This window comes from Bos indicus, chromosome X (genome assembly GCF_029378745.1).
Source record: "Bos indicus isolate NIAB-ARS_2022 breed Sahiwal x Tharparkar chromosome X, NIAB-ARS_B.indTharparkar_mat_pri_1.0, whole genome shotgun sequence".
NCBI lineage: Eukaryota > Metazoa > Chordata > Mammalia > Artiodactyla > Bovidae > Bos > Bos indicus.
Window position 1 is genome coordinate 93,239,046 of NC_091789.1, and position 114,909 is coordinate 93,353,954.

General features: G+C 48.4%; 7 protein-coding genes and 1 pseudogene across 27 annotated transcripts; 1 reads left to right on the forward strand and 7 right to left on the reverse strand.

The window, feature by feature from the left end:
- Nucleotides 1–21,197: 21,197 nt before the first annotated feature.
- Nucleotides 21,198–25,106, reverse strand: TIMM17B (translocase of inner mitochondrial membrane 17B). 2 transcript variants are annotated; one of them, XM_019955938.2, is made up of 6 exons: nucleotides 24,961–25,106; nucleotides 23,996–24,095; nucleotides 22,916–22,979; nucleotides 21,862–21,990; nucleotides 21,660–21,770; nucleotides 21,198–21,568 (listed from the first exon to the last, which is right to left on the reverse strand). In XM_019955938.2, exons 1-6 carry the CDS (start codon nucleotides 24,984–24,986, stop codon nucleotides 21,480–21,482), a joined length of 519 nt encoding a protein of 172 aa, XP_019811497.1. In that variant the 5' UTR covers nucleotides 24,987–25,106; the 3' UTR covers nucleotides 21,198–21,479. The 2 variants fall into 2 exon arrangements, with proteins under 2 accessions (XP_019811497.1, XP_019811498.1); XM_019955939.2 differs by having other exon boundaries at nucleotides 24,979–25,002.
- Nucleotides 25,107–25,162: 56 nt separating this feature from the next.
- Nucleotides 25,163–30,948, forward strand: PQBP1 (polyglutamine binding protein 1). 5 transcript variants are annotated; one of them, XM_019955930.2, is made up of 7 exons: nucleotides 25,163–25,317; nucleotides 25,734–25,818; nucleotides 27,876–27,987; nucleotides 29,745–29,857; nucleotides 30,028–30,306; nucleotides 30,496–30,559; nucleotides 30,732–30,948. In XM_019955930.2, the coding sequence occupies exons 2-7, from the start codon at nucleotides 25,752–25,754 to the stop codon at nucleotides 30,886–30,888; spliced, it is 792 nt and encodes a 263-aa protein (XP_019811489.2). In that variant the 5' UTR covers nucleotides 25,163–25,317; nucleotides 25,734–25,751; the 3' UTR covers nucleotides 30,889–30,948. The 5 variants fall into 5 exon arrangements, with proteins under 5 accessions (XP_019811489.2, XP_019811493.2, XP_019811492.2 ...); XM_019955934.2 differs by having other exon boundaries at nucleotides 30,499–30,559; XM_019955933.2 differs by having other exon boundaries at nucleotides 25,170–25,274.
- Nucleotides 30,949–31,016: 68 nt separating this feature from the next.
- On the reverse strand, nucleotides 31,017–40,086 carry SLC35A2 (solute carrier family 35 member A2). 5 transcript variants are annotated; one of them, XM_019955926.2, is made up of 6 exons: nucleotides 39,961–40,086; nucleotides 38,270–38,435; nucleotides 36,689–36,871; nucleotides 34,278–34,429; nucleotides 32,570–33,306; nucleotides 31,136–31,302 (listed from the first exon to the last, which is right to left on the reverse strand). In XM_019955926.2, the coding sequence occupies exons 2-6, from the start codon at nucleotides 38,358–38,360 to the stop codon at nucleotides 31,275–31,277; spliced, it is 1,191 nt and encodes a 396-aa protein (XP_019811485.2). In that variant the 5' UTR covers nucleotides 38,361–38,435; nucleotides 39,961–40,086; the 3' UTR covers nucleotides 31,136–31,274. The 5 variants fall into 5 exon arrangements, with proteins under 5 accessions (XP_019811488.2, XP_019811485.2, XP_070639656.1 ...); XM_070783555.1 differs by adding an exon at nucleotides 37,664–37,745 and having other exon boundaries at nucleotides 38,270–40,012; XM_019955929.2 differs by having other exon boundaries at nucleotides 31,017–31,302; nucleotides 32,570–32,716; nucleotides 38,270–40,012.
- An 82-nt stretch (nucleotides 40,087–40,168) lies between these two features.
- On the reverse strand, nucleotides 40,169–45,861 carry PIM2 (Pim-2 proto-oncogene, serine/threonine kinase). Of its 2 annotated transcripts, XM_019955821.2 has the most exons (6): nucleotides 45,570–45,861; nucleotides 45,301–45,410; nucleotides 44,519–44,569; nucleotides 41,969–42,341; nucleotides 41,351–41,527; nucleotides 40,169–41,254 (listed from the first exon to the last, which is right to left on the reverse strand). In XM_019955821.2, the coding sequence occupies exons 1-6, from the start codon at nucleotides 45,628–45,630 to the stop codon at nucleotides 41,091–41,093; spliced, it is 936 nt and encodes a 311-aa protein (XP_019811380.1). In that variant the 5' UTR covers nucleotides 45,631–45,861; the 3' UTR covers nucleotides 40,169–41,090. The 2 variants fall into 2 exon arrangements, with proteins under 2 accessions (XP_019811380.1, XP_070639657.1); XM_070783556.1 differs by lacking the exon at nucleotides 41,351–41,527 and having other exon boundaries at nucleotides 45,570–45,775.
- Nucleotides 45,862–48,757: 2,896 nt separating this feature from the next.
- OTUD5 (OTU deubiquitinase 5) lies at nucleotides 48,758–76,784 on the reverse strand. Of its 4 annotated transcripts, none has more exons than XM_070783554.1 (10): nucleotides 75,652–76,783; nucleotides 75,410–75,483; nucleotides 66,086–66,176; nucleotides 56,951–57,015; nucleotides 56,708–56,864; nucleotides 56,464–56,612; nucleotides 52,028–52,231; nucleotides 50,328–50,529; nucleotides 50,126–50,239; nucleotides 48,758–49,818 (listed from the first exon to the last, which is right to left on the reverse strand). In XM_070783554.1, the coding sequence occupies exons 1-10, from the start codon at nucleotides 76,001–76,003 to the stop codon at nucleotides 49,694–49,696; spliced, it is 1,533 nt and encodes a 510-aa protein (XP_070639655.1). In that variant the 5' UTR covers nucleotides 76,004–76,783; the 3' UTR covers nucleotides 48,758–49,693. The 4 variants fall into 4 exon arrangements, with proteins under 4 accessions (XP_070639655.1, XP_070639654.1, XP_070639653.1 ...); XM_070783553.1 differs by having other exon boundaries at nucleotides 66,086–66,179; XM_070783552.1 differs by having other exon boundaries at nucleotides 66,086–66,179; nucleotides 75,410–76,784.
- A 2,826-nt stretch (nucleotides 76,785–79,610) lies between these two features.
- On the reverse strand, nucleotides 79,611–88,282 carry KCND1 (potassium voltage-gated channel subfamily D member 1). 2 transcript variants are annotated; one of them, XM_070784586.1, is made up of 7 exons: nucleotides 87,997–88,282; nucleotides 85,412–86,571; nucleotides 83,322–83,484; nucleotides 83,140–83,223; nucleotides 82,953–83,051; nucleotides 82,439–82,689; nucleotides 79,611–81,007 (listed from the first exon to the last, which is right to left on the reverse strand). In XM_070784586.1, exons 2-7 carry the CDS (start codon nucleotides 86,530–86,532, stop codon nucleotides 80,779–80,781), a joined length of 1,947 nt encoding a protein of 648 aa, XP_070640687.1. In that variant the 5' UTR covers nucleotides 86,533–86,571; nucleotides 87,997–88,282; the 3' UTR covers nucleotides 79,611–80,778. The 2 variants fall into 2 exon arrangements, with proteins under 2 accessions (XP_070640687.1, XP_019811912.2); XM_019956353.2 differs by having other exon boundaries at nucleotides 85,412–86,653.
- A 1,874-nt stretch (nucleotides 88,283–90,156) lies between these two features.
- On the reverse strand, nucleotides 90,157–111,660 carry GRIPAP1 (GRIP1 associated protein 1). Of its 7 annotated transcripts, XM_070784580.1 has the most exons (27): nucleotides 111,591–111,646; nucleotides 110,910–111,032; nucleotides 109,357–109,423; nucleotides 109,153–109,214; nucleotides 108,161–108,187; nucleotides 107,261–107,368; nucleotides 104,133–104,283; nucleotides 103,143–103,327; nucleotides 102,918–102,965; nucleotides 102,205–102,236; nucleotides 102,052–102,099; nucleotides 101,815–101,914; nucleotides 100,437–100,514; nucleotides 100,149–100,241; nucleotides 99,289–99,423; nucleotides 98,808–98,903; nucleotides 98,375–98,587; nucleotides 98,130–98,243; nucleotides 97,076–97,153; nucleotides 96,896–96,991; nucleotides 96,716–96,772; nucleotides 96,504–96,603; nucleotides 94,860–94,990; nucleotides 92,757–92,879; nucleotides 92,506–92,599; nucleotides 91,542–91,696; nucleotides 90,157–90,704 (listed from the first exon to the last, which is right to left on the reverse strand). In XM_070784580.1, exons 1-27 carry the CDS (start codon nucleotides 111,630–111,632, stop codon nucleotides 90,612–90,614), a joined length of 2,649 nt encoding a protein of 882 aa, XP_070640681.1. In that variant the 5' UTR covers nucleotides 111,633–111,646; the 3' UTR covers nucleotides 90,157–90,611. The 7 variants fall into 7 exon arrangements, with proteins under 7 accessions (XP_070640681.1, XP_019811594.2, XP_070640683.1 ...); XM_019956035.2 differs by lacking the exon at nucleotides 110,910–111,032 and having other exon boundaries at nucleotides 111,591–111,660; XM_070784582.1 differs by lacking the exon at nucleotides 107,261–107,368.
- Nucleotides 111,661–114,012: 2,352 nt separating this feature from the next.
- On the reverse strand, nucleotides 114,013–114,071 carry LOC139181788 (U6 spliceosomal RNA; annotated as a pseudogene).
- Nucleotides 114,072–114,909: the final 838 nt, after the last annotated feature.

A 114,909-nucleotide genomic window follows, 5' to 3' on the forward strand; every position in this document is an offset into this window, starting at 1 on the left:
TCATGTACTCGTTTCCCAATTTGGAACCACTCTGTTGTTCCATGTCCAGTTCTCACTGTTGCTTCTTGACCTGTATACAGATTTCTCAGGAGTCAGGTCAGGTGGTCTGGTATTCCCATCTCTTTCAGAATGTTCCGCAGTTTGTTGTATCCACACAATCAAAGGCTTTGGCATAGTAATGCAGAAATAGATGTTTTTCTGGAACTCTCTTGCTTTTCTGATGATCCAACGAATGTTGGCAATTTGATCTCTGCTTCCTCTGCATTTTCTAAATCCAGCTTGAACATCTGGAAGTTCTCAGTTCCCATACTGCTGAAGCCTATCTTGAAGAATTTTGAGCCTTACTTTGCTAGCGTGTTAGATGAGTGCAATTGTGTGGTAGTTTGAACATTCTTTGGCATTGCCTTTCTTTGGGATTGGAATGAAAACTGACCTTTTCCAGTCCTGTGCCCACTGCTGAGTTTTCCAAATATACTAGCATATTGAGTGCAATATTTTCACAGCATCAACTTTTAGGATCTGAAATAGAATCCTCTTCTATTTCCTACTGGAATGCCATTACCTCCACTAGCTTTGTTCATAGTGACGCTTCTGTTACCAAAATGTATATGCTGGGGGTCTAGCTGCTCTCCGCTCAAAAGCCAATAAATAGGCCAGGTTGGTGGAAAGGAAAGTTTACTTTATTTAAGATACAGGCAACTGTGGGAGAGGGTTGCAAACATCTGTCCAAAGGCTGAATACCCCCCCACCCAGTGCCACAAGCAGGGGTTAAGAGCTTTCATAGACAAAGTGAGTGGGAGAGTGTTACCTGCAGAAACAGTACAGTCATCTCTAACATTCATCTTCAAATTGGTCATCAGTTGTCTGACCAGCATCATCATGGTTGTTACAGGTACAGTTAATCTTCGGTTCCAGGGTCCATTTGTTCCCATTTCTTTGTGATCAGTTCTCAGAATTGTGGCAACTCAAGTTCTGAGTAAGTCTGGTCATCATGTAGTTAACTTCTCCACCTGGTGTTTTGGTATCTATAAGACAGCTTACAGGATATGGCTCAGAATATTATCTATAGCCCTTGAGAAAGAACTAAAGATTCTTGACTATGCTTAAAATTTGCATTATTATTATTATTTAGTCTCCTTTGACAGTTTCCCCTTGTTTCAGCATTTTTCACTTCTCTGATTAAACTTATTCTTAGACTAAAGTTTTCCATGGGCAAAGGGCAGGGAGAGAATATTGGAGGGGCAGGGGGAAAGGACCATACAGTTCTGCTCCATTTCACTTCTTTCTTAAGGCCCACATGACTTCACATTCCACGATGTCTGGCTCTAGGTAAGTAATCACACCATCGTGGTTATCTGGGTCATGAAGATCTTTTTTGTACAGTTCTTCTGTGTATTCCTGCCAACTCTTCTTAATATCCTCTGCTTCTGTGTAGTCAAGGCTATGGTTTTTAGGGATATTAAGGATATTAGGCAATTTGCCTGACTCTTCTCTTCTTCCACTTAAGAAATAGGTCCATACCGTTTCTGTCCTTTATTGAGCCCATCTTTCCATGAAATGTTCCCTTCGTATCTCTAATTTTCTTGAAGAGATCTCTAGTCTTTCCCATTCCGTTGTTTCCCTCTATTTCTTTGCATTGATCAGTGAGGAAGGCTTTCTTATCTCTTCTTGCTATTCTTTGGAACTCTGCATTCAAATGGGTATATCTTTCCTTTTCTCCTTTGCCTTTCACTTCTCTTCTTTCCTAAGCTATTTGTAAGCCCTCCTCAGACAATCATTTTGCCTTTTTGCACTTCTTTTTCTTGGGGATGGTCTTGATCACCACCTCCTGTACAATGTCACGAACCTCCATCCATAGTTCTTCAGGCACTCTGTGTTTCAGATCTAGTCCCTTGAATCTATTTCTCACTTCCACTGTATAATCATAAAGGATTTGATTTAGGTCATACCTGAATGATCTAGTGGTTTTCCCTATGTTCTTCAATTTATGTCTGAATTTGGCAATAAGGACTTCATGATCTAAGCCACAGTCAGCTTCTGGTCTTATTTCTGCTGACCGTATAGAGCATCTCCATCTTTGGCTGCAAAGAATATAATCAATCTGATTTCAGCATTGACCATCTGGTAATGTCCATATGTAGAGTCATCTCTTGTGTTGTTGGAAGATGATGTTTGCTATGACCAGTGCATTCTCTTGGCAAAACTCTATTAGCCTTTGCCCTGCTTCATTTTGTACTCCAAGGCCAGCCTTGCCTGTTACTCAGGTATCTCTTGACTTCCTGGTTTTGCATTCCAGTCCACTATGATGAAAAGGACATCTTTTTTGGTGTTAGTTCTAGAGGGTCTTGTAGGTCATCATATCATTCAACTTCAGCTTCTTCGGCATTAGCGGTTGGGGCATAGATGTGGATTACTGTCATATTGAATGGTTTGCCTTGAAAATGAACAAAGATCACGCTCTCATTTCTGAGACTGCATCCATGTAGGGCAACTTTTCTAATCTCTCTGTGCTTCCATATATGAGCTGTATGAAATTAGGCAAGTTCTCTAACCCCTCTGTGCTTCCGTATATGAGCTGTACGAACTTAAGCAAGTTGCCTAACCTCTCTGTGCTTCCACTTCTGAGCTGTGTGATGTCAGGCAAGTGGCCTGACCTCTCTGTGCTTCTACATTTGAGCTGTGTGATCTTAGGTAAGTTAACTGACCTCTCTGTGCTTCCACTTCTGAACTGTGTCATCTTAGGCAATTTGTCTGACCCTTCTCTTCTTCCACTTAAGAGCTGTGTGATCTTAGGCAGGTCTTCTGACCTCTCTGTGCTTCCATTTTTGAGCTGTGTGATGCAAGGCAACTTCCCCGACTTCTCTGTGCTTCCACTCTGAGCTGTGTGATCTTACAAGTTGACTGACTTCTCTGTGTTTCTATATTTGAGCTGTGTGATCTTAGGCAAGTTGGCTGACCTCTGGGTGCTTCCACTTCAGAGTTGTGTGATCTTAGGCAACTTGCCTGAGCTCACTGTTTCCATTCTGAGCTGTGTAATCTCAGGCAAGTTTCTTGAAATCTATGTCCTTTCACTAGATCTGTGTGATGTTAGGCAAGTTGCCAATCTCTCTGTGCTTCCACTTATGAGCTATGTGATCTTAGGCTGGTTGCATAACCTGTCTGTTCTTCCACATCTGAGCTGTGTGACATCAGGCAAGTTGCCTAACCAGTCCTTTCTTCCACTTGTGAGCTGTGAGTGTTAAGGCAATAGCTTAACTCTCTGTGCTTCCACTTCTGAGTTCTGTGACCTTAGCAAGTTGCCTGTGTGCTGCCTTTCTGTGCTGCCACTGCTGAGCTGTGTGATTTTAAGCAAGTTGCATGTCCTCTCTGTGCTTCCATATGTGAGCTGTGTTATCTGATACAAATTGTCTGACTCTCTGTACTTCCACATGTGAGCTGTGTGATCTTAAGCAAGTTTGCTGATCTCTCTGTTTTTCCACATCTGAGCTGTGTAATCTTAGGCAAGTTGCCTAAGTTCTCTGTGCTTCCACTTAAAAGCTGTGTGGTTTTAGGCAAGTTTTCTGACCTCTTTTTGCTTCCATTTTGAGCTGTGTGATATTAGACAAGTTGCCTGTCCTCTCTGTGTTTCCACTTCTGACCTGTGTGATCATACCCAACTTGCCTGATCTCTCTGTGCCTCCTTTTGAGCTTTTTGATCTTAGTACACTTGCCTACTTCTATGTGCTTCCACTTCTGAGTGGATGATATTAGCCAAGTTGCCTGACCTCCATGCTCTTCCACTTCTGAGCTGTGTGATCCTGTGGAAGTTGTCTGATCTCTCTGTGCTTCTACCTAGGAGTTGTGTGATCTTAGGCATGTTGCCTGACCTCGCTATGCTTCCACTTCTGATCTGTGTGATCATAGGCAATTTGCAGGAACTCTTTCTTCTTGCACATTTGAGCTGTGTGATCTTAGGCACCTTGCCTAACCTCTCTGTCCTTCCATTCATGGACACAAATGGAACCTTCTCTCTCATGTCCTTAAGAGCTCTGTCATCTTAAGCAAGTGGAAAAAACCTCACTGAGCTTCCACATTTGGGCTGTGTGATCTTAGGCAAGACTCCAGACCTCTCTCTGCTGCCACTTCTGAGCTGTGTGAGTTCAGGCAAGTTGCCTAAACCCTCTTTGCTTCCACTTCTGAGCTTTGTGATCTTAGGCAAGCTGCCTGATCTCTCCTTGCTTCACTTCTTACCTGTGTGACATTAGGCAAGTTGTCTAACCTCTCTGTGCTTCCACCTCTGAGCTGAGTGACCTTAGGCAAGTGGCCTAAGCTGTCACTGCTGCTAATTCTGAACTGTGTGATCTTATTCAACTTGCCTGAGCTCTGTGTGCTTCCACATCTGTATTGTGTGATGTTAGACAAGTTGCCCAATGTCTCTGCGCTTCCATACATGAGCTGTGTGATCTTAGACAAGTTGCCTGACCTTGCTGTGCTTCCACTTTTGAGCTGGGTGATCTTAGGACGTTTGCCTGATCTCTGTGCTTCCACTTCTGCTCTCTGTGATCATAGCCAAGTTGCAGAACTGTCTGTTTTTCCACCTAGGAGCTGTGTGTTCTTAGGCAACTTGCTTAACCTCTCTGTGCTTCCACTTCTCAGCTCTGTCAACATAGGCAAATTGCATAACATCTCTGTGTTCCATATGTGAGCTGTGTGATCTTAGGCAACTTGCCTTACCTCTCTGTGCTTCCACTTCTGAGCTCTGTCATCTTAGGCAGTTGCCTAACCTCTCTGTGGTTCCATATCTGAGCTGTGTGATCTTATGCAAGTTGCCTAACTTCTCTGGGCTACCACCTCTGACCTGTGTGAACTTAGGAAAGTTGCCTGAACTCTCTGTGCTTTCACTTCTGAGTGATGTGATCATAGGCAAGTTGCCAGACCTCTCTATTCTTCCACTTCTGATCTGTGTGATCATAGGCAATTTGTAGGACCTCTCCCTTTTTCCACATTTGAGCTGTGCAATCTTAGGGAACTTGCCTAACCTCTCTGTGCTTCCACTTCTGAGCTCTGTCATCTTAGGCAAGTTGCTGAACATCTCTGTGCTTCCACATCTGACCTGAGTGATTTTTGGCAAGTTCCCAGACATCTAGATGCTTCCACTTATAATCTGTGTGATCATCAGCAAGTTGTCTGACCTATCTGTGCCTCTACTTGAGAGCTGTGTGATCTTAGGCAAGTTGCCTAACCTCTCTGTGCTTCCACTTCTGAGCAGTGTGGTATTAGCCAAGATGACTAAACACCCTGTGCTTCCAAGTCTTAGCTGTTTGATACTATGCAAGATGCCTAATCTCTCCATACTTCCACCTCTGAGTTGTGTGATCTTAGGCATGTTACCTGACCTGTCTGTGCTTCCATTTATGAACTGTGTGATCTTACACAAGTTGCCTGACCTCTCTGTGCTTCCACTTCTGATCTGCGTGATCATAGACAACTTGAAGAACCTCTCTGTTTTTCCACTTAGGAGCTGTGTGAACTTAGGCAACTTGCTTAACCTCTCTGTGCTTCCACTTCTGAGCTCTGTCATCTGAGGCAAGTTTTCAACCTGATCTGTTTCATCTTAGACAAGATGCTGACCACTCAGTTTTTCCATATCTATGCTGTGTGTTCTTAGGTAAGTTCCTGACTTCTGTGCTTCCACTTCTGACCTGTGTGATCTTAGGCAAATTGCCTAACCTCCCTATGCTTCCACTTTTGAGCTGTGTGATCTTAGGCAAGTTGCCTGACCTCTCTGTGCTTCCACTTCTCACTTGTGTTATATTAGTCAAGTTGCCTAACCTCTCTGTGCTTCCACTTCTGAGGTCATCTTAGGCAACTGATAGCACTCTGTGCTTCCATATTTAAGCTGTGTGAACTTAGGCAAGTTTCCTGACCTCTTTTTGCTTCCACTTTGAGATGTGTGATATTAGACAAGTTGCCTGTCCTCTCTGTGCTCCCACCTGGGAGTTGTGTGTTAGGCAACCTACCTGACCTCTCTGTGCTTCTATTTGGCAGCTGTGTGATCTTGGGCATGTTGCCTGACCTCTCTGTGCTTCCACTTCTGATCTGTGTGATCATAGGCAATTGGTAGGACCTCTCTCTTGTTCTACATTTGAGCTGTGGAATCTTAGGCAATTTGCCTACCCTCTCTGTCCTTTCACTTCTGAGCTCTGTCATCATAGGCAAGTTGTCAAACCTCTCAGAGTTCCACATTTGAGCTGTGTGATCTTAGGCAAGTATCCGGATCTCTCTCTGCTGCCACTGCTGAGCTGTGTGAGCTTAGGCAAGTTGCCTAAACCCTCTCTGCTGCCACTTCTGAGCTCTGTGATATTAGGGAAATTGCCTGACCTCTCCTTGCTTCACTTCTTACCTGTGTGACATTAGGCAATTCGCCTAAGCTCTCTGCGCTTCCATTTCTGAGCTGTATGATCTTAGGCAAGTTGCCTGACTTCTCTGTGCTTACACGTCTGAGTTGTGCAATCTTAGGCAAGCTGTTTAACTTTTTGTGCTTCTGCTTCTGAGCTGAGTGATCTTAGGCAAGTTGCCTAAGCTGTCTCTGCTTCCAATCTTATTCAACTTGCCTGAGCTCTACACGTTTCCACATCTGCACTGTCTGATCTTAGACAGGTTGTCCAACCTCTGTGCTTCCATATGTGAGTTGTGTGATCTTAGACAAGTTGCCTGACCTTGCTGCGCTTCCAATTTTGAGCTGGGTAATCTTAGGACATTTGCTTGACCTCCATATGCTTCCACTTCTGCTCTGTGTGATCATAGCCAACTTGAAGAACCTCTCTGTTTTTCCACCTAGGAGCTGGAAGATCTTAGGCAACTTCCCTAACCTCTCTGTGCTTCCACTTCTGAGCTGTCATTTAAGGCATGCTTCCATTCTCTCTGTGCTTCCACATATAAACTGTGTGATCTTAGACAAGTTACATTACCTCTCTGTGCTTCCCTTTAGGAGCTCTGTGGTCTTAGGCACATTGCCTGACCTCTCTGTGTTTCTACTTCTGAACTGTGTGATCACAGGCAATTTGTGGGACCTCTCTTTCAACATTTGAGCTGTGTGATCTCAGGGAACTTGCCTAACCTCTCTGTGCTTCCACTTCTGAGCTCTGTCATCTTAGGCAAGTTGTTCAACCTCTCTGTGTGTCTACATCTGACCTGAGTGATTTTTGGCAAGTTCCCAGACATCTGGATGATTCTACTGTGATCTGTGTGATCTTCAGCAAGTTGGCTGACCTATCTGTGCCTCTACTTAAGAGCTGTGTGATCTTAGGCAAGTTGCCTAACCTCTCTGTTCTTCCACTTCTGAGCTCTGTCATCTTAGGTGTGTCCAACCTCTCTCTACTTCCACATATGAGCTGTGCGATCTTAGACAAGTTGCATGACCTCTCTGTGCTTCCATTTAGGAGCTCTGTAGTCTTAGGCACATTGCCTGACTTCTTTTTGCTTCCACTTCTGATCTGTTTGATGTTAGGCAAGTTGCCTGACCACTCCATTTTCCACATCTATGATATGTGATCTTAGGTAAGTTCCTGACCTCTGTGCTTCCACTTCTGACCTGTGTGGTCTTAGGCAAATTGCCTGACCTCCCTAAGCTTCCACATTTGAGCTGTGTGATCTTATGCCAGTTGCCTGATTTCTCTCTGCTTCCACTTCTGAACTTTATTTTAGTCAAGTTGCCTCACTTCTCCATGCTTCCACTACTGAGTTGGCGATCTTAGGCAAGTTGCCTAACCTCTTCTGCATCCACTTCTGAACTCTCTCATCTTAGGCAATTGATAACTCTGTGCTTCCATATATAAGCTCTGTGATCTTAGGCAAGTTGCCTGACCTCTCTGTGCTTCCACTTATGAGTTTTGTTATTTGTTATTAGTCAAGTAGCCTTACTTTGTGCTTCCACTTATGAGTTGGTGATCCTACGCAACTTATCTAACCTCTCTGTGCTTCCACTTCTGAGCTCTCTCATCTCAGGCAATTGATAACTCTCTGTGCTTCCATATATAAGCTCTGTTATCTTAGGCAAGTTTCCTGACCTCTTTTTGCTTCCACTTCGAGCTGTGTGATCTTATAGAAGTTGTCTGACCTCTCTGTGCCTTCTCTTTTTGAGCTTTCTGATCTTAGCCCACTTGCCTACACTTAGTGCTTCCACTTCTGAGCGGATGATATCATCAAAGTTGCCTGACCTCTATGTTCTTCCACTTCTGAGCTCTGTAATATTGTGGAAGTTGCCTGATCTCTCTGTGCTTCCACCTAGGAGTTGTATGATCTTAGGCAACGTACCTGACCGCTCTGAGCTTCTACTTTGCAGCTGTGTGATCTTAGGCATGTTGCCTGACCTCTCTGTGCTTCTACTTCTGATCTGTATTATCATAGGCAATTTTCAGGACCTCTCTTCTTTTTCCGCATTTGAGCTGTGTGATCTCAGGCAACTTGCCTAACCTCTAACCTCTCTGTCCTTCTACTTCTGAGCTCTATCATCCTAAGCAAGTTGACAAAACTCTCTGAGCTTCCACATTTGGGCTATGTGATCTTAAGCAAGTATCTGGACCTCTCTGTGCTGCCACTTCTGAGCTGTGTGAACTTGGGTAAGTTCCCTAAACCCTCTTTGATTTGACCATCCCCATGGAAAAGAAATGCAAACAAGCAAAATGGCTGTCTGGGGAGGCCTTACAAATAGCTGTGAAAAGAAGAGAAGCGAAAAGCAACGGAGAAAAGGAAAGATATAAGCATCTGAATGCAGAGTTCCAAAGAATAGCAAGAAAAGATAAGAAAGCCTTCCTCAGCAATCAATGCAAAGAAATAGAGGAAAACAACAGAATAGGAAAGACTAGAGATCTCTTCAAGAAAATTAGACACACCAAGGGAACATTTCATGCAAAGATGGGCTCGATAAAGGACAGAAATGGTATGGACCTAACAGAAGCAGAAGATATTAAGAAAGGTGGCAAGAATACACAGAAGAACTGTACAAAAATGATCTTCATGACCCCGATAATCACGATGGTGTGATCACTGACCTAGAGCCAGACATCCTGGAATGTGAAGTCAAGTGGGTCTTAGAAAGCTTCACTACGAACAAAGCTAGTAGAGGTGATGGAATTGCAGTTGAGCTATTTCAAATCCTGAAAGATGATGCTGTGAAAGTGCTGCACTCAATATGCCAGCAAATTTGGAAGACTCAGCAGTGACCACAGGACTGGAAAAGGTCAGTTTTCATTCCAATCTCAAAGAAAGGCAATGCCAAAGAATGCTCAGCCTACCGCACAATTGCACTCATCTCACACACTAGTAAAGTAATGCTCAAAATTCTACAAGCCAGGCTTCAGCAATATGTGAACCATAAACTTCCAGATGTACAAGCTGGTTTTAGAAAAGGCAGAGGAACCAGAGACCAAGGATCATTGAAAAAGCAAGAGAGTTCCAGAAAAACATCTATTTCTGCTTTATTGACTATGCCAAAGCCTTTGACTGTGTGGATCACAATACACTGTGGAAAATTCTGAAAGAGATGGGAATACCAGACCACCTGACCTGCCTCTTGAGAAATTTGTATGCAGGTTAGGAAGCAACAGTTAGAACTGGACATGGAACAACAGACTGGTTCCAAATAGGAAAAGGAGTATGTCAAGGCTGTGTATTGTCACCCTGCTTATTTAACTTATATGCAGAATACATCATGAGAAATGCTAGACTGGAAGAAGCCCAAGCTGGAATCAAGATTTCCGGGAGAAATATCAATAACCTCAGATATGCAGATGACACCACCCTTATGGCAGAAAGTGAAGAGGAACTAAAAAGCCTCTTGATGAAAGTCAAAGAGGAGAGTGAAAAAGTTGGCTTAAAACTCAACATTCAGAAAACGAAGATCATGGCATCCGGTCCCATCACTTCATGGGAAATAGATGGGGAAACAGTGGAAACAGTGTCAGACTTTATGTTTTGGGGGTCCAAAATCACTGCAGATGGTGACTGCAGCCATGAAATTAAGAGACGCTTACTCCTTGGAAGAAAAGTTATGACTAACCTAGATAGCATATTGAAAAGCAGAGACATTATTTTGCCAACAAAGGTCTGTCTGGTCAAGGCTATGGTTTTTCCAGTGGTCATGTATGGATGTGAGAGTTGGACTGTGAAGAAGGCTGAATGCCAAAGAATTAATTCTTTTGAACTGTGGTGTTGGAGAAGACTCTTGAGAGTCCCTTGGACTGCAAGGAGATCAGCCCTGGGATTTCTTTGGAAAGAATGATGCTAAAGCTGAAACTCCAGTATTTTGGCCACCTCATGCGAAGAGTTGACTCATTGGAAAAGACTCTCATGCTGGGAGGGATTGGGGGCAGGAGGAGAAGGGGACGACAGAGGATGAGATGGCTGGATGGCATCACTGACTCGATGACGTGGGTCTGAGTGAACTCTGGGAGTTGGTGATGGACAGGGAGGCCTGGCGTGCTGCAATTCATGGAGTCGCAAAGAATCGGACACGACTGAGTGACTGAACTGAACTGGACTGACTGAAGCTCATATAATCCACTTATCAGCTCTGTGATCTTAGGCAAGTTGCCTGACCTCTCCTTGCATCACTTCTTACCTGTGTGATATTAGGCAAGTTGTCTAACCTCTCTGTGCTTCTGCCTCTGAGCTGAGTGATCTTAGGCAAGTTGCCTATGCTATCTTACAATTCTGCTTACAGTTCTGAGCCGTGTAATCTTATTCAACTTGCCTGACCTCCATGCTTCCAAATCTGTATCATGTGATCTTAGACAAGTTGCCCAACCTCTCTGTACTTCCATATGTGTGCTGTGTGATCTTAGACAAGTTGCCTGACCTCACTTTTATACCACTTTTGAGCTGTGTGATCTAGGACATTTGCCTGACCTCTCTGTGCTTCCACTTCTGCTCTGTGCAATCATAGCCAAGTTGCAGAACTCTGTTTTTCCAACTGGGAGCTGTGTGTTTTTAGTCCAGTTGCCTGACTTCTCTGTGCTTCCACCTCTGACCTGTGTGAACTTAGGAAAGTTGCCTAAACTCTGTGCTTCCACTTCTGAGCTGTGTGGTCATAAGCAAGTTGCCACACCTCTCTGTGCTTATACTTCTGAGCTGTGTGATCTAAGGCAAATTGCCTAGTTTCTGTATGCTGCCACTTAAGATCTGTGTGATCTTAGACAAGTTCTGTGACCTCTCCATGCCTCCACTCTGGATATGTTTGATCATAGGCAAGTTGCAGGACTTCTCTGTTTTTCCGTATCTGAGCTGTGTGATCTCAGGCAAGTTGCCTAACTTCTTGGTGCTTCCATTTCTGAGCTCTGTCATCTTAGGCAATTGCCTAACCTCTCTGTGCTTCCATTTCTGATCTGATCATAGGCATGTTGCAGGAATTCTATGATTTTCTACATCTGTGTGGTGTGATCACAGGCAAGTTGCCTAACTTCTCTGTGCTTCCACTTTAGAGCTGTGATATCTTAGGCAAGCTGCCAAAGCCCTCTGTGCCTCCATATGTGAGCTCTGTGATGTAGGCTATTTGCCTCACTTCTCTGTATTTCTGGTTCTGAGCTGTGTGACCTTAGGCAAGTTCTTTAAGCTCTCTCTGCTTCCACTTATGAGCTGTGTGGTCTTAGGCACATTGCCTGACTTCTGTGTGCTTCCACATCTGATCTGTTTGACCTTAGGCAAGTTGCCTGACCTCTGTGTTTCCACATCTGAACTGTGTGATCTTAGGCTAATTGTCTAACCTCTCTGTTTCCACTTCTGAGCTCTGTAATCTTAGTCAAGTTGTATAACATCTCTGTTTTCATAACTGAGCTATGTGATATTAGGCCATTTCCCTCTCTGTGCTTCCACTTTGGAGCTGTGTGATCTTAGGCAAGTTGCGTGACCTCTCTGTGTTTCCACTTCTGAGCTGGGTGATCTCAGTTAAGTTTCTGACCTCTCAGTTATTCCACATATACACTATGTGATTTTGGGCAAGTTGCCTACACTCTCTGTGCTTCCACTTCTGCACTGTGTCATCTTATTCAAATTGTCTGACCTCTCCATTTCTGAGCTGTGTGGTCTTAGGCAAATTGCCTAACCTATCTATGCTTCCACTTCTGAGCTCTGTCATCTTAGGCAAGTTGCCTAACCTCATTGGGCTTCCATATGTGAGCTGTGTGATCACAGGCAGGTTGCCTAAGTTCTCTGTGCTCCCAGCTCTGAGCTGTGTGACCTAAGGCAAATTGCCTATATGTACTTCCAATTCTAAGCTGTGTGATCTTAAGCAAGTTTCGTGACATCGTTGTGCTTCTGTTTCTAAGCTGTGTGATCTTAAGCAACTTGCTTACCATCTCTGTGCTTCCACTTCTCCGCAGTGTAATATTAGGCAAGTTTTCTGACCTCTCTGTACTTCAACATCTGAGCTGTGTTCTCTTAGTCAAGTTGCCTATCTTCTCTATGCTTCCACTTCAGACCTCTGTGATCTCAGGCAAGTTGCCTAAACTCTCTCTCCTCCCATTCATGAGCTGTGTGATCTTACGCCTGTTGCCAGACCTCTCTGTGCTTCAATGTCGGAGATGTGTGATCTTAGGCAAGTTGCCTAATTTCTCTATGCTTCCACTTCTGGTCTGTGTGATCTATTTAGGTTTCCTGACATCTCTGTGCTTCCACGTTTGAGTTGTGCTATCTTAAGGAAATGGCATAACTTCTCTGTTTCCACATCTGAGCTGTGTGATCTTAGGCAACTTGTTTAAGCTCTTGGCGCTTCCACTTCTGAGCTGTATCATCTTAGGAAGGTCCCTACCTCTCTCCACATCTATGCTGTGTGATCCTAGGCACATTGCCTACCCTCTCTGTGCTTCCATATTTGAGCTGTGTGATCTTACACAAGTTGCCTGATCTCTGTGGGCCTACACTTCTGATCTATATGATCATAGGCAAGTTGCAGGACCTCTCTGTGCTTCTACTTTTGGTTGTGTGATATTACCCAAGGTGCCTAGTTTCTCTGGGCTTCCACCTCTAAGTAGTGGGATCTTAGGCAAGTTGTCTGACCTCTCTGAGCTTGCACATCTGAGCTGTGTGATCTTGGGCAGGTTGCCTGACCTCTCTATGCTTCATCTTATGAGCTTAGTTATCTTAGGCAAGTTGCCTAACTTCTCTGTGATTCCACTTCTGATCTGTGTGATTATAGGCAAGTTGCAGTATCTCTGTTTTTCCACATCTGTGCTGTGTGATCTTAGACAAGTTGCCTAACCTCTCTGTCCTTCCACTTTGGAGCTGTGTGATATTAGGCAAGTTGCCTAATTTCTCTATGCTTCTACTTAAGATCTACGTGATCTTAGACAAGTTTCCTGACCTCTCTGTGCTTCCACATTTGACCTATGTGATTTTACACAAGTTGCCTGACCTCTCTGTGATTCCACGTGGGAGCTGTGTGATCTTACGCTAGTTGTCTAACCTCTCGTTTTCACTTCTGAGCTCTGTGATCTTAGTCAAGTTGCATAACATCTTTGTGTTTTCATAATTGAACTGTGTGATATTAAGCAAGCTGCCTGAATCTGTTTCCATTTCTGAGCTGTGTGATCTTAGGCAAGTTGCCTAATTACTCTAGGGTTCCACTTCTGATTCATGTGAACATAGGCCTAAGTTTCCTGACTGCTCTGTGCTTCTCCACCTGAGTTGTGTGATCTTAGGCAAGTTGCCTGACCTCTTTGTGCTTCTACTCCTGAGCTGTGTCATCTTAGGCAATTTGCGTGACCTCTCTGTGCTTCCACTTCTCAGTTGTGTAATCTTAAGCAAGTTGCCCGAACACTCTGTGCTTCCACTTCTGAACCCTTGTCATCTTAGGCAAGGTACCTAACCTCTCTGTGCTTCCATGTGTGAGCTCTGTGATGTTAGACAAGTTGCCTAACTTCTCTGTGTTTTCACTTCTGAGCTGTGTGATCTCAGGCAAGTTGTTTAAGCTCTCTGTGCTTTCAATTCTGAACTGTGTGATCATAGGCAAGTTGCCTGACCACTCAGTTTTTCTACATTTATGCTGTGTGATCTTTGGCAAGTTGCCTACCCTCTCCATGATTCCACTTCTAAGTTCTGTGATCTCAGGCAAGTTGTTTAAGCTCTCTGTGCTTTCAATTCTGAGCTGGGTAATCATAGGCAAGTTGCCTGACCTCTCAGTTTTTCCACCTCTATGCTGTCATCTTTGGCAAGTTGCCAAACCTCTCTGTGCTTCCGCATTTGAGCTGTGTGATCTTAAGCAAGTTGTGAGACCTCTGTGTGCTTCTACTTCTGAGCTGTGTCATCTTATGCTAGTTGCCTAAACCCTCTTTGTTTCCACTTCTGAGCTGTGATCTTAGGCCAGTTGCCTAAGCTCTCTGTGAATGAAAACCACAATCACAGAAAACTAATCAAACTGATCACATGGACCATATCCTTGTTTATTTCAATGGAACTATGAGCCATGCCATGTAGGGCCACCCAAGACAGACAGGTTATAGTGGAGAGTTCTGTTAAAACATGGTCCACTGGAGAAGGGAATGGTGAACCACATCAGTATTCTTGCCTTGAGAACCCCATGAACAGTATAAAAAGGCAAAAAGATATGACACTGAAAGATGAACTCCATAGGCCAGTAGGTGCCCAATATGCTACTGGAGAAGAGTGGAGAAATAACTCCAGAAACAACGAAGAGACGAAGCCAAAGCAAAACACCACCCAGTTGCGGATATCACTGCTGATGGAAGTAAAGTCTGATGCTGTAAAGAACAATATTGCATACCAACCTGGAAAGTTAGGTCCATCAATCAAAGTAAGTTGGAACTGGTCAAACAGGAGACGGCAAGAGTGAACATCAACATTTTAGGAATCAGTGAACTAAAATGGACTGGAATGGGTGAACTTAATTCAGATGACCATTATATCTACTACTGTGGGCAAGAATCCCTTAGAAGAAATGGAGTAGCCCTCACAGTCAACAAAACAGTCCAAAATGCAGTACTTGAGTGCAATCTCAAAAATGACAGAATGATCTTGGTTCATTTCCAATATGACAGCAATCCAAGTCAGTGCCCCAACCACTAATGCTGAAGAAGCTGAAGTTGAACGGTTCTATGAAGACCTACAAGACCTTCTAGAACTAACACAAAAAAAGATGTCCTTTTCATCACAGGAGACTGGAATGTAAAAATAGGAAGTCAAGATACCTGGAGTAATATGCAAGTTTGGCCTTGGAGTACAAAATGAAGCAGGGCAAAGACTAATAGAGTTTTGCCAAGAGAACGCACTGATCATAGCAAACACCCTCTTCCAACAACACAAGAGACAACTCTACACATGGATATCACCAGATGGTCAATACTGAAGTCAGATTGATTATATTCTTTGCAGCCGAAATGGAAAGTCAGCAGAAACAGCAGAAACAAGACCGGGAGCTTACTGTGGCTTATTGCAAAATGCAGAGTTAAATTGAAGAAAGTAGGGAAAACCACTAGACTATTTAGGTATGACCTAAATCAAATCCCTTATGATTATACAGTGGAAGTGAAAAATAGATTCAAGGGATTAGACCTGATACACAAAGTAACTGAGGAACTATGGATGGAGGTTCATGACATTGTACAGGAGGTGGTGATTAAGAACATCCCCAAGAAAAAGAAATGCAAAAAGGCAAAATGGTTGTCTGAGGAGGCCTTATGAATAGCTGAGAAAAGAAGAGAAATGAAAAGCAAAGGAAAAAAGGAAAGATATACCCATTTGAATGCAGAATAGCATTCAAACCAAAGGACAGCAAGGAGAGATAAGAAAGCCTTCCTCAGTGATCAATTCAAAGAAATAGAGGAAAACAACAGAATAGGAAAGACTAGACATCTCTTCAATAAAATTAGAGATATCAAGGGAACAGCTCATGCAAAGATGGGCAAAATAAAGGACAGAAACAGTACAGAATTAACAGAAGCAGAAGATATTAAGAAGAGGTGGCTAACAATGAGAAAACAGAAATTAAGGAAATAATTTCATTCACTATTGCAATGAAAAGAATAAAATACTTAGGAATATATCCACCTAAAGAAAGAAAAGACCTATATATAGAAAACTATAAAACATTGATGAAAGAAATCAAAGAGGACACAAATAGATGGAGAAAGATACCATGTTCATGGATTGGAAGAATCAATATAGTGAAAATGAGTATACTACCCAAAGCAATCTATAGATTCAATGCAATCCCTATCAAGCTACTAACGATATTTTTCACAGAACTAGAACAAATAATTTCACAATTTGTATGGAAATACAAAAAACCTCAAATAGCCAAAGCAATCTTGAGAAAGAAGAATGGAACTGGAGGAATCAACCTGCCTGACTTCAGGCTCTACTACAAAGCCACAGTCATCAAGACAGTATGGTACTGGCACAAAGACAGAAATATAGATCAATGGAACAAAATAGAAAGCCCAGAGATAAATCCACACAACTATGGACAACTTATCTTTGACAAAGGAGGCAAGAATATACAATGGAGAAAAGACAATTTCTTTAACAAGTGGTGCTGGGAAAACTGGTCAACCACTTGTAAAAGAATAAAACTAGAACACTTTCTAACACCATACACAAAAATAAACTCAAAATGGATTAAAGATCTAAATGTAAGACCAGAAACTATAAAACTCCTAGAGGAAAACATAGGCAAAACACTCTCTGACATAAACCACAGCAGGATCCTCTATGACCCACCTCCCAAAATATTGGAAATAAAAGCAAAAATAAACAAATGGGACCAAATTAAACTTAAAAGCTTCTGCACAACAAAGGAAACTATAAGCAAGGTGAAAAGACAGCCTTCAGAATCGGAGAAAATAATAGCAAATGAAGCAACTGACAAACAACTAATCTCAAAAATATACAAGCAACTCCTGCAGCCCAATTCCAGAAAAATAAATGACCCAATCAAAAAATGGGCCAAAGAACTAAATAGACATGTCTCCAAAGAAGACATACAGATGGCAGGATAAAGGATGCTTGGGTCTGGTGCACTGGGATGACCCAGAGGGATGGTACAGGGAGGGAGGTGGGAGGGGGGTTCAGAATGGAGAACACGTGTACACCCCTGGCAGATTCATGTTGATGTATGGCAAAACCAATACAATATTGTAAAATAATTAGCCTCCAATTAAAATAAATAAATTTAAATTTTAAAAAATGGGCCAAAGAACTAAACAGACATTTCTCCAAAGACATACAGATGGCTAACAAACACATGAAAAGATGCTCAACATCACTCGTTATCAGAGAAATGTAAATCAAAACCACAATGAGGTAGCATCTCACGCCGATCAGAATGGCTGCTACCCAAAAATCTACAAGCAATAAATGCTGGAGAGGGTGTGGAGAAAAGGGAACCCTCTTACAGTGTTGGTGGGAATGCAAACTAGTACAGCATTCTGGAGAGACAGAATGGAGAACAGTGTGGAGATTCCTTAAAAAACTGGAAATAGAACTGCCTTATGACCCAGCAATCCCACTGCTGGGCATGCACACCAAGGAAACCAGAATTGAGACACATGTACCCCAATGTTCATCACAGCACTGTTTACAATAGCCAGGACATGGAAGCAACCTAGATGTCCATCAGCAGATGAATGGATTAAGAAAGCTGTGGTACATACACACAATGGAATTACTCAACCATTAAAAAGAACACATTTGAATAAGTTCTAATGAGGTGGATAAAACTGGAGCCTATGATACAAAGTAAGTCAGAAGGAAAAACACCAATACAGTATACTAATACATATATATGGAATTTAGAAAGATGGTAACAATAACCCTATGTGCGAGACAGCAAAAGAGACACAGATGTATAGAACAGTCTTTTGGACTCTGTGGGAGAAGGCGAGGGTGGGATGATCTGAGAGAATAGCATTGAAACATGTATATTATCATATGTGAAACAGATCGCCAGTCCAGGTTTGATGCATGAGACAGGGTGCTCAGGGCTGGTGCACTGGGATGACCCAGAGGAATGGAATGGGGAGGGAGGTGGGAGGGGGGTTCAGGATGGGGAATACATGTACACCCATGACTGATTCATGTCAAGGTATGGCAAAAACCACTACAATATTATGAAGTAATTAGCCTCAATTAAATAAATTTTTAAAAAATTAAATTAAACGAAGAGTTATACAAAAAAGATCCTAATGACCCAGATAACCACAGTACTGTGATCACTCACCTAGAACCAGACATCCTGGAATGTGAAGTCACGTGGGCCTTAGGAAGCATCACTACGAACAAAGTTAGTGGAGGTGATGGAATTCCAGTTGAGCTATTTCAAATCCTAAAAGATGATGTTGTTAAAGTTTTACACTCAATACACCAGCAAATTTGGAAAGCTCAGCAATGGCCACAGGACTGGAAAAGATCAGTTTTTATTCCAATCCCAAAGGGCAATGCCAAAGAATGTTCAAACTACTGCACAATTGCACTCATCTCACACGCTAGTAAAGTAATCCTCAAAATTCTCCAAGTGAGGCTTTAACAATACGTGAAGTGAGAACTTCCAAATGTTCAAGCTGGATTTAGACCCCATGGACTATACAGTCCATGGAATTCCACAGGTCAGAATACTGGAGTGGATAGCCTTTCCCTTCTTCAGGGGATCTTCCCAACCTAGGGATCAAACCCAGGTCTCCTGCATTGCAGGTGGATTCTTTACCAGCTGACCCACAAAGGGAAGCCCAAAGGCAGAGGAACCAGAGATCAAATTGCTAACATCCACTGCATCATAGAAAAAGCAAGAGATTTCCAGAAAAACATCTACTTCTGGTTTATTGACTACGCTAAAGCCTTTGCCTGTGTGGATCACAACTGTGGAAGATTCTTGGAAGAGACCACCTTACCTGCCTCCTGAGAAATATGTATGCAGGTCAAGAAGCAAGTTAGAACTGGACATGGAACTATGGACTGGTTCCAAATTGGGAAAGGAGTATGTCAATGCTATATATTGTCACACTGATTAAACTTATATGCAGAGTACATCATGCGAAATGCCGGCCTGGATGAAGCACAAGCTGGAATCAAGATTGTCAGGAGAAATATCAATAGCCTCAGATAGGCAGATGATACCACGCTTATGGCAGAAAGCAAAGATGAAGTGAGGAGCCTCCTGATGAAAGTGAAAAAGGAGTGAAAGAGCTGGCTTAAAACTCAACACTCAAAAAACTAAGATCATGGCATCTGGTCCCCATCACTTCATGGCAAACAGATGGGGAAACAATGGAAACAGTTAGAGACTTTATTTTCTTGGGCTCCAAAATCACTGCAGATGGTGACTGCAGCCATGAAATTAAGATGCTTGCTCCTTGGAAGAAAAGCTATGACCCACCTACACAGCATATTAAAAAGCAGAGACATTACTTTGCTGACAGAGGTCTGTTTAGTCAAAGCAGTGGTTTTTCCAGTAGTCACGCACAGAAGTGAGAGGTGGACCATAAACAAAGCTGAGCACCAAAGAATTGATGCTTTTGAACTGTGGTGTTGGAGAAGACTCTTGAGAGTCCCTTGGACTGCAAGATCAAACTAGTCAATCCTAAAGGAAATCAGTCCTGCATATGCATTAGAAGGACTGATGCTAAAGGTGAAGCTCTAATACTTGGGCCACCTGATGCCAAGAACTGACTCATTGGAAAAGACCCTGATGCTGGGAAAGATTGAAGGCAAGAGAAGGGGATAGCAGAGGATGAGATGCTTGCATGGCATCACCAACTCGAGGGACACGAGTTTGAGCAAGCTCCCGGAGTGGGTGATGGACAGGGAAGCCTGGGGTCACAAAGAGTTGGATATGACTGAGTGACTGAACTGAAATGTACTAAGGGAGACACAGCAGGGGCAGGGTCTCAGGAGAGCTGGAGTTGATAGAGGGCCTGCAGGAGGCTAAGAGGGCTGGGTGGGAGAGAGGGTGGACCAGAGCGGGAGGATCCTGGAGACGTCTGTGGATGTTACAGAGGGCTGAGGATGGTGGAAACAGAGGGCTGACAGGAGAACAACGCTTAGAAGAGCTAGGGCATGCCTGTTTGATAGGAGGAGGGTGGGGTCTGGAAACAGTGGGGAATGGGGTCTGGAAGTCAGGAAGTGTGAGGCCTAGGTGCACTGAATGGGCGGGACCAACGGAAGTGGCCTATCAACACAAGGGCTGCAGACCGAGATACCCTGGGTCTGGCTGGAGACCAGGTCCTGAACTGGCAGCTGTGTTGCTGCTGGTGGCGTGATGGTGGAGTCTCTAAATTCAAGGCTAGAGCCCTGCTGTGACATTGAGAGCTACAGGCACTGGGCTGGCTGCCCATACCTGGCACTGAGTCCATCAAGGAGTGCTGCAGTTCTACCACCATCAAGGATCACTAGGTCCTTGTTGAGGCCTTGGGAGGCCTGAGAACTCAGCATTTGCACCCCCAGGGAGTGACTCTGTATAAGAGAGAGAGTATTTCCACCTCTGTGCAAGGGACAGTTTGTGTGTCTCCCATGAGGCCATCTGCACCCCAGTGGAGGCGTCTGCCCCACACATGTAGGTGTTTGCACACAAGAGACAGTGTTTGGGGCCAATGTCTATCCAGGAAGTTCTCTTTCCCATAATCCCCACCCCACCCTCAAATGAAAACTAATTTTCTGGTTTTTCTGTGGTACTCTTAAATACTGACAACACTGAGCATCGCAGAGCACAAATATGGCTGTGGTGCAGAAGAGGAAACTAAAGGTACCTTCTTCAAGGAAGCTGGGTCTCCTGGATCCCTACTTCCATCCCAGGTCCCTGATGAAGCCACATGGAGGGGGGAATTATCTTCACAAATGCGGGGACTGCTATCTAGGCAGACTGTTCATTGTGAGGTCAGATTTCTCAGCCTTGGCAATGGGGACGTAGGGGAGAGGGATCAGAGGTGCCACATGCTGAACCACCCCCTCCACCCCAGCAACCTGTGTTTACTCCTTTTCTAAGCCCGTTCCTCTTCTGTCTGCTTGTGATCACCACTTGGCCCCCACACATCCTTATTCATGTACTATTCCCATCTTGATTCATAGACCCCTTCCTACTCACTCATCCACAAACCTTTATTAGAGACGACTCTCTGTGTGACTCCAAATGCGATGGTTCCCACATCCCTGAAGAGGGCTCTGCCCCCTGTTCTAGGAGCGGCTCCTATGGGTGGCTCAAGGAGTACATACACAGGCATTTTCAAAACTGGCTTTAAATACTCATCAGAGCGCCATGCAAAGGGATTGGGGTGAGAGCATGTTACATATGAGTGGGGGTTGGGGTGCCCTGAGAGAAAAGGGACCCATCCATCAGGGCAGCTGGGGTGCCCCACCCCCAACCTGGGATAAGGGAACAGATAGAGGCCCTCTCGAGGGTCCCATGGGCCAACTGGGAGCCAGCCCTCCCTTCGAGGTAGATCATCGGGGAGGGGACCGAGGAGGAGCTCCCACAGTGGCGGTGATAGGTGGTCACTTCCTCAGTGGTACTGCTGATAGCTGGGGTAGCCTGGGCCTGGGGTACCCTCCTTAGAGGGCAGCTGGCCAGGGTCCTCCAGGAATGGGGGTGCTGGAAAGGAAATAAACAGGTAAACGTTGAGTGGAGGAGACAAGACAGAGCATTTCCCACCTCTCCCTGACCAGCTTCACTGGGTACTCACCATTGCGGAACTGCTGGGCAGTATAGCGAGTGAGAAGGATGCCAACACCCTCGATGAGGGCCAACAGGATGCCCCCCATCATTGCCGAGCCCACCATGGCCAATGGGCCACCTGGAGAAAGGAGGGGGCGGGGGAAGTGGAGAGCGGTGAGAACAGGCAGAGCAGGGTGGAAGGGGCTGGGGCCTAGGGTTGGGGCACTCACTGCGGGCAGCCAGCACAGCCCCGGTCAGTGCTCCACTGGTGATGGAGTTCCAGGGATCTTCCTTGCCCCGAAGCCGCACCAGACCGCAGTCGATGGTGGAAAATAGGCCCCCCCACACAGCGAAGCTACCTGTGGGGGAACCAAAGCCTAATCAGTGTCCGTGGGTAGTCCTGAGAAACCATGGCTCAGGGACTCCCAGGGCCTGAATACTGTGGCAAAGAATGGGGAGAATAACCAGACATAAAGGCAGATGGCAAACTCCTAGAGGACAATCTCCATCTGTCCCTGTGGTAGCTCCTTCAAGCTCTTTATAATCCCCATCGGCACTCCCTTCACCTTCATAGGGAGCAGATACATGGTTACAAGCAGACTTGTCTGCCTCAATGTGGCTTTTTTTTTTTTTGGCCCTGTCACGGGACTTTCAAGATCTCAGTTCCCCAACCTGGGACTGAACCCAGGTCACAGCAATGAAAGCCCAGAATCCTAACCACTAGGCAACCAGGGAACTCCTGTCTATACGGCTTTTAACAGAGCAACTCTGACCTTCATAACTACCACATAGAATTGGAATCTGACCTGGGTTTTGGAGAGAAGGAAATGGGTGAGGAGAGCCAGTTAACAATGATAGTTAAAATATTTACAGAAGTCTTACCATGTGCCATGACCTGATCTACACAGTGCATGTTACTGACTTCTGAAAATTTATATTAGTTAATATTATTAAAGTGCTTAGCAAGCAACCAGCACTTAGTAAATACTATGTAAGTTACATAAACTACAAAACTGATTGAGGTGCTTTTATCATTCCCATGTTACAGGTGAGGTTCAGAGAGGTTCAGCCACTAGCCCAAGGTCACACAGACATCAGGGAAGAGCCAGGGCCTGGATTTAAACTCCAGAACTCACCTGTATGAAACTGCCGAGCATTATCACTCCCCCCAGGAAGCCCCAGGCAGAGTTGGGGCTAGAATCTGGACCCTCAAGTTACAGTCTAGACTCCAAGGAGCAAGCATTCCCAACTCTGTTATCACACCTGTCTCCCCAAACCTCTCACCTCCAATCTGAGGGGCTCTGATCCTTACAGCATTGACACTGCCTCTCAATCGGTGCCGCATTCCCTGAGGGAAAGTGAGGAGTAAGGGAGTTAGAGCAGGGTTCAGGTCACTGGCAGATAAGGTTTCTAGTTTTTAAGAGAGAAATGGAGGGAGGAAACCTGTTAGGAGCCTCAAGGGTACAGATGTGGAGAAGTGGCCAAGAACTAGGGCCCATTACAAGTGCTCTCAGAGCTAGGATAGGAAGTTATTCATTCATTCAGTACTTAGCACCGATGTGCCAGGCACCATGGTATATGCAGGGATACAGCAGTGAACAAGGTAGACCTTGCCCCTACCCTCTCAGAGCTCACATTATAGTGGGAGAGACAGATCCTGAATAAGGATACAGATAAACAAGATAGCTTCAGGCAGCAATCGGGACCCTAGAGGAAATGAGATAAAGCGCTATGACAGTGGCTGAGAGGTCAGGAAAGGCCTCTTAAAGGAAGGGGGCATTTGCTCTGAGACCTTGAGGATGAGAGGGAGAAACGTGGACAAAGATTCAGGAAATAGAGTGCCAGGAGTTGAGAGGAAGTACAGGGCTAGATAGAGAAATTGCAGAGACCTTGGCAAGTGGATGGCATTTAAAGTCATGACATTTGATGAGATGTCCCAAGAAGGGAAAAGGGGAGAGTTGTCAGACAGAGAGAACTGATTATATTACATTAAAAGCATTTGCTCAACTTTAAGGCTGTCCTCCTCCTGCCAGTTAAACTCCTGTCACTTCCCTTTTCCCAGGCTTCCCACCCAGAATCTGACTCTAGGTAAAATCTGACTGACTTTGCACACAATTAAGTTTTGGTTTTATGACCCTTTTGACAGCACAGTATTTCCGAGGAGATCCAGCAGGGTGAGGGTCAGACGTCATGTTTGCAGTTCCCCCAAACTCCCAGATCCTGGAGCTAGGCCTGGCACACAGTAGGTAAGCAGACACCAGAATGAATAAGTGCACGTGACTGGCAGTTCCAAGCAGTTTCAGAACAGTATCCCATGTGGTCAGGGCAGGACCTCAGCAGCACTCAGGGAAGGCTAGGACTCACGACAGGGGCATTGCGGAAGCCCTTAATGGCCTGGAAGACTCCACCGCCGATAACACCCATAGTGAAGGCTCCACCGCAATCATCCACAATTCTCCATGGGCTGCAAGTGGGAAGGGGAGGATGAGGTTAATGTGAGCGCTCCCTCATGCCAAGTCACAAGATCTCTTTCCAACTGGGAGCAATACGTCACCCAAATGAGAACTAGCACTTCAGATAATAGTGGGATTATTTCCCCCCTCATTTAAGCAAAAAATAATGCGAAGAGTGGAAAACATCAGTCTTGGCCCTGTCCGCCCCTCCCCTTCACAGCCAACCAGGGAATCAACCAACTGCTTGACTACTATCAAAGATTAAATGAATTAATGAGAGGGAAAGAAGTGGCACGTTTGAATTACGCTACAGGTGTTGCAGGCACTGTTCCTTAAGCAGAATGGGGTAGCACCCCTTTTTCCGACAATGAGCACGTCCAACAAAGTCACGCCCTCTTCCCTTCTCACCCTCGCACAATTGGGAAAAATCAAGCGCATACAGTGCGGAGGACCCATCACCCCTCCGTGACCACAATCATGGTCAGGCTCATCCAGGCCCCGACGGCATTAACCAAAGCGACCTGGGAAAAACCATGCGTTTTTCCAGGGGATTTCCGCTCAACACCGCACCACCCCCTGGCTGGAATGGATTCGACCAGCGTGTCTTTAACAGAGGGACTGGGAAGTACGAAATCAAGGGAAACGTGGAGTGGTCCGTCCTGCACCGCACCTTCTTCTGCAGGCACACAATTTTGGCCCCTTTTAACGGAGCCCGAGTAAGAGAAACCAAGTGGAGAGGAGCAGAAGACAACAAAAGTCTAAATGTCTTCCGAGTCTGGGACGTGGCGCTGTGTGGCCCGTGCCTCCCCCACCCGCCTCCCACCGCTGGCCGTGGCGCCGCAGCAACAGTCCCGACACCTATGCCCCTCGCTGTACCAAGGTTCCCGAGCATACTCCTCCATGGCGCCGGCGTCCGGCCGCGCAGTATCGCTAAACCCTGGTCAGGCCACACCTCCACTGGAAACGTAAACAGGCGCCCGAGCATTCTACCTATCCCAGGGCAACGGTTCGGTTGTTTCGCCAGACTTCAGACCAAAGCGCACACTCATTGGCTAGGCAGGTTTGCGTCATCTTTTCACTGCGTGAGTGTCGTCCAGTTACCTCTAAGCTCGGGGAGAGAGAAACTCATTCTGTGCTTTGGGAGAAGAGAGTCGTGTGGTCCTGGCGCTCATAGAGACGACGAGAGAGAGGTGGCCAGTTGGACAGTCGTCCACTACTTGCGTGACTGTATTGGTAATGTCGGGGTGGGCGCATTTTTTGGAGCTGGAGGAGGTGTTACACTGTGCTCCCCCATCCCAACGCTTTGGTTCCTCCCACCCAGCAGTCTTTGGGGGACGTTGGGTGAAACCATTTTGGGTCGCGGGGGAGCCGCGCTTGGCCTCTTGGGCGATGGGCGGAGCCTGGGCCTAGGACGGGAACCCGGTGCTGGAGCCACTGGCCTGGAAGAGCAGAGTTGGTGAGAGTGTTGGTGATATTGCTGTTTACAACCCCTTCCACCTTTCAGCGGGTAGGGTCTGTCTCCCTTATAGTGTAGATGGGTAGGTGGGGGGTCCAGATTGAGTACATGCTGCGGGGAGGCGCTTGATTACTCTTGTAACCAGATTCAGTCCTCATCTGAGCTGTTTTTCAGTCTGTCTGTCCTTCCCTAGGCCTGTCTGCCATCGGCTATGCCGCTGCCCGTTGCGTTGCAGACCCGCTTGGCCAAGAGAGGCATCCTCAAACATTTGGAGCCTGGTGAGAGAACTAAGAGAAGAGAGGCCTACCATGTGCCAGGCTTGACAGGCACTTTGTTGTGGATACTGCACTTGATATCTAGCATGGGCCTATTGTGCACCAAGCATTGGGGTGGCAGGCATTTCCTTGTTAACAATACGTATTACTGACCCCTATTCCTATCCTCGAAGAAGGCAATGGCACCCTACTCCAGTACTCTTGCCTGGAAAATCCCATGGACGGAGGAGCCTGGTAGGCTGCAGTCCTTGGGGTCGCTAAGAGTTGGACACGACTGAGCGACTTCACTTTCTCTTTTCACTTTCATGCATTGGAGAAGGAAATGGCAACCCACTCCAGTGTTCTTGCCTGGAGAATCCCAGGGACGGGGAAGCCTGGTGGGCTGCCATCTATGGGGTCACACAGAGTCGGACACGACTGAAGTGACTTAGCATAGCATATTCCTATCCTATGAGGAGGAGGGGAGGTGGGGTGTGGAATAGACATTTCGTCCTTGATACTGACAGTTGATGTGTATTTTGGGGTCTTCTGTAGCCAAAGTTTAACCCATCAGTTAATTCCTGGAAGTGTAATAAGGATAGTAATAGTAAGCTGACACCTATGGCAGCCTCCTGTTGGCCAAGTATGGTCGCAGGGTGCTGATACTTTGTTCTGTACCATACTAGTAGATAACATTATTTCAGACCTGCTGTGGAACTAGGCACTGTGTGAGTTGTCCATACCTTATTGTTCACCATATCAGTAGTTGATATGTATTTTGAGTCTACTTAAGTGCTTATCATACACATTGTGGTTAACAGTATATAAAGTAATGATAGGATCTATCATTTAGGCCTACTGTGCTGCTGTTGCTAGTATTTATACCTTATTTATCAATAATAGTAAAAGCTGGCATCTATTTTGGGCTAAGGTGTGCCAGGTACTAGAAAACTCATCTTATTTTCACTTTACTGATAAGTGACATCTATTACAAGCCTGTTGTGTGCCAAACAAAGATCTTTGGTTAATAATACTGATAATGATATTGATACGGTATTTATTTTAAGGCTGTTTGCTACCAGGCCCTGTACTAACTGCATATATCTTACTAACAATGTTCATGATTGTAGCTGACATCTATTTGGGGCCTATTGTGTGACAGGCACTATGCTGTTGCTGACATATACATTTCATTGTTAACTATATCCATGGGTGAAATCTGTGATAGGACTACTGAGGTCCAAGTACTCATACACCTTTCTTTATTCTGTTGATAGTAGCTGACAATTATTGCAGGCATCAGGAACTGAACAGATTCAGAGAAGTGTTTGGATAAATCCCTTGCTGTCCAAACTTGCTAGTCAATATATAGGAGTCTGCTGCTGCTAAGTCGCTTCAGTCGTGTCTGACTCTGTGCGACCCCATAGACGGCAGCCCACCAGGCTCTTCCGTCCCTGGGATTCTCCAGGCAAGAACACTGGAGTGGGTTGCCATTTCCTTCTTCAATGCATGAAAGTGAAAACTGAAAGTGAAGTCGCTCAGTCGTGTCCGACCCTCAGTGACCCCATGGACTGCAGCCTTCCAGGCTCCTCCGTCCGTGGGATATTCCAGGCAAGAGTACTGGAGTGGGGTGCCATTGCCTTCTCCAATATAGGAGTCAGAAACCCCATATTTGCCAGCCGTGGAAGCTGAATAGATTTGGACATATTTTTAGGTAAACCCCTTGCTGTTGAAACTCATTTTATTCAAATTTGCATAATACATTGTCACATACTATTTGAACTCAGAAGCTGAATAAATATGGATACTTTTTTAAAAAAATGTATCCCTTTCTAAAGTCTGAAACCAGATAAGTTTGGGTAGCAGTACCTGTAAACAGATTTGAATAAATTTTTTGGTAAATCCTGATATTCAGATACTTGGATTTGGAACATGAGCATTATTTGCTCTGGCATGTGAGACCTGGCGTGCACACACACACACGCAGTCCACGTGAATGTGACTGTGTTTCTCCAGGCCCTGATTGAATGGGAATCTCCCTGGTTCTTACTGCTGTCTTCTTCCCTTCCTTGTCCTGCCAGAACCAGAGGAAGAGATCATTGCTGAGGACTATGACGATGATCCTGTGGACTATGAGGCTACCCGGTTGGAGGGCCTGCCACCAAGCTGGTACAAGGTGTTTGACCCTTCCTGGTGAGCCTGACGACACGGGGGTGGGGAGGGAGAGCTAACTTATGACTTCACCCTTCCTGTGCTATCCCTCAGTTCAGTTCAGTCGCTCAGTCGTGTCCGACTCTTTGCGACCCCGTGAATCATAGCACGCCAGGCCTCCCTGTCCATCACCAACTCCCAGAGCTCACTCAAACTCATGTCCATCGAGTCGGTGATGCCATCCAGCCATCTCATCCTCTGTCGTCCCCTTCTCCTCCTGCCCCCAATCCCTCCCAGCATCAGGGTCTTTCCAATGAGTCAACTCTTCACGTGAGGTGGCCAAAGTATTGGAGTTTCAGCTTTAGCATCATTCCTTCCAGTGAACACCCAGGACTTATCTCCTTCAGAATGGACTGGTTGGATCTCCTTACAGTCCAAGGGACTCTCAAGAGTCTTCTCCAACACCACAGTTCAAAAGCATCAATTCTTTGGCGCCCAGCTTTCTTCACAGTCCGACTCTCACATCCATACATGACCACTGGAAAAACCATAGCCTTGACTAGATAGACCTTTGTTGGCAAAGTAATGTCTCTTCTTTTGAATATGCTATCTAGGTTGGTCATAACTTTCCTTCCAAGGAGTAAGCATCTTTTAATTTCATGGCTGCAGTCACCATATGCAGTGATTTTGGAGCCCCCAAAAATAAAGTCTGACACCGTTTCCAGTTTCCCCATCTATTTCCCATGAAGTGATGGGACCAGATGCCATGATCTTCGTTTTCTGAATATTGAGCTTTAAGCCAACTTTTTCACTCTCCTCTTTCACCTTCATCAAGAGGCTTTTTAGTTCCTCTCACTTTCTGCCATAAGGGTGGTGTCATCTGTATATCTGAGGTTATTGATGTTTCTCCCGGCAATACTGATTCCAGCTTGTGCTTCTTCCAGCCCAGCATTTCTCATGATGTACTCTGCATATAAGTTAAATAAGCAGGGTGACAATATACAGCCTTGACGTACTCCTTTTCCTTTTTGGAGCCAGTCTGTTGTTCCATGTCCAGTTCGAACTGTTGCTTCCTGACCTGCATATAGGTTTCTCAAGAGGCAGGTCAGGTGGTCTGGTATTCCCATCTCTTTCAGAATTTTCCACAGTGTATTGTGATCCACACAGTCAAAGGCTTTGGCATAGTCAGTAAAGCAAAAATAGATGTTTTTTTGGAACTCTCTTGCTTTTTCCATGATCCAGCGGATGTTGGCAATTTGATCTCTGGTTCTTCTGCCTTTTCTAAAACCAGCTTGAACATCTGGAAGTTCATGGTTCATGTATTGCTGAAGCCTGGCTTGGAGAATATTGAGCATTACTTTACTAGCATGTGAGATGAGTGCAATTGTGCGGTAGTTTGAGCATTCTTTGGCATTGCCTTTCTTTGGGATTGGAATGAAAACTGACCTTTTCTAGTCCTGTGGCCACTGCTGAGTCTTCCAAATTTGCTGGCATATTGAGTGCAGCACTTTCACAGCATCAACTTTCAGGATTTGAAATTGGAATTCCATCACCTCCACTAGCTTTGTTCATAGTGATGCTTTCTAAGGCCCACTTGACTTCACATTCTAGGATGTCTGGTCCTGGGAAGGGGTAAATGGGGGCCACTGGAGAAGAGATCTAGGGGGGGTCTTCCCTGTGGGGTCCTGGAATGGGGCAGGTATAGGCAGAGATTGGGGAGACGGGTTGAGGCTACAAGGAGAGCATATCTGTGATGACATTCCTTCCCTCTCTTCCCCTTCCCCCCCACTGCCTCACAGCGGACTTCCTTACTACTGGAATGTGGACACAGACCTTGTGTCCTGGCTTTCCCCACATGACCCCAACTCTGTTGTTACCAAATCTGCCAAGAAGCTCAGGAGCAGTAATGCAGGTGAGTTGGCAGATACAAGGGTGCCTCAGGGCCTTCTAGTGGATCAAGGAGGGGCGGGTAAGACCAGAAGGCCCAGCCCAGGCAGGGGAGGCTGTTGGAGGCCAAGGCTGCTGGGTTCTGAGGTGGGAGGAGGATCATGGGAGAGGATCACAAGGTTTTCATGTCCCCAGACGCTGAGGAGAAGCTGGATCGGAGCCATGAGAAATCAGACCGTGGCCACGAGAAATCGGACCGAGGTCATGAGAAGTCAGACCGCAGCCATGAGAAGTCAGAGCGGAACCATGAGAAGTCTGACAGGGACCGGGAGCGTGGTTATGACAAGGTAGATAGAGAGAGAGAGCGAGACCGGGACCGGGACCGTGGGTATGACAAGGTCGACCGAGAAGAGAGCAAAGAACGGCGCCATCATCGCCGGGAGGAGCTGGCTCCCTACCCCAAGAGCAAGAAGGGTAAGCTGGGGTGAGGCGGGGCGGGGAGGCACCAGGGGCCCACAGTGTAAGGAAACCATCACTTGGCTTCTCGTGAGTGCCAGATCCTTGGGCCTGGCAACCACAGGCTCCACTTCTGGGGAAGAGCTCGGTGACACGGGACTCCTTGTGCCCCTGTGGAAGACCCCACTCTGCTATGTACTTCCACAGCAGCAAGCCGAAAGGATGAAGAATTAGACCCCATGGACCCCAGCTCATACTCAGATGCACCCCGGTAGGTGACCACCCCTCAAGACCCCTTCCTTTTTCCTTGACTCACTGTACCACTGATCATTCCTTTCTTCCTCACTATCTCTTTTCCCCCTTCATCATTTGTTGGGGGCAAGGGTGCCTGACACATTACACATACTAGACATTTCCACCCCTGACCCTCTATCACTCCCCAGGGGCACGTGGTCAACGGGACTCCCCAAGCGGAATGAGGCCAAGACAGGTGCAGACACGACAGCAGCTGGGCCCCTCTTCCAGCAGCGCCCTTACCCCTCCCCAGGGGCTGTTCTCCGGGCCAATGCCGAGGCCTCCCGAACCAAGCAGCAGGACTGAACCTCCCCCCACCCCCACCCCCACCCACCCTGGGGTTTTTAATAAAAGCTTTTCAGTGGATCATGCCGATGAGACCTGAGTGCTTCCTTCTCTCTCTCACACTTTTGAGACTTCCCAACCCAAACCAGCAAGATGCAAAGCATGTTTTATTTACAAAAACTCACCTAAGAAATACTGTAGGGATAGTAGGGGCTGGAGGCTGAGGTGGTTGGGTCCTGTCTGGGCCCTCATTTAGTCATGTCAGCCCTGCATGGGAGGGGGTGGTGGGGACAGGGGATTCAGTGTCTGCCTCTCCCCACCACTAATACTGATCAGAAAGTTTGGTCCTGGCTGGGCCAGGGCAACAAGGGAGAGCGAGGCCAGGCCAGCGTCTTCAGTCCCAGCAGCTAGGAGCCCTTCACCTTGGTGAGCAACCTGTGGTGGGAACGGGAAGGAAAGAAAAACACAAGAGAGCTGGGGTGGGCTGGCAGGTGGGCATCCTGAGCAAGCGAGGGTGACTAGTGAGGCTGGTAGTCCGAGGTTAGTAACAGCCCACGCGGAGAGAGCGGGTCCCCTGGGTCAGAAAGCTACACGTGGACTAAATAAATACAATATCTTTATTTGGCATTGGGTATCCTGACATTTGTTCATTACAGTCCCTTAAAAAACAAACCAAAAAATCAGAACAAATTAATCAAAAATAAAGATCCAATGGCCCTATGTACATATAGCAAAGACAGCCCAGGCATCTCTCATGTGCAAGCACACACACGCACGCACAAACAGATGCACACACATACTCCCCACACACCCTGGGAGACAGTTAAGGGGTTAATAAGCTTTGGGGAGTGCAGGGGGGCAGGTTCCACATGTCAGCAATTTAAAGACACCCTTCCACATGAAGTAAGGGTGCCTCATACAGCCAGTGGGGTATTACAAGTGTGGTTCGCAGCTTTATTTTCCTCTCCGGATGTCTCAGAAAATAACCCTGCATTCAGCAACTTACAGTGTCTTAGATTCCATGAGACTAGGCCACTTCAAGGACCTCCCTTCTCCTTTTTTCCCACACCCTGGATCATTCATCTGATTACACCACAAACCCCCAAACCACTTACAAACCAATGGTTCCTACTGCACCCTCCCCGAGTGGGCTGATGCAAAAATCTCAGCTCTCATCCCCCTTCCTCTGGCCCTAGGTGCTCATAAGAGGCCGTTTTTTAAGTCCCTGTGTCAGGGAAGCTGCCCCAAGGCCACAAAAAGACTGAGCTGCTAACATGATCCAGTGTAGTTACCACGGAGGAGAGAAGGCCTCGAGCTATGGGAATCAGAACCCCACAGGAAGGCATCAGTCACTACTAAAGAGCTGAAGAATTTTTGTCCAGTTTGTCCCTACAAAGGTGGAGGGATTGCTGGGACTCTCCCAGGCTTGAGAGACAGGACACCTCTGGCTGAGGGGTTAGACTAGGGCAGAGGAGGCAGCTCTAAAAACCCGTGGCTACAAGGAAGAGTTCATGTGATGCCCTGCCCTAGTCCCACACCCTTCTGGAAATTTCAGTGACCTGGAAGAAAAAACCCTTCCAACCCCAGAGGAGCCAGGCCCCAGTGGCAACTTGAATCCTGCAGATGCCCAACACCCTCCACCCAGAGTCCCTCCCTGTCTCCCCCCCTTGCTGCCACCAGCCCTCACTTCACCAGCACTGACTTTGGCAGAAAGGGCTCCGTGCTGAGGTCTCCATGGTGGGAAGACAGCTGTGGTGGCGGTGGCTGCCCGGGAGGCTGCTGGTGAGTGCAGGGCCCGGAGGTAGGGGCAGAGGCAGAAGCTATGGCTTTGGCTGCACCTCGGGGCAGGCTGTAGAGGTAGACGGCACCGATGACCAGCCCCGCGCCCAGGGCAAACAATGGGTCCACATGGAAGCCAAAGAGGCGGATGGAGGCAACAGTGGACAGCACAATGGACAAGGAGGTGGCAAAGCCCTTGAGGATATTGTCAGCATACTTGACGACAACAGCCACCAGGAGCCCACCAAAGGCCTGGTTGAGCACCACACCCCAGACGGCAGGTGTATACCCAAAAAAGAATCCGCGGTGGGCTACGGCTGTGCCCTCAGCCCACCAGAGCCCCACCAGGCCCAGGGCTGTGCCAAAGAGGCCCAGCTGCAGATTGCGCAGCCACACGGAGCCTGAGCTGCCTTTGAGGATCTTCTCAAAGTAGACACCGGCAAAGCCTGAGGAGAGACAGGAAGCCACCACAGCCGCTAGGCCCACCCCAGGGTTCTGATCCAGTGGCCGTGGACCCCCGCCACCAGCTTGCTGTGCCTGGACAATGGCGACGCCAGTGAAGAGGAGCAGCAGGGAGGCCCACTGCAGCCGGGAGAGGCTGCGGTTCAGCATGAGCACGGAGAACAGTGCTGTGGTCAGGATCTTCAGCTGGTACGTCACCTGTGAGCGGCATGCAGAAGGCACTGAGGGCTGATCCCGACCCCAACATGTGCACATGGGGGATGGCGCCCACTGTGGGCCCCCAGGCACAGTGGAGGCACAGGGCAGAGTAGATGGCCGTAAAAACAGCAAAGATATCCAGCTGCTGGCCACTGAGTGGGATGCAACTACACAGCTCTGAGGTGCCTCCCAGAAAGTACACAGGAGGATGGCTGTGCAAGGATGCCCCGGACCACAGCCAAGTCCACATCCCAACCCCGTGTCCCAGCTATGTGAAAAGGGATGAAGCACTTACCCTGAGCCCTGACATAATCATCTGTAAATATGACTGACTTATTTGAAGTACCTCACACAACAGGTAATGAATGAATTGTAAACGTCCTGATGAGGGAGGTCCTGATAAATACATATTGATACAAATCAATCTGTACATATTGATACAAATGAATCCGTTATGAAATAACATCAGTAAACATTTACATAGAGCTTACTGTGTGTGCCAGGTGTGGGTCTAAGCACTTCACATGAATTCATTTAATCCTCACAAAAGAAGTGTACTATTGCAATGTCCAATTTAAAGAGAGACAGAAAGGTTAAGTGACTTGCCCAATATCACACAGCTGGAAAGCAGCAGAGCTGGGATTTGAACCCAGGCAGCCTGGCGCCAGAATCCAGGCTCTTTAACCAATTAAAGAAGCCACCTGTAAATAGCCTAAAGCTTATCCATCACCAACCAAGGGCTCTTCACAGATATTATTTCTTTTAATCATTCCAGCATCCCAGTGAGTAGCTACTATTACCATTTCCCTTCCCAGTTCTCACAGATGAGGAAACTGAGGTTGAGGAAGAGCCAAGGGCATTCCATTCCACAGGAGACACAGCCCCTGCACTTTGCAGTATTTCCTCCCCAAACATCCTATATCCCCCACCCCAGCCAGTTCCTCTGGGGCCATGCTGGGCTTTGGGCTCACCTGGAAAGTGGCAGCTGGCAGGTTGGAGATGGCAACATACTGGAGATTATTCTGCAAGGTATAGATGAGAGAGGGCACTGCAAGCTTGAGTGTGTCCATGTACTGCACCAGGACAGCCTCATGGAGGAAAAGAACCAGGTGCTTCACGTTACCTAGGTGGAGGGAAGAGAGCCCGTTTTAGCACTGACTACCAAAAGATGGGGATCCTCTAAAGGACAGGAGTGAGCCTGGTCCTGTGTCTCCCCACCACACTGACTTCCTGAGGGCTAGAATGAGGTCTGTGCTCACAGTTTCTCTACGGTACAATGTCTCCAGCAAGCCTTTTGGATACTCAGTCTGGGGACCACAGACCATATTTCATCACTCATCTTAGAGCCCACCTCCCTGGCACAAAGCCCCAGGGCAAGCCCTCAGTGCAGTGTGTGCAATGAAACTATCAGCACTAACTAGGAGCTTGTGAAGTAGATGCTCTAGGATGGTGGGTGGAAGGCTGTTTACCAAGAGGGATTATTTCAGACTGAGCTTTTAGACTTTTCCTAGATCCTTCCTAGCCTGAGAGCTGCCTGAGAGCAGGGGCAATCTTCCACTTGGCCACTTCTTTCCGTCAGCTTCCCACACACCAAGCATTTGCCCCTGTCAAATGGAAGAATGCAGGCTTGACTATGAAGCAGAAAGTCTGGCTGGGATCTGCTCCAGTCAATTCATGAGAATACTTTCCTATATAATAAGACCTTTACAAATCTCACCCCACTTTTTTGCAGCTCAACTTTTAAGGCTCAGCTGAGTATCCTTTCTCAGGGAAAACCCCACAACCACTGTACCTGGTTATTGCAGGAATTCCTGATGTTCATTCACAAAACCCTGTCCTTGCCCTTCATGGCATTAAGTCCCAGGAGTAATTATTGATCTCTAACCCCTTACCCAAATCCCCTGCACCCAGGGGTTTGGGTGTTCAAAAATGTCCAAGTATTAGGAAGGTAACATGGTACACATGCTATATATTTCACAGAACACACACCACACATGTGGGGCTACACACCATAATCAAGCACATTCATATTTCTGCAGTGACTCATGGACACGTTCATGCCAGATGAGAAAACTAAAAAAAAAAAAAAAATCGGGTGGGGGACAGGCTGAAATCATAGATAAGAGATGAAAGCCTGTGATTAACCTGTAGCTGTTTCTCCCTGTCTAAAATATGAGCCCCCTGAGGGCAAGATGTATGTCTCCATCGCTAAGATGTTCACCTCCACAAGCCAGAACAGAGCCTGCCACACAGTGTTCACTCAAACCTTCTCAGAATCAATCAAGAACACAGGAGGTTAGTACCTAAACTGTTGCCTCCCAGTGTCCTGGAGCTAACGAATGGGTGAGAATATTTTCTTCAGTGTAAATACCTAAGGGAGAACCACATTTATAGAGAAATGATTGGGCAACATTTTAAAGAAGAAGGCCTTTAGGGAGGTGTTTACATTAGTAAATAAATCCAACAACTTATAGGAAATACACAGGACAGAAAAACATGTGAAATGAGACCACTGGGAGGCACTCAGCAAAATTCAGGCTACCCAAAGTCTATAAGACAAATGACCCAGTTTCTTCAACAAATTAACTGCAGAGAGGGAAAAAAAGAGTTGAGAGGGAACCCAGAAATAGCAGACCCAGAAGACACCAACCAATTACAAAGCACTGACTTTATATAAATCTGATTCAAACAAAGTTTTTAAAACTTTTATGATATTTGAGAAATCATTACAAATTTGAACACCGACTGAGTGTATGATTATTTGTTAACTTTAAAAAGTATTAATTTTTTGATGTATGACTTCTAGATATTGCAGTTACTTTTTAAAATGTAACAAAATATTTACTCAAGATAGTAACAGGGAATTTATTTCAAAATAATTCTTCATGTGGAACATATTTCAATATAACATGGTGGGGTTAGGTAAACAGACACATAGACTGGTAGTGAGTGGATAATCACTGATGATTATCTACTTAATTGCAGAGTGGCCATGAGATGATAATTGTTGAATCTGTGTGATAGGACATAGTTATTTTATTACTTTCTCTGATTTTGTATTTGAAATTCTCCACAAAGAAAAGTTTAAGAGAAATCAATAAACCATTATGTAAGGGTCACCTGCTACCTTATAGGGACAGACCATCTCCCTCCTTCAGTGTTTATGGGCCAGTTCCTGGGGAGTTAGGGGTATAAAAATGTGGATGCAGCTACTCATAGACGGAGTTACAAGGCAGCCAAGCTGCACTTCCACAGTTGCCAGGAATTTTCATAGACACAGAAATACTCCCCCAACAAACCCTCCATGTGGGTTCAGGCACACACACAAACACACAGAGTACCCTCCACAGACTCCAATGCAGCCCCTCTCCCTGGCTCATACCCCTCTTCTGTGCGAAGAGCAGCAGCAGGCAGGTGAGACCTTTGAGCACTTCAGCCATGACCACAGCAGTGGTGGCAAAGAAGCGGTCCCCAGGCAGTGTGCGGGCGTAGCGGATGCTGAGGATGAGGGAAGCATTCTGGACCACCAGCACGGCTAGGGATATGTATTTGAGGCGCCGGTGAGCTGTGGGGAATGGAAGGAGCAAGGAAGGGGTCATAAGCTGTTGTGGCATAACCACACCATCACTCTCCCCTCTCCTTTATCAACCAGGATCCTCCTAACCACCAGTACTTCCTCCTTCTGCCTGCCTATCCTGACCCATGTGGGTCCGATCCCTACGTCAGCTTCCATTGCTTCAGCCACAGGCAGGAAGAGCCAAAATGGGAGAAGTGGGCCTCACCCTGTCCAGCCTATACCTGGAATCCTTGCTGAGGTGTCAGGAAATAGGTGGGGCAGGTCCTAGACACCCACCTCAGCCCTCTCTCTTCCTCTCCTGGGTGAGAAGCAACCCTGCCCTGGGCAGAATACCAACTGCTTCCTCGACATTTATTGAGTGCTTACCGGGAGCCTATCACTGGGATAAGGGATTTATATGGATCACCTCAACAGACCCCTACACAGCTCTGATCTCCAAAGGAACTATCAGTATTCTCATTTTATGGATGAACAAGCCAAAGATTTAGGAACTGTCTTTCTTTTATCTAAATTATTCTATTCCCTCACATTCAGAATGGTCTCTCCAACCCCTCCCTCCTATGATGACTGATTCCTCCCTGACCCAGAATGGTCTAACAAATATAAGAAATTATTCTTCCACTGTCCAAAGGATTGAACACCATAGAGTAAATGGTTTCTCCACTAACAATGGTCTGGGTCCTTTAACAATATAAGGAAGTATTTCCCTATACACCAATCATCCTTCCACCACCGCATACCCCTACCTCCAGCCAAGGAATTAGCGCTTGTCCTACTCACAATCAATTCTCCTCGCTATAAAGAAGGGCCTGGCACCCTCGGAATGTCCTTTCTCCGCCATAGAAGGAAAACTGTATGTTCACTGCAATATACAATGAACTACCTCCATTAGGAAGGGACCCCCAGAACGTTCTTCTCCCCATATAATGGACATCCCTATCTTCAAAATGTACTAAGTCCTAAAAGGGAGAAGCCGCCCCACCCTAACTCACAATAGCCCCTGTCCCTTTACAAGGAAGAAATCACTACCCTCTCTTCTGTAAGGAAAAACTCTCCCGCTCTCAGAAAAGTGTCTTCCATGTATAAGGACGGACCCCCCACAAACACACCCTGAGAATGGTCTCAGTGGTCTTAGCCTCTTTAAAGTGAAATACCCCTCTCCAACTCAGAATGGTCTCTACACTCCATTTGCAGAAAGGACCTCCACACCTTCCCCGGAATGGTCTCTGCCCCGCCTCCAAAACACACTTCCTCCCCTCTACCCCCAACACACACAGGTCGGTCCATACGGGATGCTCCCTCTCGCCTTAGTGAAGGATCTTCCTAATCCCCCAGAGATCCCGACCTCCGGCGCGCCGCTGACGGCTCAGCCACAACCTGTCTCACCCGCACTCGAGGTCCCAGGCTCCAACGCCCCTGCGGAGACAGCCCCTGGCCCGGCCGTAGCGGTGGAACCACCAGACCCAACAGCTGCCATGTTGGCATCTGCCTGGCCCGTCCCCTCGGCAACAGCCGGTCACTTCCGCATTCGTCATTTCCGCTTCCGGGCCTCCTAAATTGGGGTGGGGCAAGCGAGAGGCTGATCGCGTTGTTGGTTCTTCTCGTCCGTCCTGACCGCTAGTTTTAAAAGCGGCCTCAGAATTTCCAAATTCCACCCGGATCCGGAGACTGGGCACGTAGCCGGCTCAGTTTCCCGCCGTCTTTACAGAACCTTTGGCCCATTCCCATTACTAAACTCGCCCTCGTCTTCCCATATCACCAGCTCATTCTGTGTCCTCGTCTCATTGATTCCGCTATCCGTCTCCTATCTCGGCTCTTCATTGCCACCTTCTCATGGCACCGCCCTTTCTGCATCAAAACTCCTGGGTCTTTCCCGGTTGGCCTGAAGTTCTTTTCCCTTCTTCTGGCGAGCTCCCCACCCCCCACCGCACCCCGCGCCCTCTGGAGAGACCACAGGCCTCTGGAAGGGAAGTGAGAGGGGTCAGGGGCAGGTGAGGGTCTGGCAGATAAGCGAGCAGGGCAGTTGAGGATATACTAGTGAAAAGGCACAGGAGAGTTGAGACTGAGAAGGGAAGACAATTGAGTCACCATTTAGAATGGAAAAGTGAGAAGGGGATAGGTAAGCCAGGAGGTGAGGGGCTTACGGGTTAGCTTTATTTTTGGCCGCGCCTTTCCGGGATCTTAGCTCCCTGACCAGAGGCTGAACCTTGGCCAAGGCAGTGAAAGCACCAAGCCCTAACCACTGGACGCCAGGGAATTCTAGGTGCTTCCCAGGTGGCACATGGTCAACAATCTGCCTGCCAATGCAAGAAGCGTAAGAAACGGGTTCAGTCCCTGGGTCGGGAAGATCCTCTGGAAGAGAGCATGGCAACCCACTGTAGTATTCTTGCCTGGAGAATCTTATGGACAGAGGAGCCTTGCAGACTATGGTCCATAGGGTCGCAAAGAGTCAAGCGACTTAGCCCGCAGCACGCATCTTTTGAAAGCATGGCAAGAGGGTACAGCTGAGGTCAGGACAAGATTAGGGTAGGGCAAGCAAGTCAAGAGTTAAGGATTAGAGGGATGAGCAGGTAAGAAGACAAGGGAGAGGTGAAAAGGTTGGGGCAAAGCAGGTGACTACACCTTGGATGTTATTAGAAAACAAGGGCTAGGAGGATTCCTATCAGCGCTCAACCTCCACCACACCACACCAGTGCCCCAAAAGGGCTTTTCTTCTCCCATGGGGAAGGATTTCCTCCCCTGGGGTTGGGGAAAAGGGTTTTTTTCTGCCTCTGAACTGGCCATCATTGATTTGGGAGTGTGTTCCAGATGTCTTCAATGTCTACAATATCTCCAGAGGAGCCCTTCTGCACATATTGGGTGCTACATATGAGTTGAGGGGAAACTCAAGTTTTTCTTTGTGGTTCTCCTTGCATGCTAGGTCACTTCAGTCGTATCCAACTCCTTGTGACCCTATGAACTGTAGCCCACCAGGCTCTTCTGTCCATGGGATTCTCCAGGCAAGAATACTAGAGTGGATTGCCCTGCCCTCCTCCAGGAGGTCTTCCCAACCCAGGGATCAAACCCACATCTCTTACATCTCCTGCATTGGCAGGTGGGTTCTTCACCCCTAGTGCCACCTGGAAAGTGGTCTTCCTTAAATGAACCCATAAAAGATCTTCAGGATGGTACCACAAGACTGAGGCTTCCTGCAGACAAAGGAGAGATCCAATTCATCTCCCTCTTGGTTCAGCATTCAGTAGATGCTCCACGAATGCCTCACTGCATCTACAAATGGCCAGTCACTTCTGATTCTATTACGTTTATTAAATAGTGGGTTTCCACGCATGGCTTTTTAAATAATCCAGGCAGGGGGAGAAGGAAGAGGAAGATAACAGTTGGAGCTCCCCTTCCCCAATACATAAGTATTTACATTTCAGCAACTGGACAACCCTGGCTCAGAAGGAGGCAGCAAGAATCTGAAAAAGATGGAGGGTGGGGCCCCAGGAGAACAAACAACAAGACTTATTTCCCCCACCCCATTCCCCCAAAAAACCATCCACCCCAACCTAGTGGACTCTAGTAGTGTCCATCTCCCATTCCCTCCCACATCATGATAGTGGGGTTTCTCCTCACCAGAATAAGGGCACTTGGGATAACAGAGTAGGGTCCCCTCACCAAAAAAAAAGCCCTGGGACAACAATAGGGCTTACCTCCCCCAGAATAAACAACCCTGGGCTGAGGCAGGCAAGCAGCTTGACTGAATAGGGGACCCGAGGCTAGGGGAAAGGGTCCCTTTGCTAAAATAAGAGCCACTGGGGTATTGGAAGGAAAGCACCCTTGCCCAAATTAGAGCATTTAAACTAAGTTTGTGTGGTAGTAGCAGGAGGTGCCAGTGTAGGGGTTACTACTCATCAGAATAAGAGTCCCGGGGGGTTCAGAATGTTAAGTAACCTCAACCAAATAAACATCCTTAGCAAAACGAGAAGCAAAGAAGGAGCCCCTCCAGAATAAGAGAGCATATATTCTACAAAGACAGCTCCTTAGAAGGACGGGAATGGGAACTGGGCAAACTTGGGTTATGTCTTCTTACCCCTGATCCCCAATCTCTGACCCTAGTTAACACTGGATTTTTAGAGACCTGTAAAACCAGATCAACAGATAACCATCTATCCCTGTGGCATGGCCACGGGATGACTATTTCAACTAATGGGAGCCCCAGCTAGCACTAGGGCAGTAGGGACCAGTCCAAAGGGGTGGGACCCCCTTTGGGAGTGTTGAGGGATGCATCCTCGGCTGGTGTCTGCATCCAGGGGTCCAGCAGGATCTCCTCCAGTGAGGGTCGGGCAGAAGGTTTGGGGGCCAGGCACCGGCGGATTAGGGCACAACAATCTGTAGATCAGAAGCACACAGGAGATTAGCAGTGAGTTGGGGGCACCAGTCCCTGGGAGGGATGAAGGCTGGTGGGCTAGAGGGGTTGAGTCTCACCTGGGGAGACATGGGCAGGGAAGTGGAGTTCAGCCTCCAGAATCTCCTGGTCTCTCTCAAAGGGAATGTCCCCACATACCATGTCATAGAGGAGGATACCCAGTGACCAGACAGTGGCTGGCAGGGCATGGTACTGGTGACGAGAGATCCACTCCGGGGGACTGTAAACCCTTGTCCCTGCATGCAAACCACAGGTTAGACCATTTTCTGATAATGCCCTTCTCCCGCCCCACCCTCTCCAGAAATATGGTCCCTTCACTAGAATTAAGAGAACTCACTATATGAGCAGGGTCCCCTCACCAGAATAGAAGCTCATTGGAATAAAAGCACTTAAGAGGTACAGTTGGACCTCCTTACCAGAAAAAGACTACTCAGGATAATAATAGGATCCCCTCATCAGAATAAGAGCCCAGAGCAAGACTAGGGTACTGTCAGAGGATGGACTTTATTAGAGGGCAAGGCTTGAAAGTACCTAATATTAAAAACCAAGAACATTATAAAGGTGCACTATAGATCAAGGGTTACAGAACACCCTAGCACTGGAGGTCAAAAGTCAAGAGGCCAAAAAGATAAAAGGTGAAAACTCCCTCCACAGAGATTTAGGGAAGCCTTACTTACCATCAAAGTCAGTATAGGGTTCATCATGAAGCAGGGCACCAGAACCAAAATCAATGAGTTTGGTACAGCCCCGGCGGAGGTCCATCAGGATGTTCTCATCCTTGATGTCACGATGGACAACTCCACGGGCGTGGCAGTGCCGAACAGCTGCCACTACCTGGGCAAAGAGACAGCGGCTTCGGCCTTCACCCAACGGGCCTTGCTCTGTGATGTAGTCAAAGAGATCCTGGGCAGGCAGAGGCCGCTCAAGGACCAGCATGAAGCCCTCTGGTGTCTCAAACCAGTCAAGCAGGCGGATCACACCAGGGTGCCCACCGCCTGCACCCACCTTCCATAGCAGTGCCACTTCCAGTGGGCATGCGACTGAGTCTGACTGTGGGGGGAAGCAGGGAGAGAAAAGAGAACACAGATATCAGGCTAGCAGCTTTGAGGCTGAATTCTCAGATCTATGATCTGAACTTAAATCATAGGTCCTCAGCCTCCTGACTATGTAGCCTTAAGCAACCCCCTTCCTTCTGGGCCCACAGTTCTCTCATCTTAAGGGCTTAAACTCATATAGCCATTGGGAAGTTGATTCAAGCCAAAGCCTATGGTGGGGGTGGGGGAGAGACAAATTGGAAGATTGGGATCAACACATACACACTACTATATATAAAGTAGATAACTAATAAGGATCTATTGTATAGCACAGGGAACAGTACTCAATACTCTTTAATGACCTATATGGGAAAAGAATCTTAAAAAAGTGGATATATGTATAACTGATTCACTTTGCTGTACACCAGAAACTAACATGCTATGAATCAACTGACTTCAATAAAAATTAATTTAAAAATAAGCCAAAAAAATTTTAAAAGTCAAAGTCTATGCACATCTGGCATGTAATAGGAGCTCAGTAAATTTTTCTTTATTTTGGCCACACCCTGTGGCTTGTCGGATTCTAGTTGCCCAACCAGGGACTGAATCTGAGCCGTAGCAGTGGAAGTGCCGACTGTCAATCATTGGACCACCAGGGAATTTCCTCAGTAAATGTTTGAAGAATAAATGAAAGTGATTCTTAACAAAAGCCTTCAGCAGAAGCAACTGATGAACACTACTTTGCAGTAATTTATCTGTTTTGTCTATTGATATCTCCAAAGAAACTAGAATAGCACCTTACACACAGTAGGTGCTTGATAAATGTTTGTTAAATAGATAAAAAGCACTTTATAGCTTAGGATCCGGAGAAGGCAATGGCACCCCACTCCAGTACTCTTGCCTGGAAAATCCATGGACAGAGGAGCCTGGTAGGCTGCAGTCCATGGGGTCGCTAAGAGTCGGGAACGACTGAGCGACCACTTTCACTTTTCACTTTCATGCATTGGAGAAGGAAATGGCAACCCACTCCAGTGTTCTTGCCTGGAGAATCCCAGGGACAGGGGAGCCTGGTAGGCTGCTGTCCTTGGGGTCGCACAGAGTCGGACACGACTGAAGCGACTTAGCAGCAGCAGCAGCAGCAGCAGCAGCATAGGATCTGACACAGTGCTCAATAAATACTATTATTGTGTAACGGTTTATCTGCTTTGTTCACTGACACAGCTCAAACACTGAAACAGTGCCTGGTATAGTTGTTAAATAGGTGAAATCAATTAGAAAAGGATTCGTGCAAAAAGAACGCTCAATAAATGTAATATATTGCCAAGTATCTAGAACTGTGCCTGGCACATTCTAAGTGCTAAAATACATTTGTTAAATAGCTAAAAGTAATTAATTGCAAGGGAACTGGCATAAACAAGAACTCAATACTGTCAACATATGATATTTTGTCACTATCACTGAGCACTTAAAACTGTGTTGAATACAAGTACTTAGTGGAGCTTGGAACATAGTAAGCTTTTATGATGAAACAAAATCTGAGGCATACCGTCAGTGCTCAATAAAAGGCATACATGTTACTGGCCACAAAATCCACCCCACGCTAGAAGCTTTGCGGGGACACACGGACTACCAGAAGCAGTCTTCCTGCCCGAGGTGGGGCCCTCTCCCGGCCAATCTACTGACACGCACAGTCGCAGACAGGTTTTCTCACGGGGCTGAAAAAAAAATCCCGCTACTGCGCAGGCGCACCTTTTCCCTCTGCGTCGCACAGCCTGCACAGGCGCAGTTTCCCTATAGCCCACCAGGGGGCACTCCCGCCCCTACAACTTGCCCAGACCCGCCCAGTTGTCCGTTAGAGCTCTAGCTGTGGAAAAGAAGCAGCCACCATCACCATGGCAACCAATGACCTCTGCCCCTCTTTTCTCACCAGCATGCCCTGCGGGCAGCCCCCGAGGCAATGTTTGGAGGAGGATGAAAAAGGAGGGTGGGAGGGGAGAATCCAGGGCTCTAGAGGAACAGGGGTGAGTCAGAGAACTGCATGGAGGTGTGGATGTCACCATAGGGGAGTAAACATGGACTGGTAGGAGTGTTCTCACCGTTACAGGGCCCAAAGAGTCATACAAACCATATCAAGGTGAAATCCATCGTCAGAGATGGCGTCGCCAGGTCAAAAAGGACTCCAAAGATACTCACCAAGGGTGACCAGCCCAGCACGCGATTCCGGGGGATCACTTTGATGGCCACCTGAAGAAGCAGGCTGAGGTGAGGGGGCCAGCAGATGACCCCCAGACATCTCTCAGTCTGGACCCTCACCCTAGTCTTTCTGGTCCCACCCCCCTCACCCCCCAAACCACAATCCTAAATGAGCTGAAGCTTTTCCCAAGTCCCCAAAACCAAGTACAGCTCTCCCACCATCTTTGGCCCCGGGCTCTCCCTTCTCAGGCTTCAGGACCCCCCATGCCAGGTGCTGAGTTCTGAACTTCCTAACACCCTAAACCCTTGATCTTCCTATCTAGCCCCAGGATACCACAACCCTGTAGCGGGGTCCTGGACCTCACGACTCCTCCCTGGACACCTGCCTCCAAAATCCCCCAAAATCTCAGCTCTAGGTCCCCACCTTCCCACATATATACACCTCTCCCAGATCCCAAGGTCTAGAGTCCTCATGACCCCCCAACTCCCCAGTCTCACTCCCCTGGACCTCCAGAATTCTTGCCCTGAAAATTCTCCCTTCCCCCATATACCCACCAGGACTTACACACACACACACACACACACACACACACACACACACACACATGCGCGCGCGCGCGCGCGCGCGCACTCGGACACCCTCAACAACCGGATCCCGGCCCTCATGACCCTACCACTCACACAGTGTAGGCTCATTCCGTGGTCAATTAGCATCCCGGCCCCGGGGCTCCCGCCACCACCACACACACACCTGGCCCTCCCAAGACCCTCGTGGTGGGTACCTGGAGTCGGTCTGTGACGCGATGTCCTGCGAAGACGGTGCCAAAGCCCCCCTTACCGAGAAGGGGGCCGAGTTGGTACTCGGCCTCGAACGCTTCCCGATCCTTGCCTCCTACGCAGGAGGAGGCAAGGAAGTCAGGGTCGCGGCGTGCTAAGGCTGGCCGCGACCCGCGACCCTTTCCCCTCCCCCCCCCCCCCCCCCCCCCCCCCGCGCCGCCCTCAACCACTGCAGCCCGCCTGGCCTGGTTGCACTAGGGGGAGCCTCTCTCACCTGGCAGCGGCGTAGGCGTCATGGGGGCCACCGGGAGCCCCTGCAGAGGCTTAGTCAACATGGAGGAGGAGCTGCGCAGATTGAGCCCGCTGAGCCCGCAGGGTGTGGACGCCCGGGGCAGTGAGTCCGGGGAACCTGGACTAGGGGGCGCCAGGATGGAAGGTAAGGAGACTGGTGGCCCAGAAGGGCCAGCAAAGAGCGCAATGTTAAGATTCGCCGCGCGCGCCAGCCCTGACGCTACTGAGACAGGGCACGCGCCTCCCGAGAGAGTCGCCCGGGGCGACGGCCCCTCCCACTTGTCTTTGATCAATCCGGACTCAGCACCTGCTGTACCCCAGCCAATCGGAACCAGCTCTTATTTGCATACCACCCTCAACGTTTCAAGTACCCCCTTATGCAAATACATGCCCGTATCTTCCGTGGGGCGGGGTCTGCATGCACATGAGGGGGACGCGTGTGGAGAGGAAACTGGTTTTAGGAATCCCTTTCGCAGCAACCGGGTTTGTTTTGGTTGCGCGGCGTTGTTTTTATGTGTCTGTATGTGCAGATATAAACTTAAAAAAATACACCGCCCCCTTTCCTAGGAAGTTGGTTGGCCGCCACTGCCTCGAGACTAGCGCAGAGATAATGCCAGGCCTTCTAAGGCTTCTAAGAATCAGCCTGTGATTATCCATGACCCTTTCTCCGAAGGGTACTCTTCAAACCAGGTCCAGAGCCCTCTAGGCGACAGGTGGCCTCCGCCCGGGAAGTAAAGCCAGGGATCCTTGAAGAACCTGTTCAGCCGTTAGGGAGGACTAATCTGACCACCACTGCTGTGGAGCCCTTAATGTAGACAGACCTGGCTAGACCTGGCCATGAGCCCAGTCAGCAAGTACAGATTCTGGAATAGTGAGGAGGGGTGCTTCTTGCAGGTGGGAGCAAGCCAGAGCGGTGGTGGCTTGGGATGTGTTTCTGGATGAGACACACACAGGGACCGCGGGAGCTCAGAAGGGTGATAAAATACCCTTAGCCACAAATTTGGAAATAACAGGCCTCATGCTGCAGGCAGACAGACATGCACTCCAAAGACACACACACAGGGAAGTACCATGTGAGAAATACACAACATTGCCACATTCCCATGAGCTTGTCCTAAACACATACAGATATGTACTGTCACAGAGACTGAAATCCACTGTCAAGCAGGCATGCTGCCAGTTATGTCCCAGCATGACACCAGAGACGCAGTTACAGAAAGGCACTCCAGACAGATTCACATACACCTACACTGCCATATGACAAGGACACAAAAATGTCCCGTCAGACACACCACCAAAACTTGTCACAAAGATACTTGTACCATCAGACACGCAGTGTCACAGAAAGACTAGTACTATTCCAGAAATGAGACCCCAAGTCTGTCACAGGAAGACACACAGACGCTCAAGACACACATGCACTGCTCCAAAGACATACATATACTTATGTGATAGAGCCACAGATAGGCAGTATCACAAAAACAGACACGGATCCACCCAGTCAGTTGCTCGCTCTCTCTCTCTCACACACACACACACACACACACACACACACACACACACCAGCAGACATGCAGCACTGTCAAACTATCCAGAAATAGCTACCCAGAATCTGTCACAGGAATACAAACGGACATTCATCCACCCTATCGGAAAGAAACCACAGATGCACTGTCACAGACAGACCCACACAGACATGCACTTGTCTCAGAAACAGACACAAACTGTCAGAGATTGAGTCCCACACGCAGTCCCCATCTGACACACCTGGAAACAAGCCCTCATCTCACACACAACTAGAGACACTCTGAGATGCACAAAGGCTTAGACTCACCAGTCTCTCTCACACACAAACACTCAAAAAGCAAATATACACAGGTACTCTCCCTTATTCATCCAACATTTATTAGGGGTCTACTGTAAGCCTACAAGGCCCTAGAGGGGGTGCAGATACTAAGAGATACACAGGTTAAGTCAGGCATCATAGCCCTGCCCAGGAATTTGATAGTACAGTTACTGGAGAAGAAGTAAAGACATATCTGTAGATAAAGGTGAGAATGTAAATGGGGTCACACAGGGCTTCTCAGGAGACCCTCTACCCATCTTGAAAGACAAAGTTGGAGGCTTGGGACAGAGGAAGGGCAAATTCCAGGCGGAGGCCAAGGAAAACTGGACAGAGAGGCAAAATGAAGTAGTCAGGGGCCAAATAGTACAGAAACTTCAACTTTAAGATAATAAATAATACCTGCTAACATTAGAGCTCTCAGAATGTGCCAGGCACCGTGCCGTCATTCATTATGTTGACCATATACACTCTCTCAATGCTCACAACAGAGAGAGCGTGAGGTAGTAGATATTTATCACTCCTGTCCTATACGTGGGACACTTGAAACTCAGAGAGCCTGCGACTTGACCAAAGCCACATAGTTAGAAAAAGCCGGTTTTAAACCAACTCTCCAACACAGTGCTTAACCAGTGGATTCCAGAGACACCTGCAGATAGCCACATCCTCATCTGCAGAGCTGGACATACATCCTTCCACAGGGACCCCATTATTGAGGGACACTGAAAAAAACAACTGAAAAACCTGGGGCCAGCCATCCTTCTTTGCCTTGGCTTTATCTCTAGGAAGGGCAGGGACAGAAGTGTCAAGAGAACTGGGAACATGAATAAAAAAGGTATAGCTATTCCTCAATTTCTAAAACCCAGTGTGCTTGTGTGGGGGGTCCACCCCCTGGTCACTTCCACTAAACTCAGGTTGCTATGAAGCGACTGTTGTGCCGGTCCAAAGCATTTCCTCATCAAATACTCACAATGAAACAGCAAATGTATTGGGGCTAGAGGCAGGCAGAGAAGTTGGGACATTCAGTCCCTGCCATCAAGTTCAATTCTCTGTTCCCATCACACCCCAGGAAATAGGGTGGGCAGGCTACATCCTGTGCCAATACTGAGGCAGGGGCAGTGGGCAAAGACAGAGCTTTCTTGGTGGTAACAGGTCCAAAGGCTGATTCAGTAAGCAATGAATCAAGTATGAACAAACTCTGGGCCTCCAGAGAGACCCCAATGGAGAGCATATAGCCCTTAGAAGTCAAGCCAAGGTCTGTGCCATCACCGCCTCTGACCAAAAGGCTCACCCACCCCCTGCCCCACACAGAACAGAGGCGCTCAGGGGAAACTGACATTTGGTTTTATTGTGCCAAGGACATTACAGATGGTGGATCTTGTTGACACCTGCAAGGCATGGGTGCCCCATCTGCCGAGGTTGCTCCCACCCCCCACACTCAAATCCTGGGCGACAGCCATGATTCTCAAAAGTACCCCCCACCCTGAGATTCCAAAAAGACTGGTGGTGGTGGTGGAAGCATAAGGAATGCAGCGAGGTCAGAGTCTCATTGTCCAAAGCCCACTTGACACCTGCCCCTTCCTGCCCTCCCACCCCACCCTGGCTTATACTCTAGATCCTGCCCATCTCCACAGAGCTGGAGGCCAGGTTCCTCAACCACATCTTTGTGCCCTGTGGCCTACCTGCCTCCAAACCAGAGAGATGTCACCTTCATAGAGCCAATCTGTTGTCTACATCACTGATTGATTTTATAAGATAAAAGTATATTTTAATAAAGAAAAACCTCAATATTGAAGGCTCAGACCTTTTAAGGGTACTGGAAAGGGGATTTTTTCCCACTTCTTCCTCCCACCTCCCTGGTATCATTTGTGAAGGTAGGGTGACAAGTTTCTGATCTTGGAAGGAATAGGGGGCAGGGAGACTTTGCTGTCTCTCCTCCGGGGCTGCCTGGCTGCCAGTTGGTTTGTCTCTGTGTGCCCCTCGCCTACCTTCAGCACCCTTGCCCAAGTCCCCTGTGGAATGCAGGGATGGTGCTGTGCAGGGGAAACAGGGCACATCAGCTGGCGAAGAGACAGATGATGATGGTGGTGGTGGCAGCGATGAGAGGGTGCGCAGGGGTGGGCCAGCCAGAGGGAAGTGGGGAGGAGCGAAAGAAGCGGAAAGAAGGAAGAAGGCAAGAGGGAAGAAAGCCAAAGAAGGTGGGGTGGCACCAGAGGGCAGGAGTGGTGGGGATTGGGAAATGGTCTCCAGTCTCTGGGTCTCCATCAACTCTTGTCTGGGGGTGGGTCTCTGTGCACTTTGTTTTTCTTCATACTGTCTAGGTATTCCTGTTGGGACACTGCCAGCACCGAGGCTAGGATCTCATCATCATCCCAGTCATTCAGACCTGCTGGGCAAGAGGAAGGGGAAAAGAATGACACAGCACTTTAAGCCTGCTTTCTCCTTGCCCTCTGCTGATTCTTGGCTCTGGAGAGATCCCCTTCAGACCCCTACCACTTTTTTCTCTAAGGAGAAGGCTCCTCTGAGCCTACAAAACCCCACTCATCCCCTCTGGGACAGACTCTTGGGCCTGAAAAACTCTCTTTTCCTGAGGAGATGTCCAGAGGCTCCAGAAGCCCCCTTTTCAGGACCAGCTGCTTCTTCCATCTCTCCCCAACTCCCAGCTGGCCCCTAGACCCTAGATAGAAGAGGCTTACCAAAGGCAGAGGGGGACATCTGCTGAATGAGGGCCCGGCACTCCAGAGCAGGGTAGAGGGACACGAGGGGGGAAGTAGCCCGGTCGGCCCCTGTCGAGAACTGGCTGCTTGTACCTGGGGCAGACAGACAGTCAAAGGCAGGGCTCAGGGCCTAGGCAGAACTTCCTGACCCCTGCATGCTCCCTATCAGCAAGTCACTGACCTGGTGCACAGGGTGAAGGAGGTTTGGCAAGAGCTAAGACAGTGCCTGGGGAAGGGGGCTTGATGCCCAGCTCAGCATGCAGCTCAGGGTGCTCAGGTGACGACGCTGAACTCCGCTGCCTTGGGGACCGGCTGGTCCACTCCTCAAGACCGCTGGAGGCTGCTGCTGTGGCAGAGCTGCATGTGGCACTGGCTTTCCGGGGCTGTGGTGAGGAAGGTGGTGGTAAAGACCAATAGCAGTTGCAACTGTCCTCTGCCCCATTCCCAAAGGGCTCACTCCCTCCCAGAATCCTGGCTATGAAATACCTTCTACATAGGCTACCAATAATGGTCACATCATGGACCACAGGATCAAGGTAAGCACTTTAAAGCCCCTCTCAGACCTTTACAGCCAGTCTGACAGGAAACCTGTTACTCCACCTTCAAAATAGATCCAGACTCTATCCCCTTCTGACTGCCTCCCTAGCCAGTACTACCATCAATCATCAGAGCTACTATAGTCATCTTTTCCTTGGTGGTCTCCTGCTTCCACCTTTGCCCCTTCAACTCCATTTTACACTCAGCAGTCAGAAGGATCCTGTTAAATTCTAAATTCCCACTCTTTTCCTGCTCATAACCCTCTCATCATTTTCGCTTCACTCAGAAGAAAAGCCAAAGTCCTCACCACAGGCCACACTGGAAGGTCACAAGCCCCTTCCAATACGGCACACCCACCTTTCCGACTCCATCTACTACTACATTCTGTTCTGCCACACTGACCTCCAGGCTGCTTCCAAATCACACCAGCTGTGCACATACCTCAGGGTCTTTGCTCTAGCTGGTCCTCTGTCTTCCCTGGTATAGGCACGTAATTCCCTCACCTCTGCAAGTTTTCGCTCAAATCTCACCCAGTCTGAGGCCAACTCTGACCATGCTATTTAATACTGTGAACTCCCAGCCCTACTCAGTCCTACTCATCCCCTTTACCCTGCTCTACATCTTTCATCCATACCACCTCTCAACTGATTTATTCATTATGTTTATTTCATTCCACTCTGCATAAATGGAAGCACCACAAAGACAGACCTGGGACTGCCCAGCTCACCAATGTACTCCTATACACTAAGAACAGTGCCTGGCATAGACCTGAAATAAATACTTGTTCAACGAATGAGTCAGCTCTTGCCAACATCTATTAATCACTCTATAAACTCCTTGTGACTCCTCAAATACCTGGCTGCCCTGCCTCACTCCCTGCCCTAAAAATTCAACCTTTTTATGTGAAGACTGACCAGACCCCCCACCTCTACTGGTCTTCCAGTCAGAGTCAAGGGCTCCACTGATGCATGTGTCTCCCCATCAAAAGACAGGATCACTGAGGGTGGAATGTGCAGGACCTGATTTTACATCCTCAGCAGAGTCTGGCACACAAGAACATTCAGCAAAAGCTTGTCCCTCTGAAACTATTCGTGAATCTGGCATTTCACCACCAGTGGCTGCCCTCCCTCACTCCTTAAAAAAAAAAAAGAGCTTGTTCTGCACAGGTGTTGAGAGTTCTAAGGCACAATGCCAAGACTAAGGCCAAGATGAGGTACAGAAAAGGCTAGGATCTTCCTTCTCTCCCACATGTCAGAATCGCTTAGTTTGTTTCTGCCTGTTTGGGGACAGAACATGGGAAGTAACATGTTCTTCGCCGGGCTAGTGACAGACCCCAGGACCCACCTGGCTGGGGCCTCGGACTTGGCGAGCCTGTTTTTCTTGATCCCGCAGCCACTGCAAGTAGGATTCCCGGGCCACCTGCTCCTCAATGGCCTCATTTGTGGCCTCCCAATCTGTGGCCCGCTTCTTGTCTTCCAGCATCTGCTGTTCAATCCATGATTCCTCTGATGTTTTTATGGCATTCTTCATCAGGGACTGCTCTGCAAACTACAAGGAGTGGGAGAGGAACAGGGATGTGAGGTGACACTCTGAACTCTGGCCAAGAGCCAGAAGTGGCTTAGGGAGGTGGGCTCACAGGCTCAGAAGAGAGGCAGGAAGGCGGATACTCTTACTAAGCACCCCCTAGACAGGCTGCCTATTCATCAGGGACTAGGGGAAGGCAGGCTTGGGTTGGGGGACTTGTCATTTCGAATTCCTATATTCAGAAGTCCTGCTGCCACCCCCAAGATACCTCAACTGATGTACTAAGTCTGGGGCAGTCAGGTGCCCTCCAGCCAGGGTTAGAATTTAAAGACACCTCACCGATTGATGACTCAGTTGTTGAGGCCTTCTTCACCTATGCCCACATGGGACAAGGAGAAAAGATCACCTAAGAAGTTGAGTCCTGTGTGCACAGGGTAGATTTGAGTATTGGGGCATTTAAGTAGACAAGAGGACAGTGTCAGCATGGTGTGGGGTACTATGAGTTGTGGAACACCGTATGAGAGTGTCAGGCTGTGAGACATAACAGATTTTTTAAAAAGGAATAATGAAAAGTATCAGTGCCTATCCCACGGAATAAAAGTAAATTTCGTTCAGTGAAAACTTATTTTAATGCACATATACACACCATACACCAACGTGTGTGTACACTAATGGTGTAAAGTATAATTTTTTACCCAGGGATAACAGTCCAAAAAGAATGCAAAATGCTGTTAGAATAAGCCAATTAAAAATGGGCAAAAAAGTCTAGACACACAACTTCATCAAAGAAGATAGAGAGTAAATAGGCACATGAAAAGACACTCAACATCATTTGTCATTAGGAATTGCAAATTAAAACATGGTGCCCCTCAGTTAAAGGTATCAGTAAGAACCATGGTGTCATTCAGATACAGAAGGTTACAGAAATATTTCTAGACATGTGCATACACACAGGTTTAGTTTATACATATATTTTCTTGCTCTATCAGCTGAAAGGGCCTAAATCAAGGATACCCCAATAGCAAAGAGCATACTCAGCACCCAGATCTTGGTTTCTAATATAACATTCTCCAATAAAAGGAACTAAGGCTCCTTGGAGAAATGGCTGGTTCTAGAAATGGGATAAGGAATATACAAGATGAGCCTCTAGCACCTTGTAGTGCCAGAAAGTTAAATATTCAAAATAAAAATGAAAATGAAAAATAAAATAAAAATGAAAACAAACAAGCCAAAAAACACCTCCTCACAAACACACAAACACTACCACAATGATGGGGATATTTCAAAAAGATGCAGGAACCAACTAAAAGAACTCCCAATAGCCAAAACTGGAAAAACTTGGGCATCAAAATAAAAATAGTACTGGATTATAACCCAAAGTATTAAATAAATATCCATCATCCACAATGATATAAATGACTAACTAAATAATGGAGAATGAGATAAATCTCCCTTGCAGAAGAATTTCAAATAATTTATGTAGATACTCTGCCCTCAAAGAGATGGAGTATAACCTTCACCTTTTATTTGTATTTTTTCACTGCACTGCACTGCACCCAGGCCTTTGGCAGTGAAAGTGTGGAGTCCTAATGACTAGTCCACCAGGAAATTCCCTAATCCCTACTTCTTTTTTTAATATTTATCTATTTATTTGGCTGCACTGGGTTTTTTTTTAGTTGCACCATGTGGGATCTAGTTCCCTGACCAGGGATCAAACATGGGCCCCCTGCATTGGGAAGGTGGAGTCTTAGCCACTGGACCACTAGGGAAGTCCCCCTAATCCCTACTTAAGTTTGGAGTATAAATGATTTCCTTCCACACAGTATAACATGGAAAAGGGAGTCGGGGTAGGGAAAGAGTAATTTTACAGTGGAGAAAACTTGATAAAACTACTTCTGCCAGATGATCAAGGTCAACATCAACAGTTACAAATCATGTTCACGTTACATACTGTTGATATGATGTGATAAGAATGCCACATTACCACTGTGACCCCCGTCTCTAAAACCCATAACCTCAAGTCTAATGAGAAATACATTAGACAAATTCCAAGAGAAACATCCTACAATATACATGACTGCTGCTAAGTCACTTCAGTCGAGTCTGACTCTGTGCGACCCCACAGACGGCAGCCCACCAGGCTCCCCCGTCCTTGGGATTCTCCAGGCAAGAACACTGGAGTGGGTTGCCATTTCCTTCTCCAATGCATGAAAATGAAAAGTAAAAGGGAAGTCGCTCAGTTGTGTCCAACTCTTAGCAACCCCATGGACTGCAGCCTACCAGGCTCCTCCGTCCATGGGATTTTCCAGGCAAGAGTACTGGAGTGGGGTGCCATTGCCTTCTCCAAATATACATGACTAGTACTCTTCAAAACTGCCAAGGTCACCAAAAACATGAAAATGTGAGAAGCCATCAAAGACAAAGGAGAATAAAAAGGTATGACGACTTTTAGTTAATAACAATGTATCAATACTGGTTCATATAACAAATATATTACAGTCATCTGATGTGTGAATAATAGGGAAACTGTGCAAAAGGGAGGAAGGTATGTGGGAACTGTGCAAAAGGGAGGAAGGTATGTGGGAACTCTGCACTATCTTAATTTTTCTGTAAATCTAAAACTATTCTAAATAATTAAATCTATTAAAAAAAAACTTAGGGCACTCAAGTTTAACAAAAGGAAAAAGAAAAGACACAAGTGGTCAAACCACTAAAAGTCAGGAGTGACTCTTAAATGCACAGTGTTACCTAAAAGAAGCCATTGAAAAAACTATATACTGTATGATTCCAATTATATGACATTCTAGAAAAGGTCATAGAGTCTGTAAACACATCGAAAACAAAGAAATTCGGAGAAACTGTCACAGCCAGGAGGAGCCAAAGGAGACATGACAACTAAATACAGTATCCTGGATGGGATCCTGGAACAGATAAGATCACTGGGGAAAAACTGAGGTAATCTGTTTTTGTTTTATCCCTTTCTGAAGGTATCATCTACTGTTGTTGTTTGGTCACATTTGTGTCCGACTCTTTTGCGACCCCATGGACTGTAAGCCCTCCAGGCTCTTCTGTGCATGGAATTTCCCAGGCAAGAATACTGGAATGGGTTGCCATTTACTTCTCCAGGGCATCTTCTGCACCCAGGGATCAAACCTGTGTATCCTGCATTGGCAGGTGGATTCTTTACCACTGAGCCACCTGGGAAGCCCAAAAACTGAGGTAATTTGAACAAAGTATGGTCTTTAGTTAATATATCAACATTGGTTCATTAATTGTGACAAACATATTATGATAATATGTTAATCACAGTGGAGTATATACGATTTCTCTAATCACAATAATTACATAAATCTAAAACTGTTCTGAGATTGAAGGTTTATGTAAAAAAATGAAACCAAAAAACCTCTATGGGGACTTTCGGTGGTCCAGGGGTTAAGACTTCACCTTCTAATGCAGGGGGTATAGGTTTGATCCCTGGTTGGGGAGCTAAGATCTCACATGCCTATCAGCCAAAAAAACTGAAACATAAAACAGAAGAAATATTCTAACAAATTCAATAAAGATTTTAAAAATGGTCCACATCAAAAAACCTCTATGTTGGAGGGTGTGTTGGTGTTAGGGTGTGTTTCCTAAAATGAGGCAGGAGTACTTTTGTAGGAAGTGAAACCTCAACAGAAGATAGCAAAATCCCTAACAGACAAGTGTTTGAGACAGAGAATGAAAATCTGTCACTGTGTGCTGAGAAAATCTACTGCCCTTTCCTGAGCACCTAATAGGTACCAGGCCCAGTGTTAGGCACTTTCTGTATCACCCAAGCTGCCAGTCAAATCACTTGTACAACCTGACTTAGATACCAAGGCCAGCAAGTGGTGGGGCCAGGCCTACATTCCAAGTCTCTGTGACCACAGCTGTCTGTCTGTGCTGGGGTTTGGAGGAGGATCCATGCGGGTACCAAGATACATAGACTGAGCCATGGTTCACGGTTCCCAAGTTTGACTCCATATCTCAAAATGCCAACTCTCAACAGGCACAAAAGATAGGTGAACCAGCTCAGACAGGCAAACTGAGACCACAAAATGAGCCCTGAGGGATCACCTTGGATAACTTCCTAATTTCAGAAGTGAGACCTTAGAGGCGACTCAGAGAGGTTAACAGGACACTTTTGTGGGCAAAGGGCAAAATTGAGGCCCCAGCATGAGATTTCTGGTCTTCTGGTCTATCTCCAGTATCCATTCTAGGCACAGGGACATGCTTACCCCCGGTTTGAATGATGGCAGGCCCAGTCCCACGCCAATGGTGGCCTTGTTAGGATTCACTACTGAGTTGTAGTGGATATTCCTATGGTAGCTGACACGAATGGGTTCATCCTCATTTTGATGGATCCCATGGAATGTATTAATGGGTTCTGCAGAGAAAGAGGAGACAGGATTCACAGTGGGCTGGGTGGAACAGGCTCAGACCACAAGTGATCAACTGCTCACCTACCCACCACAGAAGTACCTGTGCTGTACTGGTACACCTCCACGGGCCGGTTGTACATCTCTGCCATGGCCTGCATCTCAATGTGGTTGCCATGGCAGTTGTTTTTCCGCTTCCGGTTGATGTAGGTGGTAAAGTCCTCTGTGACATAGTTGGAGAAGTAGTCAGCATTCTTCATCTGCAGAAAAGATCAGAGGATCAATGTCTATGTGGAGAAGAGATCCTCCATTCTGCCCTCGCCCCAAGGTCTCTGCAAGGTCTCACCAGATAGTCCATGCAGTGCTTTCGAACAACCTCATGCATGTCCTGGTCTCCATATACCTGGTCAGCTGTGGGGACAGAAGGAGAGGCTGGAGTCAGAGCTGCCACCAAAGAAGAGTTCTGAATCAGAACATCCTTGCGGGTGAAGGGCTGGGGGCCAGGGAAACTCCCTTACCTACCCCTACCCTAAGGAACGGAGAGTTCTTGGCTTTGTACGCTGGAATATGGTCATGAAAAAAGAGGCAGGCAAGGACCGTCTTTAAGAACAAGAGTACAGGTGAGAGGGACAGAACCACAGGCATCTTGTGTAGATAAGTGGCCTTAAGCACCATCGATTCCACATACACCACTCTTCGCTCTTCACATGAGGACACTGAGGCTCGGGAAGTTTGTGATTTGACCAAGGTCACCCAGAAGTCAGTCCATGACAGATTCAACTACAGAATTCAGTTTCCTGACTCTCAGGAGTCATTATGGCCTTTATGAGGTGAAAAAAGAGGGAAAGGGAAGGGAAAATAACTGGGCTCTAAGCCCAGTTCTGTTTAGTTCAGTTCAGTCGCTCAGTCGTGTCCAACTCTTTGCGACCCCATGAATCACAGCATGCCAGGCCTCCCTGTCCATCACCAACTCCCAGAGTTCACTCAAACTTATGTCCATCGAGTGGGTGATGCCATCCAGGTATCTCATCCTCTGTCGTCCCCTTCTCCTCCTGGCCCCAATCCCTCCCAGCATCAGAGTCTTTTCCGATGAGTCAACTCTTCTCATGAGGTGGCCAAAGTACTGGAGTTTCAGCTTTAGCATCAGTCCTTCCAAAGAATACCCAGGACTGAACTCCTTTAGAATGGACTGGTTGGATCTCCTTGCAGTCCAAGGGACTCTCAAGAGTCTTCTCCAACACCACAGTCCAAAAATATCAATTTCTTCGGCACTCAGCTTTCTTCACAGTCCAAATTTCTTCGGCACTCAGCTTTCTTCACAGTCCAACTCTCACATCCATACATGACCACTGGAAAAACCATAGCCTTGACTAGACGGACCTTTGTTGGCAAAGTAATGTCTCTGCTTTTCAATCTGCTATCTAGGTTGGTCATAACTTTCCTTTCAAGGAGTAAGCGTCTTTTAATTTCATGGCTGAAGTCACCATCTGCAGTGATTTTGGAGCCCCAAAAAACAAAGTTTGACACTGTTTCCACTGTTTCCCCATCTATTTCCCATGAAGTGATGGGACCAGATGCCATGATCTTCGTTTTCTGAATATTGAGCTTTAAGCCAACTTTTTCACTCTCCTCTTTCACTTTCCTCAAGAGGCTTTTTAGTTCCTCTTCACTTTCTGCTATAAGGGTGGTGTCATCTGCATATCTGAGGTTATTGATATTTCTCCTGGCGATCTTGATTCCAGCTTGTGCTTCTTCCAGCCCAGTGTTTCTCATGATGTACTCTGCATATAAGTTAAATAAGCAGATTGACAACATACAGCCTTGATGTACTCCTTTTCCTATTTGGAACCAGTCTGTTGTTCCATGTCCAGTTCGAACTGTTGCTTCCTGACCTGCATACACAGGTTTCTCAAGAGGCAGGTCAGGTGGTCTGGTATTCCCATCTCTTTCAGAATATTCCAGTTTATTGTGATCCACACAGTCAAAGGCTTTGGCATAGTCAATAAAGCAGAAATAGATGTTTTTCTGGAACTCTCTTGCTTTTTCCATGATCCAGAGGATGTTGGCAATTTGATCTCTGGTTCCTCTGCCTTTTCTAAAACCAGCTTGAACATCGGGAAGTTCACAGTTCAGGTGTTGCTGAAGCCTGGCTTGGAGAATTTTGAGCATTACTTTACTAGCATGTGAGATGAGTGCAATTGTGCGGTAGTTTGAGTATTCTTTGGCATTGCCTTTCTTTGGGATTGGAATGAAAACTGACCTTTTCCAGTCCTGTGGCCACTGCTGAGTTTTCCAAATTTGCTGGCATATTGAGTGCAGCACTTTCACAGCATCATCTTTCAGGATTTGAAATAGCTAAACTGGAATTCCATCACCTCCACTAGCTTTGTTCGTAGTAATGCTTTCTAAGGCCCACTTGACTTCACATTCCAGGATGTCTGGCTCTAGGTCAGTGATCACACCATCGTGATTATCTTGGTCATGAAGATCATTTTTGTACAGTTCTTCTGTGTATTCTTGCCACCTCTTCTTAATACATACCATTTCTGTCCTTTATCGAGCCCATCTTTGCATGAAATGTTCCCTTGGTATCTCTAATTTTCTTGAAGAGATCTCTAGTCTTTCCCATTCTATTGTTTTCCTCTATTTCTTTGCATTGATCACTGAGGAAGGCTTTCTTATCTCTCCTTGCTATTCTTTGGAACTCTGCATTCACATGCTTATATCTTTCCTTTTCTCCTTTGCTTTTGGCCTCTCTTCTTTTCACAGCTATTTATAAGGCCTCCTCAGACAGCCATTTTGCTTTTTTGCATTTCTTTTCCCTGGGGATGGTCTTGATCCCTGTCTCCTGTGCAATGTCACGAACCTCCGTCCATAGTACATTAGGCACTCCATCTATCAGATCTAGTCCCTTACATCTATTTCTCACTTCCACTGTATAATCTTAAGGGATTTGATTTAGGTCATACCTGAATGGTCTAGTGGTTTTCCCTACTTTCTTCAATTTAAGTCTGAATTTGGCAATAAGGTATTCATGATCTGAGCCACAGACAGCTCCGGGTCTTGTTTTTGCTAACTGTATAGAGCTTCTCCATCTTTGGCTGCAAAGAATATAATCAATCTGATTTTGGTGTTGACCATCTGGTGATGTCCATGTGCAGAGTCTTCTCTTTTGTTGTTGGAATAGGGTGTTTGCTATGACCAGTGTGTTGTCTTGGTACTAGTAAACAAAATGACTCAAATGTTCTGAGCTTCATATGCCTCAAGTGTAAAATGGGATCAAGCTGGGTAACTTCCTGGCAATCCTGTTGTGGAATTAATGAGATAACAGGTGTGAAGGGACTAGCCCTAGTCTTGGGACAGAGCAGTCACTCAGAGACCCTGTCCCGTAGTGGGGCCTGAATGTGGGGTACTATGAAGGTGACAGAAGTGAGTAAAATTCTGACCCTATCCGCAAGAAGTATGTGGTCTATAAGAGAGATAAGACACATATGCACCTAACTTAATTTAGGTCCAGGCATCACAGGGCTTTGGTCACAATAAGAACTAGGCTCCCTCTGCCTCAGCTGAGGATGTTCACACATGCTGTTTCCTCCTTTCAGGATGTTCTTTCCATCCTGTTTGGCTGCCTACTTGTCAAACACCCATGCACTCTTAAAACAGTTTCCCACTCCTCTAAGGCACCCCATCACCAGATTTATCAAAGATGCATACAGACTTCGCCTGATCACATTGGGCTCCCACTGAGGGCAAAGGGAAGTTCATATACAAGTCCACCCCCAGGCTCAGAGCCTGGTGCGGTACAAGAAATGCAAGTTTGCTGAGCGGATTGGGGAGGATAGGGGAGTCAGGGAGCCTTCTCCGTGAGAAATTAAAATGGGCTTGAAGATGAGGCATGCTTGATGTCCACTGGCTAAGACGAAGAGGGACTGTCACTTTGTCTCCTCAGAACACCGTTGCTCTGATGGGATCTCCCTGTGACACGGGCAGGGGCAGGTCCCGCAGCAAACACCGCAGAGTTCTTCCATGACACAGTCTACCTCTGCAAAGAGTCGCCAAAAGAGCGCCTTTGCTGCCCTCCCCCCTCCCCCCTCCATGAAGGGTTCTGTGAGATAAAGAGAAAAAGGCAGCTCTGAAATAGAAAACAGGGCCCATGCCTGTCTCATGTCCTCCTGGAAGTGCAGAGACCAGAGGGTGATGGGGAGTGGGGGTTGTGAGGTGGGAAGGGGTAGCCCCTTTACCGATGTAAACAAGGATGTGGGTTCTGCGGCCACACTCTCCCTCATCCCCCTCCCCCTCTGCAGCACTTCCAGCAAGTCACATGCCCTGTGCACAGGCTGGGGGCCCCCTGCCACTGCCTTTCTTAGAAGCCAGGACCACAAACCCACTGTGGCTGCCGGAGCTGCTTGAGGAGCTATTTCCGTAGAATAAACCTGGGGTACTGAAGAGAGGCAGTGCTGTTGGCAGCTGCAGTAAACAGGAACTGAGATGGGAGTGAAGGGGTTAAATAGGGGTTGGTCTGCCAGGCTCAGGAAGGTGGCTGAGATGTTCTCAGGCAAGCATCAACAGGCATTTCCAGTCCTGGGAGGTGGATCTATCCAGATGTAAGATGTAAGAAGTCAGGGGAAAGGGGAGACTATGGGACCAGAAAGGGAGTTGGGAGAGAACCTTCCCAAGAAGTTCCCATTTCCCTGCTATTGACTCCCTGCTTGACAAAAAGGCTCTCTGCCTCCTGTGTGGCACTGGACAAGGCCTTAACCTCTCTGGGCTGCAATGTCCTCATCTATAAAGTGGGGAAAATAACTCCTTTTCCTCTCATGGAACACTGTCAATACTAGAGGGGATGGTCTGCCAAATACCTAAGGCATACTAGATATTCAAGAGATGGGGTTCCGTTTGTCGTAAGGAGAACGATGACTTCTTCAGATAGCCAGTCACCCACAAGTCAGCTAGAATTTCACCAGAACCACTTAAGTCCTTCCTCATTTCTGTTGCACTTCATCAGCCAGAGGAAAGTCCCAAACTCAAAGTGTAGGTTCTCTCTCCTCATGCAGGCGTAACTGGTTCTCTACCTTTGCTGAATCCAAAGGTCCACTAGCCTACCTTGTGCCTGTAGTTCAAATCTTTAGCAACCAAATTAACATCAAATCAGTAACACAGGCCTCACAAAATAGGGTCCTTACGTGTGGGCAAGGGATGACCTTCTCAATTTACCTATAAAATACCACCTTCTCTCTTCAATTCTAAGATGCACCAATAGGTGGTACAGAACATGTATAATCACAGCTTTTGGGAGAGGGAAACCCATCTCACTGGTTGTAAGACATACCCTAGTTTAGGGATCATCAATGTGGAAGAAAATGCGCATCTCTGAACCAAAGAAAGAGAGCAACAATACCTTGCCAATGAAAGAGAGTAGAAGGACCTTCTCGATGACACAAAAACACCCAGTGCAGGACTAAGAACACAGGAAATTCTCACTGTGGAGATGCTTGTCTGAATTTGCCAGCCCCACCTCTGTCCTCCAGAAAGCCCTCCTCCCTCCCTAGAGATTGGCACATGGAACTAGGGACTAAGCTGGACTTCCCTATGGGGCTCAAGGTGGAGGAAAAGAGCCCAGTGGTCCTGCAGAGGTAGGGGAATTCAGAGCACTTGTTTTGATAGAAACTGAAACTCCTCCTCTTGCTGACACTGCACTTGTGGGCAATCTGCACCTGCTCTCCCCTCCCAGAGTCCAGTTGGAAGGGGGTCCCCCACTCCCTCACCTCTGTCCCCAGCTCAAAGAGGGCTCAGAAATCTTCAGTACATTACTACAATTGGTTCCGCTAAGGCCTTTTCACATCCCAGGTCATTCCATTCTTACCCTAAAAAACCCTACTTTACACAGGAGGGATACTAAGGTACAGAAATGTGGCACAGCTGGCCCAAGGCCACACATTGGGGAGGTTGAAGGAGAGGCCAGGCTTTCAAGGAATAACTGGTAACTTTGAGCACTGATGCCGCAGGAGACATTACCACCACCAATCTGGCTGTCAACTTAGCCACCTGACTCCCTAGGTCAGGCTTGTCTGCCTCAGTTTCCCCACCAACACAAGCAGGAATCAGCTGGAACCTAGGAAAGGCCTGCAAGTGGTCAGAGATTATAGATATATTAGGACCTGTACCCCTCACTAAGGCCACAGAGGTCAGCATGAACATTCCCTCCCCACACCCTATGTATGTCCTTTCTCTGAGTGTACAGAGACACCAGCACAGAAATGCACATGTGCATGCACACAGTCAGTAAAAGATGTTCCTTAAAGCCAAATACCCACACAACAATCACAACTACAGAGAACTGTCACATTCAAAAAGTAGATGCCCTTGCCACCCTCAGTTGGGGAGCCAGCAAAACTCAGCCCTCTCAATAGCCTGGTCTCTCAGATGCCTGCTCCTCTACTCAAGAATTCCCACCGCAAAGATGGAAAAACTGAAGGAGGCAGGGCAGAGAGGTCAACAGAAGCCGGTGTACATGGTGGTCAATGGCTTCTTCTCCTTCTGGCCTGCTTCAGCCTCAAACACAAATGTCTGATACTGGCTGTGTGACCTAGATAATAAGGCCCTGACCTTCTCTTGAGGCCTGTTTCCCATTTATAAAATGACAAATTGATCTAAGATCCATTCCTCCAATGCTGATAGTCCATGTTCCAAGACCAAAAGGCCTTGAGCAGTGGACCTTGTTAATGTTTCTGGGCCCCATCACCGAAATATGCACAGCCCCAGCTGCATCCCCACAACTCATGCAGACACCCACACACAAGGCCACCACTCTGCCCACAGAGGCCAAGGCCAGGGCCAGAGGTTTTTGCTGAGTCAAAGCTGTACGCAGAGAGGGAGTGAAGAGAGATGCAGACTCACGTTTCCAGGAGAAGGTTATCTGAGCACAGCAGGGGCAGGGTGGACCACAGGATCCCTCTGGGACCCAAGCTCCCACTTTCACTCCACCCCAGCCTATGCTGATGCCCACGAGTCTCCAATAGGTGGTAGGCGAAAGAACTGTCCACAGGCATGAGATACTGGTTCACATTGGGGACACCCAGATCTCAGAGGCAAAACAGAGGGCAAAACCCACCTGCCTCAGGACTTCTAAGAGTAGAGGGCCACAGGCTCCTTGCTGTAAGAAGCAAGGCCCTAGAGATCACAGAATACAGCCACAGTCACCCAGCCAGTTGACTCCTAAGAAGGTAGGGCTTTCCTAGGGTCAAAGAAAGAATGTGTCCTTTGGACACATCTGGGTTCTCATGCCAGTTCTGCCACTACTTACCCTGGGCATGTCACTTCCCCTTCCTGGCCTCAATGGGAGGCTCTTCTCACCTGGTCTCATGGGATAAGGACCCCAATTTTGCAGGTGAACCTGAAGTACCACGTGGAATGCCGAGCAATCAGTCAAGGTCAAGGAACAAGAGTGGTCTCTTTGTCTCTCCTCGTTTCAACTCCAACCCTCAGTTATGTGGTCCTTCTACTATTCAATGTGTGACAGGAAGTTAGAAATTGTCACCCTTCTCACCAGAGCCTAGAACAACTACCACCTGTCCCTGTCCCAGAGAGGCTGGAAGCAGAGGGGTAGCACAAAGCGTGAGGATAAAGTCCCCTTTGGGGTTACATGTCCTGTGCAGTCTGCCCCAGGGAAACCTCCACATGAGGCCTAGAGACCCAGGGGTCATGTACTTCTCAGGGAGAGGCCATGGGGCTTCTGAGGTTTTACAAAGAAAAGCCAAGTGCAGCCCAGTCAGAGGAAATGTGTAGCCATAGTGCTGATAGGGAAAGGCCTTCAACCTGTCATGGTCAGCTCTTCCTGTAAGCTTAGGCCCCTTACTGGAAGGTCTCAATGAGGGGGAAGGGTCAGAAGGTGTTTGGGAAGAACAGCCAGATGAACACACACTTAAATTTTGTTTCTTACATGGGTTACTGCCAAGCCTGGTCTTAACTAGGCCCAAGGCCCACCTCAAATAACACCCAAGACACAGATGCCCAGCTGCATTCTCTGACCCTCACTCCACCAGCAGCCTTGCTTACCCCACATTCAGACGAAGGTCTCGGCACAGGCCTAACACCTAACAGGTCCCCATCTATTCTTTCTTTGCATTCCTTTGGTCCAAGATGCCCCCAAACCTATCTCTTTCTCTAGGAAACATCCCTGGGAGAACATGGACTTGAGCCACAGGGATAAGGGAGTTGGCATTTTCCCAGCCCATCAAAGTCCACTGCCTGAACCATTTCTGCTTGGTAGAATAGGGAGACAACAACTCACCCCACCTAACTTTCTATCACCCACTCAAACATTTGTGATTCTGAGGCACCACTAAGAACTGCAGAATCAACACCATTTCAAATATGGGAAAACGGAAGTTATGAGTCAGGGAAAGAACTGGAATAAAGGGCTTCTGACTCTCAGGTCAAGGCTCTTATCAGAGGGGATGTTTCCTTGGGAGACATCAGAGCTCCAAAGGGAGTGAATCACACTCCCAGTTTCCCTTGGACACTAGCATAGAACTTCACAATTGCTTGTTGAATCACCGGAGCCAGAGGAGCTTCAAAGATCTAGCTCAGATTGGACAGCAGATGGTATTAAAGAATTATTAATTTTGTTATGTATGTAATGGTATTTTTGTTATGTTAAAAAAGAGTCCTTATTTGTCAGAGAAACATACAGAAATATTTACAAATGAGATGATCCATGTTGGGATTCTGTTTTAAAAATATTCTTGTTTCAGGGGAGTGAAAGAGTGGGTGGGGTAGTGATGAAACAAAGTTGGCAATATGTTAACAATTATTTTGAAGATGAGTGATGGGTACATAAAGGGTTCACTATTCTACTTTTGTGTAAGTTTAAAAAAAAGTTCTGTGACCCCAAGGTGACAGCTGTGTGATGCAGTTAAGAGTACAGGCCTCACACTAACCTAACCCAGGCTCTGCCTCCTGACTGCACTACGTACTCTCTGACCCTAGGTAAGTCACTCTATTTCTGAGCTGCTTTTCTCATCTGACAACTGGAAGCAATGGTCCTTCACTTACCTAGCTTGGAGGAGAATTAAAAGTTTTCCTCCAGCACCTGACAGAGCAGTTTGTCCCTGCTGCTGCTGCTAAGTCGCTTCAGTCGTGTCCGACTCTGTGCGACCCCATAGACAGCAGCCCACCAGGCTCCTCTGTCCCTGGGATTCTCCAGGCAAGAATACTGGAGTGGGTTGCCATTTCCTTCTCCAATCTGTCCCTAAGTAATGTTATTTTCTCCATCTCTATTACTACCGTTACTATTACTTTCACACCACCACACTGCCTCATGACCAAAGGCTAGAGACCAACTACTAACTTAGGCTGAGGCCAGGAGTCCCTAAAAGACCAGCTAACTCTGCGCCCAACCCTGTCACACAAGTCACTCCTGACAACTGCAGCATAGTTCAGGGGCAGCCCTAGGCCCTTGAAGGCTAAGGCAAAGACTCACCTACAGCCCGGAAGAGACAGGCACCATCCTCCTTCATCTGCTTGATGATGAAGCCCTTCTTGTCTCGCAAGGCCTTTTCAAACCAGTGCTCCTGCTGGAGGGAAGAGGTAGGGATCATCAACAGGAAAGACCCATACCCTCACCCCCAAGGCCCTGTCCTTGAGCTCTTAAGGGACCCAGATGATTGGCTGAGAGGACAACAGACAAGGTCCAGTTCTCCGCCCTGCTAGACCACTCCATGCATGTGGAGCAGGAGACCCTTCTAGCGAATCAGTCTCTGTGTAAGCAGAAGGCTTGCTCCCAGAGGGGCCTCAGGTGCCCTGAGAGCAGAAGCCTCATCTATATTCTAACCGCTGCTAACCATCTTGGGAATCCCATGTTGGGCCTATCCCCTAGGCAGCCAGAGGCCCAGAACCAGCAAGTGCCTAGGAGGAGAACCTGACTTGACCTAGAGGAGATTCACCTGGGGACCCTCTAGTCACTTAGGGTAGGGGAGATATTGAGGAGGGAATAGACTGGCAAGAGCCTAGATCCAGAGCCCCACATACAGCCAGAGAATTCCAAGATATACTGTATAAAGCAAAATACATGCAAAGTACAATCTCACTTGTGACATTTAACATATATATATATATATATATATATATATATATATGTATACAAACACACATGCACACAAAGTTGGGAACACTTAACGCAACAAAATATTATCCCTAAGTGTTGGTATTACAGGTGATTCTACTTTACCATCTCATTTATAAGAGGTATACAATATGTTATCCAAAATTCGAAAAGCTTTAAAAACCAAGTCTTTATCTAACTCACTTAGCATCACAATCTGACCTGAGCTGACAAGAACCCATCTATTCCACTTAAAAGCGAATATTCAAACATTTCCTTGCAGAAACATCCAAGTGTTTGACTTTGAGGTGCTGCTATAGACCTCATGGAAAGTGTTACATAATACACAGTTTATATCCAAGTGACTTTCTTAAAATTCTGAAATATTTCTAAATTCCAAAGTACAGCTGGCCCTAAAGGCATGGGTTAAGTGAACCTGTACAAATGTGTATTTGCAAACGTTTTAATGCATAGATGGAACATATAGAATGTTTAGGGCAGTAAAACTATGCTACATACTGTAATGGTGGTTACATGTCATTCTACAATTATCCAAACCCATAGAAAATGTACAACACTAAGAGCAAACTCTAAGGCAAACTATGGACTTCGGGTGATTATGACGTGTCTATGTAGGTCCAATGACTGTAACAAATGTACCACTTAGTGGGGGACACTGATACTGGAGGAAGTTCTGCATGTGTGGGGTCAGGAGGTATATGGGAACTCCCTGTACCTTCTGCTCAGTTTTGCTATGAACCTATAATTGCTCAAAAAAAAATAAAGTCTATTAAAAAAATGTCCACGTGTCACTTAAAACATTTTCCATCTCAACACTAAACAAACCAGAAGCAGCAGACCTTTCTTAGCCTCCTCACGCCATCTGCTGGTCACCAGAAGAAGTCAGCCTGAGCCCGCATCAGGCCCAGGGGCCAGAAATCTCAAGGCTGCTCCTTGGGCACACCACCCAGCCCAGGGATTTACAGGATTTGGGCTACTTATCAGACAGAGGGGATCACCTCTCCGCAGGCCATTTTTAACTATCTCAGATGAGAGCAATTCCTGGCAAAGTAGGAAGAATAAGGTCTAGAGGATAAAACCTCTGGGTCCAAGCTCAGCTCTGTCACTCATTTGCTGCATGAGTTTAGGTAATCTACCTGAACTCTCCAAACCTCAGTTTCCTATCAAATGGGGGATATCTGAGCTGCCTGACAGAGCTGTCAAGAGGCTTAGAGAAGTTTCAGGAACTGAAAAAGCTTTCTAAACAACATACCATGCACTGGTGAGGTGGTCACCAGAAAGAGAAGGGACAAGACCAGCACACACACAGGTGACGTACAACTGAGAGGCCCTCAGAAAGTCCTAGGTGAGTGGCTAGACAGGAAATGAAGCACAGGGGACAAGAGAATACCCTACAGCGCCACCATCAGGGCCCACACCCCAGGAAGGTGTGGCTGGCTTTCCAGAGATGACAAAGGCACCTGGAAGCTCTTAATGGGCTTCCACAGGCAGCACAAACTCTTGTTTATGTGTAACATGCCAGCAATCCAGGTGTCCCTCCTTCCCCAGAGGCTGTCACACTGGACTAGCCTGCTCCAGCCAGTTCCCCTATCCCTGCCCTGCAGGTCAGCCATCTTCCAGTACCATGGCACCTGCAGAGAAGCTGCAACTATGACTACAATCCCAGACTGGACAGGAGACGTTCTAAAGCAGCAGCACACATAACAACCTCTTGATTTCAGGTATGGGGGGGGGAGATCGACAGGGGAAAAGGGGGTCAAAGAGCATGAGAGGTGCTCCTACCTATTCATCCAACAAACGTTTACCAGGCAGCTACTAAGTCAGACCCTGGGCTGGCAATGAGGACAGAAAAATGAATCAGATTTGGTCTCAACTGTGTTAAATTCATAAACTGCTAGGGGGTGGGGAAATAGGCAATGTCCACACACAGGTGTGAGCAGGGCTTTAAAAGAGGTGAACACAGGGTCGCTGTGAAACAGAGCAAGGGACCTGCGTCAGTCATTAAAGCTGGCATCTGAGAGGAGGTGCCACCTGAGTAAAGAAGTAAAATACCAAGACCTCCAGAAATGCTTAGTAATCACTTCTGTCATTCCAGGGATGCCAGAGACCCAACAATGAGTCCAGTAGAGCTAAAGTCCTGGAGACGACTAGGCAAGTAAGCAGGGCAGAGCCAGGAAAAAAAGACGAATTTCTATTAGCCAAATGCCTACCATGCCAGGCGCCAGATGCAAAAGGTAATCTCATTTAACTGTCCTTACCACAGCTCAGGTGGCAGGAAGCATTATCTTCATTTTATAAAGGCAGAAAGGAACTGGGATTCGGGCATCAGCAAAGCCTAGTGCAGAGGCACCAAGAGAAGGAAGCTTCATGAATCACAGCATGGAAACACAACTGGCAACCCATTTGTGAAAATCTTGATTTGTCCTTAAAAGTGGAGAAGGCCTGCGTGTTCCCCTTGCACAAGCAAGGCTTTGGTCCTGGGGCAGCCAGACTGGCATCTGGGCCTGGATATGGAGGCCAGACAACTAGTCATCCACTGCCTTTGGCACCAGCAGCCTTTGGAGCAGGCTCTGGCTGAAACCCCTTCTCTCCCACTGTGGGGAGAAAACAGGGAGGTCATGGTCCTGGGCTTCCAAGAGAGCTTAGAGTCCCAAGAGCTCAGAACAGTCTTTTCCTTTCTCCAGCTAGATAGGAGCCTCCAAAGAAGGTGCCAACTTGGATGCTGTTTAGGAAAACGGCCCAGGAAGGAAGGGTTGGTGGGAGTAAGAGGTGGGAGCAGGCCCAGCCATAAGCCACATCAATGCCCTGGCCTAAGAAAGTCAAGTCCAGACCCTGGGATTTCACTGGTGGTCCAGTGGTTAAAACTCCACAGGGAGCATGGGTTCAATCTCTTGTCAGGGAACTAAGCTCCTTCATGAGGCATGGCATGGCCAAAATAATAATAAATTGAAATTAAGAAGTCCAGACCCTGAATCTTGCAAGCCCACTGCTGAACCTGAGGGCGACTCCCTCCACATCTCTGAGCCTCCAAAACAGGGCTGGGTAAAGCTCTCTGACACAATGGCATCTGAGGTACAAAACTGCAACCTGCTACTTCAAAGGTTCAAGAGAAGTTGAAGCAGCCGGGGAGACCCAACTGACTTAGGTTCCAATCCAACAATTATTAGTCAGTGATTAACTGCTCTGAGCCATAGTTTTCCAATCTGTAAAATGGGCTAATAACCCTCCCAATAACAGGGATACTGGGCAGACTCAAATATTACAAGACTGTTCAGTATGAGAGCACTTAATGAGTTCCCTTCCTCTCCCTGAAGGGAAACAAGAACATCCCTGAATAATGACCACCCAAAAATATCAGGCCCTAATCCCTGGAACCTGTAAATATTACAAGGAAAAAGGGTCTTTGCAAATGTGGTTAAGGATCTTGCGATGGGAGATTATCTTGGAGTAGGGTAGGACCTAAATGCAATGCAATTTCAAGTGTCCTTAGGACAGCAAAGGAGGATCTGACAGACAGGAGAGACCACCCATACACAGAAAAGCCAGGCAGAGGTCAGAGTGATGCAGTCAAAAACTAAGGAATGGTAGCAGCCACCAGAATATGGAAGAGGACTGCATTCTCCCCTAGAGACTCTGGAAGAAGTTTGGCCCTGCCAATGCCTTGATTTTGACCCAGTGGAACCGATTTTGAAATTCTGGCCTCCAGAACAAAGAAAGAATGTATTTCTGCTATTTTAAACTGCCAAGTTTGTGGTGATTTGTCACAGCAGCCACAGGACACAAAGGTAACACCCTTGTAGCACTCCCTAGTGTGAACTGTGAGGCAACATGGCATGGCTCCCACCCCACAGGATCCACCTCAGCTGAATCCCACGCCCAGGGAAAGGGTTAGAATTAAAGCTGAAAGGGCCTGGAAACCCCCCTCCCAGCCTGGGAAGCTGCTGACCCTGTCTATTGATGAAAGAGTTGCCAATGAAACAAGGAGGCGGCAGGGGGAGATGGCAGCAGCAGTGGTAGCTCATGGACAGACCGATGTGTAGGAAGAGCCCACAGCCAAGAGGTTTTTAGTATTCTGGACTACACAGCTCTGTCCCAGCAAGTCTGGTGCCAAGACCACCCCTCTCTTCCCCAAAACACCCAGAACACTGGCTCTGCTCCACCGGCTAAACATATGCAACCCATCCAGTGAGAAATACAGATGACACACTGCTCTTTACGGACTAACAGAAGCTCTCCAGGGCAGAGCAATCAGAAAAGAGCAAGGCCCCAAACCTACTACTAGGCCACTGAAGGAGGGAGGGAATAATTAAAAAACAAAGATGCAGGGGACTTTCCTGGTGGTCCAGTGGCTAAGACTGCCTCCCAATATAGGGGGCCCACGTTCAATCCCTGGCAAGGGAACCAGATCCCACATAACACAAGTAAGACCGGGTGCAGTCAAAAAATAAAAATAAATATTTTTTTAAAAAATGAAGATGCTATTATTCTCTGACAAAAATAAATGAAGTCCTGATGCATGCTACATGGATGAACCTTGAAAACTTTATGGTAAGTGAAAGAAATGAAGTCACAAAGGACTGCATGTGTATGATTCCATTTATATGCAATGTACAGAAAAAAACAATCAATCAAGACAGAAGTAAATGAGTGGTTGCCAGAGGCTGAGAAGGGATGAAGGGATAGGGGATGATGATGATGCAGGGTTTCTTCCTGAGATGAAGAAAATGTTCTAAAAGGGACTGATTGTGATGACAGATGCAAAACTGTGAATACACTAAAAGTCACTGAATTGTACACTTTAAACTGGTGAATTGTGTGATGTGTGAATGATGTCTCAATAAAGCTGTTACACTTACACACACACACACACACACACACACACACACACACACACACACACACACAAAGGCCTACAGCACTGGCTGGGCAGAGGGAAGCTGGTAACTGCTTAAAACTTCATAGCATACCCCCAAAAGCCAAGGAGCCCCACTCAAAACTTTCACAATGGATGAGGGAAGTAGGGAGCAGGGAATTAAAGAGATTACAACGAGTACAACCTCTTTCCTCATCACTACCCATTTTTAAGGATGGAGAAACTGAGACCCAGAAAAAGTAACTGCAGAAGATACAGGACTCAAACCCAGACCCCCAGGCCAAGTCCAACCACTTGCTGCTATACCACTCTGCCTCCTGATCAGAGGAATCAGCAGGTTCATAGGTGCCAAATGAAGTTGTTGCAAAGGCTCCTAGGAAGAACCCAGATGATCCTGGGGAAACTGCAGAAGAAAAATCAGCCAAGGTCCAAGGTGGGCCAGGTCAGATAACCAGTCAATAACCCTGGGCATGGATGTACTTTTGGCAGCTAAGCAGGAGTCCTGGGATTTGAGGTCAGACCCGTCAGGTCCAAAGCCTAAACTTTTTCTACACACAATCCTACCTCCACACCATCCAACAGGCCTCTTAACAAACCCCAAGCTAGCTGGCCACAAAAGTCACTGTGAGGCCAACCCTGAGCCTCACACTTACCAGACTGTTTGTCCTGACCACAAAGCTTGGATGGCTGAGAGGGAACAGAGGAGCAGGGGAGGAATCCAGTTCTTCCTTGAAAGACACCTACCATACCCTGTCACCTCCAGGCCCAAAGGGCTTTGGTGTGAGCTCCCTGAAATCCCAAAGTTAAACAATGCCCCACCAGCTTTTACCTGACCAATGAGAAAACTGTGGCCCAGGGAGCATAGGCAGAACAATTCTGGTTCATCCAGAAAAGCCCCAGGAGAGCCAAAATGGGAAACCTGGCAGCTTGGCTACAGTGCCAGGTCCACCTTCTTCCACCATCTCAGCACACAGGCCCCCTTCTCAAAATGCTCTGTGGGGTCCTCAAGCTCAGGACCCTCTCAAGTCATTCTTTTCACAGGGGAGACTCTGGCAAGGCAGCCATACCTAGGAAAGGAAATCCCTGACACCACCTAGCACTGGGACCTCTGGGGTGTCAAAAGGGCTCCTAAAGGCAGTAGATACAGTAACAGCACCAGGTCAGACAGGAAATCTTGGTAGTCACAGGGACCAGAGTCACCATGTGGACTCCTTCTCAACAACTCTCCCCTTTCCCAAGGGTTTAAATGGCTCTCTAGGTCACAAATGGCCCCAGTGATGGTTCAGGACCAAGCCTAGGGCAGCAGGAAGAATCTCTATTTTCATCCCCTAGTTGAATTAGGTAAGGCAAGAAGCATCTTCTTTGCCCTTTTGTCCCAAGAAGTGAAGAGAACATGAAACCTCTCCTCTGTCACTGGGAAGGGAAGGTATCATGCAACCACACGGCTTTACTTCCATGTTCTTATGGGGACAATAGAAGGGAAGAACTCCTAGCCTAAGAGATGGCAAAGGGGATGTAAGGTGGTGTCTTTCTAGTCACCATGGTGGCACATGACTTTCTCTGTCCCTGAAATTCCTTATTTCTGTGGAAAATAAGGAAAAGGCAAGGCACACTTTATCACAACCAGAGAGAGAAGAAACAACTCCTGGTCCGGACCCTGGCAGATGATTCATCCTGCCAGAAGTAGTAATGGATGAAAAGGGAACAAGGATGGGGGCTCAAGACAAGGCCTTGGCCCTGTGAAGCATAGAAAGATTTACCTGAGCCAAGGGGGGGAGTGTGGGTGGAGAATCCCCTCAAGTGGGGATGTCCCAAACCCCTTCCCTCACTCTGGAAGAAAAAAGCTTGTTGAAAGCTATTCAGGAAACTCAGAATACTTCTCTGATCCAGAAAATTAGAGGCACAGCTGAATCCTCCTAGTTCTTGAGGATAGTTCTTTCTCAGTCCTCGTGTCCCCAGTAGTACCTGACAACCTTCTCATAGAAAGTAAGGGGGACTTCCTAGCCTGAGCTAGCTCAGACAGGGAATTCTTACGATTGTGAAAAGCATCCAGGTCCTCTGTTCAATGAGGGGTGGCCTTAGGCTACACTGCGGTGACATCATATCCTTCTCCCAGATGAGAAAGGATTGTCTGGTTGGGGGGTTGGGGAGGGAGGGAGAGCCTCATACCCGAGGTGAGCTCAAGCCCCTCCCTAATGGAAAGAATCTTTTGTCCCAGAGGGCAAGCTCAGGCCCCTGGGAGGAGATTCAGACTCCTTACCTCAGAATCCCATCTTACCCATGTCCCCAAGGGGAATGAGAGCCAGAATTCAGTTCAAAGTGGAAGGTGGGCTTAGGCAGGAAATTTTATGACCCCAAAAGGCCTCTTAAGACTAGGGTACACATATGCTGTTTTAAGTGAGGTGACAGTTCTTTCAGGGTAGGTTCAGTTATCAGGTCCTAAGGTGGGGGAGGTGTCTCATGAACCCGAGGCAAAGTCAAACTCATGATGGGAGATGCAGAACCCTATTCCAGAGGGACTCTACCCATGCCCCAAGGGAAAGGTCTCAGGGCTCAATTCTGGTCTGGGGAGACCTCCTGTTCCGAAGGAGTGCCTTAAGTTCCTTGAGGGGGAAGCGTGGACCTCATCTCTAGAGACATACTGGTCAGTGAGGTATGTATGCATCTCTTATCCTTGAGGGAAAGCTCAAGAATCCTTGGCACAGTGGGTCTCAGATGCCCAAAGAGAATACTCAGACCAGTCCCTGAGTAGAAAAGTCCCCTAGAGACCTCTGGGGGGGGGGGACATCAATTTCCTGAAGAGGGCTTCAGACCTAAAAGCCCCAGTCTATAAGCAGGGGGAATCCTAGGCTCCAGTATACAAAGCAGTGAGTCTCATTTTCTTGAAGAAAGGTTCAGGCCTGGGGGAGGGGTGTCCAGCCCTTAAAAAAAGCTTAAGCTCCTAGAGAAAGATTCAGACTCTTGTCTCCAAGGAGGTCTCAGATCCCTTAGAGAAAGCACAGACCCCTGTCACTTAGAAAGGGATAAATCTCATGTACCCTAGTAGAGTTTCTGATCCCAGGGTGTTGGTTTTGATCCTAGTACCCAAGTGGAAAGAGATCATAGGAGGGGGGGGGGGGAAGGAGGGAGGGGGGGGGAGAGAGAGAGAGAGAGAGAGAGTGAGTGTGTGTGTGTGTGTGTGTGTGTGTGTCAGGTCCTTGACTTCTAGAAAACAGAGTCTCAGACTCCACTGCTGCATAGTCCTGTGCTGTATCCCCCTGAGGAGGAGAAAGGGTTGTCCTATATAGTGTCTCAGACCCCTGAAAAGGATTTAGGTATCCTGGGGACACTCGTATCTCTGAGGTCACCACCTTATTTGTATTCCCAGGAGGAGGAATCTTAAGAATCTCATTCCAGGGGAAAAGAAATCTCAAGTCACCAAACACAAACCAAGATCCTTTGGAGAGTCAGGAGACTCCCCTCTCAGGAAGCATTCCATTCTGCCTGTCTCTCCTGGGGAGTGCCTACCTACTGGCCCTACACGATGAGGCCCCAGGGCCCACAATCAACTACGGGTCCTAGAAGAGACCACAGACTCCATCTTTAAATCCTCCATCTTATCTGGGGCCTCTAATCCCAAATCCCTGGGGTTGGGGGGGGCGGGGTGGGAGAGTGTATCGCAACCCCATCACCAGGGAAAAGAGTGCCAGACTCAAGAGAAAAGACATAGGCCCCTTGGAGCAGGCTCAAACAGCCTTCCTTGGGTCCCTAGCCAGTCTAGGGATCCCATCCACCACACTCACTCACCTCCCCCATCCCAATGCCCATACCTGCTCGACGGTGGCGGGGTCCATGGCCTCTATGCGCGCTGCAGCCGCTTCATATTCATCCTCACTGTTGTAACCTGCGCCGACCTCCTCACGCTCAGGACTGCCCCCGCCAACCGCACCAACCCCGGGGGCCTGACGCCGCCGCTTGCTGTGACCCGGCCCTGAGCAGCAGCCGCCCACACCCACGGCACCGCCCACGCCCACCACCACACCCGCCGCGCCCACGCCCGTCGCTGCTGTACCCAACGCATCACCAGGACCGCCGCCGGGACCTCCGGGGCCCCCGCAAGGAGGTGGAGAGGCCTGCTGTGGCCGAGGACCCGCCACGGCGCCGGGCGGCACGGCCAGCGCCCAGCGGTGAAGCGCACCCGGTGGCCCTGGGAGAGGGCCTTGAGGCGGTGGCGAAGCCCGAGGACGGGCCCCCACGACGCCCGAGTCACGGTCGCGGTCGCCGCCGCCCACACCCGTGCCGCCGCCGCCCACGCCTACACCCCCGCCGCGGCGAGGCGCCGGGGGCAGCGGTCCGGGCGGCGGCGGCTCGTTGGCGGGGTCGCCGTCGGGAGGCGGCGGCTTCTTTTTGGGGAGAATAGTCATGGCGGCACCGCCGAGTAGCCCCCAGCAAACCCGCCGCGGGGGACGCTGGGAGAGGACCCGGATTTTTGGGGGGGGGGGGGGGGCTACAGTGGTGCGCGAAGGACGACGGGATCGCCGGGACCCGGATAAAGAGAGCGCGGCACCGGTTCTCGAACCGTCGGAAGAACGCGGGTCACGCAGCAGGAGAACTCGGATATGAAGTCCAAGATTAAGGCACCTCGGCGAGCTTGTCGTAGCCTCTCCAAGTCCAACAACTTTATTGCTACGCTCGTTCCGGCCTACGGCTTCAAAGGAAACAGAACCAAAACAAGCACCTCTTCGCCCCGCCCCCTCGCAGGTTCTTGAACTACCGGGTGGGGCCTGGAACGTTGCGCAGGCGCGCCGGGGCACAGCCCCGCCTCTTGTTCGGAAGTACGTGGGCAAAATCTTCGCTGCCGCCACAACAATTGCGAGCACCAACCAATCGAAGCGGTTGCGTGGGTGTTCGATGATGACCACGGGCCAATCAGAAGCAGACGTCGCCCTCCCCTGCCCTCCGTCTCAGATTTCAGCCAAAGTCGGCACCCTTGTTCCTTGCCTTTCCCTTCGCTGGTTCCGTCCGGCTCTTCTTCCCCCGAGGCTCTGACTCGCAGGCAGGGGCACTGCGACAGAATAGCGTGGCTTGCCCCACGCACAAGTTTAAAGTCGCCTCCCTTCCAGGCTTTTAAATTGGCCGAAGTCAGCCGGACTGACTGCAAAAATATCAACACTCCCAGGGCTTAGCTAGCCCCTGAAGCGTCAATTCCGGTTCCACCCACCTACAAATTCACATCCGGTGGAGAGGCGGGCGCCGCTTCACCCTGGCAACAGGCCGAGTTCCGCGGTGATTGGTTAAGAGATGCCACCACTCAAGTCGGACGGGCCAACCTTGGGACAGACATGCATCGTGGGGACAAGTGGGTGTTCGGGAAGCAGACACGCCCTTTCTGGCATCCGCGTACACTCGCCCTCGCGTTGACCTCCCCGCCTCTGTGGCTAGCGCGCAGGCGCGGCACATAATTTTTTTCTTTTTTTCCCCCTCCTCTGAAACTGTTTACCTGAATCGAGCAATGTTTATAAACCAGCTCGGTCACCAACCAGCGTCTAGCAGTAAAGTTGGTAAAATTCCTGCTACTGAACGGATGGAGAACTACAAGCTAATCCTAGCTGTGCCTCTTCTATCTGAGTGATCTCTGACAAGTCATTTAATACCCACCCTATCCTTAGTTTCTACTTCTCTGTAAATGGCAATGATAATCCCAATTTAAGGATCAAAGGTTAATCCTTGCAAAGGGTCTGGTGCTATGCCTGGCACATCACTAAATTAGTCTGTACTGTGATGCAATGGAAAGGACCCCAAGCTTTTGAGTCAGGAAGACCTCAGTTCCAGGCACACGTGGACCATTACCACTGTATGACCTTGAGGAAGCCAGTGTCTCAAATTTGAGGTTACCCATGTGTGAAACAGGAATGATAATGCCTGCCCAGACTACCTCGAATAGTTATGGGGGTGAGTTGAGCTCATGAACGAAGAAAGTGTTGTGAGGTGAGGGCTCCTTGCCGGTCTTAGGAGCCAAGCCATATAACAGGCCATCATATAACTCTTCTCAGTGCCACCTAACCTTCTCCCTTCAGATGCCAATCCTAGTTAAAGGTCTTCCCTAAAAGGTGTCAGTAATAAATAGACTATAATGGTATTTTCTGCTTATGAGACTAAATTGGAGAAGACTCACGTCTACTGAGCTGTTTGTGTTTAGGGCACTGTGCCAAATGCCTATGCAAATTATCACACTGAATCTTCTCATGACCATCTCACTTACCCATATATCCCACTCCCTACTCAATATTTGTCCAGCACTATACATCTGGAAGTGAACTTATGATAATAATTGTAGTCAACCTTCACCAAGTACTATGTGCCTGTCACTGTGTGCTCAACAGCTTTGATGTTCCTTTTGCCAATGAATGAATGGCACCCTCCTCTAGTCTTTGCCCAAGACAGAAACCTGGGAGTTAACCCTGTTTCCTCTTCCTCAAATCCCACATACCTGTCAACCCCAAGTTTTGCCAATCCTGTCTCTGCAATCTCTTGACTTTCTAACTCTTGCTGCCACCTACCTGGTCTAAACCACTATCATCTGCCAGCTGGACAACTGCAAAAAGCCTCATCACTGTTTTTCCTCTCTCCAAGACTGGTTCTCTGTAATCCACTCCCCACAGTCAGAATAATCCTTCTGAAAAACAAACCTCAGGATGACTTTCCTGTTTATAAGCCTTCAGGGGTCCCCATTATCCTTAGGATGAAGTCCACATCTGTATCATAGCTTCAAAGGCGTTTTGTTATCTGGCCTACATCCTCACCTTCATCACAGCCTCACACTCTCCTCACCAGCTGTGCTGAACCACTTCAGTTTCCCAAGGTCCTGAGCTGGTGCTCTAACCTCCAGGTCATTGAACATGCTGTTCCCTCTGCCTAAAACGTTCCACTCTTTGGTCTTTTGCCTGGCCAATTCCAATTCATTGTTCCGCCAGGTTAGATTCTCCTGCCATCCATTAATCTTGGTTCTACTACACTATGTTGTAATTGCTTAATTGCCTTCCACACTCATTCCTGTAGATCAGAGATGTCTACTTTGCCCATTTTTGTACACCTAGGGCTAGGACACGGAGAAGGCAATGGCACCCCACTCCAGTACTCTTGCCAGGAAAATCCCATGTACAGAGGAGGCTGGTAGGCTGCAGTCCATGGGGTCGTGAAGAGTTGGACACGACTGAGCGACTTCACTTTCACTTTTCACTTTTCACTTTCATGCATTGGAGAAGGAAATGGCAACCCACTCCAGTGTTCTTGCCTGGAGAATCCCAGGGACAGGGGAGCCTGGTGGGCTGCCATCCATTGGGTCGCACAGAGTCGGACACGACTGAAGCGACTTAGCAGCAGCAGCAGCAGCAGGGCTAGGACATGATATGCAGTTAATAAATATTTGGTGCATAAGTGAATGATTATCTCTATTTCACAGATTAGCAACTTGAGGCAAGAGAAGATAAGTGATCCTCTAACCCAGGGACTGGAACTCATGTCACCCTGAATCCAAGGGCTGTCTTTTCAGTGCTCCACAGAGCTCAGTTACACTAGTCTAGAATATCCAGTGGCCCAAAAGAGAGAATAAAGGTAGGGGACATCCACAAGGAAGTGGAATTCGCCAAATCGAGAGATGCTTTTCATCGGGGTTTAATTCAGAGCTGTTTGCTGTCAGGAAGCCTAGTTTTAAGTCTCCTCTAAGCAAGTGTGTGCTGCCTTGGTTCTCAGTTTCTCTATCTGTGAGTGAGGGGGCTGGAGCAAATTATGTTCATGGGGCATGTCTCAGGATCTCCTAGTCTATCTCACTGGCTGTAGATTTACCTCTCCTAAGCACCCTCTTCCATTTCTCCTAGATTCCCGTCTTCTAAAATACACCAGCAACCATCCACCTCCCATAACTTTTCCCACAACAGCCCTTCTACTAGTTAAAAGGAATTGAAATTGGAGTATTTTCAACCCCCCAGTCCAACCCAGCCCCAAATCCACAGAGCCAGGAGGTGCTCATCCTCATCTCTCCTCTCAGGTTTTATTGACTGATGGAAACTACATCTTTGTCAGCCACCAACTCCACAGGGACAGTGCTGGGGACAGGGAACCTGAGATGATGCCAGATTTCAGCCTGAGAGCAGACAGAGAGTTCTGGAAGGTGACCCAAGAGGGAGAAGAGAGAGGAATATGTGAAAAGGCATTGTGAGGTTGGAGAAGGAGATCAAGAAGTTTCTTCTGCCACCTACAACTCCTAGAGTTCAGGAATAAGCTGGGCCTTAGTCCCTGACGCTTCTGGACTCCTGCCCAAGAACATGGAGTCAGCCCATGATCTCTAAACACAGCCCAGTTCTTGCTGGCTGCCAGACTTTTATCTCAGCCAGTCCAGACTCCAGCCCAACCCAGGAAGGAGGTAAACCAGAGAAGAGAGAAGGAGGCATAGTTAGAGGTGGCCCCTATGATTAGGGCAGATGTAAATGCTGCAGCAAACTGGGCAGAGGCTTTGCATAATGTCACGGCAGCAGCTGCTATTGCTAGAGTTTGCTGGCGGCCCAGTGGAGGACAGGGTTGTGGGGACCCATTTCCAGCAGCCAGGGAAGGGAAGTGGTGTTTGTGCTATCTGTGTGTTTGGGGAAAGGCAGCCTAACCCCTCAGCCAAGGTTTAGGGGTGGCAGGTCACTGCTGAGACCACAGCCCATTAAACCTGTGGTTGCATTCCAAGCTTCAGAATTTGGGAGTTGTTGGGCCTGGTGGAGAGTGGGGTCTTCTTCTAGAGGCCACATCATCAGTGAGAGTTCTCTTCTCTGAATCCCCAAACCTCCATAGCTCAGCCAGAGAGAAGAGGAAGTCTCACCTCTCCTTCTTGTGTCAGAACTGGGGAGGGGAGGAGCATGCAGGAGGCCAGCTTGGGTAGAGGGGCCAGTCCCAGTGTGCTGGGGCAAGGAGGTTGAGGGTCTGAGGAAGCCCAGCACTTCAGCTCCCACAAGGAAAACTGTCTGGGGTAGGGGAAGTTTTCCATTCCCTGGCTATTTCCCCACCAGGTAGGCCATTCCATGAAACTCCATTGCATAGTTCTCAATGGGGGGCAGAAGGGGTCCCCAGGCCTGCCCTTCTCTACCTTCCCAAAATATGGCTTTGGAAAGGAGTCCCCAAGAATTGGGAGGGCACTCTGGATGGGCAGGCCTGCCTGTCATAGGGAAGAGATCTTGACAGTCTCGGGAAGGAGGCAAGGGGTACCCAGGCTGGAGTTCCTGAGGGTGCTGCTGGCCCCACCACCACCACCGCCAGGGGAGGAAGGTTGGCTCTCATCTGGGGTGTTGGCAGGAGGGGTGGGGATACTGATGATGGCAGCCACGAAGTCCCGGCTGTCGCAGGTCAAGTCAAGGCTGTCATGGGGCTTGGCATTGAGGCTTGAGCGGCTGTGGATAAGGGTGGGAATATGGAAGGTTCTTAAAAAGTCATCTTAATACTTGCCACAGCAATCATGACATTTACTGAGTGCCTGTTGGGTCCCTGGCCCTGAGCTCAGTGCTTCCCCTGCACCCTCAATTATGGTGGTGCCAAGTGAGTGCTCTGGATTCAAACAGTCCTAACCCCACTTTAACCACTCTAAACCTGTCTTCTCTCATCTGGAGCATGGAAATAATATTTCCTACCTCAGAGAGTTGTTGTGGGGATTAAATAAGATAATAAATGGTGCATAGTGCTAAGAATAGTGTCTGGAACACAATGAGCACACACATAAAAGTGTTCTCTATCGTGGTTACTCCTTACAGTGTCAGAGTCTTCACAACAGTCCACAGGAAGATGACACAATCTGGTCCCTATTCCTTTCTGATTTTACCTCCTCCCACTCTTCCCTTCTCTCACTCCACTCTACATGCAGAAGCTTCCTGGCTGTGCCTCTAACCTGCAGACCCATTCCTGCCTCGTGGTCTTTGCATAGGCTATTTGCTCTACCTGGAAAGCTCTCTCTAAATATCCACATGGCTCATTCCTTCTCTTCCTTCAGGTCTCAACTCCCAATGTCACCTCAGCAAAACCTTCCCCAACCACACTATTAAAACTGCATCATACCCTGTTCTACACTGTCTATCCCCCATCCCTGATTTATTTTTCTCCTTGGCACATAACATACTGCATCGTGGATAAGAATCCACCTGCCAATACAGGGGACAGAGGTTCAATCCCTGGTCCGGGAAGATTCCACATGCTGTGGAGCAACTAAGCCCATGCGCCACAACTGCTGAAGCTGTGTGCTGCAACTATGGAAGCCCACACACCCTGGAGCCCACACGCCGCAACTGCTGAGCCCATGTGCTGCAACTACTGAAGCCCGCGTGCCTAAAAGACTGTGCTCCACAACAAGAGAAGCCACCACAATGAGGAGCCTGAACACCACAATGAAGAGTAGTCTCCTGCTCACTGCAACTAGAGAAAGCCGGAGCGCAGCAATGAAGACACAGTGCAGCCAAAAACAAATAAATAAAACACACTGCACCATCTGTGTTTTTGTTTTTTAACTGTCTCATCCCACTAGAATATAAGTTCCATAATGTCAGGATTTCTGTCTGTTCTATTCACCTCCTAAATTGAACTAAACTCCTAAACTAAAATGAACTCCAGAATGCCCCAAACTATACCTAGCATACAGTAGGTGCTCAATAAATGTTTGTTGAAAGTACAAATGAAAAATGAGGCGTTCCAAACAAGATAAGCAAACTTCCAGCATGGAGGAGTTTGGATTTGAGCTCGACTGGTGAGATCTGGAGTCATGAAATCTCAGACCCTGTGGTCCAAGCTCTGAGCTTCCCTGGGGAAAGGGGGGTGCAGCAGGTGGGGGTCCTCACCTCTGAGGGGCAGGGCTCCTCCGCAGCCCTGCCAGTGTGTCCAGCTCCTGCATGCTACCACGGCTGACCGAGGCAGTGGAGTTGGCAAGGCGGATGGCACGACGCTTGGCCCTGCGGGGGCAGCAAGAAGATAGCAGGCTGCCAGCTCCCACTGGCTGGGAGGACACGGAAGTGCTGCGGCTGGTGCGACTACCCAGCGAGACAGCACCCAGGGCCTCGCTGAAGGTTAGCTCGTCCGTGAACTCATGGCACTGTGGGCAGAATGGAGGCATGATCACAAGGCACCACACACTTACCTCACCCCCAGGCCCTTGCTCAGGCCATTCCTTTCTGTCAGTTGCTCTCTCTTCCCTTCCCCTGCCCACCCTTCAAGACTCAGCTCTACTGGGGCCTCTTCCAGGAAGCCCTGTTTGATTTCTACAGTTAGTAGTGAGCCTCTCATTCCAGGAGGGAGCTAGCTTGGTGGAAAAGGGACCCCCTTCATTCTGCCATACCACCTCTCATTAGGCCTCACCGTCGTCTTCTCTAGACAATGCAGCAAGTGATGATGTTGCTGCTCGAAAGCAGAGCGGTTCCTGACACACAGTGCCTGCTCCTCCCCACCGCCACTGTCCTAGAGTGGATAGAGCAGAGGGATAGGGTCAGCCCCTTCCACCTCCTGTCGCTGCTCACCTCTCACCCCAATCTGAGCCCCTATCCACCTCAAGGCTCCCATTCTGCTTGTACTGCAGGAAGGCATTGGTGGTACCACTCTTTGCCAACCGAATCCTTGCCAGGCGCACCTTCTACAGAGAGAGGAGGAGAAAAGATCAGGTGGGCAAACAAAAGGAGACTGGCTTGGGGTGTGGGGAATAGTAGGTACTCAGGTGGAAGGTGCAGTTACCTGCTGTGCTCGGCGCTTGTCAGCACGCTGGTTCTGGTGGTAGATGCGGCTAAAGTTGGACACAATGACTGGCACAGGCAGGGCAATGACCAAGACGCCACTGAGTGAGCAGATGGATCCAAAAATCTTGCCAGCAATGGTGCTGGGCACCATATCTCCATAGCTGGGGCCAGGGGAGGTAAGCCAAGGTCAAGAAATATGCCCACCCACCCCTCAGTCCCCCACCGCATCCCATTCAACCTGACTCACTCTGCGACCCTAGCCAGGTACTCAAACTCTTTCTTGCTCTGCAAACTGTAGGGAATGACCTCCCTGGCCACCAGTAGGCGTCAAGTGAGAAATGGGCCCTCAGCCCCTACTGTCTGCTGCTCCCATCCAAGCTGTGTACTGGGCATTTAAGTCAGCTAGAAATCTATTAATACCTGGAATAGGGGAGTAGGAGGAAGTCACAGGCAGTAAATATAGCCTCGACAAAGAGTCCCACCACCACAAGTCAGCTAAAGGGCTCTGAGTCCTAGGAGCAGTTCTCTGTTGGTGTTGCTCCCGTGTGTCTTACCTTCTCTAGGTAGGATCCCTTCTTATTCCCTCAGGGGAAACCTTGAAACTGTCCTCATATGAAAAAAATAGGGGGGAGCCTTGAAACTTCTCCCTCTGTTTCTCCATACCAGGTCCCTCTCCCTCTGATGGAGATGGAGCAGAGCCAATCTTACCAACTTGTTTGGTTGGGGGTGGGGGGGGTGAAGCTCAGAGAGGTTCCATAACTGATTTGCTCAAGATCACACAGTGTACTTTTGTTCTAACCACAGAACCAGATCCGCTCCACAGAAACACAGCCTCTGCAGTCTTCAGCCTCTAGGCCTTTGCTCCGGCTGTGCCTGCCCCCACCCCCCCACAACCTCCCCCACTCCCAGGATACTTCTTTCTTATTTCTTTCCTTTGACTCATTTAAAAGTCTCTCCAACTTGACCATTCTGGCTCTGTGATGTGTCATCTCAGACTATGTCCTCAACTATGAGACACCCTCTCCGGGTTGTTGTGAAGACTGAATAGGACAAAAAGATATCAAAATACTCAGTTCCAACCTGTTCTCAGTGCTCAGTATTTGTCGATATAATCATGAACCCCCAACTAGAATTTTTCTTAGAAACCTCAAATAAATTTTTTGTACCTCTACTAAGGTACTGAGTAATCCTAATGTATTCACTCAACAGATACCAAGCAGGGACTGCCTACCTAATCCCAGTGATAGAGATTTAGAAAAGGATCACAGTATCTGGCCTAGACAAAGTCTTTAAGAACAAAATAAGTTTGATGATTTCATCTGATGCTTTTAGCCCATTTCCTCTCAAGGACTAAAAAAAAATAACACTGAAAATATCTTGTTCTGGGGAAACATCAAGGAATTACCAAGCCACAAAGGTACTGCCCCACACAGCTGATGAATCTAAGAGTTGGGAGACATGGGCCCTCAAGATGGAAAAGAGGGTGCTAGAAAGCTAATTTCTATTTATCCTGCACCAGAAACATGATGAGAATTTTCACAATGTGACTGAATCCACCCTGGATGGTGAAAGAAAGAAAGTGAAGTGGCTCAGTCATGTCTGACTCTTTGCAACCCCATGGACTGTAGCCCACTAGGCTCCTCTGTCCATGGGATTTTCCAGGCAAGAGTACTGGAGGGGGTTGCCATTTCTTTTTCCAGGGGATCTTCCCGACCCAGGGATCAAACCCAGGTCTCTCATGTTGCAGGCAGATGTTTTACCAACTGAGCCACCAGGGAAGCCCATTTGGATGTTGAAGGGGTTATCATTTCTCATTTTGCAGAGGGGAAAACTGGCTCAGGCGGGGAAATGTCAACAGAAACAGTGCAGCTAAGACCATCCTGGAATCCAAGTCTCCTGACAGGGAAAATAAAGGCATTGTCAGAGGTGGAAGGGATTTGGAGATTAATCCAACTCCCTCAATTTTACAGATGACAGATTGGAGCTCAAATAGAGATAGAGAACATTGATCTAACCTTTTTTAATTTTACAGAAAAGGTGAGTATAATTGATTGACCGGGCAGCTCCCCACACAGGGTCTGCACTCACCCAAGTGTGGTCATGGTGACAATGGTATACCAGAAGGCCGCGGGGATGCTAGTAAAGTTGGTCTTGTTTGTGCCCTTCTCAGCATAAAACATAACAGTGGCGAATATGATGATGGCCATGGTAAGGGAAAAGAGGAGAAAGCCCAGCTCAGAGGCACAGCTCTTGAGTGTGTAGCCCAGAATCCGCAAGCCCTGTGAGTGCCTGGAGAACTTGAAGATGCGGAATACCCGGAACACCCGCAGGGTGACAAAGGCGCCTGAGACATCCTCGTTCTTGGGCATGAAGAGCCCAATGTAGTAGGGCAGGATGGCCACCACGTCAATGAGGCTCATCACACTCCGCAGGAAGCGGCAACGGCTAGGGGCAGCAAACAGCCGCAGGAGGTATTCACCCGTAAATATGAGTACACAGGCCGTGTCCATGCAGAAGAAGGCCAGTGGGAAGCGGTCGCCACAGGGCTGCTCCCTTGGTGGCCGCCGTGTAGGGCTACGGCATGGAATGGTCTCCACCACGTTGGCAATGACCGACACGGCGATGAAAAAGCCGGTCACGTAGTAGAACACGAGGGCCGCGGTGCTTGTATGCGGGTTCTCGAAGGCCCGCCAGAGCCGCTGCCTCAGGGAGCTGCCAGCCGGCAGGGTTGGGCCGTCCCCGGCCTGCTCGGCCTCCTCGTCCTCTGCTAGGCGCTCGGCGTTCTCCTTCTTGCGGTCCCGGTACTCTTCGAGGCAGCAGTCGCCCACGAGCTCAGGCACCAGGCCATAGAAAGCCAACTCTTCGTCGAAGGCCTGGATGCACTCCTGCCGCGGGCAGTGCAGCCGGCCAGTGCGGTAGAAATTCAGCACGTGCCGGAACATGTCCGGGTCGCGATCAAAGAAGTACTCGCCTGAGTCGGCATTGTAGAAGAATTCCTTCTCTGAACTGCCCAGCAGAGTGTCTGGGTAGCGGTCCAGCGTGTTCTTCCAGGTCTCAAAGCGCCGACCGCTCACATTCACCACCAGAACCTCATCCCCTCGAGATGCCTTCACCCCCGGCGCCGGGGGCAGGGGCTGCTGGGCCAGGGGCAACCAGCCCACAGCAGCTGCCCGTGCGAAAGGCAGCCAGGTGGCCACGCCTGCCGCCATCCTGCCGCGCCCCAGGCCCGCGGAGACTTGGGGGGAAGCCTTTAGGAAAATGTGGCTGTCTCCAGGATGGTGGAAGCCTGGAGAGGCCCTGGGCCACTCGCACAAGGAAACTGGGGGGTGTCTAGAGAGGCCAAGAGGAACCAGGAGGAGGAACTAGAGATAGAGAGACGGGCAAGGGCTTGGGGGGGATGTAGAGGGTCTTAGAGGGACCAGAGGGTTGTCTTGAGGGGGTAAGAAGGGGCTAGGGAACATGGAAAGGAGAAGAAAGGGGGGCATCTACAGATGCCAAGGATCTGAGGGAGGGTTCAGAGAGACTGAGACAGCTCTAAAGGATTCTGAGAGATATCTGGGGGTGTCTAGGAAGGAGCAGGAAATACTGGGGAGTGGTCCATACTCTCAAGAATTCTGAGGGAAGGAAGAGGGACCTGGAACCACTTAGTGGGCTTGGAGAGAGAATTGGGGCATCCAGAGGGGTAGAAACAGAATCAGAGGTGTTTGCAAGAGGCTGAGAGTGTCTGGAAGGGGATTGTAGAGGGTCTGAGAGAGTTGAGGAGGGCTGTCCAAACTCTCAAGACTTCTGGGGAGAAGATAAGGGGATTGGAGCCCCCTCGTGGATCTAGGAAAGGGGTTGGTGCATCTAAGGGGTGACTACAGAGCCAGGAAGTTGTAAAGAGGCTGAGAGGTGTCTTGAGTGCCTAGAGCTACCAAGAACAGCCTGCAGGTGGTGTGTCCACACTACAAGAGTTCTAGGGAAGGAAGGAGAGGTAGGGACCCTAGCAGGGCTGGAGAAGGGAGTGGGGTATCTAAAAGGTGAGATATGAGGCCAGGTTATTTTGCAAAGGCTGATGTGTCTGAGAGAGAAGAGTATCTGGTGCGGCTGAGAAAGCCTGGTCCACGCTGTCAAGAGTTCCGGGGGGAGGGAAGGGACCTGGGAAACCCCTCAGGGCTGGGACTCAATTGGAAGGAAGTTGGGCACAGCCCCAGAGCTCCCAGGGAATCAAAAAAGGCTAAAAGGAAGAGGAAGGGGGTGGGGTCCCCCTCCAAAGGGACTAGAGAACGGGGTGGGATGTTGAAAGGAAGTTGGGTGTGTCTCAGGAAGGGGGCTGTTGGGCCTTGCAGGAGGCCCACAGGGAAGGCTAGGATCAGGCTGCGTCCTACCGCTGGGGGCTGGTCTAGGGAAACCACACCCCGAGGGGCTGGCGGTGTGTGCTGGGCATCGGCAAAAGCGGCATTGGCAGCTGGTGGAGGAAGACGAGAAGCAGCCACGGCCAGGCCTGGGAGAGGAGAAGGCAGCACAGGCAGGAGGAGGGGGCTGGGTCCCTGGAAGCAGGCTGTGGAAGGACACGGTCCAGCGGGACCCTTGGGACTGTCCCAGGGTGGGCTAGGGCATGGGGGCTGGATCAGGCAAGGACAAGGACAACACTGTTGGTGGCCCCCTCCCCCTTCCCCAAGGGCCGTCCTCACCTATGTCCCCGTTGCAGCAGCAGCAACAGCGGTGGGGCTGGGGGTATCAAACACCGGAGCTCCTGCCCCCCTCTGCAGAGCTGCTCCGAGTTCTCCACTTCCTCTGGCTCTCTCTCCCCGCCCCTCTGAGCTTGCCGGAAGATGGAGGGAGAGGCAGGGAGGGGCCTTGTGGCTCCCAGAGCCCCCTCCCCTAGGACAGCCTGAGAGGGACCCTGGGGAGACTCCGCCTCCTACAAAGCTGGTTGGGCCTCAGTCGCGTCATCTGGAAAATGGGGGTGGCAGGGAGCTTTGCCAATTCTCCCCACCTCCTTCCTGGACTCCCCCCTTCCTACCCAGATCTACCCCCTCTGCCCCCAGGGCCCCCACCCCCACCCGTCTGAATCAGCAGCACTTAGCAGATCAATCGATGGGGAAGCATCGGTTAATGGCCCCAGAGCGCAGAGTGCCATGGGGAATGATGCAGCGCTGTGTCCCCACCCTGCCCCCTAGGCTGGAGGAGGCGGGGGATTGGTGGGGGGGGCGTTTTTCTAGATGCCAGAACCCTTGGCGGTCCTAGGTTAAGAGTCCAGCTCTAAGACACCTGCTGTGGGACTGGAGCACTGTCCTCCGTTGTCAGATGTGAAATAGGGGTGGGAGTATAAGGGGAGTACAGATGGGGACAAGGCCAGGTAGCACGCTCTCCCCCCAGCAGTCTCCACTCTGAGGTGCAGTCTCCCCCATTTGTCCACATCCAGGAGCCTCAAATCATGCCTCCTTCCCTAGAGGGCTCTGCTCCGGGGCAGCAAGAGTGCCTGAGGCATGGGTGGGTTCAAACCCCAGCTGTGCCACTGATTGTGTCCTTGAGCAAGTAACTTGCATCGCTTTCTTTGCTGTCCATGGAGAGTTACCCCAACATGAGTGTCATTGGAAGCATTAAATGGAGTGATGCGAGAGGGGCATGGCACACAGAGGACGCCTCACCTTTAGTAATTAAAGTTATGTGGCAATGGGGGAGCAGTAATGCAGGACCAATTTTAGCCTTTCAATGGACTTGCCCACCCATGTAATCCTCCATTTGTTCATCACAGTCCTGATCTGTCCATGTCTCCATCCCTCCCCATACCCACTGCCCACCTATCCATCCATTCTTCCACTCACACAATCAATTTCTCTACCCTTCCTTCTACCTACCCATCTATCCATTTAGATGGGTCTATCTAGTCATTAACTCACCATCTAGTCACCTATCCATCTAGTCATTAACTCACCTACCCATTCACTCATCCATTTGTATATTAACCTCATACACCTATTTACCAACCTATCCATATGGATTCCCCACCACCACCCATCTATCTATCTATCTATAGCTCTAAAACTAAAAGTGAAAGTCACTCAGTAGTGTCCGACTCTTTGTGACCCCATACAATCCATGGAATTGTCCAGGCCAGAATACTGGAGTCGGTAGCCTTTATCTTCTCCAGGGGATCTTCCCAACCCAGGGATCAAACCCAGATCTCCTGCATTGCAGGCAGACTCTTTACCAGCTGAGCCAAAAGGGAAGCCCAAGAATACTGGAATGGGTAGCCTATCCTTTCTCTGGCGGATCTTCCCGACTCAGGAATCAAACCAGGATCTCCTGTATTGCAGGCGGATTCTTTACCAACTGAGCTATCAGGGAAGCCCATCCATAGCTCTATCTATCATTTATTATACCTACTCCTTAGTCTTCCCATTAGCTCATCCATCAACCTAGCCACTCATCCATCCACACATCCCCCAAGCCATCCATCTGTCCATTTACATCCCTACTTGTCCCTCCTCTACCTATCCACTTGTCCAGCAACCCATTTGTCCATTTATTCACCCACTTATCCATCCATCCATTTATTTACCATCACCAATCCATGCAACATTCCACTTTATCCGTCAGTCCATCCAACCATTTATCCATCCTTCCATCTGTCCACTCATCTATACCCACACCCCAAACAGATCCATCCACATACATGTCTGTGGGTATTTCTGCTCCACTCAGTTTGAGACTGTAACTGGAGACAGGCTGGCTGAGGGTGGGGGAAGAGAGTAAAAGGTGCACCCAGTGACCACCCTCCCCCTTCCAGTAACCTCCCTACCCCAAGCACATCCCTCATAGTTGGAAAGAATCAGAGCAGACAGTGAGTGGGTGGGCCCATCTGGCCAGATGGTATTTTGGCTGCACAGCCGTTACACACACACACATTGCTAGAACGCTGAACATGGACCATGCCCCACCCAACATCCCCAATCCCAAATGCAGAGTAGCCAGGCTTCCAGACATAAATTAAAAAATAAAATAAAATTAAAAAGTGTTGGTCTCTTGGAGGGAGAGCTCATGCAGAGATGAAGGCAAAGGCCCCTGGGAGCCAGGACCAAGGAGGAAGAGAAAACCCTGCCCCTCCCCTCAGGATTCCCCACTCCCCAGCGGCCTCAGCCCTAAGACAGGGTCACTGACACCAGCCATCAGGCCTCCAACCCCTTTAACGTCCAGTCTCCCAACCTATTTGATATTGGCCCCAGCCCCCATTTTCCCACCACAGCCCAAGGGAATGGTGTCCTGGGAGCCACAGAAGGGAGTGGGTGCAGCCTGCAGGTCTTTAGCTGGCTTCTCCTGGTTCTAGGTCAGGGTCAGGGGACCCCACGCACTCCTTGCTGAGCCGCACAATTTCCTGGGACAGAACTTCCATGTCCTAAGAAACAATGGAGCCATCAGGGGTCAGAGAAGGTGGCAGGCAATGGCACCCTCACCAAGCCTGGGTGTCATTCATCTCATCCCCTCGATCTCCAGGTATGTCTAGCTTGAGACAGGAAGGTATTTGAAGAAATCCCAGAGCTCCCAGCAGTGGGCTGGGCTCAGGAAAGGTGTGTGTGCTGTGTGTGAGGGGGTGAGGGGTGCCTAGAGCCAGAGATATGGACATGGGAGTGGTTCATCTGCTGTACCCCTATCCCCACCACCTTCTTATCTACTAAATAGTGAGCTTGCTTCTCCGAGGTAGGGGCTGGACCTGTATCCTTTCTGACTTACCCTGAGACGGGGAAATACTTGGATGGCAGGGTGGGTGAGTGGACACATGGGTGGATTCATGGGAGATCCATGGTAGGCAAACAGGTGGACAGATGAAGTGTTCAGAGGACAGATGGAGGACAACAGGTGGGCAGGCAGAGGGCTGGGCAAGTGGGTGAAAGGCAAGACAAGGGGTAACTGATGATTAGGTGTGAGAGAGAGAGAGATGTCAGGAAATGGATGCAAAGATATGTGCAGATGATCAGACAGGTAGCAAGGCAGACGGGCAAATAGTTGGTGGGCTGATGGGAGAGTGGCTGAATGTGTATGACTGGATGAGTGCGTGGATACAAGGACAGAAGGAAGAGTGAAAGATTAAAACTGAGAGTGAGTACGTTGACTGGATGATGGGAAGATGAGGGGGAAGGAGCACACAGTGAATGGGGTAGGTGAAGGGGGAACTGGCAGATGACCCAGGGGCTGTGTGGCTAGACAAAGGGGTGGGCTGGTAGGCCACACTTGCCTTGTGCAAATGCATATTCTTGGTCAACTGCTCTTCCAGCATGTTCTGTAGCTTCTTGTTCATCTCCCGAAGGTTCTCGTCACCTGGCTTCACTAGGTCTCTCAGGACGCTGCCCAGCCCGCTGCGGTCTGTGTGGCCTGCTGCCACAGATACATCTGCAAGGACCCAAGCTGAGAACCACCCCCTTGGCCAAGATGGACAGAGACAGAACAGGAAAGAGGGAAACAGGGAGTAGGGGAGAAGAATGGGAGGAGCAGCCTAATGGAGGGGCAGAGGCTTTGCCATGTGAGACCCTGGCTTCACTTACTAGCTGTGCAGCCCTGAAAAATCAGGATAAGAACTCACTCATGGAAAAATGCCTATGACTGTGTACAACACAGTCAGCTCTCAGCATGGGTCAAGTGGTATTGTTCTGATTAAGGTTTAATAAAACAGGGAGAGGAGGAGGTCTGAAAGAAAGGAACAAAAGAAACAAAGATGGGGGTGGGGGAAGGAAGAGGAAAAGGAGGAGAGGGGAGGAAGAGCAGGGAGGAGGGAAGGACCCTAAAAGGGCTATGTATCCAGAGAATGAAAATTTCCAGTGGTGGAACCATTTAGACAGGCAGTAGGAACAGTGAGCCATAATGAAGCGGGGCAGGGATGAGGCAGAAAGAAGGGAAGGGAGAGAAAGGAGGGGAAGAAACACAGGGAGGAGAAAGAAGAATGCGAAGGAAAGACACTCAAGATAGGAGGGTGGAGAGATGACAGAGCCTCAGACAAGAGAGAGGAACCGAGAAGAGAGATGGGGTAGAGAGGAAGACAGTAAGGTCCTGGCCTGGCTGGCTCCCTACTCCACCACCTGTGGTGTTTGCAATAACTTTGGTGAGTTCCGTGAGAAGAGAGAGGCCACAGCTCTGGATGGCAGGGAAGGCAGGGGCAGGTGAGGGGCTGGATGAGGGGTGAGGGCTGGGGAGGGAGCACTTACCAATCCGGCTGTCCATGACATAGGTCTCAATGATGGCGCTCTTCCGGCAGAGGTCCTCTGCCATGGACGCACTGCTCACCTCCAGGTGCTTCACCTGCAGGGTGGCCCAGCCCACCTCAGACCCTAAACTGCAGCATGTTTACACAGGAGGAGGGGCCTGGCCAGATACTGCCCCATCTCCACCCCCAACTCCTGCCACCCCAGCCTCCTTGCCAAGGAAGGCCAAGCAAGGACAAGCAAGCAGATGGCACCTTCTCCTCCAGCATCCATTTCTCCTGCTGCATCTCCGCCAGGCGCTGAAAGAGCTCAGCCACTTCCTCATCTGACAGCTCTGCTGGCCGTGGGGGCTGGGCCTGAGGGCTGCTGGATAAGGACTGCAGGGAAGAGTGGGGGAGAGGCCAGCCCAGGCTCAGCACTGTCACCAGGGATAGGATCCAGGACTGAGGAGAACCAAGCCGGGGGTGGGCTTTGCAACTGGGGCTGCAGACAAACTATAGACAAGTCTTGGCACCCTCAGAGACTCTGGATCCCCCTTTGCCTAAAGAGGGAGACAAGAACCATCACACCACACACAGTATAGACTTATTGAGATCATGAAGGGAGAGCCTGGGGCCCCTGAGTTCTCCCAGTTGGCAGGAGAATCAGGGGAGAGAAGAACAAACTAAATGACACCACCAGGAAGCCCACAGGAAAATCCCAAAGGTGGGACACTTTCTGCAGGTTAACTGGGCTGGTCTCTTCTACAGGATTATGTCATGAAAATGAGGGATCACACTCGATTCAAGAGATTTAAGGGACATAAAGCAACCAGATGCAACAAGTGTGCTCGAAATTGAATGCTGGTTTTCATAAAACCAGCAATAAAGGACATTTTGGGACCAACTAGAGAAATCTGATGGCACCCCACTCCAGTACTCTTGCCTGGAAAATCCCATGGACGGAGGAGCCTGGTGGGCTCAGTCCATGGGGTCGCTAAGAGTCAGACACAACTCAGCGACTTCCCTTTCACTTTTCACTTTCATGCATTGGAGAAGGAAATGGCAACCCACTCCAGTGTTCTTGCCTGGAAAATCCCAGGGACGGGGGAGCCTGGTGGGCTGCCGTCTATGGGGTTGTACAGAGTCGGACACGACTGAAGCGACTTAGCAGCAGGAGCAGAGAAATCTGATTAAGGTCAAAGTACTACAGAAGATGTGTGAGTGCTCAGTTGTATCCGACTCTTTGCAACCCCATGGAATGTACCCCACCAGGCTCCTCTGTCCATGGAATTCTGCAGGCAAGAATACTGGAGTGGGTAGACCTTTCCTCCTCCAGGGGATCTTCCTGACCCAGGGATCAAACCCACATCACTTGAATGTTTACCAATTAGGATGGTAGAAATCAGTTGGTTACTTGCAATCTTATTTAGGTTTAAAAAAAGAGAGAGGGGTCTAGAAGGGTATGAACTAAGAATTTATAGTGGTGATCTCTGGATGGTAAAGATGTGATTTCCTTAGATTTAAAAAAAAATCTTTGCTGTGTTTTTTTAATTTTTCTACAATGTATGTGCATGCATGCTCAGTTGCTTCAGTCGTGTCCAACTCTTTGTGACCCTATGGACTGTAGCCCACCAGGCTCCTCTATCCAAGAGATTCTCCAGGCAAGAATACTGGAGTGGGTTGCCGTGCCCTCCTCCAGGGGATCTTCCCAACCCAGGGATCAAACCTGGGTCTCCTGTGTCTCCTGCATTGTAGGCGGATTCTTTACCACTGAGCCACCAAGGAAGCCCCTCTACAATGTACACAAACTACTTATAGAATGATAAAAAAGTCATTTCCAAATATAAGGGTCTGGCAAGGAAGCTGACATAGACGACAACAATAAATGATAACTATGGTGGTGGTGGTTTAGTCGCTAAGTCATGTCCAACTCTTGCGACCCGTGGACTGTAGCCCACCAGGCTCCTCTGTCTATGGGAGTTTCCAGGCAAGGATACTGGAGTGGATTGCCATTTCCTTCTCCAGGGGATCTTCTTGAAAGACCCAGGAATCCGACCCAGGTCTCCTGCATTGCAGGCAGATTCTTTACTGACTGAGCTACGAGGGAAGCCCAGTGATAACTATGAATTGGGAAAAAAAAGGATCTCCTACATGGATAATGCACCTACTATGAGCCACATATTTTATGGCACCAGGAAAGGTAGAATTCGCCCAGAAATGATGAAACAGAGGGTCAGAGAAAATAATTTGTTCATCCTCCATTTAGCAACCTGAATCCAAGTTTGTGAGCTTGAAGAAAACTTGACAAGAATATATGTGTGCCGGGCCCAGAATGTGGGTAGAAGCTGGGGCTGTAGGTTCTTCCCTGCCCCTTACCCTCGCTGGAACAGTTGAGCTCTCCTTCTCCCGCAAGATCTCGCGGTAGCTGAAGGAGGAGACGCTACTGCTGTCCCCAGTCTGGGTCCGGCTTGGTGAGTTCATCTCTGAGAGAACCAGCTCCTCGAGCCCTGGGCAGAGAGGGAAGAGAAATCTGAGCCCCAATCCCCCAGGGTCCCAGGGCAGGAAGAGGCAGAAATAGATTTGACAGAGATGGAGAGAGGCAAAGAGACACTCAGGCATGATGCAGACAGTAGGGTAGGGAAAGGCAGAAGCAGAAAAAAGAGCTGTTTCTCTAGGCAAACACACGCCAGAAGTGAAACAAAGGTGAAGATGGGGAGAAAGAGATGATGCAGGCACAAATGGGCATAAACTGGCGTATGCACTCAGATTCAAGGTACGCCATAGCTGGAGAGGGCACAGGGGCACCCGCGCATGCAGAGAGAAGACCCCAGATAGACAACAAGCCAGAGCAGATGATAGAGGCTAACAGAGATGCTGGTTTAGGACACAAGTCAGAGTAGTGACACAGAGAGAAAAGATGGCGATAGACTCAGAGGCATACACCTAAATCTGACTTTCCTAATGGACAAATAGAATGTATGGCACACAGTTTGAATCTGTTTATTGATTTGTACAGCAACTTGCAACAGAAAAATAAAAGTCCTCCCTTATAAAGAGAGGTAACTTCAGGAGACTGAGTGCCTCAGCGAGACAGTGATTTGGTGAGAAATACACCCGTTTTTGACAGATCACTTGAAACACAGCCACCAAGCATGTGCCTCTGTTCCTGCAGCTGCTTCTGAGTGTCAGGGAAGGGGGCTGACACAACAAGCCAAGGGTCTCCAGCAAGAGCAGGGTGGCTGGGGAAGGACAGGCAGCAAGTTTTCTCTCACTTGTGATACAGGAAATGCACCAGAGCCATCACTGCAACTTATTTAAACAGTTTTAGGCCATTTCTTTGTTAAAAAAAAAAAGTCTGAGGCAATTCAAATTTTTCTGTTTTATCTTCTGCCTTAAGTGGCAGAAATAATGTAGATTTTAACTGCATAATGATCACATGGCAGTTCTGCTACCTGATTGTAAGTCTGTCTCCCCAGCTCAATAGGAAACTCCTGGAGGACTGAGACTTGGGGTAGGGGGTTCCTATCAGGGACCCCAGATGTGAGTGTAAGGGCTCAGTCCATATTTACAGAACGAGAGAATGAACACAAGAGACTGAGAGACACTAGGTGAGGTGTGGGAGTGTATGAGGGGTAGTGAGGAGACAGACAGAGACAAAGACAGATGAGAGAGACCGAGGAGAGAGAGAGACAAAGGAATAGAGAGAAGAAAAGAGCAGGATGAGAAAAAGAGAGAACTAAAGAGGGAAGGCTGGGAGAGAAAGGCAGATAGAGATGAAATGAGGAGGCAGAGAGATAGAAACAGAAGAGACACAGCAAAAAGGAGAGCGAGCCCAGAAAGAGAATGCAGAGAGAGAAACAGAGGAGGGAGAGATGCAGAGACAGGGTAAAAGACAAAGTTCAAGAGGGACAGAAGACACAGGAGTGCTCTACAGAGTAAAGTACAGGAAGCAGCCCCAGCCTTCAGGCCCAGGCTACGCCTCCCCACACCTCAGCCTCCCCTGTGCTCTGGGCCCTTCACCTGAGCGGCTCTTGCTGTTCGTGAGAATGTCTTGCAGCCGCTCCTGCAGCTTATCTGCCCGTTTCCGCTCTAGGTGCAGCTGCCGTTTGAGGTCCTTGAGCTGTGGGGAAAGGCGGAAAGAAGGGGGCTGAGGCCTGGTGGGCCCACAGGTGGGGCACCACAGGGCAGGAGTGGGCCACGCGTGAACACCTCCCAAGCATGTACTGTCATACCGCAGCACTGCCCTTCTTCTCCAGGATTCGCTGCCCATCCACGGTGTCCTTCACTTCCTGTGGGAGAGAGACAGCATGGCTGCGGGTGCCAGCATGGCTGCCTGTGGTGTGCTCCCTCCCTGTCCCACCACTGCATGCTGATCCCCAGGGTGTTTCAAGGGCTCAGGAGGGACCAGGGACCTGCTTCAGGCTGTTGATGGTCTTCAGGTGACAGTCCCGCTCCTCCTGAGCCTGTCGGAGCTGCTCCTGCACACCCTGTAGCTCCTCCTCCTTGCTCTGCAAAGCAGAAGGCAGCTCAGGCCAAGGCCTGGGAAACCTCAGTCCTCCCACCAGAGAGGAATGCTGTCATACAGTAGGTACCTTCAGCTCCCTGGTGTGCTGCTCCTGACACTGCCTGAGGGCTTCCTCTTGTTCCTGTTGCTGCTGCTGCAGAGATTCCTACAAGACAAGTCCCAGGTCTGACCACAGACCCCCAGAGAACATCACGCCCAGTGAGGAGGGTAAGGGATTGCAGTGGGCCCCTGGGTGTGCAGAGAAGACACTCCCACAGGGAACACTGGATGCAGAAGTGTCACATCAAGGACCAACATCTGCATTTACATCTTATTTAATAAAACATAACATAGCACTACTGCACGCCAGGAATGTTGTGCATGCTAAGTCGCTTCAGTAGTGTCCAACTCTTTGTAACCCCATGGACTCTAGCCCACCAGGCTACTCTGTCCATTCTCCAGGCAAGAATACTGGAGTAGGTTGCCATTTCCTCCTCCAGGGGATCTTCCTGACTCAGGGATCAAACCCACATCTTTTTCGTCTCCTGCATTGGCAGGCAGGTTTTTTACCATTAGCACCACCCGGGACTTTATATATATTACCTCATTTTATAGAACCCTCCCATAGTACCTAGACAGCAAGTATTATTGTTATCATTTTTTTATGGATGTTGAAAACCGGCCACAGAGAAGTAAATAACTTGCACAAGGCCACACAGCTATAATAGAAAGCAGCCTAGCCAGGATTCAAACCCAGGCAAACAACTGGCTCCAGCTTGTATGTTCTTTACTGCCATGTGACACAGCCTCTTATGTACTATCATCAGTTTTCCAAAAACTGGTAGTAAAAGTTGTGGTTGGAACAAAAGTAGAATGATTGTATTATAACAAATTCCTGACAGAAGCACAATGGAAGAAGGAAGAGGTGCCTTTTCAAATCTGCACCGCTGACATTCTGCCCTACTGATTGATGACCATGCCCCATTCCCCTCCAGAGGGGTGCTGTTGAGCCAGGAAGTGCGGTGAGGATGCTCAAGTCCAGAGCATCTCAGAAACTTCCAGGGCCTGACCACTCCTGGTCCCTTGGTTTGCCATGGGTACCCTCTCAGCCAGCCTCTGAGCGTCCCCAGGCACCAACTCACCTCAGCCTCCTTCAAGCGCCGTTCAAACCAGCCCTTGGCTCCATCCATTGAGTGTACCTGAGCTTGAAGTTCTTCTACCGTCTGCTGAAGAGTCTCCAGTTCCCGCGTTCGGGCCTGTGAGAGAGCAGGCCACCATGGGCCAGGTGGAGAAGTGGGAACCTCACCCATGCCACCCCCTGGCCCATCAGCAGTGCTTCGCTCCCCAGGTTTTAGAGGCAGAAGGGCACCATCATCTACCCACCCACCTTCTCCTCACGGATCTGCCCACGCAGCTCCTCCTCCTGCCGCTTCTTGTCTTCGTGCAGCTCACGGAGCTCACGCTCGTAGCGGGCCCGCACCCCCAGCACCTCCTTCTCATGCCGTAGTCGCACTGCTCCCAGCTCTTCCTTGTGCTGGGACTTCTCCTGCAGCGTCTCCATGGCCAGCTCATCCAACATAGCCTTCCGCTTCTCAGCACTCTGGTGGGCAGGCAGGAGGACGCCAGTCAACCTCCTCTCCAAAACCAAGTAAGGGCAAAGGAACAAGCCAAAGTGCACCTCTTCCCCAGCCTCACTGACCAGGCTAAGCCACCCACCCCTCCTCATAGAAGTGGCTACTTTATGCCCCCTCCCATTTCCTTGGGTTGGCCCACATCACCTGTGCCCCTACAGTCTGGGCGACCCCCTCAGTGTTGCCCACCTTCCGAGCCTCCTGTAGTTCCTGGATCAATTGCTCCTTCTCCTGCCCGAGTTCCTGGAGTTGTTCCAGCAGCCGACTATTGGCCCGCAGTGACTCCTAATGCAGAGACAAAGGGAGTGAGTTTGATAAAGAGCCCCCAGGAGGTGCTGGTCACCCAAGATACGTCTGGTCAAGTGAGTGATGGTCTCTCCGTTTCTAGATTAGAAACATGCAGAGACCCCTAGCTGCTCCTCAGCATTAATTCTCCCACCATTATTCTGGTTTCTATTATGGAATCAGATTGGCTATCTTAACTAACTGAAGAGGCTCAATCTCAAGTGAAATGACTTGGTCTGAGACACACTGGTGCTAATAAGCTCGGACGTCATACTGGAATCCAAGTCTGCCTGACTCCATGGTCTTCCCACCGCACCTCATGGGAAGTTCCACTAAGCCAGAACTAGGGAACTAGGGGGAGACAGGTGCAAGCCAGAGGTGTCACCTGGAGCTGGCAGTTCAGGTCATCTTTCTGTCCCATGAGGTCCTCATACTGAGTCTGCCGCTGCTGCAACTCAGCTGTCAGTCCAGCAGTTTGTTCCCGGAGCATATTCAGTTCTTGGGTCTTTGCTGTTTGGATCTGGAAAGAATGGTGGAAATGGGAGTGGAGTGAAAGAGGCCCCAGGGGCAAGTCACGAGATGTTCCCAGGGAGACAGGGAGAGAGGTGAAAGGAGAGCCAGGAGGAGAGAGAGAATTTCAAAGAGAAAATCAGTCAAAGTGATCAAGAGGGGATTGGACAAATGTGGTATATTCATTCAATGAAATAGTACACAGAGATAGCAAAACAGATTAGTGCTACATATGGATAAACCTCACAGATAGAATGCTTCAAGAAAGAGGCCAGACATAAGATTGGGTGTCTGATTCCATTTACATGAAGTTGAAGAACAAACAAAACTAATCTATGTTGCTAAAGGTCAGACAAGTGCTTATTTTGGGGAAGTACTGACTGAAAAGAGGTAATAGGGGCCTCTGGGATGCTGAAAATGCTCTATATCTTCCTCTGGGTGGTGGTTGCACGGAGATAGATAAATATACAGACAGGAACAATTCACTGAATGTACACTTAAGATTAGTACACTTCTTGGCTTTTTACCAGTGAGAAACTAGAATATAAGAAAAGCAGAGATGGGGGACCAGAGAGAAGAGGGGTGGAAGCCGAGAGAAAGAAGCTGAGAATGAGATAGAAGCAGAGGCAGGAGAACAGCATGAAGTCCAGGCGACCCTACCCCAATGTGGATCACAAGCAGAGGGAGATGGGGGGACTAGGGAGGGATCAGCATGGGCTCCCATGTATCCTGTACCTGCTCCAGGGCAGCCAGGCTAGTTCTCAGAGCATTATTCTCAGTCAAAAGTCCTTCCACTTGTTCCTGTGCATCTGCACTCTGGAGGGACACCTGGCCCCACCCCACAACAAGTGAGAGTGGGTCCAGAACCGGAAGACAGGACCTACCCGCAGCCAAGAAAGAAAGGACACACCCACAAGAACCACGACCAGGGGAAGCAGGACCCCTGGGTCCTTGCCTGCCTGCACAGTACCCGCTCAATCTGCCCTCACCCCCACCTCCCCAAGCCCGCTCAGTACAATATACCTGATCCTGTAGGGCTCGCAGAGCTGCCGCATGCTCCAGGCGCTCCCCTTGCCGCTGATCTCTCAGCTCTGCCAAGCTCTGTAGGGACCAGGTCAGGGGAGCCCATTCCAGACCTCAGCCTCCCCTGGGGTACGTATAACCATACAGACCTCCTCTATGGAAGGGGGAAGCATGTTGCCAGCACTTGAGGGTCTGGGGCTACCCAGCTATCAGCGATCTCAGGCTCACCCACACTCTAGGTCATTATCCCAAGGGGCCTCACACACCCCTGTATACATCCCAGTCCTAAGCACCTCAGAAAACACCTACAGTCCTAGGGATCTCAAATTCACTCAGCCCCCAATCATGCGAGGTCTCATGCACTCTCACCCAGAGTCCAGCACAGGGGCCTCAGGATTCTCAGACACACTCAACTCCCAGGGACTACAGCTTTACCCAGACTCCTGACCCCAACCCCCAGGGGTTTTAGACACATGCAACTCCCATGTCCCTAGTCCCCAAGAGTCTCTGACCCATCCAAACTCACAGCCACAGATCCTTCAAGTTTCAAACTGATACAACTGCATAGTTCCCAGCTCCTGGTGAGGTCTCAGACCGACACCTCATCTGCCACTCCTGCCCCCAGTCTCTGGGGATCTTCAGACCCAGCTAACTGAAGACCCAGCTTTATCTAGACTTCTGTCCCCAGCTCCGAGAGGTCTTAGACTCAAAGCCACTATATCCCCCAGTCCAAGGGACCTCAGACACATTCACTCTAAAGGGAAGCCTGGAGACATTAAAGTCACCCAGCCCCACACCCTTAGGAGCCTCAAACCTCCCCAGACTTTTGCTCCAATCTCTGGATGTCTCAGACTCACCAGTTTTTTATCCACAGTCCCCAGGAGTCTCAGGACCACCCAGCTCACATGATCCAAATTCCCAGGTATCTCAAGACCCAACCCAGCTCCCAAGCTCTGAAGGTTTCAAATGCACTCAGCCTCCAGGGCCAGCTGTGTCCGTAGTTCTAAAAGTTACCTAGCCTCCAGAGAGTTCAGACTTGCTCCAACTCCTGGTCCCAGTCCAGTGACCACAGATTTCTTCAGATTCCTATCTCTAATACCCCAGCAATTCAGATTCATCCACACTTGTGGCACACAGAGCCCTAGTCCTCAGCCCCTCTGAGATTTTTGATTCATGCAGAGTCCTAGCCCAACCCCTAGGGCTCTCAGGGTTCCCAAGTTTCCATTTTCCTAACTCCTAGGGGGTCCAGGACGCATTCAGTCCTTATATTTCTAACACAGGAACTATCAGACTCCCCAGCTAGCCTCCACGGACCTCAGAGCTGCCCAGACTTGCAGCCCCGTCCCTGTCCCAGTGATCTCAGAAACCAGCCCCTCACCTGATTGGCAGCCTCGAGCTCCTGCTGCAGCTTTTGAGTTCGAGCCAACTGGGCTTTGAGATCAGCCTCCTTCCGCTGCTGTAACTCCTCAATCTTGTTCCTGGGGGTGATTGGTGGAGGGGGGGACACGCTGACCACAGCCAGAGGCCCAGTCTCCTAGTTTGGCCCCAGGATCTTCGGTTAATCATGCTGAGCACTGCCATATTATCTACCAATATTCCCAACCCTGGTAGTTACCGGCTGTCATTGAATAGTGTCTCCTTTTCTGTCTGCAGACGGCAAAAACTAGGCACAGAAAGATAGATGTATATGGATCAGTTCCACTAGTCAAGCTCCTCCCTAGTCCCCCCCAAACCCCTTCCTCCCCAGCTCTGAAAAAAAGAAATTTACCTTTCTTGTTTCTTTTTCAGTTTCTCGGAGAGCTGAGGTTGGGGAAGGGGTTACAGACAAGTGATAACAATGAGAATATTATTAATAAAGACAAAAATTAACTTCATGTTTACAGACACTTTCCACTAAGGCCTTTCTGGAAACTGGGATTTACTTATGTTACCTCACGGAATCCTTAAAACTGTCCTGAGCAGTGAACACTACTGGCTTTACAAATGGGGAAACAGTCTCAGAAGGGTTAAGTAATTTGGTTGGGCAGCTGGTCGGCAGCAAAAATGTGACCTCCACCCAGCTCCTCTGGCTCCAAAGCCCAACATATGCCCCCAATCTATTGACTGATGGCCACATCATAGAATAGCTAGGCTGGGAGTCCTGGAAAGCAGGATCATAATTAGCTGCCTCACCACTGGGTCTCAAGTCCCTAAGAGCCAGCAGTCTATAAATGCTTGGATGGATGGATGCACAGATGAATGAACAAGCAGAGCTGGGAGGACACAGAAGGATGGGATGGGACCTGCCAAGCACAAGACACAGAGGGACATTAGCCCATATCATATTGAAAGCATATCTGTGACATAAATGTGTGTCTCTGCATTTCACAGATGATGAAATTGGGCTTTGAGGAGATAATCTGCCCCTCTATCCTACTAATGGAAGCATGGCAGGCAGGGAGTGGGTGAAGGCAAAGTCCAGGGAAAGCTTAGCAGCCCCACCTTAGCAAGTTCTTCCTGCAACCTGGATGTTTCAGCCTGCTTCAAGGTCTGCCAGAATGGATGAGGGAGGGAATTGTTATCAGCAAGGCAGGAGGTAGGACCTGTGCCTTTCCCTGCCCTCCTAATCCATCAGCCCACAAGATGGTGATGTCACAGACATTACCAGGCAGAGGCAGGGCATCCACCTGCCTTCTGGCACCCCAGCCCCAACAGACCCAGATTCACCTCCAAGCCTTGCAGTTGCTCCCAGAGCAATCTCTTTTCCTCCTTCTCCATCTCCCATTTCAGCTCCACTTCTGCCAATGGCATGGGGGCCACAACAGGGGAAGCTGGGCCCCCTGGGGGGTCCCCTTCACCCTCACTGGCAGCTGGGGGCCTTCCAGCCTCTTTCCCATAGCGCTCCTGCAGGGCTAGTGGGCAGAACAGACATATGATGGATGAGGTAGTCTTTGAAGACCCCTGACTCACCTCAAATAGAGGGAGCACTGGCAGCAGAAACCCTGCTCCAATGGTCACAAGCCTACAAAATCAAGGTTCAGCCCCCACTTCTCACAAATCTTTTAAGCCCCACCAACCACAGAAATCCTATCTACCATCAAATCAGCCCAAGTTAGTTTCCCAAGACCCAATTCCATCCTTAAGCCCCACCCAGTCCTCCAAGGTGATGGTGATACCCACCCTCCTCCACTTACAGCTGAATCCTTCTACAACCTCTAATCCCCAGCCACATTCTACAAAGTCTCCCTTCTGATCACCAAACTATCACCTACCACCCTACAAGCCCCAGCTGCTCTCCAAAAGTCCACATATCAGGACACTCCCACACTCGATGAAGCTTTCTTTCAGCTTTCATCCCAGACCCCACTGACAACTTGGGCTCAGAATCTTCCTAACGTTCCTGCCTTCCCTTTCTCCATTTAGCAAACATCTCCTTTCTGATGTTCAAGCTGCTAATCTGTAACACTTTCTAGGTATCAGGTGCTGAACTAAACTCAGAAAGATTATCACCTCTTATCTCTATTACAATTTTCCAGGTGCATGCACTTGGTAGATGACAAAGCTTTGGCTCAGAGAGGTGGAATGGCTTGTCCAAAGTCATAACACTGCTTCACGGCAGGGCCAAGCCTGATTCTGAAGCCTGTCCCTTCTCTGAGGGAAGATAACACCTGACTCAAGCCCCAAGGTCCCCACATTACCAGCAGGGTGTCCACACACCTGCCACGTTCTTCTGCAAGGCTGTGTTCTCCGCCTGCAGTCTCAGTAGTTCCCCATCCACAAGGCTCCCAGCTTGGGCAGCCCCTTCTCTGGCAGCCCCAGCCTTCAGTTGCTGGTTCTCCCGCTCCAGCTGTTCCATCTGGCTGCAGAGCTAAGCAGGGGACAGGTGAGGTGGCAGAAAAGCAAAGAATCAGAACAGCATTTGCTGAAATATACATAGCACTTGGCCAATGTACTTTACAATTCATTTAGTTCCCATAACACCCTTGTGATGTAGAGGCTACACAGATAAGGATACTGAGGCACAGATGTTAAACAACCTCACACAGCTGTGAAGTGAAAGAGTAACAGAAGATTTGAGAATACTGAGAACAATTTTCCACCTGCCCACATCCAACCTCACAGTCACAATTCAAGACCTCAGGCTCCTCTACAAGTTGCTGGTCCCAGATGTCAACATGATGGATGGCCCCACTGCCAGCCCTCTTCTGTGAAGCAGTCTGCATCTGGGAGCCAAGGCACCACAGACAGCTTTCAGAGCATTTCCAGGGTCAGTATTGCCCACAGCTCCCTATCATTAGCCCTGGGAGAGCTCATGAAGAATCCAATGCAAATCAAACTAAGCCAGCCCCCTGTTCAACTACTGGACAGTAGACCTGACAAGATCCTTTGTCCCCATTTTCAGATGAGAATACTGAGGCCTACAGAGAATTTTTATTTTATTGTCTGGCATATTTTCTACCCAAAGCACCATTTCTTTCATATGACTGGCTTTTTTGCAACCACCAGTGCTCTGCTCAAACGTCACCTTTCAAGTAATATTCCCCAACACAGAAACAATAATACTTGCTAGCATGGCGTTTTGTTCACTTCTTTCTTACTTAGCACAAACTATGATTAAATTTACCTAGTATGATTTTAATTTCTTACATCTCTGAAAAATTTTGGATCATAAATTGTGATTCACAATTAAATTTTATTTCATAACATAGGGTCACAAGCACAGATTCCAAAGCCAGACTGCTTGCACGTGAATTTCTACTCTGCCATTTGATCTTGGCACAAATTTTTTCATCTCTCTGGGACTGTTTTCCTGATAGTAATGATATCTCATCATTTTGCCAAGAGAATTAAACGAGTGAATAATGTAAAGCACAACTAACAGGACCTACTTATTCAGTCGTGTCTGACTCTTTGCAACCCCATGGACTGTAGCCCGCCAGGTTCCTCTGTCCGTGGGATTCTCCAGGCAAGAATACTGGAGTGGGTTGCCATTTCCTTCTCCAGGGGATCTTCCCAACTCAGGGACTGAACCCAGGTCTCCTGCATTGCAGGCAGATTCTTTACTGTCTGAGCCACCAAGCAAGTCCATAAATAGGACCTGGTGGTGGTTTAGTCGCTCAGTCGTGTCCAATTCTTGCAACCTCATGGACTGCAGCCTGCCAGGCTCCTCTGTCCATGGGATTCTTCAGGCAAGAATACTGGAGTGGTTTGCCATTTCCTTTTCCAGAGGATCTTCCTGACGCAGGAATCAAACCCAGGTCTCCTGCATTGTAGGCAGATTCTTTACCACCTGAGCTATGAGGGAAGCCCGAATAGGACCTGGCACACAGTAAATTCAATATAACTGTCAGCTATCGGTGCTATTATTTGTCTACTATAGTACCATTTTTTCTCCCATTCCACTCCCAGAAATACAAGCTACCCAAGGAAGACTATTCTGTGCTACTTAGAACTATTTCCAGAACACAGAGCACACAGTGGGGGCTCAGTAACTATTTGTTGAAGGAACAACTGAGCTGAAATATCTTGGCAAATAAGTGGCAGAGACAGGCCTTGAACTCAGGCCTCCCTGTGAGCACTTTTAGCTTCTAGGAGGAGGAGGGGGAGTGTGAAGGAGGTTCTATACTTGGCCCAGTGCCTAGCTCAGGGCAGGTGCTGAGAAACACGAGCTGGATTTCTGGAGGAATAACTGCCCCAGCTCACCCAGCAAGAACCATGATACCATTGAGGCTGGAGGAAGGCAGCAGTGAAAAGTGAGGCAATGATGTCAGCTGTCATGTGAGCACCAGGGGTTCTGAATTTTGGGGGACAAGGACCCACTGGGAGGTACTGTGGAAAGGAGCAATGTGGTAAGATCTGCAGGTCAGAACTCTTTAGACCAGGCCTGGTACAAGAAGCTGGAAGTGAGGAGACAGCAAGGAGGCTGTGGGAATAGAGCAGGTAATAGGTGGTAAGGGCTGAGGCAGGGCAAGGCCATAGAATAGATATAAACCTTTTAAACAGTCAAGAAATATTTTAGAGGGAAAATGAACTAATAAAAGAGTATTATCAGCAGCTAACACCAACTTAAGCTGATACTATGTGCAAGACTGTTCTAAGTGGTTTGCAGACATTAATTGATTCAGTTCACACAAAAGCCCTGCCAAGCAGGTACTGCCATTATCAGCTTTTCCATTTTAACATTTGGGAACCAAGAAACAGGGAGCTTAAGTGAATTGTTTAAGGTTACAGTTAGTAAAAGGCAGAGCCGACAGTTTAATCGAGGCCTTCTGGATCTTTACTATTACTTACTAAATTGCCTCTGGTATCGTACCTGCATACTTGCATACTCCATACTGCGTACCTGCATACAAACATACTTTGCTTTGTTTTCTTTTTTGAAGTCTCGAGCCCTACATTCTCAGGTAGAGCCTTGGAAATACCTATTTTGTTGCCATGAGACTTCTCCCCTTAAAAGACATTAAAAACTTAGAAGAGAAAAGGGAAGCAGCTTAAACATCTTTCTATCACATACTAAGCATAAGAATTTTACCTAAGACCCCCCAATAACCTGGGGCTGCATAGCACCAGCCCCAAAATATACACCAGGAGAGTTGAAGCTCAAAGAAAAGGAGTGACCTGGTCAAGAACCAGCTGACATTAAGGCCTGCAGCCTTCTAATCCCAGCAGTGAGTGGTCCCATCTGTCAAACCACTGCCCCCCAACACAGTTCCAGGCTGTGTTTCAGCACCATGGACAGTGAGTCAGGGCCAGCCTCTGTCCAACCACCCTCAGCAGCCCTCCAGCCATAACCCATGTCATCCCTACCCCTCGCACCCCCCCTCAATTATCCAGGGCACCAGCACCTTGCTGAACTCGGCCATAAGCGTGCTGTTCTGCAAGCGGAAGTCCTCCTCCTGGCTATGCAGCTTTGCCTGAAGCATCTCATTTTCACTCAGCAGCCCCTCGACTTCCTGCAGTGGCAGATGTAAGCCAGGTCTCCAACAGGGGTAGAAAGGATGGAGCAATAGGGCAAAGAAACAGAAATGGAGAAAATGACATTGAGGGGAGAACACAGGGTACAGAGAATGAGATGGGTGAAATCAGGAGATACAAGGGGAAAGAGAGATATAAGGAGGAATAAAAGAGGAGATAGGGAGGGAGAGAAAGACATGGGAGTGAATGAGAGTAAAAGAGGGGTATATAGAAATTGGAGAGAAAGAAAACAGATATGGGGAAAGGAGGTTAGAGAGAAAGGAGAGAGGGATGGGGAGGGGGAGAGAGAGAAAAAGAAAAGGTAGGATGATGGAGAGATAGGAACAAAGAGATCAACAGAGGGAGAATGGAACAGAGAGAGGGGGTCAGGGAAAGAAATGAACCAGGAAGAGAGAGGAACAGGGGAGTGAGGAAAAAGGAGTCAAGAGAGACAAAGAAAGGGAAAGAAGAAATGAAACAATGGCAGAGACAGGAACAGGTGAGGGAAAGACAAAGAGAAGGTTGGGGAGAGAAACAAGAATCCAAGAAGAACAGGAAGACAGAGACAGAGAGAGGCTCAGAGAGGAGGATAAAGAAAAAGGGAGAAAGACACACAGAGAGACAAAACAGGAACACAAAAGACAGACACAAAAGCACATGGCTGGGAGGTAGTCACAGATGCAAGTGCACACACAGAGAAAGAAAGGCCAGTGCAAGGAGATCCCAGCATACCGAAACATCCCCTCTAAGGCAGTCTACCAGACACATTTACCCGCCAGGGGTCCCCTTACCTGAGCTTTCTTGCTCTTGCTCAGTGCCTAAAGGTGAGGGGCATGGGAAGAGAGATAAGGTGAACAGAGATGGACTCCCTCACTAGGGTATGGAGAGATTGTGGCAAATGTCAAGGGGACACAATGATAACAGGGGTTGAGGGATGGGGGTGTCTATAACCACAGAACTCACACAACAATTTATAGCTCAAAGGAATGGAGTGAGTATGGAGCACCCTGCTTACACCCTTTCCTTTAAGCTCTTGAGCTTTTCACGGGTCATAGTATTTAACCCTTCACAGGCTGGATCTCTGGGCTCAGAAATTATGGCTTCATTGCTACATCTGTCCAAACATGTCTATGTGGATCCCTCCAAAGAACCATGGAAACTGCTGTTCCTCTTCTGGGCAGCTGAGGACACTGCCAGTTTGGGAAATCAGCACCCCATCAAAGAGAGAGAAGCCCAGCTTTCTGACTGCCAGACTTTCTGCATTCTGTATTCCTTCATCTAGCAAATGTTTGTGGAGCACATACTATGTATAATTGTGCTATGCTTGGGGACAGAGCAGTTAAGAAAGAGACAAAGGAGGGCCTTGAATGCCTTAAGCGGCCATGACAGGTTATATGCTATCTCACCTTCAAAGGATCTGAGAGGTAGGTTTAGTCTCACTTTACCAACAGGACCAGGACGGGGTGGGGAATAGGAGCACAAGGCAGGAATGTGAGTAGGGGACAGAAGGCAAAGTCAAGGTGACTTACTGATAATTTGATTATTTTGAATAAGTAGTTGAAATTAAAAATGAAGTAAGAGTAAACTAAAATTAATCAATAAATTAAACAAAATTAGATAAAATTACCAAACAAAGGAGATTTCCACGAGAAATTTCTGAATGACTGATGACAACATGTAACATTAGGTTACATGCTGGTTCACTGCAGGTGCTCACTGGACAAATGAATGAGTCAGATGGCTACAGGGAAACTTGGGTGAGTGAGTAGGTGGAGGGAAGTACCTTCTGAGCTTTGCTGAACTCCTTATCCAGGTAGGCAACCTTCTGTCGAAGACTGGTGAGTTCTGGTGTGGGGAAATCAGGGAGTCTCAGCTTCAGTCAGTGGTAAGGAGCTGAAAGGTCTTCCTGCCAGGCCTCTGAGGTATTTTCCCCCTTGGCCTCTGTCCCCCAGAGCCACCCCCATCTAATGAGACCCTCTTGGCTCACCAACACCATTCTTGCGTAGTTCATCTGAAAGCTGGTAGTTGTTTGTCCGGAGTTCTAGTAGCTGAGCCTGAGAGGGAAGCATGGAGGGAAATGATTTGGCAGGAACGTGCCCCCTACCCTCATGAGGAGGGAACCAACCCTCTGAGCCCCAGAGACCCTGTTGCCCTTCTTGTGCCTTTTTAATCACTCTTAAGACCTGTGCCTCACATGTTAAGACCACTTTTTTAAGCAGCCAAATCACAATGAAAACATCACTACTGTAATGCTTGGCTCATGATGTTATTTCCTCACTATCAGTCTGAGACCCAGTAATAAATATAAAACGTTGGGAAAAAAAAAAAGACCTGTGCCTGCTGCATCCCAAATGAGTCCAGCCACTCAGCCCCTGTCCCACCTTCTCCAGTTCTACCTTTGACCACAGCCAGCCTCGAACATCTCCCTGCTGCCTCCACCTCTCCCCTTTCAGTCCAACTATGACTCCAGGCGATGCCACAGTGCTGACCCAGTCCATCTCTTGTTCCTGTGTGTTCCATGGCTCTCCGTGCCCTCAGGATGAAGTCGGCTTCCTCACCCTGGCTGGCCTCGTCACACACTAAACACTTTTCAGTCTTCTATCAGAGGTGCTGTCTATCCTCTTGGCCTGAATAGGGGGCAGGGGACTGCCTTCTTCCCTTTTTCCCAAGGGAAGAGGGCTTGGTATTATGACCAATTTCACTGAGTAAAAACGGGCTGCCTGGGGTCCCCACAAGCAAGGCTCTCAAAATGTCCAGATCCCTTTCAAGAATCGAGGACAAGTGAAGTATGGGGCATTCCAAACAGCATATCCCTACCTATCAGCCCCTCAGGGCACTGAGGCCAGTTCTTCCCAGAACAACCATCCCTTACAGCACCAGGACCTTTCCCTCTCTCCCATGGCACTAGACTCCATTCCTGGGTGGTCTGCTAAAGGGGAGAGGGCGTGGCCCCTATACAACCTTTCCTGCCCCTGTCCACTCCTGGACCCTCTCCTCCTGATCCAATGAGAACACCCCTGGCACCCACTTAAGAGTCTCTATCCATCAGAGTCCAATGGTTTTCCCTTCACTCATGACTAATGGAATCAATCTTCCTCACTCAAGGGTCTCCTACACCCCTCAAGATCTCCCCAGTCATGATCCAATGAGATGAACCTATACCCTTCAGGGTTTTCCCCCCACAAGGCCTTGGATGGGTTAGGTGGATTACCCTTACTCACATAGGATAACCCTTATGCACAAGTTACAAGGGCCTTCCCCTTTTATGGTCCAATTATCTCGCCCTTCCACCCTCAGGGTCCTTCACACAGTGACAACTGGTTTCCTTCATTCAAGGACCAATGGATTATCTGTCTTCACTTGGAGTTCCTTCTGTCCTCCCACAGACCCTACACAGGGTTTCCCCCCTTGAGTCTGCCCACGCACAAAATCCAATGGTATTCCCCAGTAAGGAACTATGTCAACAAGGGTCCCCTTTGGCCTTTCATCCCATCTCAGAGCCCCACCAAAAGAATCAAGTGGTCAGAATACTCAGGGTACCTTCCCAGAGCCCGGTGATCTCCTCTCCACGTGGTCCAAGGGTATCACTCTTTCACCTCCTCTGGTTCTCTCTCCAACAAGGATTAATGGTATTACCCATTCAGGGCCTTCATCACCCCAGCCCTAATGGGATCACCCCTAATCATCCAATGGTACCACCCCTTGCACAGAAGCTCCACCTCCCAAGAACAATGACAACATGTGGGGTCTTTCCCCAGTGCCCTGACATAGTGGTATCTCCCACAAAAATGTCTACCTCCCACCAGTAATGGTATTGCCTTCTCCAGGGCTCCCCCCACCATGACGCAAACAACCCAACGCCTGCTTCCTTCCTCTCCAGGCAAAATGGTTTCGCCTTCTCAGGATCTCCTTCCCTCAAAGCTCAGCAATATAATCGCCCACCTAGGGTGTCTCCCAAAGGTCTCGTCCCCTCCAGGTCTCAGTAAGGTATCACCCACGCTAGATCTCTCTTCCACCCACAAGGCTAACAGAATCCAACCGCTGAGAGCCCAACAGTCTCTTAGAATCCAGTAGTCTCACCACTCGGAGCCTCAGTTTCCCTTCTCCAGACCTCTTAGACTCAAGGTCCATCCCAACCAACCCCTGTTCAAAGCCAGTGGCACAATCTCTCTCTTCCCCGCACCCCCGTCGCCTAGCCTGCTTTTCCTCGCCGAGCGGTACCTGCATCCGCTGAAACTCCTCTTCAGACAGAGCTTGCGCCATGTTCCTCCCCCCCACCCCCCCAACAGCTTTCTGCGCCGACGCGGTTTGTCTCTCCTGTCAGTAGAATTGGGTCGGACCAAACCACCGGTCAGGAATAGAGGGGGAGGAGTCTACTCCGGAAGTTCAGCGTTTTGGAAACCGAGACAAGAGAAAAAAAACTGGCCGGTTAAGTGAATTGCAGTTTAGGATTTTACCAGAATCCAGGTCATTAGATTTGGTTTTTGAGCTATCATTAGACTACTCATTGTGATGCGACACTGTGACATTCCTGTGTCATGGGACTCGTCGCTAGGGAAGTGTTTGCCGACCGAAAATCGCGCTTCCGCGGTACTCCTTTAAGGAAGATGGTCGGCTTTACAGTGGAAATGAAAGCGGAAGCTTTGCGCGTGTCTTGTTCCGGCCCTCCTCCGGGTGACCCCAAAAAGGGAATCCCGTCTCTTGTGAAGCCCTTGGCGTGTTTGTTGTTTGTTTTTGTTTTTTTTTAAGATTTGACGCTGATTTTTTTTTTTTTTTTTAAACATGATACTGTTAGGTAAAGGGCCCAGCCACCAATAAATTTAAAATACCTGCAAGGAAAGAATGGCAGTGAATCAAACGAGAAAGCTTCACTTAAAAAACAAAACTAGGATAGCAAAACATCAGGAACATTCAAATAAGTGTTAAAATGCATTATAAACGTCTCTTGTGCTTACCGGCCACTGCTGCAAACCCTGCCACCCAAGCAGTAGTTTATATTTGGGAAAGAAAAAAATTAGCATGTTCAGCAGCAACATATCTGGTACTAGGATATGCCCTATTTTCTCTTTTTTGTCTTTTTAGTGGGGCGAGGAGAAAAACTATTTTATGCCATTTTAAATTTACAGAAAAGCAAGAATGGTATAAGGAAATGTGCTTAGTCACTCAGTCGTGTCCGACCGTTTGTGACCCAATGGACTGTAGCCCGCGAGGCTCCTCTGTCCATGGGATTCTCCAGGCAAGAATACTGGAGTGGATTGTCCTGCCCTCCTCCAGGGAATCTTCCCAACCCAGGGATTGAACACAGGTCTCTCGCATTGCAGGCGGGTCCTTTACTGTCTGAGCTACCAGGGAAGCCCATAAGGAAATTACCTGTACCCTTCTGCCAGCTTCATCAGTTGTTCACATTTTGCCACCTTTGCTTTATCATCCTGTCCTTAGATATAAAATTTTTGAGCTATTGACTTCAGCATCCATCAATGATTTCCTAACACCAACATTCCTTTGATATTTGTTAGTTACTAGTCTACTGTAAGAAAGAGCTTTCTCTTCTTCCCCATTTATGTATTTAGATCTGTACAGACTCGTTCTTATTTTATTCCATAGATTATAATCAATCACTATCATTATTTCCTTTGACGCTCAAATTGTCCCAGATTTGACCAGTGGAAGCTCCTTCAGGTTGACTTTTGTGTCCCTTTGACATGGCCCCATCATTTTTTTAAAAAAGCACTTCCTTGCTTTCTAGCATTACAAGATGCTCCAGACTCAACATTATTCCTTTTTAGCCCCAGTTGAGAAAGTGTTCATTGCTACTAGAGTGTAATTTTTTCTATGCCGTCTCAGTGTACAGAGCTAAAAAATACACGTATATGAACTAATTCATGTATACACACATATCTATTATATCTAGTTACATATTTTGCTATAGGTATATGTATTTTTTATTTTTATTTTTTGGTCATGCTGTGTGGCATGTTGGATCTTAGTTCCCTGACCAGGAATAGAATCTGCACCCTCTGCAGTGGAAGCAAGGAGTCTTAACCACTGGACCATGGGGGTAAGTACCTTTTATTTTTTAGGTATATGTACTTTAAAAACATAAGTATACTACTAATAACTTCCATTTCAACACAACACACAAGATTCATTTTAGTTTCCTCACTTTTCATATTCTTTTTTTTTCTTTTTTTTATTATTATTTTTTTTTTACTTTACAATATTGTATTGGTTTTGCCAAACAGCAACATGCATGCGCCACAGTTGTACACGTGTTCCCCATCCTGAACCCCCCTCCCACCTCCCTCCCCATACCATCCCTCTGGGTCATCCCAGTGCACCAGCCCCAAGCTTCCTGTATCCTGCATCGAACCTGGACTGGCAATTCGTTTCTTATATGATATTATACATGTTTTACCGCCATTCTCCCAAATCATCCCACCCTCTCCCTCTCCCACAGAGTCCAAAAGACTGTTCTATACCTCTGTGTCTCTTTTGCTGTCTTGCATACAGGGTTGTCGTTACCATCTTTCTAAATTCCATATATATGCATTAGTATACTGTATTGGTGTTTTTCTTTCTGGCTTACTTCACTCTGTATAATAGGCTCCAGTTTCATCCACCTCATTAGAACTGATTCAAATGTCCATGCTAATCTTCTCTGTATCGTTCCAGTTTTAGTATATGTGCTGCTGAAGCGAGCACTCATATTCTTCTCCAACAGAAAGAAACCTATCTCCCACTGTCCACAATAAATTTACTTATTTGTGTAATCATAATGCACATTAACTCCAGGATTGCTTACCCATAAACTATGAAAAACAAATCTATCAACTAGAGGTCAATACTTTTTTACAGCTTCTTTTGTATTTAGATTCCTGTTGGTTTCTAGTCAAAATACTGTGTTTAACAAGACTGCCATAGCTTTAATACAATGCAGTTCCTTTTGTTTTTAATCTGATGGTAGTCAAAATACTGTGTTCAAAATTTGCTTGGCTTGGACTTCCCTGGTGGTCTAGTGGTTTAGACTCTGAGATGCCAAAGCAGAGGGTGAGGTTTGATCCCTGGGTAGGGAACTAAGATCCCACATGCCAGTGGCCAAAAAGATTTTTTAAAAATTCGCTTGGGTTAGTTCTCCCTCTCCCCAGTGCCCCTCCCCCATGAGGCTGCATGATTCATTTGAAATATGGTTAGGTTCCTTTGTTTTTGTTTGAATTCCATTTTGCCCTCCCCTCCACCTCCTTGTTGAGGTAACCAACCTATTTAATTTCTAGTTTATCCTTTCTCTTTTTTTTTTCACACAAATGAGCACATGTGAAGAGAGGCAGAAATGCCACCCCAAAATATGCCACTTTGATTTGCATTGCTCTAATAATTAGCGATACTGAGTATCTTTTCACGTACCTGTTAGCCATCTGTGTCTTCTTTAGAGAAATGTCTACAAAATGTGGTACTTTGGTGTGTGACTTATTTTAAGCTGAAAAGAATCAAGACCAGCACACTGAAGAAAAATTTCTACCTCTCCTTTAACCGCATAGAAGAA

Excerpts from the sequence above, each read along its gene's own strand:
- PIM2 (XM_019955821.2), bottom strand. The coding sequence starts at position 45,630 with ATGTTGACTAAGCCTCTGCAGGGGCTCCCGGTGGCCCCCATGACGCCT. Across the intron at positions 44,570-45,300 it reads GCGTCACAGACCGACTCCAG|GTGGCCATCAAAGTGATCCC; the intron begins GTACCCACCACG and ends CTGCTTCTTCAG. Across the intron at positions 41,255-41,350 it reads CCCTGCCCATGTCTCCCCAG|ATTGTTGTGCCCTAATCCGC; the intron begins GTGAGACTCAAC and ends TCTGATCTACAG.
- PQBP1 (XM_019955930.2), top strand. The coding sequence starts at position 25,752 with ATGCCGCTGCCCGTTGCGTTGCAGACCCGCTTGGCCAAGAGAGGCATC. Across the intron at positions 29,858-30,027 it reads GCTCAGGAGCAGTAATGCAG|ACGCTGAGGAGAAGCTGGAT; the intron begins GTGAGTTGGCAG and ends TCATGTCCCCAG. Across the intron at positions 30,560-30,731 it reads TCATACTCAGATGCACCCCG|GGGCACGTGGTCAACGGGAC; the intron begins GTAGGTGACCAC and ends ATCACTCCCCAG.
- GRIPAP1 (XM_070784580.1), bottom strand. The coding sequence starts at position 111,632 with ATGGCGCAAGCTCTGTCTGAAGAGGAGTTTCAGCGGATGCAG. Across the intron at positions 109,215-109,356 it reads ACTACGCAAGAATGGTGTTG|AACTCACCAGTCTTCGACAG; the intron begins GTGAGCCAAGAG and ends TCCCCACACCAG. Across the intron at positions 100,242-100,436 it reads TGCGAGCCCTACAGGATCAG|GTGTCCCTCCAGAGTGCAGA; the intron begins GTATATTGTACT and ends GGGTGGGGCCAG.
- KCND1 (XM_070784586.1), bottom strand. The coding sequence starts at position 86,532 with ATGGCGGCAGGCGTGGCCACCTGGCTGCCTTTCGCACGGGCAGCTGCT. Across the intron at positions 83,052-83,139 it reads AGCAGAATGGGAGCCTTGAG|GACAGTGGCGGTGGGGAGGA; the intron begins GTGGATAGGGGC and ends TATCCACTCTAG. Across the intron at positions 82,690-82,952 it reads ATTGTCTAGAGAAGACGACG|TGCCATGAGTTCACGGACGA; the intron begins GTGAGGCCTAAT and ends TTCTGCCCACAG.
- SLC35A2 (XM_019955926.2), bottom strand. The coding sequence starts at position 38,360 with ATGGCAGCTGTTGGGTCTGGTGGTTCCACCGCTACGGCCGGGCCAGGG. Across the intron at positions 34,430-36,688 it reads GCTCTTCGCACAGAAGAGGG|GTAACGTGAAGCACCTGGTT; the intron begins GTATGAGCCAGG and ends CCCTCCACCTAG. Across the intron at positions 31,303-32,569 it reads ACGGAGCCCTTTCTGCCAAA|GTTGCTCACCAAGGTGAAGG; the intron begins GTCAGTGCTGGT and ends TTCCCACCACAG.
- OTUD5 (XM_070783552.1), bottom strand. The coding sequence starts at position 76,003 with ATGACTATTCTCCCCAAAAAGAAGCCGCCGCCTCCCGACGGCGACCCC. Across the intron at positions 66,180-75,409 it reads ACCCCGCCACCGTCGAGCAG|CAGGAGCACTGGTTTGAAAA; the intron begins GTATGGGCATTG and ends TCTTCCCTCCAG. Across the intron at positions 56,865-56,950 it reads AGCACTGCATGGACTATCTG|ATGAAGAATGCTGACTACTT; the intron begins GTGAGACCTTGC and ends TCTTTTCTGCAG.
- TIMM17B (XM_019955938.2), bottom strand. The coding sequence starts at position 24,986 with ATGGAGGAGTATGCTCGGGAACCTTG. Across the intron at positions 21,991-22,915 it reads CAGAGCCCCTCAGATTGGAG|GTAGCTTCGCTGTGTGGGGG; the intron begins GTGAGAGGTTTG and ends GTTCCCCCACAG. Across the intron at positions 21,569-21,659 it reads TGCCCAGCAGTTCCGCAATG|CACCCCCATTCCTGGAGGAC; the intron begins GTGAGTACCCAG and ends TTTCCTTTCCAG.